The sequence below is a fragment of the Geotrypetes seraphini genome, chromosome 19, assembly GCF_902459505.1.
Source record: "Geotrypetes seraphini chromosome 19, aGeoSer1.1, whole genome shotgun sequence".
Lineage (NCBI taxonomy): Eukaryota > Metazoa > Chordata > Amphibia > Gymnophiona > Dermophiidae > Geotrypetes > Geotrypetes seraphini.
Genome location: NC_047102.1, coordinates 36,002,980 through 36,111,630, shown reverse-complemented (window position 1 = coordinate 36,111,630; position 108,651 = coordinate 36,002,980). Strand labels below are relative to the sequence as shown.

The 108,651-nt window shown below is 43.9% G+C and overlaps 2 protein-coding genes across 10 annotated transcripts; both read right to left on the bottom strand.

Annotated features, from left to right (window-relative positions):
• Nucleotides 1-1,395: 1,395 nt before the first annotated feature.
• On the bottom strand, nucleotides 1,396-15,655 carry TSSC4 (tumor suppressing subtransferable candidate 4). Of its 9 annotated transcripts, none has more exons than XM_033928465.1 (4): nucleotides 15,432-15,653; nucleotides 13,706-13,820; nucleotides 9,829-9,895; nucleotides 1,396-5,856 (listed from the first exon to the last, which is right to left on the bottom strand). In XM_033928465.1, exon 4 carries the CDS (start codon nucleotides 5,771-5,773, stop codon nucleotides 4,745-4,747), a length of 1,029 nt encoding a protein of 342 aa, XP_033784356.1. In that variant the 5' UTR covers nucleotides 5,774-5,856; nucleotides 9,829-9,895; nucleotides 13,706-13,820; nucleotides 15,432-15,653; the 3' UTR covers nucleotides 1,396-4,744. The 9 variants fall into 9 exon arrangements, with proteins under 9 accessions (XP_033784356.1, XP_033784355.1, XP_033784354.1 ...); XM_033928464.1 differs by having other exon boundaries at nucleotides 13,719-13,820; XM_033928463.1 differs by having other exon boundaries at nucleotides 15,486-15,653.
• Nucleotides 15,656-23,575: 7,920 nt separating this feature from the next.
• Nucleotides 23,576-95,420, bottom strand: CD81 (CD81 molecule). Its single transcript, XM_033928473.1, has 8 exons — nucleotides 95,256-95,420; nucleotides 65,734-65,848; nucleotides 45,957-46,054; nucleotides 34,320-34,394; nucleotides 32,799-32,909; nucleotides 31,907-31,999; nucleotides 29,756-29,839; nucleotides 23,576-27,193 (listed from the first exon to the last, which is right to left on the bottom strand). The coding sequence occupies exons 1-8, from the start codon at nucleotides 95,319-95,321 to the stop codon at nucleotides 27,131-27,133; spliced, it is 705 nt and encodes a 234-aa protein (XP_033784364.1). The 5' UTR covers nucleotides 95,322-95,420; the 3' UTR covers nucleotides 23,576-27,130.
• Nucleotides 95,421-108,651: the final 13,231 nt, after the last annotated feature.

Below are 108,651 nucleotides of genomic sequence, written 5' to 3'. Positions count from 1 at the left end.
AAACGTATAATTTTCTTTATATGATTTTAGTATTGCTTGCAGATATAATAGTCAGAATTGATGTTATCGCTTTATGGGAACTATGTTGTATTGTTTTGGTTCCCAAGAATGACTGAGTGCCATGTTATATCACTGTTAGAGCACTGAACATGCATTAATGATATTCTGAATCTTTACATATATATATATATATATATGTATAAATTCTTTGTGTATCTCATCACACACACAAAAAAAGGGACACTCATAAATGTGAATCCTTTAAACCAATGAAGGTACTCAGAACCAGAATGTTGGTAAGAAAATCACAAAATGGGGACAAGCCCCTATATGTGTTTTCAGTAGTCTATCATTGCATCATCTTTAATCAGTAGAAAGGATTAAATTAAGTGTTCATTCTTTGTAAATGCTATCTTCAATTTTTGTGTATACATTTTTCAGTTTTTATTTTGATTATCTGTACCAGTTAATGATTTAGTGGGTACAGTGGTATATATTTTTTTCCCATTTTCATTTTTGGTGCTTTGCTCGGGGGGGGATACAGAAGGGGGCCACGGAGAGAGAGGCAGGCATGGCGCAACAGAGAGAGATAGGCAGGCAGGGGGCCAGGGAGAGAGACAGACAGAAAGAAAGACAGAAAGACAAGGGGTCAGGGAGAGACACAGACAGAAAAATGACAAACAGACAGACAGGGGGCCAGAGAGACAGCCATCCAGTGGCCAAAGAGAGAGAGAGAGAGAGAGACAAAGAAAAAAAGACAGACAGGGGGCCAGGGAGAGAGAGACAGAAAGAATGACAGAGGGCCAGAGGCCAAAGAGAGAGAGACAGAAAGAAAAACAGACAGACAGAAAGCAGCCAAGGAGAGAGAGAGACAGAAAAAAAAGACAGACACACAGAGGCCAAGGAGAGAGAGAAAGAAAGAAAGACAGACAGGGGGCCAGGGAGAGAGACAGACAGAAAGAATGACAGACAGAAGGCCAGAGAGACAGACAGAAAGCAGCCAAGGAGAGAGAGAGAAAGAAAAAAAAGACAGACAGACAGAGGCCAAGGAGAGAGAGAAAGAAAGAAAGACAGACAGGGGGCCAGGGAGAGAGACAGACAGAAAGAATGACAGACAGAAGGCCAGAGAGACAGACAGAAAGCAGCCAAGGAGAGAGAGAGAAAGAAAGAAAGTAAGACAGACAGAAAGCGGCCAAGAAGAGAGAGAGAGAGAGAAAGAAAGAAAGACAGACATCTATTCTAGCACCTGTTAATGTAATGGGCTTAAAGACTAGTTATATAATAAACATGAACAGTTCAGCTGAGATTCCGTAACTTATTTAGAGCAGTCAGTAAGATTTCAAAATGGGATATTTCCAGAAAGTCGAGCCACACAAGAAAAGTCAGAGAACTGAATACCAGGAATCAAAAGGACTTTTACTCACAAAATATTATTCGACAGACTGCAATCAACCATAACATAATAAAAACCAAGCAAAAGAAAAATTGCATTTGTAAAAGGCAGTTCCAAGAAGAGATTATCTTCAGATCACTGAAGGGTTCTACCTAAAACCAACCAGCTGTAAGTCACAGGCTCAATTACCTCTCCATACCAGACACACTTAATACTGAATTGAGCTCCTTGCCAAGAATTTCCTCACGCATGCATTCTTCGGCTGAAATTTTTCTGATTTTGGGCTTTTTCAAACAGGTACCTCTTCCTCCTGCCCTCCCCCTTTTATTTTTTTATTTCCTCTTTCAGAATTAGTGTTAGGGATTCTGGTACCAATGAGCTTTTATTCAGAGCTACCTAGTGAATTCTCCTGTATTTTAATATGTTACCCTTCCCTGTGCTCCTAATGTGGTTTACTGAACCAACCATCCTGAGTTTGAAAGCCACATGACAGGACTCATTCAGGAACTCTGTATTAGCGGGTTCTAAAACTGATGTATCATTTCCAATTCTCGCCTCCCCCAGGGACTGCGAACATTGCCTCTACAGCATCTCCAGTCAATCTGAGGTGTAAAAGATCCACATCAAACTGGAAACATTCTGAATGGCTGTCCTTCTTCTTAATTATATGGAAAAATTATGTCTTACCTGATAATTTCTTCCCTTTAGTCGCAGCAAATAAATACAGAGATTTGTGGGTTATGTCCACCTACCAGCAGGTGGAGATAGAGAGTACTGAATTGAACTCTGTTAAAGGACAGAATGTTTCTTGGCCAATCAGTATTTCTCATAACAAAGCAGGAGTCGTCATTAGGACACAATTCTCCTTCCCTACAGATGAACAAACATGAATAGTAGAACTTTGGAACTGAAAATCTCTGAATAACAAAAAGGGAATTGCAAATAGCAGCAACAATTTCAACAGAGAACTGAAGTGACATTAAAAAACAAACAAACCCAGGTTGGGACTCTGGATTCATTTGCTGCAACTAAAGGAAAGAAAATGATCAGGTAAAACAATTTTCCATCCTTAGTGTCTGCAGCAGATGAATCCAGAGACTTGTGGGATGTAGCAAAGCAGTCCTTAAATAGGGAGGAAATCAAACTCCCATGGAAAGCAATGGCACACCAAAAGAGGCCTCTGCTTGAGCTCTGACTTCTAAATGATAATGCTTGGAAAAGATATGCAATGAAGACCAAGATGCCGCTCTACATATTTGCTCATGACAGACTCCAAATCTCTATCCAGGAATTCACTACAGCCTGAGCAGAATGTGCCTTAAGACTGGCAAGAAACTGTTTACCAGATAAACTGAAGCTATAGCCTCCTTAATCCTAATAGTCACTCTGGAGATGCATCACCCTTTGTTCGGACCCAACAATCAAATGAAAAAGGACGATTCATACAAAAATCACTGCTGGTCTTCAAGTATTGAAGACGCATGTGACAAGCAGCAAAGGAAATTCTTCCCGATAATCCTCTTCTTGAAATGATTGAAGAAACAAAGACTTATTGTGATGAAAAGCTAACACCATTTTAATCAGAAAGGAAGGAACTGTGTGAATGGTAACACTCGCTTCCAAAAACACAGAGAAACGGATCTCTACAGGACAATCCTGAAGCTCAGAAACCCTAAGCACAGATAAAACAGTTACTAGGAAAACAGATTTTAGTGTAAAATCTTTTAGAGTAGCTCTCTGTAAAAGCTCAAAGGGCACTTATAGTGAGGGAAGCACCAGATTAAGATTCCATTTAGGAGGTTTAAGATGATTAACCCCTTTTAAAATTGAACAACATTATGATGAAAGGCCAGAGAAGAATTCAAACCTTTCTTAAGCCCCTCCTGCAAGAATGCCAAGATTTCTGGTAGAGATGAGTGAAATAGAAAACACAGCTCTCTGAGAACACCATGCCTCAAAAACACGCAGAAGTACAGCGCTCATTGTTTGAACTAATGTTGCAATCACATCTTCAGATCAACCCTTCTTCCTCAATTTTGACCTCTCAAGAGCCAGGCTGTAAGTCCAAAGAAGGAGGGATCCTCCATTTGGATTTAACCTTAAAGGAGTAGACCTTGACTCAAGGGCAACTGGAAAGGCCTGTCTATCAGTAGTTGAACTGGATCCACACCTTGGCCTTTTGAACCAATGTGCAGCTATTAGAATTACAAGGCCTCAGTGACGATGGTTTTGCGATGAGTCGCCATCAGATCCATCACTGGTGTGCACCACTTTAGAGTCAGCAGTCAAAAGGCCTTGTGTGACAGTTCTCATTCTCCTGGATCCAAGGCATTTCTGTTCAGCACGATGTAAGCTACACAAATCTGCTGCAAGTGAGCCTCCACCCAATGCAAAAGCTTTTGTGCCTCATTCGCTAGAGCAGCAGTAAGTGTGTCTCCTTGCCTTTTGATGTAAGCCACCGTTGTCATGTTGTCCAAAAGAATGTGCACTGGTTTGCCCTGCAAGAGGGCTTGAAAGGCTACAAAGAGCTTTGTGTACTGCTCTGAGCTCCAGATGACTGGCCACTGTGACTCTGTTTTGCTCCAGCAACCTTGAGCGTCGTGCTGAAGATAGTGAGCCCCCTAACCCATCACACTCACATCGGTATCACCAAATGGACAAATGTAAAGACATGCCCTGGCATAGACCGCTGGCACAAAGCCACCAATCCATGCTGATCTTTGCGTGAGAAGTCCAAAGGATACAAAAAGATTGTAATTTTGAGACTGCTGCTAAATTTTTGATACCGTACACTACATCGCTTTTTCTTCGTTCTTCTAGAAGCTGAGACACGATGAGACCAGGAGCTTGAGAGAGACTGTCCATCTGCCTGATGGAGATAGAGAATACTGACTGGCCAAGGAGCATTCTATCCTATAGCACCGAACTGAACTCTTATCTCCACTTGCTGGTAGATGAGCATAACCCACAAATCTCTGGATTCATCTGCAGCAAAAGCTAAGGAAATGCACATTCTCTATCTGTATACCAGCTTCTCATTAGCTCTACATCATAAAGGAATACGCCAAAGTGCAGGTCTGCTGCCCAGAGCTGAAATGTCATCACTAGTGATCCTACAAGAATTTATACTGGTTTGATTTATTGGTTCATGTTTTAAAATTATGAAACTGAGTTTCTGGGTACATAGTAAAGTACAGCTAGTTATTTACACTTTCAGATGGACCTCTGAATTGACCAATTCTTGGAATACAAGTGATGTGTGTTCACTAATACAAGATCATTTACAAAGGGCGTATAAGGAAAGCCCAGTAATATTGTGACTTTTTGTGTAGCTTTTAGTAGTCTTGCCTCTCAGGATGAGTCTCCTTCTTCTGGATCCGGTTTAGCTCGGATGTGCTTCCTGTTCTTCTTTTTGCTGTTGTGGAATTCTGTGCCTGACATTTTCTCCTGTGCTTCTTGAATTTGCTGTATCCCAGAGTCTGTAACCTTTGTTTCCTTTATCCCGACGTTTTCGCTCTTCAGCTCGTTCCCACTCTGGGATTCTATGTGACCCAATCCGGCCTCCTCTTCCTCTTCCTCTTTCCACGCATTAGCCCTCTTTGGAGACTTTCCACTTACGTCTCCCTTATCAAATTTGGATTTATTCTCACCGTCATCCTTCTTCTCTTCTTTTTTAATCATACTTGTGCCTATCTTCGTTGGTTTTGCAAAAATGATTCTTCCAGCCCCGCAGCTTGAAGGGTCTTGATTGAAAGATGGAGTGTAGCCCTCTTGACCAGCTGGTCCTTTTTCTCCTCCCTTTCTGTTCTTTAAGTCTTTGAGGAACTCTAGGGCTACTGCCCTATTAGTTTTATCACTGGACTCTGGGACTTCTTCCAGGCTGTATCTGGTCCAGCGTTCAGGATGTGCCACATAATCAGGAACTGTACGAGCACTTTTTGCTTCTGGAGGTTTGCATTCCTGTGTCACACCTCCTTGTGTATTCTTATTCAAGATGGGTGCAGGGGGAAAAGGGCGCTTGAATCGCCCATCTACAACTTTATCCTCACTCAGAGATTGCACAGTCCGTTTTGCCACTCCTTCAAGGCAGTCAAATATATTCTGACTTCGTAAAGAGAAGGTTGAGCTCATTCCCTTTAAGTGAAAAGGTTGCACTGCAGATTTCTGCGTATTGCCAAGGAGGCTGGGGTGTTCGGCATCATTCAGTGAATGATGGACCATTTCTTCCTCCTCTTCATCAGGAGACAATGTGTCCAGTTCAGTATCATCGAGGAGGCCTACCTCTTCGGGGTCAGAATCACTCAGTGAAGTAGTGTCCGATGGGAGAGGGCTCCCATATTCTGTGTCCTCAGGGGGTTTGCTCCCACCTTTGTCAGCCATCTTTCTTGTCACTAATTTTCACTTTGTGGGTTGGGGCTGGCAGAAGCAAACAAGGATTTCCAAATGTCCAAAAAACTCAAGGCCTGGGAAAAGAAAGGAGAAATTAGTATAGCTCACATCTTCTTAGTGGTTATAAACTTCAATGGCAAAACAACAAAATATTACAAAAATAACCCCACAAAACAAAACCCCAACAGCAGGAGGAGGCAGGGGCGGTCTTAATGTCTTCAGGCGGCACTTTTCAGGGGGGGTAGCACTTTTGGCACCTCTCCTTCCATTCCCCTTCCCTCCCTATACAGAAATGTGGCCGAAGGCAGCAGTGGTATACAAACATTGCCCTACTACCGGCACACGCCTCAGGCCTGAGATCAGTGCACAAAGCCGCAGGTAGCAGCTCCTGTGCCTGAACCAGCAGCCTTCTCTCTGACATAGCGTCGGAGGGAAGGCTTCTGGATGAGGCGCGAGGAGCCACCGCACGTGGCTTTTTGCAAACTGCGGCAGTGAGGAAGAGGGGAAATGAGGAAGAAGGAGCCGGCTGCGGGCAGCATAAAACGGCCAGGGGGGAGGAAGTCAAGAGAGACAGTTGGCTTTCTCAAGGCGCTGTTTGTAAACAAGTGAGGGCAAACACCCAGCCTCACCCAACTGCCATGATGAAGGGATGGCACGTTGACAAGGACGTCAGAGAGCAGATGTGTGTAGAGCAGCAGTTCTCAATTTATGGGTCGTGACCCCTTTGGGGGTCGAACTTTCACAGGGGTCGCATAAGACCATCGGAAAACATATATTTCCGATGGTCTTAGGCAGTGTTCTTCAACTGCCGGTCCGTGGACTGGTGCCGGTCTGCAGAAATTTTCTGCCAGTCCACAGGGCCGGCACATCCATGGGGCCTAAGACAGCGTTCTTCAGCCGCCGGTCCACTGTAGGTCCCGGTGTTTGTCCTCCACCTCTGCCTTTACCTGGGCCGCCTTCCCTTGGGTCTCGGGCCGTTTTCCCGCTCCCGGTGCCTCTGCTGTGCCCTCCGCCTTTACCCTCGCAACTCTCTTCCTCCCCATGTCCCCTCCACCCCACCTCCCCGCTTTTCCCCGGGGAGTACCAGCCCCCTCCCGTGCTATCGTCCCCTGGGCCTTGGTTTGTTCCCCCTTGCCTTGTCTCCCCTTTGATGGCCTCCTAGCCACACAAGCAGCAAAACTCAACAACCAAATCTCCAATCTACTAATTATGACCCCCAGAGTACAAAACATTCAGAAAAGAAGTAAAAACGCTACTTTTCAAGAAATTTCTGCAAACGACTTAATACCACTAGCTCCTTCCACTTCCCAATACTTTATCGATTCCCGAAAGCAACCTCATCTACTCTTTATCTCCACTAGAAATTACCAGATATCTTCTTCATGTAATACATTTTTTGTAATTTTTTTGTAATCTGCCTTGAACCGTAAGGTAATGGCAGAATAGAAATCTCTAATGTAATGTAATTGTGATTGCTACTAAAGATAAAAAGATGTCCACCCTTAGCACTAAAGCCAATGATACTGCAAACAGCTCAGGTGAAGATAACACACTTGGTACAACTATAGGTGAATCTGTTCCTGAGGCCAATGCAACATGAGGTAGATTATAGAAGTGACTATCATCATTGAAAGGATTAACTACAAGTACTGTATATACTTGAATATAAACAGATTTTTAGACAAAAAAAATTGGCCCCAAAACTGCAAAACGTTGCACACAAAAAAAAAAATAATGAAAAAGAAAACATTTTAACTGAAAGAAATTGACCATTACCACTCGCCATTATCTTTTTTACTGATCTGTGTAAGGGCATTTTTGAAAAAAACGTGCAAGTCCAACTTGAATGTTTCCAGTTGGGCATCGAAAGTTGGAGGAACAGAAATGGTTATTTTCAAATGTCAAATTGCTGGACGTCCAAATATATATATCGTCAACTTAGACGTCTTGGCCACTAGGATGTCTAGGCTGCCATAACGTCTAACTTTATACCACAATTTTGATCAGAAAAACATCCATGTTGAAAACATCCTAATCCTGACCATCTGGACATGGGTGGGGCCAGCATAGTATTCTGGCCACATAGACATTCCAACAGAGCAATGGGAAACCTTAGAGCAGGGGTGCCCAAAAGGTCGATCGTGATCGACCAGTAGATCAAAAGGGCAACGCGAGTCGATCGCGTTCTCCCTGCTTCCCTGACGTCGCAAAAGCCAGGCCCACGCATCTTCCCTCCCCCCCCCCGACATCAATTTGGAGAGGAAGTTCTGGGCCAGCCAATCACTGCCTGGCTGGCCAGGAACTTCCTCTCCGACATCAGAATTGACCTGGGGGGGAAGCTTTTGGGCCCAGCACGGGCCTGGCTTTTGTGGCATCAGGGAAGCCATATCATAGCTTAAAGAACTTTAAATAAATAATTCTCAAATTTAATTTTTTGTTGGTTTTACAATTGTATAATTTCATTTATAACGTGCCGTGAAAAACATTTGCTCCATTTAGCGTGCCTGAGTTAAAAAAATGTTTGAGACATTTCTCTATGGCCTAGTACCAAAAGTCAGTCAAGATGAACCTTGGGTAGCAGGTGTTTGGAAACTGTCAGTATTTTTGTGTTGGATTCTGAACCCTTAGACTTTTAAAGATTTGGAGCAGACACTATCGGGCTCATAATCAAAAAAACACAGACATCCAAAAAACATCTTAAATCAGCACTTGGACGTCTAATCGCAAGGCACAAAACAAGAAAAAAAAGTTTTAGTAAGTCAATTTCTAAAAAGAACTGCTGCTAATCTGGGAGGAGATGCTAAACTTCCCCTCCCCAAACTTCACTGGAGACAATGTTGGAAGGGTGGGAAAGGAGAAGTGAGCAAGATCTCAGACACTCCTAAGCTTTTAGACGCGCTCTCAGATTTAATGAAAATTTGGCAAAGCTTAAGAACATAAGAGAACATAAGAACATAAGAGTTGCCTCTGCCGGGTCAGACCAGAGGTCCATCGCGCCCAGCAGCCCACACCCGCGGCGGCCCATCAGGTCCATGACCTGTTAAGTGACCCTGTCTTTCCTGTACCTATCTCTATGTCTGTCCCTGCCTTTCCTATACCTATCTCTATGTTTATCTGTACCCCTCAATCCCCTTATCCTGTAGGTATTTATCCAAACCTTTTTTGAACCCCTGTAGCGTGCCCTTATACAGTAATATGCATAAAGCAGTGACCTGCAAACTTCTTTTTACTGGGCGGCACAGTGAACTCCAAGCCAAGGCTGGAAGGCACCCAGAAATGCAGCGATGTCAACATGATGTCATCACGTGCATGCGTGATGTCATCACGTCAACGTCTGTGCGAAGGCCATCCAGATGTGGCCCTTAGCCGCCAGTGGAGGGTGCTGGTCTCTAGTTTATATGTTCTCTTGTTTATTTAACCGTGATGGGTTTTTTTTTGTTTTTTTTTTAAAAACCCTTTATTTTTAACCTTGTTTTAAGTTATTGTAAACTGCCTAGACATAATGATAGGTGGGATAGCATATTCTTAATAAACTTGAAACTTGAGAGGCACTGGCAAGGAGAAGAGGCATAGGTGCCGGCTGACTGCCTACAGGAGGTGTCTCTCACCGGCACCTCTCCTCACCGGCATCTTGTGGCAAACCTTGAATCTTGTCACGGCACAGTTTGCGATGCACTGGTATAAAAGGTACCGTTGAAGACAGAAACACAGGTATGACCTTCCATGCAAAATTACACTGCAATAACCCAGGCTTAAGTCAGTCTCAGAGTGAATCTATAAAAATGGATCCTGTCCTCTGTTACATAAAGCAGGGTTGGGTAACTACAGTCCAGAAGGGATACAACCCAGTTGGGTTTTCAAGATTTCTACAATGAATACGCATGAGATCTATTTGCATACAATGGAAGCAGTACATGCAAATTGACTTCATGAATATTCATTGTGGAAGTCTTGAACGCCTGACTCAGTTGTGATTGCCCTCCTCTGACAAAGGGTACAAGGGGGGGTGTTATACCGTGTAATGACAAGGAGCCTTGTGCACTTACTTTGTTCTGGGATTGAATAAGTTTCTCTGGGTCTGTCAAATCCACTAAGAATCTCAGCTCCGTCACCCTGAACACAATACACAGCCCACAAAAAATAGAAGAGGCAGTAAATTCATCACAGGAACATCTTAGGCACATAGAAAATTAGAACACACATGTTAACCGGTCTTACATTCACAAACTATCTGCTTTTGTGGCTCAGGGACCCAAAAAAGCCAACCTCCACAATAGCCCCGGCAGAACCCAGACACATTTAAAATGTCTTTCTTTCTTAGATGCATTTAAATCTTTCTCAAGCCAACTGAATGTTTGCATCATTCTTTTGTAGTTTCTGATGCCATATGGGGGGTCAAAAGGCAGCTGGGCTAATGTCTGAGTGACCCATTCCATTAGACCACCTATGTGCTGTGTTTCCTTCTCTCTGACCTCCTGTGATGCCCGTTCTACTAACTGCAAAGAATCTACAAAGCAAAGCCAAAGAAATAGCTGATTTTATTTATGCACTACCAAGGCAATGTATGTTATCTGCCTAACTACACAATCTAAATAGAACCATTGCCCCTTATGACTACATGATATAAATCACCATGATTGGGGAAATCAAACGTTCTTAAGCATATATAATACAATAAATAAAAGCAAATGCTTAGGCTGCTAATTAAAAGAAATCAAGGAAATTATCCCCAACATACAAGAGAAAAAAGTCAAAAAAGGCAACATGCATTTTATGCAGAAATCCTTTAAGCCAGGACCCCCAGTTAGTTGGGTTTTCAAGATATCCCTAATGAATATACATGAGGCAGAGTTGCACGCCTGTCACCTCTATTATATGCAAATCTGCCTTATGTATATTCATTAGGGATATCTTGAAAACCTGACGGGCTCCCCAGGACAGGTTTAAGAACCACTGCTTTAAGCCAAATTAACCTGGAATCTGTACAATGTAGAAATATTCTTATATGCCCTCTCTCCTGCCTAAAGGAACAATTAAGTCTTCCTATTCATAGCCTTTTCACTGTATGGAGAGACCGTGATTAAGCCCTTTCCTTGATACAGAAAGTTGTGACTGCCTTCAGAAGGTCAGACAAGGTTAAACTGGACTAAGGCTCCAGCCAGATAGTTAACCTGGCCATTAAAACTTCTGCAAAAAGCAAAAGATTAGCGATTTCCTCCAATCAACTCAAAATACATTAGGCTGTAAAATAATCTGGGATAGTATTAATCTTATGGGACAAAATAAAGTCATAGGCAACAACTTATGTTCTAAAAATATTAAGTTTTCCAGCTTACCCTAGAACAGGGATCTCAAAGTCCCTCCTTGTGGGCCGCAATCCAGTCGGGTTTTCAGGATTTCCCCAATGAATGTGCATTGAAAGCAGCGCATGCACATAGATCTCATGCATATTCATTGGGGAAATCCTGAAAACCCGACTGGATTGCGGCCCTCAAGGAGGGACTTTGAGACCCCTGCCCTAGAATGTTAAAAAATTTAAGAGAGACCCTGGATCAAAAGATTTGATCCCTTAGGGTTTCTTTTACAAAGCTTCAGTAATCGCTCTAATGCCCATAGGGATTTAATAGGCAGAGTGTTTGCTGCGCGGCCGCCGCTACTGCAGCTTTCTAAAGGGGGTTAGTCGTCAAAAAAATTCAAAATTACTCATCATTAGTTCTATAGGCTCTAAAAAAAAAGAAAAAAGAAAAAGTCAGTAGGGAATAATTTCTAATATGACCCCCATGGTACACAGTGTTGAGAGAAAGCTCAAATTGATTTCTAATTTACAGCCTCTTTTACAAGTTAGCGGCTGTGCTAATGGTCCCGAAGCCCATAGAGATTTAAAGGGCTTCGGGGCTGTTGCCGTGTGGCTTTGTAAAAGAGGCCGTTAGGGTAACTCTTTGATGGTGCCTTTAGCAGAATTTATTATGAATTTTATTAGCGAGGGGAAAAAAATTAAAAAAAAAGAGTTACTACCATAGGGCAGTGTTTCTCAACTCAGTCCTGGAGCACCCCCTTGCCAGTCAGGTTTTCAGGATAAACACCCTGAATTTGCATAAACTTGATTTGCATACACTGCCTCCATTATATGCAAATGTCTTTCATGCATATCTTGAAAACCTGATTGGCAAAGGGGTACTGAGTTGAGAAAATACTGCCATAGGGTTCATATATTTCCAGATTATATCAGAAGTTTATTGCAGGAAACTTCTCACTTGGATTTTTTCCCAAATTAAATTCAAGACTGTAATACTGTAACTTCAAGAATATATAAGAGAGAGAGAGAGAGAGAGAGAGAGAAAGAGTCATTAAATAAGCTCATTTTATGCAATGCATCTCACCTCCCCATATTTACCGAGCATCTGACATTATTACTACATTATTGTCAGATAGAGAACAGAGAATCATGTACTAGGCACACGAAAGGATTCTTCAGAGGATGAGACTGAAGTAAAAGAATCAGTACATGCTCTTATTATAATGAAATGGAATTGTCATGTTGATGTCTTTGATTGAATGCTGATCCATTGCAGCCTTGATTAACTTCAACTTACAAATCATATTCTCTAAATAGTCTATAAGTGCCTGAATATTTATGGTTGCATCGGGCTTATACTTAGGCTGGGAAACTGCTAAAAGGAAGATATAGTGCTCCTTTTACTAAACTGCGGTAGTGTTTTTAGTGCAAGCTAACCCCCGCGTTATGTGGAAAAAATGGAGGCGTTGGCATTCTAGTGCGCTTAGTAAAAGGAGCTCATAGTGGCACTAGAAAAGGTTCAAAAAAAAGAGACCAAGATGATAAAGAGGATGGAACTCCTTTTGTATGAGGAAAGACTAAAATGCTTAGGGCCCTTCAGCTTGGAAAAGAGACGGCTGAGGGGAGATAGGATTGAAGTCTACAGAATCCTGTGTGGAGTAGAACCGGGTACAAGTGGATCGATTTTTCACTCTGTCAAAAATTACAAAGACTAGGGGCACTCAATGAAGTTACAGGGAAATACTTTGAAAACCAATAGGAGGAAATTGGTTTTCACTCAAAGAGTAGTTAAGCTCTGGAACGCTTTGCCAGAGGTTGTGGTAAGAGCAGATAAGGAAAAGTTCATAGTCTGAGACAGACATGGGGGAAGCTACTGCTTGCTCTGAATTGGTAGCATAGAATGTTGCTACTCTTTGGGTTTTGGCCAGGTACTAGTGATCTGGATTTGCCATCATGAGAGCTACTGGGCTAGATGGACCATTGGTCTTATGCTCTTAACAGGCAGGTTAATCAACAATCAAAACCAGCCATCTTATTGACTATTAAAAAGATTTATGCTGCCCCAATCAAAGGATTTACTCATTGTCTCTTACGTTGACCATCAACCACAATACTGTGTGGCTGTTTTCCAAGTTATTCTTTTTTGTTTCAATAGATTTTTGATTAAAGACAAAAGATGATTACAAATAGCAACCAACTACAATATAATGGTCATTATAAATATCAAAAAATCCCTACCAATAAATCCCCAAACCCCTCCCTATATACCGTATATACTCGAATATATACCGGGATTTTGGGGCCAATTAAAAATGGGGGTCCCGGTATATATTCAGGTCAATACCCCCTCCCAGAATTTTTTTTTTTAAGGCCATCGCCGCCAGCTCCCTCCCTGCCCTAGCCTCACACGGTACCTCATCTTGGCAATCCGCGGTGGAGGTGCAGCGGGCAGGAGCGAATTTTCCAAGTTCCTGCCCTGCTGCTAACCGGCTGCCACGAGTTCCTTCAGCCACTGAGCGACACGAGCAGGAGCGCGATTTGGCATCCTTACTGACTCCCGTGAATTCTCGCCAAACACAGACTGTAACTTTACTCATCGCGCCAACATAAAACAATCAAAAACTCACCCATCAGACTTACAAGCTGTTTGTAGTTAGCAGAATACCATGCAGTTCAGCCAAATGGCAGCTCTTTGTGTGGAGATGCCTTCTTCTTCCATGTTGTTGAAGTTATATAGTATACCTGCACAAAACCCAGAAGCACCAAACTGACTGTTCACTTTCATGGCACAAAACCGCATGCCCTATAGAATACTGCATGTACCAAGAAGACAAAAAGCACACAAGCCACCATGTAGGAAAAACTGATATCATAGCGACATCAAGAATATAATGCATGGGAACTCTTAGCAAATCTGCACAGGAAACCCCCAAACTCAAGGTGTCAAGCAAAAAGAAGGCAGAAGCAAAATGATGCATCAAAGTGGGAAGGGGGTGATAGCAGCATAATAGCTGTTAATGTGCACAAAGAGAGAGTGAAGTGGCGAGGTGGGGGGGGGGGGGGAGAGCACAATTTCACTTTTTTAGGATCCCCTATCCCAGGACAGAACAAAGGTATCAAAGACCTTAGGCAAACATTCAGCCTTGTGCCTCCCAGTGAGGTTTTGATCATTTAAACTGAACAATCAATCACACCCGAGAACAATCCTATAGAAATGCATACTTTTAAATATTAAACTTTGCTTTAAGGAGCAGTACCTATACAGAACGATCCGAGGACATTTTCTAAAAGTTGTTTATCAGGGTAAATGAGCTATTTGAAATCTGACAAGTTTCAAGTTTATTTAAAAATTTGATTTGATCGCAAAATCATAACCCAATGCAATTTACAAATAACAAGAAAATCAGGGTAAAAGAAAAACAAAACAAAACAAAAAACCCCTACATTGATTAAACCAGACAATTAATACAACTTTTGACAAAACAAGACACAGAAGGGGGGGGGGGGAGAAAAGGTTTAAATACAATTCATAAACAAATAAAAGGGTAATGAAACAATAGGAAGGGAAAAGGTACCCGCTTAATTTTCACTTAACAACACTATTAATCCGCTGTAGAAAATCCAGATTATACAGAATTTGAATGACTCGGTTAAAGGCACCCTTAAAAAGCCAGCTTTTCAGAAGACTTTTAAACTTACTAAGTACTTTTCTTCCCTTATATTGAGCGAATTCCAGATTTGAGGGGCTGTGACTGAAAAGATCACGTCCCACCCCCTCAAGTAAAAGCATAATGTTTTTATATTTATTTATTTTGGAGAATTTACTATTTTGCTTGGATTATAGCTGCCCTTTGCTGCTCCTGGGTTCAATTTAGAGAGTTGCGCGGGGACAGAAATCCCACCCATCCCCGCCAGGAATTCCCTCCATCCCCATAAAAAGCAGCAATTCCTTCTGACCGGATCATCAATTCCACAGTTTCTTTTGCTGTTTTCCTTGTGGAATCTCTTTGGTGGCACCCTTTTTTTTGTTTTCTGTTCAGATAATTAATTTATAAACCTCTTTTACTAAGGCTGACTTGTCCATTATATTATATGGATGAACCCTGCTTCCAAAGCCTTCCATCCCGGTGGGAGTCCCGTGATCCCTATTCCCATCCAGGCCTCTATTTCAATTAGACTTGCTCACTCTCACTCATCCATAGCAATGTAATGGAGAGGGGGGAAGACAGCTTTTCTTCTGCAGAACCCCAGGGTCCAGGGTGGTAAAGGGAGAAAATCCCTATTTGCCACCCACTCTTCTGGGTAGACCTGAAACCTACAAATTCAGTGGGCAAAGCCGCAAAGCAAAAGCACCTTTGCCTCCGCACACTCAGTGAATCAAGACGGCCATCGGGCTCTAGGACGTACCAAAGCAGCGCCCGTGTCGCTTCCTTCTCCCCCCCGAAGCTGCGCTCACTCTCGCGGCGCCTCCATCTTGCTTTGGTTGTTGGGCCCGGGTTGCAGCCCGTTGCATGCTGGGAATCGGAGTTCGCCACGACCACGGTTTCCTAGCCGAGCCGTTCCCCCAAACTAATCCTTCCAGCATGCGTAGGGACAAGAGCCCGGCCTCCGACTTCCTCCCTGGGCATTGTGGGAGGCCGGCGTCATTTCCGCCGTAGCTTGCGCGCTTGGGAGCTTAGGAGAAAGGGGAAAATAAAATGTGCACTATTTTAATTAATGTATTATTATTATTATTTTCCAATGCTCAGTATGACTTCCTTTAAGCATATTCCAGTAGCATTTAAGCCACCCTTGAAAAAAAGCAATGCAGATCCTCTTATTCCAAATAACTACTGGCCAGTATCAAACCTTCTATTTTTCAAAACTACCGTACTTGAAAGAGTGGTAGTCAACCAACTTCAAACTTATGTTGAATCTAATGCACAGAGACAGTAGTTCCTGCCTTTGGGCTCCTTATACAAAGCTGCGATAGCAATTCTGCCACAGCAAATGCACTGAAGCCCAAAGGAATTGAATGGACTTTGGTGCATTTGCCATGGGAGAATGGCTACTATAGCTTTGTAAAAGGGGTTAGTGAACTCCATAGTCGGTTCATAGACAACGGTGCGAAAGACAAAAGCGCGTGCCGCCGCGCCGCTCTAAATTACAGTTTTTAGGGGCTCCGACGGGGTTTTTTGTTGGGGAACCCCCCCCCCCCAGTTTACTTAATAGACCGCGCCGGCGTTATGGGGGGGTTTGGGGGGTTGTAACCCTCCACATTTTACTGTAAACCGAACTTTTTCCCTAAAAACAGGGAAAAAGTGAACACGGCATGATGTCCCACGCCCCCCCCCCCCCATCGGAGCACTAAAAACAGTAATTTAGAGCGGTGTGACAGTGCGCGCTGCGCTCAATTGTCTGGGCGCGCCTTTGTCCCGGCGCGCTTTTGACCTGACACCCCATAGTCACCTAAACCAGTGTTTCTCAACTTCTTCAAGCCAAGTATCCCCCAAGTCTAACAAATATCAACCGAGTACTCCAGCCCAAGCTCCGCCCCCGACCCCCATCCCATTATAATAGTACCCTCTAATGCAAATTCTTCCATTCATTTTTCATGTACACACAATATAATCTTATTAATTCATAATGGTAACTACAAAATTTTTTTAAAAAACATAAAGCACACTGTATGCAGAGAAAATGTTAATTATTTATATTTGTTTTATTTTTCAAAGAGGTCAAGGCAGATGCCTTTAGTTTAAAATATGCAATGTCACCTCAGTAACAACTATAGAAGAATAGACAGCAGATTATAAATTCTCAAAACTGACACATTTCGATCACTAAATTGAAAATAAAATCATTTTTCCTATCTTTGTTGTCTGGTGATTTAATTAGTTTCTGGGAGAAATTCCTTCTGACTGTGCATTCCCTTCCCTCAACCAACATCTCTCTCTGTCCCTCCATGAGTCCAACTTTTCTTCCTCTCTCCTCCACCCCTATTGGCAATGTCTCCCTTTCTCTCCCTCCTCTATTATGATCTTGCATCTCTCTGTTCTTCCTCCGGGTCTCTCTCCCTCTGTCTCTTCTGTCTGCACCTCCCATAGTCCAGCTTCTGCCTCCTGTCTTTCCCCTTTGGTCCAGGCCTATCTCTCTCTGTCTTTCTTCTGCTTTCAACACCCCCCTCCCCCCCCTCCATGTCTAGCATTTGTTCTCCTTTCTCTACCTCTCTCTCTCTTCCTCCTTCCCTGGTCCAGAATCTCTCCACCTCTCTGCAGTCTCTCTCTCTCTTCCCTCCATACACCCCTAACTCCAACATCTGCCCTCCTCTCTTCTGCCTCTTTGTTTCAGGTTTCTCCCTCTATCTTCCTTCTAACATTTTGAGTCCTCCCACCTTTGATCCGGGTCTTTCTGTCTCTCTCACTCTGTCTTCCCCCTCTCCAGGGCCTGGCATCTCTTTCTCCTTGGTTCAGAATGTTTCCCCTATCTACCCCCTCTAGTCCAGCATCTGCCCTGTTTTCCCCCTCTCTTTTGGTTCAAGTCTGCTTTCCCGCCCCTCCTCAAGGCCTTTTTCTGTCTCTCTCCCTCCCCCCTGCTGTCCAGATCCAGGGTCTCTATGGCAATCCCAATTCCGCTGGGGCCCTCGCAATGGGCAGGGCCTTACCTCAGCTGCTTCCCACACCCAGTGAGAGACGTCATCTTCCACACTGTGACTGCCGCTTATCGAGGACCAATCTTTAAAGCTAATTAAGGCAGCCTGCAGCGCGAACCTAGTAGACTGCTGTTGGCCCCCGCAGCACGTTAAGAACATAAGAATAGCCTTACTGGGTCAGACCAATGGTCTATCAAGCCCAGTAGCCTGTTCTCATGATGGATAATCCAGGTCACAGTACCTGGCCAAAACCCAGTGGCGGGACCTCGGCAAAGGGAATGTGCTGCAGAGGCCGACAGGAGCCTGCTAGGTTTGCTCTGCAGGCTGCCGTAATTAGCTTTAAAGGTGAGACAGTGAGACTAAGGGGGAATCCGTAGGACGTTGAGGGAGTAGCGTTTTAAATGTGAGACAGTGAGAATAGGGGGGAATCCAGAGGATGCTGAGGGGGAAGCGCCCGGCTTAAAAATGCTAGGGAGAACACTGCTCTTCTTGGTTGGGCTGAAAACTTTTCAGCAGCACATCGTAGTTGCAAATGAAGGGTCATGGGGCATTAGCAAAGCTGAAAAGCATACAAGAGGGAAACAGACTCACAAAATTATCATGACTTTAGTCTGCAATTATTTATGAAAACCGATCAATTGTATATTCTTCACAGCAATTACATGCAGTTCCATTTACCTGCATCAGATGTACTTAGTACCACAAGGTTCACCATCTACATATCATCCCTAGGACACTTCCTAAAAAAGCTAAACCTAATCCACGAGACCTCAGAATACATTTCTCATATTATGGCCTCCTTTTATGAAACTGTGTTAACATTTTCTAGCATGGGGAGCTGCGCTGAATGGCCCGCACACTGCTCCCGGCGCTGATAGAGTTCATATGAGTGTCTGGAGCAGCGCCGGCCATTCAGCGCAGCTCACCGCGCTACAAACTGCTAGTGCAGTTTAATAGAAGAGAGGGTTAGTGAGTGTGAGGCAATACAGAAAACACCCACATCTACATAGCAAAATACAAAAATCAAGTTGTAGATAAATTGTGGCCGAGAAAATAAAATTAAAATAAAATAAGCTGAAACTACTAGAATGATATCTATATGTGTAATAGAAAATACTGGATAACAATCTAGTGGGATAGTGAAAAAAACAATAAATGATGAATGGGGCTTCAAAGTAAAGGATACAGTATTTCAATTACAATGGCGCAAAACCATCACAAAGGACAACGAATGGATTGCAAGTGAAAAAAAGATGTATTAAATAAATAAATGTTTAAAAACAGTTGTAATATGTAATGTTTAAATGTTTAAAAAAGGCAATATAATAAATATCAGCATTCAGACTATAATAGTGAAGGGTATTAAGCTGATAACTGAGTCTCTTTTCTTCCCTATATAAAATATTGTTGATGTTGCCTGGTCGCCATTCATGCTTTAAAGGCGAGGCTTACTATTTTAACTGTTTCCACCAGATGGCGCCATTGTAATTGAAATACTGTAATACAGTATTTCAATTACAATGGCGCCATCTGGTGGAAACAGTAAAAAAAGACAATGAATGTAAATGGACTGAAAATACTGTAATCTTTTACTTTTCAGCCCATTCACATTCATTGTCTTTTTTTACTGTTGGCGCCATTGTTGGCGGGATTCCCAGTTACTTTTCAAGGCCTTACAATTGCCGACTGAGGGTTCTAGGACTACTTTCTTGCTGGTTTATGCATTGGGGTGGGGAGGGGGCGGTACTCGCTATTCAACCAAATGAGCATTCTAAGCTTCAGGCCAGTGTTCCGGTCGCCTCGTTGTGGATTCCAAGCCTCATTCTGATGCTCCAATAGCAACAGAGCATTCCACAGCCTCTTTCTGGTGCTCCAACTAGTCACGCACTAGCTCTGTGAATTCCAAGCCTCACTTTGGAATTCCAATCGCCTCGTCCAAGCCTCACTTTGGAATTCCAATCGCCTCGAATCATGTTATTGTTGTCCGTATGGGAAATACAGCACAATAAAGATTTGTTAACAAAGTGATAGTTTGGTTTTGGATGTGTTATGCTTTTAAAATAAGTTTTAACCATCTGGTTGCCCTAAAATATTTGTGTTTCAGCTGCTTAGCTTTAGTGAGGCTGCTGCCTGGTGGTGGTTTTTTTGCACTAAAAGCCAACTGCATTTCTATTATCTGGAATGTTTTGTGTCAAATTAAGGCATTCACCCTTTGTGCAGGAAAAAAAAGCAAGGTAGGTCCCTGTCTCCAATGGATCCTTTTACAAAGGTACACTGTACATGCTAAAAAAAAGGGAGCTCAGCAGTAGAGAATGACACGGGGAAAAAATCTGTCCCCGTCACCCCACCTTCCTCTGCACCGCCCCGTCACCGCCATTCCCTTCACCGCCTCGTCACCGTCACCACCATCCCTTTCACCGCCCCGTCACCGCCACTACCATCCCATTCACCGCCCCGTCACCGCTGCATCCATATAAGCCTTAGTACTGTAATATTTAGTTTATTCCTTTCTTATAAATCAAAGTTCTGGCTGCTGAACTAGAGAAAGAGATGTTCAGCTGGCAGGGCTTTGTTTATAAATTTTTACCAACACAACTAATATACTACTTTATCCTAAAGCAAAAAATAAATAAATAGAATTTTTTTCTACCTTTGTTGTCTGGTTTCTGCTTTCTGCTTTCCACATCTTCTCATTCAATTCCTTCCATCCACTGTGTGTCTTCTCTCTGCATCTTCCATTTGCTGTTACTGTGCCTCTCCCTTCACCCCCCCCCCCCCCCAATTGGTCTAGCACCCATCTTCTTCCCTCCGCTCCCCCATAGTCTGGCATCTGTCTTCTTCCCATTCTGTCTTCCACATTTTCCTTCAGGGTCTGTTCCTCTCCACCCTCCTTCAATGTCTGTCCTATTCCTTTCCACCACCACCCTTCCCTCCCTCCTTTACCATCTGTTCCTTTCTACCACCCTTCAGCTCCTCTCGCGTGGCCTATCTATCTACCTTCCTCCCTCTTATTTTCATGGCACGTTACAATGTAATTTGTGCAAGCCACTGGAGCCTGCGAGCTCGGTCCCTGTCCCATCCCCACAAACCATCTCGCTTCTGTGCTCCTATTTTCCCCATTTCTAATATCTCCGTATGTATCTGCCATTTCCCCCCCCCCCCCTGTGTCCATATACCATCCCCATGGCATGTCCCCATTATGTCTCTGTCCCTATGCCCCATGCACATAATTTCCCCTCTTTCTGTTACCTTCCTGTGTCCAGATGTCCCCTATCTTCCTCTTCCATACCAGTGTGTCTCTTCTTTTCAACCCCATCTAGCTTTTTTCCCTCTTTCTTCCTCCCCCCCCTGCTTCTAGCATCTGGCTCACCTGCTTGTCCTTCCCTTTCTTTCCTGCTGTGGGTTTTTCTTTCCATCTTCATCCCCTTGGCCCAGAATCCTTTTCCCTTTCACTCCCTCCTTCCAGTTTGAGCCGGGAACACGGGCGATCGCACGGTCCTCGCAGCCCCCACCCGCCTGCCCAATCGATCCTAGTGTTTAGCCAGCTCTCTCCCTTCTCCTCACCTTAGTTTGCAGGCTTTCTTTTTCGGCGACCTGCACGCTTTCCCAAAGAGCCACGCATGCGCGGCTGCTCAGTGTTCAATCTTCTGCTCTGCTGCAACTTCCTGTTTCCGGTTGCGTCAGAGCAGAAGATCGAAACTGAGCAGCAGTGGGTGCGCGGCTCTTTGATAGCGGGCGAGTTGCCGAAAAAGAAAACCTACAAACTAAGGTGAGGAGAAGGGAGAGAGTTGGCTAATCACTAGGATCGATTGGGCAGGCGGGTGTGGGCTGCAGGGACCGCGCGATCCTTCATGCCTCACTGCGGGGACAAGACCATTCACCGCTCCACGGGGCGGTGAATGGCCTTGTCCCCGTCGCGACTGCTAGTTTTCGTTCCCCATTTTGGCGAGTTACCAGCGGCTAAACCCGGTGGCCGCAGGTAAACCGCCACCGTGTCATACTCTACTCAGCAGCACAGCTTTGTAAAAGCCCACACACATGAATAAAGCTCAAGCTGCACTTCTTCTAGGGAGTAAACAGGCAGATAGACAAGAGTGACCCGGTTGACATTGTATATCTGGATTTTCAGAAGGCTTTCAACAAGGTCCCGCAGGCAGGGCCAGCTCAGGGGATTGTGACATTCACGAGCTGATAAAAGGAGTGGACTAGTAGAACCCCTGCTTCAGCAGCCTAAGATTATGGGTTGAATCCCATAACTTCAGGGTGCCGCTTCTTGTGACCCTGAGCAAGTCCCACTTAAGCCATAATTCGATTGCTTGGATGCACGAACCTTGTACTCTGTTGGGTTTGGATTTATTAATCAACAAAGAAGCCATTTTGCTTGTGAATTCCATTTTACAGTGACCCGATACAGGTGCTTATGTTCACCAAAACACAGTACTGTGTCAGGTCCATTTTACTGTACATCCTGGATTAAAATAACCAAGGCTTTGATTCATACCACTGGCTCTTGTGGCTTGCTCATTGTTCCCACTGCTTTCTCCGATATATCATTAGGCAGCCAGAGGGCATTTGAATTAACAGCTTGCTCTTCTAGCACTTGAACATGGTAGGGTTCGTTTTGTAATCCACTTTGAATCCTTTGGGTGATTTAATGGTTTATAAGACACCACATTAAACAAACCAGTCGCTGAGGACTTTCTAAATTAAATATATCAGTTAAACATGTATTCTTTGGATAATTGTATAGATTTTCTTTACTAATAGTGTTTATTGAGATATGAATGTTAGCACTTGGCCATTTTTATATATATATATAGATAGATAGAGACCATTTTTACAGCTGTAATAATAATGACTTTAAGGGTTGATTCTATAAAGGGCGCCTAACTAACCCCCTCTTTGACGCAGGTTTTAGCGCTGGTAACTGCTCCGACACTCAAAGGGTTTCTCTGAGCGGTTACCACCGCTGTCGCCACTAAAACTCATGCCATGTGTTTGTAAAAGAGAGGGTTAATTGGCAAAATACCCTTAATAGACTCAATAATTGGGCGATAGGCACCTATCGAGTTCTATAAAACAGTGGTTCCCAACCATGAATATGCATGGAGCAGATTTGCATGCATGTCACCTCCATTCTATGCAAATCTCTCTCATGCATATTCATTAGGGCTGTCCTGAAAACCTGACTGGCCTGTGGTCCTCCAGGACAGGGTTAGGAACCACTGCTATAAAATACAGGCATCTATTGCATAGTGCTTACTAGTGCCTAACGCAGGGGTGTCCAATGTCGGTCCTCGAGGGCCGCAATCCAGTCGGGTTTTCAGGATTTCCCCAATGAATATGCATGAGATCTATTAGCATACAATGAAAGCAGTGCATGCAAATAGACCTCATGTATATTCATTGGGGAAATCCTGAAAACCCGACTGGACTGCGGCCCTCGAGGACCGACATTGGACACCCCTGGCCTAACGCCTTTCTATAGGCAGAGCATGACGTAAGACGCCACCAAGCATGATTCTCCAAAAACTTAGGTGCCTGAAATGAAGGCCTTTAAAACTCTCGCCTATATTTCAGATGCTGCTAGCTGTGATTCTGTGCCGACACATGGCTGGTGCCATTTTTCTAGGTGATGTTTATAGAATCGGCCCCTTAGTGCGCAAGAAATGGCACGCCAAGGCTACCTTAAGTGAAGGCCCCCTTATTCCTGAACAGCCATTGGCTTGTTTTTTTTCTAGATGGCTGCCATTGTAGATCACTCTTATTTTCGCTACCTTGGAATGTAACATTTTCAGAGCAAGCCAAAGAGTGCAGCGGGATCTCTAAATTCAGTCTGCTCCACAGAAGACACCAGGCACTCAACTCATTCACTAACAAAATTTTATTGAATTCTTTAAACATTTGTTTTAAAAGTTATTACATGGGAATCCGATTTTTACATTCAAGGGAAACAAGCAAGACAACATTTAATGGGGTGATCCCTTTGCATTTTTAGCCACTTGCAGTTTGGATGAAGCCAGTGGGGGGTCACAGAGGGTACAGAGTTAAGAGCCAAAACGGGCAAAGCAAGAAGTCCCTCCTCTGCTCTCTGAACCTTAGCTGGTAGAGGGAGGAAGAGGTAAAGAGGTTTAGCACTGCTCCACAGATGATACCATACATGGGGCACCAGCTGATTTTTTTGGTTTTTTACCATATTAGCCATGTCAGGTAATTGTCACTAGAGCCCCAGCAATCTTTATCTTTTCAATCTGATGAATTACAGCACCGAGACAATTTCCTCTGTCACTCAGCTAAGGTCATTATTTCATGGAATTGGCAGGAGCGCTCTTTTCTTCTCCCCTGTACCATCTCATTTGTGTTGGGTAACTTAAATACCCCCACAGGCTTCTACAGCACACAGAATACCTAGATATTAAGGTTAATTTATTCTACAGCTTTAGGATTTGACACACATTAATCAGAAACGGTTATTTGTATCCTTTTTTAAATTTCATTTTCTTAAAAAAGAAGAAAAAGGCAGTTAGAGAAGTCAAACAGCTCAGCATGCTGCATTGTAGAAAGGACGCAAGGCATTCCTGTGTATGCCACGCAGCTCTGACTCTGAAAGAAAAGGCCAAACCGCTTTAGTTCCATTATCTGTTTTAAGGAGGCTTCTTAGGATAAAGAGGAGCTCAGGCCAACCTCCCGTTGAACGGTACCATGGTTTTGTCTATGGATGCAAATGGGCAAGGAGTCCCAGGTTTTCCTGGTCTGAGCAGCACTGAAACACAGGGGACGGAAAAGGGCCCATCACTTACTGAATAGAGATGGAAATGCCCATTGCAAAAGTGCACGTCTCGTGAGCATCGATACCTGTGTTCACGACACACTCCTTTTTGCAACTGACAGCAGCACAGCATTTCAGTCCAAGTCAAGACCCCTTACCCGGTTCACAGCCCCAGACAAAAAAAAATGTATCCCATTCTTTAGCCTGTTCTCATTTGTCTCTGTAGAGTTACCATCATTGCTCAAGGTCACAACCCTAGACACCTCCGTCTTCTGTCATTTCCCTTATTTCCAATAATACAGTCCCAGACTGTCCCACCCCTCATAACTCCAGCATATGCCTCAGAGGTTTATCATTTAATTAGGCTTTCCCTTATACGTTCCTGCCTTTTGACTCAACAGGCTACAGAAAAGCATTCAAACAGAGCTGGGGCTATCAAGACAATACTCAACAATATCAAATATATAGGAAAAGAAAAAAACTCAGCTGAAGAGCTTAATGCAAGTATTTATATACATATATGTATTCATGGTTGGCAACATGGTGGGGGAGTTACACATGCAGGAGTGAAGTGTGTCCCCCCCCCCCCAGATTATGCAGACATAAAAGGGTCTGTATCCAACTGATGCATCTCTGGCACATTTAGCAAAGCAGATAATTAAAATAGGTTGATGATCGGGGAGGGGGGGGGGGGAAGCCCCATTTAAAGCATTACAATTTTTTTTGTCCCAAGCTTTCGTCTTTATACTCTTGATTGAAAAAGAAACTGTCTTCCAAAATTAAGATCTGCCTCTCCACAACCCCGATTACTAGGGACACAAATATTTTCTCTCTGCGATGCTTCATTTGGGATGCATCAATGCAGTAGGGGAGGGGGGGGGGGGTGTCTTGGTCTTCCATATCACAACTTTGGGTTTCCCCTCAGTCAGTTACTACCGGTGCACCCACAATACCTTCAAATGACCCCCTCAAAAAATATTTTTAATATTTATTGACATGCTCTAAATCAGTGCATCTCAAACTGTCTGCCAAGGCACACTAGTGTGCCTCCTGAGATTTCAGGTTTTCTACAGTACACTGGGGAGGAGGAGAGGCACGTCCTGTAGGCAATCAGTGGACGCCAGCACCTATCCTTCTCTCTGGTCCTTTTCCCTTCTGGCACCCCCCACTGGCGTCTCAGGGCCCGCCTGGAGGGTCTTCACACACACGGACATCGACATGATAATGTCATGCATGCGTGTGATGTCATCAAGGCAATATCCACGCACTTCCAGGTGCCTCGAGCCACGGCCACTAGTGTGCCGCGGCTCGAGAAAGTTTGTGGGACACTGTTCTAAATAATCTGATCAGGCAAAGGGATAGAGAAGAGCCAGAGCCATGTACAAGGAGCGGGAAGGGGCCTAACTGGGGCTACTGCCAGCCACGGAGACAGCAAGACAACTCACATTTGTTCCAGACCTTTTGCACACTAAAATTTACCACATTGAGTTTTCAGGGATTCTGACCTCTGCCTCTTCCAAACTAATAACATAGAAAGCAACATGGAACGAGGGCTCACTTATGAAGAACTACGGTATGGGATTAAAAACAATCTTCTAAAACCGTACTGCCCATGTGAGAAGAGCACGCCCCATGTTAGAATCTGTAGCACTCCGCAAGTGTTTTGATCACACCGTCTGCCCACTCCACATTGGGCCACTTCCCAAGTAGGCTCAGTTTTTCATAAAGGATAACCTACTGCTGCTACCTTATGGATTTTATAGCCCGACAACAGGTATCTGGTGTGGAGTGCAAGGCATAAAGCATTTAGAATAAATTTTATAGTAATAGAACAGATCTGAAAAACTTGAAATAAGACAAGAGTTGCCCTATAGCTCTTCACTACCTTGGGGGCATTTTCCATGCAGGGAAGGTAATAAGCTGTCATGTAAGGCTGTTATGACATGCTAACATGGCTCTTGTCCTACTGAATGCCCTTCAGCACTTGAGCTGCTCAGCTTGCACACCTCTTTCCCCGTGATTTCTAGAGCAGAGCACAGTGGCTCACTCTTCTACTTCCATTTTTATCCCATACGGTACCTTCATCTCTAATATTTTCCTTGCTTTTGAGATGTCAGAGAATGGCCAGCCCCTCTGCACAAGCAAGAAGAGCACAACTGAAGCTTCAGTCTGGTGCCGCTAAGCGGTACGAGACCAAGCAAGAAGCAATGCCGAGTGGCCAATTCAAATACAACCTGGGCAGTGAAAAGCTTGGATGCATACAGAAGTCAAAATCCCTGGTTTCCTACAGTGACTTTTAGATATATAGAAATACATGTTTAAAAACAAACAAACCCCAAAACACAACCCCATCTCTCCCCTTCCCCTGGTGAGACCAGCACTGCACTACAGCCAGGACTCTCTCCAACCCCTGACATCAGTGGTGACCCTAAAACATCCCATACCACACTGATGTGTAACTAAATTCCTGGACCAAGATACAGGAAAACCTTTATTTATTATTTATATAAAAAAAATAGTTCAAGGTAAAAATAATGATAAGTATGTATGGTAATAACTGGAAATATTTATATACATAATCTCTCTGATTCATTCCTCCTGGTCACTTGTTTGGTGGCACTTCAGAAGGGATACTTAGGGTCCCCTGGCCCTTCAGTAAACAGAGCTGTTCCTGATGCCACAGCACAGCACCATGCTCAAAATCATCTCGAAGATCTGAAACAAGAGAAAGCCCGGGCCAAAATTATTAGTTCTAGAGCACTATACAGATACAGAGCACTACGTTATCTCATTTAAGTGGTTACAATTCTAGATCTAGAGCACTAGCCAGACACGGAACATTGTGCATGCCCATTTCATGTGGTTACAGTTCTAGTTCTAGAGCACTATACAGATGCTGTGGATAGGCAGACTGGATGGGCCATTTGGCCTTTATTTACCATCATATTTCTAGGGAACATTTTGGCAGCCCATTCATGTCATATTACTAGTTCCAGAGCACTATCCAGATATGGAATATTATGCAAGCCCATTCATGTGATTAAAATAGCCATTCTTTAAAAATACACTGATATGAGGAGCTGGATGAACAAATTGAAGACAAGGACATCCTTGCTTGAAAATACTGGAATGTTGCTGAAAAGGGATTTCAGGCATAATTGGAGGCAATTTGACAATTTGGGGAATGCTAAATCATCCAGTAAAATTCATGCAGTCATTTCCAAAAAAAAAAAAAAAAGCTACTTGAGATTTAGTTTCTGAAGGACAGTGATATTGAAAAAACAGAGTTGTCCTCACAATTCTAACAATACAAACTATCCAAGATCAACGGTGATTCATACTCTTGAGATGCTCATAATTTATTGGACATAAAAAAGTAAAGGGTGCAAGAGCACATACAGAGGGAAGAATATTCAGAACTGTGAGAATGGAAAATAAGTCACAGCACAAAAAAATGTGAGAGCAGCTAAGCCTGAAAGCAAGATTCACTTTGTTTTATCCAGCATGGGTGCAAGTCACTGAACAGCAGAATTTTGAGCAACTAAACTAATTTTTTTAAATTACTTGTTAACAATAATCTGTTTCTTTTATGAAGAGAGAGATTTCATATCAAAGTAAAATTTAGTGAGATTGCTTAAAATTCTAGATATAATCCTAGATTATGGACTAACCACAGTTGAACAAATTAATCATCTAACTAGAAGCTGTTGTAGAATTATGCATAAATTAAGACAAATTTGGAAATATTTACTTCAGGTTCAGTTTAGATTAGTTGTGCAATCATTTATATTATGTATGGTGTTCCCATTTTGGAGAAAGTTTGACGCAGGATAGGTGTGCTGAGAAACCATTAGTGGGGTGAAGAAGCCTGCTCTGTCTGTCTGCCAAGACATTCTGCTTCCCTGCTAAGTGGAGCACTTTGAGAAGTATTCTGCAAGCAGTTACCCACCTAATCTTGGGAGTAAGATCCCATGTCCCCTTATTTGTTTAGAAAGAACGTAGCAATTCATTGCCTGTAGAGACAAGGACTATTTGGTGGAAGAGACTGTTCTGGAATGTTCTGAGAGCATTACCTATTGCTCAGAATTCTAGAAGATTATTGATATAGAGAGTTTGTTTTTGATGAGGTCACATCCCTTGAGTGTGGAGGCTGTTGTTAGAAGCTTTTAATGATGGGGTGGGGGGGGGTCTGGAAGGGAAGACTTCGAGTCAGATTGTGATGGAGTGACGGAGGTCTGAGGTGACTTGGATTGAAGCAGACAGATGTTCCTTGTCTTGAGACAGGGTCCATTGTGGAACTCTAAGGTGAAGATGTGCAAATGGAGTGATGTGTACTGTCAACGTCATGTGGCCAAGAAGGCGTAGCATCCGACTGCTGTAGACTGCTCAACACAGGTGAATGAGACTGTCGACTTTGCTTCAGTAGAAAAGATGGACCCTGTGTAGTATCCAAGAGAGCTCCTATGAACTCCAGCGCCTGAGAAAAGGGTGTAGATGTGACTTTCGGTAGTCGACAGCAAACCTGAGCAGTTCCAGGACACAAACCATTGAGTTGATGGCATGCTGAGCTGTTTGCAGTGATGAAGCCTTGATCAAGCAATCAGTCACCCAAGTAGTGAAATACGGGAAACCCCACGTGGAAAGGGCTGCCGCCACTACCACCATGTATTTTGTGAAGGCGAGCTAAGTGCAAAGTTTTCTTTCTCCTTTTTTTAAATTATAAGAAGTATTTATAGATTTGGAAATAACACAAAATGTACATAGAGCACTAAAAAACAAGTCTGGTGAAGATGAATATGCCAACTGCGTAACTAAGCCTAAAAACTATTTGGCTGGTGGTTGGCACACTCTGAAGACTTTAAAAAAAAATAGATAAATTTGTGATTATATTGAGCAAATTACACTATAGATGCTGCCTTTACTATAGTTATTCGATATTGTGACAGCAAAAACGATCTTAGGCTAAATCTCAACACTGTTTAAAATGTTTGAGGCTTGTGCAGATGAGGACAGAGCTTGCAGGAATGGGACAAGGACAGGAAAAGAATTCGCCGGGACGGGAAAATGAGTTCCCGCGGGGACAGGGAAAAATTTGACCCCATGTCATTCTCTAATGTCTTATTAAAAATTCATCACTTAGAATCATTAAATCAAGTCTTTTTTTACTTAACTTATACTTAAAATTTGTGTGTGTGTGTGTATATATATATATATAGCACAGAAAATTGGTCTACCACACAATTACCCCCATCCAGGAAGAAATATAGCCGCACTTACCATAATAACAGCTACAATAATGGCTGCAATGCCAATCAGGTACAGCTTCCCAGAGAAGAGCTCATCAATCTTCTTGTTACAGTCCTGGGAAGAAAGCACACTCGATAAGTTCATGAATTTGGAGCAGCAGGTGTCTCAGTCTTAAGCTCTTTGGCACACTTGGTTTTATTGTATTTTTAACTACCTCAGGAGCTGTCACTATCTCACCAAAGCGTACTAAACTAAACCTTAAGTTTATATACCGCATCCTCTCTATAAAGATAGAGCTCCGCACGGTTTACAGGTACTTTAATAAATGAGGGAAGAACATAATAAGAATTGATTAGTGGTTATAAAGGGGGTTGTAAGCTTTACATTTTTGAGAAAAGCCAGGTTTTCAGATGCTTTCAGAATAATTGGAAGGAGCCCAGATTCTGTAGCAGGGCAGGAAGGTTATTCCAAAGCTCAGTGATTTTGAAGAAAAGAGATTTCCCTAATTTTTCTGCATAGATGACACCTTTTAATGAGGGGAAAGATAGTTTAAGTTTTTGGGGGGATCTGGTAATGGCAGGTCTCGAAGAATTCCAAGAAAGTGGAATTAGGGGAGGAAGAGTGCCATGTAGGATCTTGAATGTTAGGCAGGTACATTTAAAGTGAACCCTAGAAATCACTGGAAGCCAGTGAAGTTTTTGACAGAAGTGGGAAAACATGATCGAATTTACTTTTTGCGAAGATCAACCTAGCCGTAGTGTTTTGATCCGCTGAAGTCTTTGAAGACTTTTCTTGGTTAGACTTAGATAGATGGAGTTACAATAGTCCAATCTGGAAAGAATGATTGATTGTACAAGGACAGCAAAATGTTGGCGGAAGCAGGATCTCACTTTTCTCAACATGTGAAGACTAAAAAAAAACCTTTTTTTTTTTTTTTTTACCAGAGAGTTGAACTGGTCATTAAAGGAAAGTATAGAGTCAATAATGATGGCCAAAACTTTGCTTGAGAATTTTACCAGCAGTGTGGGACTAGAAGGTAGTGAAATGAGCGTGGGTAGCTGATCTAATTTTGGGCCAAGCCAAAGTAGTACACCATGGAATCAATGGAACCGATATACAGCCAGCAGTGTTTTGGTTGCCCGCTACTAGTGTCAAACCCAGAAAGTCAATGCACTGGCATATCCAGAGGTTTCTTTTGGCTGCTAAACACTTAACCGGTTAGGCCGATATTCAGTGGCTGACCAGTTAAAGATAGAACTGCTATTTATATGGTCTGATTCTGGCACTAAATATCCACACCTAACTGGACATAGCTGGTTTAGATGTAGTTGCTATACTGTAACCAGTTATCCCCCACTGAATATTCACAGTTAGCTGAAGGAATGCTATTTAATCAGTTGGCAGCTGTTTCTGACCAATTAAATAGCGCTTAATATCAGGGGAAATGTTTGCAATGTTGGAGACTTGAGGTCCGTTTGTGAGGCACTGCTTGGTGGTGGGTTGGTCTTTCATTGCGGATTGCTCGACCAAAGGAACCGAGGGCTATCAATTCCTTGACTGTATTTAAGAAGCAACTAAAGGTATATTTATTTTCTTAGACATTTTCTTGAATTTATATCACGGTGTAGATATTATGTTTTAACTCATCTTTGTTTTGTTTTACGATTGCATTTCTAGATTGTATGCGTATATCTTGAAAACTGCCCAGATTTGTAGATGTGTTTGTTTGAAATATTTTTATTCAGAAAGAAAAGTACAAATACATAGCTGAAAGGAAATAAACAGGTCAATCCCATTATCAATACACATACTGGAACCAGAAGACCCCCTTAGCAAAGGCAGCTTCCGCCAGAACAAATGCAACAAACAAGACAACAATGGATGTTAGTCTGTTCAAATTTTTCCCCAAAACACCCCATGCATAACACACAATAACAAGACCCCCCCCAATCCCCCTTCCACCCTGTCTTATTTTTGAGGAAACATGGTATTAGTTGCACTTTTTGTGATCCACATTGAACTAAAGTATTTGCAGAATATAAGAGACAAATTTATTGTAGGGGAAGGCACTCATGTGCCAGAGCTGCACTGCCATCCCCCACCCCAGGCAGATTCCTAGTCTGCCTAGTGGTAGAGCCAATCCTGTACCCATGTTCAACAAAGATCATTTGGTATACCTACCTGGCCTATAATTGTCATGGTATCCTTTGGACAGATGTCATCAATTATTAAATCCCCAATATTGGTGATGACATCAGTACCACAGCAATGCAGCTGTGAGGGAAAAGATAAATGAGAACAGATTACTTGCAGGACAGAGAAAAATACACACCTTTTCTCAAATGCTTCATGTGACCTGACATATATAACACTGAATTGTTAAAAGCCATATTAACTCTATCGGAGAAAGATTCCAAGAAATGGGTTCCAGGCTTTATACAGCTGCCATTACTTTAATCCAAGGAATCCTTCCAAGAAGGACAGTTTAGATCAGTGGTCAAACCCGTGGCCCGGGGGCCACATGCGGCCCGCCAGGTACTATTTTGAGGCCCTCGGTATGTTTATCATAATCACAAAAATAAAACAAAACAGTTTCTTGATCATTTGTCTCTTTAGCTACAAATCACAAAATTATTATTAAGAGTTAGCCAAAAGGAAATATTTATAAACTATAAAGAGTTTTACCTCATGCAAAATTATCATTTCTTTAATAAGACATTAACTATTTTTTCTGAGGCCCTCCAAGTACCTCCAAATCCAAAATGTGGCCCTGCAAAGGGTTTGAGTTGGAGACCACTGGTTTAGATGCTAAAAGCACAGTGTCTGGTTATACAAATTTCAAAAGGGTTTTTAAATATTCAAAGACCTTTTCCCACTCAAATGCAGCTTATTTTATCGATTGGCGAGGTCACAGGCTCTGCGTTTGTTGGAATAAACCAGACTAGTTTTCGAAGGAAAAGACACACTGTGTTTGATTAGGTTACTTCAAAAAGGGTATTCTGCATAGAGCCCAGACTCAGGTTTCTAGTCTCGATTGATTGTGTGTGGATTCTAGGAAGTTCATAAACCTTACCGTTTCATGGAACACCTTCAGTACCGCTCTGGCCTTTTCCCGACTCTTTTCTGAACCTAAACGGACTTGCTGATATGCCTCGCTGTAGAACTGCTGCACGTCCTTTGCAATCTATGGAAAGAGTAGACAGTCTTGGAAAGCTAGTTCTAGATCAACTTTTAGGAGTGTGCATTCAAACAGGTGGTCAAGGGTTATGAACGAGAAAAAGACCGTACAATAAAAAGAAGGGCGAGATTACATTTTTTAAATTTAGTAACTGAAATACGAGGAACTTTCAAAAAAAAGTTTCCGCACTTTCATTTCTTTTTTTTTTTACACTATTTATTAAATATCTTAAAAGCAAATTGCATTACTTTTCCACATAAATCACTTTGTTTTGTGATACATTTTTCCCAGCGTCCTGCTAACACACCCTCTTACCACTTCTCCAGCTCCAACCATTCCATGAAAATATGAAGCGTGGAAACTTTTTTTGAACAACCCTCGTACATCAGATTTGAGAATTTACAACTGAGGAAATGTGAGAGGACACTTTGTGCGATTAATTGTGCTATTATAAAAATTTAATCACAATTAATCATGCGAGTCAAAGTTTTAGTTGATGTACAGCTCCTAATCAAAATATGTCAAAGGTAGTAAAGGTTCAAGACCTGGACGTATCTCTGCATCAAAAGCGTTTTGATGTTCTGTAAGTTAAGACACACAAAGACAAATATACCACACAAAAGGAAAGGAAAAGGGGACAGGATTTGATACACCGCTTTCTGTGATAACAATCAAAGCAGTTTACATATTACAGTACGCCCCTGAAATTTGCGGGGCTTCCGTTCCAGCAACCCCCATTAATTTCAAAAAACCGCAAATGCGGTTTTGAGTCTGTAAAAAGGCAGGAGAGGGCAGCTAGGGCGCTGGCGGGTGCAGTAAATCATACCCGGTATGCTCCGGGAGAGGGGGGGGGGAGAGAGAGGAGAGGGAATTGGCTATGCAGAAGGCTGATTCGCGGACTTATTCCCTGTATTTTCTGACCGGAAGAAGCAGTCAGGAAATGCTGTAAATAATTGAGTCCATGAATTCGTGGGGGAACACTGTAATATATAAACTGCTTTGATTGTAATCACAGAAAGCGGTGTATCAAATCCCGTCCCCTTTTCCTTTCCTTTCGTGTGATATATTTGTCTTTGTGTGCCTTAACTTACAGAACATCAAAACGCTTTTACAAGTGCAGAAGTACGTCCAGGTCTTGAACCTTTACTACTTTTGACATGTATTCACAAGGAGCCACAGTGGGAATTAAATCCAGCTCTCAGGCCACTGCACTAACCATTACCTTGAAGTCTGTCAAATGTTCCAGTTGCCAGAGGCGGTCTGCATTTTTATATGTGGCTACAAGTTTCTCTTGAACATTCAGTCGAGACATAGGCAGGGGAAACACTTGCCCCTGACCAGACCTAGTGAACAACTCGATGCATATAAATGGCTAGAACGTGACTATATAAATTTATTTTTTTTATTTTTTTTTACCTTGTCTTTGTTAACGAATCCCCAGATTCCAGCAGCAACTTCACAGGCAAAGAGAATGACCAAGCACGTGAAGAACTGTGAAGGGAAAAAGCAGGTTACAGAAGAACAGCACAACACCCAAAGACGGCCCAAGTTCATGACAGCCTAGCACTAAGGGAAGCTCATCAGGAATACGGTAACGTACACATTCTCAGGCCTCAGTTTCCGGCATTCTGCAGCCTCGTTGGTTAACAGTCAATAGTCTCCCCCAGGGCATCCTCCTCAGGTCCTGTGCATTGTTGCACATGACAAAATGGACATAAAGCAGCTGCCCTCCCTTGGTATTCCTGCTACAATAAGTAGGCATTTTATCATACTGCAATAGGAATTTGTGCAAACTGATCTGCCAGCATAGCACCTGCGGCTTTCAGATACACCAGCTGCTGAGCAGAGCAAAGTCAGGGTGATTTATAGCGGTTCCCCGTCTGTTTACAACCTGCAAAACCACTGCAGCGTTTTGCATAAAGATAAAGTCATAGGGCCCTCTTCCGCTTAGTTTGTTCTTCATAATGCATTCCCCTGTAAATCAGAATAAAAATCTACACATTTGTTTCTGCTTTGGAATGACGCAAAGGATGCCGCCAATGAATATAATCCCCCAAAACACCTACTCATTTCAACCATCAATCCCCAGGAAAGGCTGCCTCCTTTCTCTAGTCTTAAACTAGAACCATACCTCAGGCTCTTTTTGCTTCATCTGTTTCTTTCCTTATTTTTTTTAAATACGACTTCCTAGATTAAACCTCAAAATAAGTGAGATCAAAACCCACCATACATATGTCTTAACAAAATCTGGAGGAAAAAAAGGCCTCAGATGTCCAACAGTGAACAGGACATCACAGGACAGACTCTTCATACATCAGCAAAAATAAACCCCTCCATCCAATTCATGTCACATTATCTCAATGTATCTTTTACAGCATGAGCAAAAGTGGATTTTTGTCTTGAATGAATACCTGTGAACCGACTGGATTGAATACCAATTATAATGTGAAAGAGTCGGATGGGGTTTTTATTTTGTCGAACTGTTTGCTTTGAGCTGCAGACTGTTCAACCTTTTCACTAAATGACACGCTGTCATTTGAAGCAGTTTCTTAAGTATGTTGTCTCAATAAAGCTCATTACAATGTGGTTTCCGTGACCTCATCATGTTTAAATTCTGCTGCTAGCCCAGGCTGAGGGTCCACACTCTGCAGGACCATTCTCTAGATGGCTGATCATTGAGGGGAGGCGTGGCCTAGTGGTTAGAGCTGCTTAAATCCCTACTTAGCATAAATGTGCATCTCTTTCTTTTGTAATCCGCCTTGAACCGCAAGGTAATGGAGGAATAGAAATCTCTAATGTAATGTAATAGTAGATAGCATGGATAGGAAGCCTAGATAGGCCATATGGTCTTTTATCTGCCTTCATTTATCTCCGTTTCTATGGGTCAAAAACCAAAGGCGATTTGAAATTTAAAAAAACGTCTGGGTAGAATTCAAATTCTCTTCTGTTACGAGTCAGTGAAATTTAAATTCAGGCCAACAACATTCTTGCGATACTGACCAAATTCACCATGAGAACAGGACAGAGCTGAGCATAGGTCACCGAACAGAGGAACGAAGCCCTGATCATCAGCTAAACTAGAAAGAAATAGCCGATTCGAGCTTGCGGACATTTACTGAGTACCACCCACAACACACATTTCTGTTTAAGGGAAGGCTGAGCTGGTCTTAGACTGGGAGAAAGATATACACAAACAACCCTGCATTTTATCTAAATTACAGAAGGAAAAGGGTGAAGAACGACGTACACAAAGTGATACTTATAAACCTAGGCCACCTAAATAAGAGAGCTGTCGGTTAGGCTGCATTGGCAGAGTAGATTTCATACTAGAACAGGAAGTGCTACAAATCAGGGAAGGGGGTATATATAGGCACAGTTGTGTGTGTATCTATATATAGAAAACCAACTTTTAAGATGTATACAGGACACCTAGACAGTAAACAACAGCTGAATGCAATACACAGTGATTCCAAGGAACGTGTGATGCGAAGAAAAGTCCCTTCACTCCCACTCTGAGGGCCATGAATGTGTCATGATTTCAGGATATCCTCAAAGAATATGTAGAAAAACCTGCATTCCTACTGTTGTTACTTGTACAGCCCTCTTCTGCATATTGAGTTGAGCTGTCCTGAATGCCTAACCTTTTGGCAGATATCCAAGACAATCCATTTTTAGTACAGACATCTCCCCTCCTTCCATCTGCACTTTAGACTGCAATGGGTCAGGTTTTTAGGGAAATGCCGCCTACTAAGCTCTAGACTAGTAGTTCTCAAACTTAACATAAGACTAGCCTTACTGGGTCAGATTAATGGTCTATCTAGCTCAGTATCCTGTTTTCACAGTGACCAATCCAGGTCACAAGTACCTGGCAAAAAAAAATAGGTAGCAACATTCCACGTTACCAATCCAGGACATGCATTGGCTTCCCCCACGTCTGTCTCAAAAGCACACTATGAACTTTTCCTCTAGGAACTTCTCCAAATCTTTTTTTAAAATTAGCTACGTTTACCGCTCTTACCACATCCTCTGGCAATGCGTTCCAGAGCTCCAACTATTCCGAGTGAAAAAATATTTCCTCCTATTGGTTTCAAAATAGCCCCTGTAACTTCAACAAGTGTCCCCTAGTCTTTGTAATATTTCATCGACCTACTTGTACCCATTCTATACCACTCAGAATTTCGTAGACTTCAATCATCTCTCCCCTCAGCCATCTCTTTTCCAAGCTGAAGAGTCCTAACCTTTTTAGTCTTTAAGCTAAACTAAACCTTAGGCTTATACTGCATCTTCTCTATAACAGTAGAGCTTGGCTCGGTTTACAGGAAGTTAGAAAGGAGAACAGATACAATATGGATTTTGAATAATATGGAGAGGAGCGGAATTTACAACTTTGAAAATAGCCAAGTTTTCAGATGTTTTCAAAATGGTTGGAAAGAGCCCAGATCGCGCAGTTGAATAGGAAAATTATTCCACAGCTCAGTAATTTTGAAAAGTAGAGACTTCCTTAGTTTGCCAATGTAGGCAATACCTTTCAACGTAGGAAAGGACAATTTAAATTTTTGAGTAGATCTGGTAATGTCAGATCTTACAGAATTCCAAGACAAGGGAATTAAAGGAGGAAGGATGCCATGCAAGATCTTAAATGTTAAGCAGGCACATTTAAATTAAACCCTGGAAATTATTGGAAGCCAATGAAGTTTTTGCAGGAGCAGAGAGACGTGATCAAATTTACTTTTTGCAAAGATCAGCCTAGTAGCAGTATTCTGGATCCGTTGAAGTCAATGAAAGTTTTTCTTGGTCAAGCTTAAATAGACTGAATAAACCAGCCTCGAAAGGATGATTGATTGAACAAGGACAGCAAAGTGTTGATGATGGAAACAGGATCTCACTTTAAACATATGGAGACTAAAAACACATTTTTTTTTTAACCAGAGAATTAAGATGATCGTTGAATGAAAGTGTTGAATCTATGACGACACCCAAAACTTTACTTGAAGATTCTGAAGGCAACTGAATAGACAAAGGTAGCTGCTCTAGAGAAGAGTTCCACCCCCTTTATCGTCTTGGTTGCTCTTCTTTGAGCCTTTTCTAGTTTGTTTTGGGAATCCCCGAGATCCGCTAGGCTAGCCACGTCAGCGGAGCCCGAAGAGCCGTGCGACAGCAACAGCATAGAAATTGACGCAGGCACCGAGGCAGTAGCGGGAAGCTGCCGCTGGCTTTCAGGCAGACCAGCAAGGGAGCAGATTGACATGCTGGAATCCAAAGGCTGCACAGACTGTCACACTGTAGTCTGAGAGGGAGATACAGGCATAGCCTGCTTTCTCATGAAAGCCCGATACATCATATCCACAAATTCCAGCGGAAAATAGTCCCCGGCGGCTAGAGCCGATCTGCAGAACTCAGATTTGGATGGTTTGAAGACTTATGAGACTTTTCCTCGGAACTGCGCTTGAGTTTCGCGAAAGTGCCCTCCTGGCCCAATTTTGACGTCCCGGACGCTGGAATTGCGTCTCCGGTGGAATCGGAGGAAAGCAGGGCCTCTCCGAAGGAGGATAGTGCGGAATCCACGCACGGTTTACGCCCCTTGTGGGCCGCGGCACACAGAATACATGGCTGCGAAACTGCAAGCCATCCGCCGCATTTACGGCATGAATCCATGCCATCCTGTCCTGAGGTGGCCATATGTGAATTTGGAGCAAAAATAAAGCTTCTTAAGTCCAAAAAAATATAGTTTTAAAAAGTTTAAAGAAAATTAAAGATGGCCGCCGCGGGTGCCAATTTTGCCTAAAAAACGCCCGTTAAAAACAGCAATTTTAGGATTTTACAGGTGGGGGAGGGACCAGGGCATGCAGGGAAACCCCCATAACCCCGATTTGAGCACGCCCCAAAAAGCACAGTTACTTACCGTAACAGGTGTTATCCAGGGACAGCAGGCAGATATTCTTAACACATGGGTGACGTCACCGACGGAGCCCTCGGTACGGACCTTTTAACTAGAAGTTTCTAGTTGGCCGCACCGCGCGTGCGCGAGTGCCTTCCCGCCCGACGGAGGAGTGCGTGGTCCCCAGTTAGGATAAGCCAGCTAAGAAGCCAACCCGGGGAGGTGGGTGGGACTTAAGAATATCTGCCTGCTGTCCCTGGATAACACCTGTTACGGTAAGTAACTGTGCTTTATCCCAGGACAAGCAGGCAGCATATTCTTAACACATGGGTGACCTCCAAGCTAACAAAGAGGGAGGAGGGATGGTTGGCCATTAGGAAAATAAATTTTGTAACACAGATTGGCCGAAGTGTCCATCCCGTCTGGAGAATGCATCCAGACAGTAGTGAGTAGTGAACGTGTGAACTGAGGACCAAGTGGCCGCCTTGCAGATTTCCTCGATGGGCGTGGAACGGAGGAAAGCCACAGAAGCAGCCATAGCTCGGACTTTGTGGGCCGTGACAGATCCTTCCAGTGAGAGACCGGCCCGAGCATAACAGAAGGCAATACAGGCAGCAAGCCAATTTGAAAGTGTCCGTTTGGAGACAGGACGGCCCAAACGGTTGGGATCGAAAGACAAAAAGAGCTGGGGGGATGTTCGGTGAGCTCTGGTACGATCAAGGTAGTAAGCAAGGGCACGCTTACAATCCAGCGTGTGCAACGCCTGTTCTCCAGGATGCGAGTGAGGCTTAGGAAAGAAGACGGGAAGCACAATGGACTGGTTGAGGTGAAAAGCTGAGACCACCTTGGGAAGGAATTTAGGGTGGGTACGCAGAACAACCTTGTCATGGTGAAAAACAGTGAACGGTGGGTCGGCAACCAGTGCATGCAGTTCGCTAACCCTCCTGGCAGAGGTGATGGCAATTAGGAAAAGCACCTTCCAGGTAAGAAGCCTGAATGAAGTTGTGGCAAGAGGCTCAAACGGAGGTTTCATAAGGGCAGAGAGAACCACATTCAGGTCCCAGACGACGGGAGGAGGCTTGAGAGGCGGTTTGATGTTGAAGAGCCCTCTCATAAATCTTGAAACCAGCGGATGAGCCGTGAGGGGTTTTCCGAGAATAGGCTCGTGAAACGCAGTGATGGCACTGAGGTGGACTCTGATGGAAGTGGTTTTGAGGCCAGCGTTGGACAGCGAGAGCAAATAGTCCAAGACAGTTTCCACCGCCAAAGAGGTGGGTTCTTGATGATGCCGGAGACACCACGAGGAGAATCTGGTCCACTTCTGATGGTAACATTGAAGAGTGGCCGGTTTCCTGGAGGCGTCCAAAATGAGGCGGACCGGTTGAGATAGATTCTCCGGAGAGGTCAGCCCGAGAGAAACCAAGCTGTCAGGTGGAGGGAAGACAGGTTGGGATGTAGTAGAGACTGATTCTGCTGTGTAAGTAGAGTAGGAAACACAGGAAGAGGAATGGGCTCCCTGGAGCTGAGTTGAAGCAGAAGGGAGAACCAGTGTTGACGAGGCCACCGAGGGGCGATGAGGATCATGGTGGCATTGTCCTTGCGGAGTTTGGACAAGGTCCGCAACATCAAAGGAAGTGGAGGGAAGGCATAGAGGAAGCGATCCCTCCAGTCGAGCAGGAATGCATCCGGGGCCAGACGGTGAGGAGAGAAGAGTCTGGAACAGAATTGGGGCAGCTGATGGTTGTGAGGTGCTGCAAAGAGGTCCACCTGCGGAGTGCCCCATCGAGCAAAGATGGAGAGTAGAGTCGGAGGGTCCAACGTCCACTCGTGAGGTTGAAGGATGCGGCTGAGATTGTCGGCCAGAGAGTTCTGTTCGCCCTGGATGTAGACCGCCCTGAGAAAGAGATTGCGGTCCGTGGCCCAGGTCCAGATGCGCAGAGCCTCCAGACAAAGGGGGCGAGATCCGGTGCCGCCTTGCTTGTTTATGTAGTACATGGCGACTTGATTGTCTGTGCATAGGAGGAGGACTTGAGGACAGAGAAGATGCTGGAAAGCCTTGAGGGCGTAGAAAATGGCTCTGAGTTCCAGGAAATTGATGTGATGACGACGCTCCTGTGGGGTCCAAAGTCCCTGGGTGCGTAGATCTCCCAGGTGAGCTCCCCACGCGTAGGGGGACGCATCTGTGGTGATGATCATAGAGTGGGGGGGCAGATGGAAAAGTAGACCCCTGGAAAGATTTGAGGAGTTCAACCACCATTGGAGAGATTGCTGAAGAGATGATGTCACAGAGATGGGATGAGAAAGAAGATCCGTAGTCTGTGACCACTGGTTGGCGAGCGTCCACTGAGGTGTACGAAGGTGGAGACGAGCCAGAGGGAGGACATGCACTGTCGAGGCCATGTGACCCAGGAGGACCATCATCTGTCGAGCAGGAATGGAGGGATGCAAGAGTACCTGACGGCAGAGATGGAGCAGGGTCTGCTTGCGATCGGAGGGGAGAAAAGCCCTCATTAGCGTGGTGTCCAGAACTGCTCCAATGAATTGAAGTCGCTGGGTGGGAAGCAGATGCGACTTGGGGTAGTTGATCTCGAACCCCAGGAGGTGGAGGAGAGAGATGGTGTGATGAGTAGCCTGTAGCACAAGTGGAGACGTAGGTGCTTTCACCAACCAATCGTCCAAATAGGGGAACACCTGGAGGTTGTGAGACCTGAGGAAGGCCGCTACCACTATGAGGCACTTGGTGAAGACCCTGGGTGAGGAGGCGAGGCCGAACGGTAGCACCTTGTACTGATAGTGGTGGTGCAGTACCTGGAATCGCAGGTAGCGGCGAGAATGTGGATTGATGGAGATGTGAGTGTAGGCCTCTTTGAGGTCCAGGGAACATAGCCAGTCGTGTTGAGAAAGAAGAGGATAGAGTGTGGCAAGGGAGAGCATTCTGAACTTCTCCTTGACCAGACACTTGTTGAGGTCCCTTAGATCGAGAATGGGACGGAGGTCTCCCGTCTTTTTGGGTACCAGGAAGTAGCGGGAGTAGAATCCCTGCCCCCTTTGATCTGGAGGTACTTCTTCGATGGCATTGAGAAGGAGGAGGGATTGAACCTCCCTCAGGAGGAGGGGGGTTTGAGATGAGTTTGAAGCAGACTCTACGGGAAGGTTGTCCGGAGGCAGAGTCTGGAAGTTGAGAGAGTAGCCGTGGCGGATGATGTTGAGGACCCACTGGTCCGACGTGATGACTTCCCAACGGCTTGAGAAAATGGTGAGACGACCCCCGATAGGCTGTGGAAGAGGTAGCGAGGGTGGATGACTGGCTATGCCCTGGAGAGAAGAGTCAAAAGGGCTGAGATTGTTTAGCAGGCTGAGGAGGCTTGGAGGGTTGGGTGGCCTGAGACCGAGCCTGGGCATGGTGCTGCTGTTGACGGGGTCGCCGAGATTGTTGGGGAGGCGGATTGAGTGGCCTGGCTGAGAACCTCCGCTGGTAGGATGATTGAGGCCGATAGGGTCGAGCAGGTGGAGCCTTCTTTTTCGGCTTGATTAGGGTGTCCCACCTAGTCTCATGGGCGGAGAGTTTCTGGGTGGTGGAATCCAGTGACTCTCCAAAAAGCTCATCCCCGAGACAGGGGGCGTTGGCCAGGCGGTCCTGGTGGTTGATGTCCAGGTCGGAGACTCTGAGCCAGGCCAAGCGACGCATGGCTACAGCCATGGCAGAGGCCCGAGAGGTGAGCTCGAAGGAGTCGTAGATCGAGCGGACCATATACTTGCGCATTTGGAGAAGGCCAGATATGTGCTGCTGGAATAGCGGGACCTTGCGCTCAGGAAGGTACTTCTGGAGGGCAGACAGCTGTTGGACCAAGTGTTTGAGATAAAAGGAAAAATGGAAGGAATAGTTGTTTGCCCTGTTGGCAAGCATGGCATTTTGGTAAAGCCTCTTGCCAAACTTGTCCATGGTCTTACCTTCTCTGCCAGGAGGGGTAGAGGCATAGACACTGGAGCCCTGAGTCTTTTTTAAGGTGGATTCCACCAGAAGGGACTCATGGGGCAATTGAGATTTGTCGAATCCTGGAATAGGGATGACACGGTAAAGGTTGTCCAGTTTACGGGGAGCTCCCGGTACCGTGAGGGGATTTTCCAAATTTTTGTAGAATGTCTCCCGTAAGATGTCATGTACGGGAAGTTTGAGGAACTCTTTAGGAGGTTGCTCAAAGTCTAAGGCTTCTAAAAAGGCTTGGGACTTTTTGGAGTCAGATTCAAGGGGAAGTGACAGAGCAGCAGACATTTCCCTCAGAAATTTAGAAAAAGAGGACTGCTCAGGTTTAGAGGAGGCATCAGGCGCCGATGGTTCCTCATCAGATGAGGAGGGATCCTCCTCGGTACCGAGAGGAGTCTCCTCCCATAAATCCGGATCCCTGACCTCTGGTGCGTGTCGGGACACCGGGGTGGAGGGTGCGGTGTGGTGAGTTTTGGACAAAGATTTACCAGAGCGCACCGAAACGGCACCAGGGGAGGACGATCGGCGTCGTTCTCGGTCCCGAGAAGAGTGCCGTACCGCCTGGTGCCGAGCAGGATCCACTGTGGTTCGAGAATGAACCACAGGATCATCAGGAAGTTGTTGTGCCGAAAGGATCGGCATCGAGGTGTTTACCGGTACCGAAGGAGTGGACACCGGGGGCTCGGTGCGGGGCTCGGGCCGGTCTGGTACCGGAAGGAGCGGTGCCAGGATAGAGGGTAGCAGTTGTTCAAGCTGTTTCTTCAACTGCTCCTGAAGCTGAGTTTGTAGGATGGCCGAGATACGGTCATCCAGGGGTGGCATCGGAACCGCTTTCTTTTTCTTCGGTTCCTTGGATGCCGCTCCACGCCCCGGCGATGAGGAGGCCGATGACGAGGCACTCACCGTTATCGGGGCGGAGCGTTTACGGGACCGGTGCGATGCCGGTATGGACGGTGTCGTCACCGTAGCTGGAGGGCGCTCGAGGGAAGAGGAAGGCTTCTTAGCCGGCTTACCTGGCGCCAGTGGCGCCGATGCGGGATCGGTCGGTGTCGAGCTGGACGGTGCCGATTTCTGCGGTACCGCCGCTGAGGGTGATGAATCCATCGCCGACTCGGAGCCGAAGAGCAGGGTTTGCTGGATTCTTCGGTTTTTAAGAGTACGTTTTTGTAAAGTGGCACAGCGGGTGCAGGAATCTGCCCGATGCTCCGGACCCAGGCACTGCAAACACCAATTGTGTGGGTCAGAAACGGAGATCGGGCGTGCACACCGCTGGCACTTCTTAAAACCGACCTGCGGGGGCATGAAGGGGAAGATAGCCTCCGCAAAATCGAAGTCCGAGGCCTGTATAATGGCAACAGGCCCCGCCGGGGCAAAAACGAAAGAAACAATAAAAATCAAAGTTTTTTTTTTTTTTTTTTTTTTTTGCAATTGAAAGAAAAAGGAAACCCGAAGGTAGAGGAAGAAAAAAATATAACAAAAGCGCGAGCGGGAAGGCAAAAAGTGATTTCAACGGCCGTTGAAAAAATACACGCGTCTTCTTCGCTCCGCGGAAACGAAGAAACTGGGGACCACGCACTCCTCCGTCGGGCGGGAAGGCACTCGCGCACGCGCGGTGCGGCCAACTAGAAACTTCTAGTTAAAAGGTCCGTACCGAGGGCTCCGTCGGTGACGTCACCCATGTGTTAAGAATATGCTGCCTGCTTGTCCTGGGATAATCGGCAAACTCTGTGACTCACTGACACCACATAGACATGTGCTGCAATACATTTCAATGGCAGCCAGTAATACACAGTGCAAGCACAGGGAGATCAGTACCTCAGGAGCTGATTAAACTGGATTTTATCAGGTCTTCTGGCCGCCTCACCTTCCCTGTCACCTCAAATTACGACCACCAGGACCCCTCGGGGAAATCAGGGAAGACATGTGGCGCGGTTCTGATCCCGGCTTACCTCCTCGGAACTGCAGTAGTCTGCGCTCTACCCCTTTGTGGACGAACCAGGGGAAAGATGGCTCCCAATCCTGGAAACCTGATCCAATCTGCAGGCTGTCCAGAGGGCTTACTGAAGTTTCAGGCTTACAGAGCATCCTCCAGAAGCAGACAAAATTTAAAATGTCTGCGATCTCCCGCTGAAGGATCACTCGTTCAGAGTTGATTAGCAGCACATTGGTAAACCCGTGAAATAAATAAAAAAAAGGACTAGGAAATGAACACAAATCACGAGCAGAATTAACTGATTTCAACCATGCAGAGAAGCTGCAGGATCAAAACAGCAAGACAGGAAGCTCCCGGGCAGGTAGGCCAAAGGGAAGGAATCATCTTTTAGTTATCCTGCAGCAGAAGCTATCAGACATACAAGAACCCTCTAGTTCAGCCTCCAGAGGGATTGTACAAAAAGGAGAAGAGATATGCTTTATATCCATCTCGTCTTATTTTCTTCATCTGGATCCTTTTTCCATTCTTTAAAGGATCTTGTTTTTACTCTAATAGCCTCTTTCACTTCATTTTTTAGCCATGCAAGCTCTCATTTTTAAAGATGAAATCCGGTAGAAATATCTGCCAGGGATTGCAACTATTATGCTGCTATTGTAAACGTTCAAAGTTCAACGACCACCAGATAATGGTCTGGCCAACACCGACCCCCCAATCTTACTGAGAACAAATAGCAAATCAAGAAAATGACCACTTTGGTGGATGGCTGAGAAAAACTGGAAACTGAAAGCCTCTGGAACAGGGCTGCCCAAGTCCGGTCCTCGAGATCTACTGGCAGGCCAGGTTTTCTGGATTTCCGCAATGAATATGCATGAGAGAGATTTCCACATCAAGAAGGCAGTGCAGGCAAATCTCTCTCATGCATATTCATTGCGGATATCCAGAAAACCTGGCCTGTCAGTAGATCTCGAGGCCTGGACATGGGCAGTCCTGCTCTAGAACATAGATGACAGCAACTTGGGAACTGGACTCTAATAAAATCCATTATCAGTTTGGAAAGAGTAAAAAAAAAAAAAAAAAGGTAGACAGCCTTTTGCTTGGCCATGGTGCCCATTTAAACGTGTTGTAATTAGGCCAGACTGGCATGTGACAAATAAATCAAAGGACAGAAACACTGTAAAACATTGAGCTTCTAAGAACCAACTTATGCATGTGGAATCTTGCACACTTCCATCCACCAGTCAAGAGCTGATATCCTACCGTTCCCAGCAGGCACTGCGACTCCTGAATTGCTCCGTAACAGCCCAGAAAGCCCACGAACATCATCACGGCACCAACAGCAATCAAGATGTAGATCCCTGAATGGGGAGAAAGGAAAGGTAGATGAACAAAACACCCCAACACAGCATTTATGCAGCCCTTCATTCATAAGCCAGAGTCCACCAGAAGAGGCCCACAAAAACAGAAGCAATGGAGAAAAACAGTGGGACCGGACAAGGCGCCTTCCGAGAGCTGAAGGAATGAAGTCAAATGGTGTTTATTATAATCTAAACATGTACAGTAAATAAAAACCCTGTGCATGTTTGGATTATAATAAACACCATTTGACGTCATTCCTTCGGCTCTTGGAAAGCCCCTTGTCTGCCGGAGTCCCAGTTTTTCTGCATTGCCTTCATTCAAATACTGTGTGTGGGGGGGGGGGGGGGAAGAGACACCTTGGTAGAGATGCATAATCCTCTGGAATAGGAGAAATCCTTGGCCTCATTTTTTATTTTATTTGTTTGAATCTTACCTGTTCTTTGCACAGGGGAAATAATCATTTATCAAGTCCAGATCTGAATCTGGAGGGGTGGAGGGCAGAGGCATTTTAACCCCCCCCCGTCCCTTATTGAAAACTGGCTGAATGTTTTGGGAAGCATGATTAAGAGCTTGACTATGTTCTTATTTAAAAAATAAAAGAAAAAAAAGGAAGGTATGAAGATCAGGACATTTCCTGCTGCATTAAATCCTATGATGTGTTAACAATATAAAAATTCACTTTCCATCACTACATCTCAAACTGTTTATCCACAGATCAGTAAAGTCTGATCCTGCTCAAGCTCCATCATCGCCCTTCACAGCAGCCAGAAGCTACATTTACTGGACCAGACCCCTATAATCGAGTTGCATGCCCAAGAGAGATTAAATTCTGCTACCGACACTGATGACGTTTTGTGTCCCTCAGCAAATATTAAGGGGGTAACCTTCTAACAATGAGGAGCTTGCCAGTTCAGGGGTTCAGTTTCATTTTCAAAGGGAGACCCCCCTCAGCATTTTTACAGGATAATTACTACTATTTATTCAAATTTAGCCCATGTCTTTTCTGTAGAGGTTCAAGGCGAGTTACATAAAGTAGGGTACGTCCCTGTCCCCGGAGGGCTTACAATCTGTTTGTCCCTAGGCTTCTCTGGTCCTCAGTTACTGCTCTCACCACTAGGTCACTCCTTATTTATTCATGTTCAATTAATACATCCCTATATTAATATTGCTAGTAATGCAGCAATCCACGTCTGCCTTAATATACAGTCACTAAAAGCATTTAACTCCTGCTCATGTCACTTCTTACGAATGCAAACGCCTGAAGACACATTGCAAATAAACACACTCTTCCATTTTAATGTTGCACGCTTTCCTGTGTCTGTTGCAACCCGCTTAGAATTTTAGACTGGCGGAATGCAAGTTGTTTATATGGATTCATTTCAACAAGCTTAGCTGTAAAGGAGATCATGCACTCAGTGACTTCACCACTGAACAAAAGGACACACTGTGTTAGCTGAATTGTATAATATACCATTACATAAAACCTTGATTCACTTCAAGGGAGATATCCTTCATTTTCAGGAAAGTACCCCTGGCTGCCGTCATCGTAAAGATTAAAAGGCACTGAACTGGCTGGATTCAAAATGGCTGCTACTGGTATCTGATTGCTGTGAGGACGCCGTTGAAAGTCAATTTACCTTAAGTTTCGTCGATCAAAATGCCGAAACGAAGGGGCAGAAGTGTCAGTGGAGCCTCCCGACGCTCGGTAGCCCCGTTGCCTACGGTTAACGACATTTTTCGGCAACTTCTGAGCGAGCAGGAAACGTCGGGGAATCGCCCTGTGAGTGTCCCGGCAGAGAGTAGTGCCGCGGGGTCTCCTCAAGGGCTTGACATCACGCTGAGCCCCGACGTCAGGACGCCTCCGCTTCAGCCACAAGCGCTGGGAGCCAGCTCACCCAAAGAGGAAGTGTTCTCCCCCCGAGAGGCCAGTTTGTTGGAGGGCTCGCTACAGGGAACAACCCAGAGTGATTCTCTCCTCTGGAAGGAACCAGCGACTGGGACAACGTTGGCTGAAGAAACTCAGGACACCAGAGAGGTAAAGCACTCGAATGAACAATATTTAAAGACACAAGTTACTTTTATTCCTCCTGATAAGCCCTCTGAAGTCACTTTAGACTCTCTATGGGATTTAGTATCTAAATTAGGGAATTCCCTTAATCCGCAAATAAAACAATTGGATCAAGAGATAAAAAACCAGAAAGGAGAAATCAATTTATTAAAGCAAGATATGGTACTGTTGAAGCCCGAAATATAAGAAGAAAACAAGGAACTTAAAACAATTAAAAGTAATCAAGATCTACTTGTTAAAGATAATTTAATTATGAAAACAAAATTGGAAGATCTTGAAAATAAGACTCGGGCTAATAATTTGCGCTTAATTAACTTTCCAAAAATTTCATCAATTTCTCCACGAGAAATGATAAAGCGCTACTTTCTGGAGATATTAACAATACCTGAGGATTCTTTACCACCTTTTACAAGAGTATATTATTTGCCTACAAAAAATCAGGATCCTCAAAAGAAAGAAGATGAAGGAACATCGCAGGAAGTACCCTTGGACGTTTCCACTTTATTGGAACAATCAGATAGAGAATTGGCTATCCCAGCCACTCTCTTACTGACTGTAGCTTTGGCTCCAGATAAGGACTGGATACTTAAACTTTTCTTTAAAAATAGGTCTAAGGACTTCCTGGGTCTCCATATTCAAATATTTCCTGATGTCTCTAGGGAGACTCAGAAGAGAAGAAGGGAATTCCTAATGTTGAAGCCAGGTGTGACTCAGATTGGAGCTTTTTTCTTTCTTAGATATCCATGTAAATGTGTCATCAGATATCGATCTTTTAAATATGTTTTTGTAGAACCAGCTCATTTGATTGCTTTTCTTTCTCTGAAACGTCTTGAGTGTGGAATACCAACTGTACCTAAGTGATAATTAGCTCTGCATCAGCACAGATTCAGTAATTTTCTTTCTAAAATTTTTTTCTTCAATTTAATTACGGTACTCTTTTCGTTAACCTTGGATCCCAATTGAGGACTAGTGTGTGATTAAGATAAGGAATGTTTTCTTTTTTCCTTTGATCCATTATTAGGATTGGAAGTCAACCTAAATGTTATATTTTCTTGATTATACTTTCTGTACAAGTTATGCTTGATAATAATGTAAAATCTTATAAATAAAAAAAAAAAAAAAAAGGCACTGAACTACCGTGTTCCCCCAAAAATAAGACAGTGTCTTATATTAATTTGGGGTCCAAAAAACGCATTAGGGCTTATTTTCGGGGGGTGTCCTATTTTTTTCATGTTCAACAATCATATCTCTCTTCCTCTTCTCCACCCGATTTCTTCCTCTTTCTTTCAACCCCCCCCCCCCCATGTGCAGCTTCTTTCCTCCCCTCCCATCCCCCTGTGCAGCAGAACCCCACCGACCCTCCCACCTTGAGACTGACATACCTCCGCTCCGAGGCCTCCTAAAGTAGCAGGGGGTGGAGGTTGCTGAATCGACAAATCCAATTTTTTTCAGCAAATCAGGTAGCACTAGTGTCGGGGACATTCGGGGATCAATATTAACTAGGGCTTATTTTTGGGCTAGGTCTTATTTTCAGGGAAACAGGGAAGGAGACGAGAGAAATCTCAGGATATGAATTTAATTCATATCCCTGTCAATGACTGCATCTTTATCTCTCTTTTCTTCGCTAATATTGGGCAAGCTCCTCCTTCTCTTATATCAAACCCCCCCCCCTCAATTTTCCAAGCTGTAGTGAAGCTTTTACAGTTCCAGGGTCATGCTTGTGATGTCAGACTATCCATCCAAGGGGTGGCTACACGTTTCTTACCTATTAAAATAATCTATTTAAGCGCTCTGTTTGGACGAAGGGGATCTTACGGTGAGCACATGACTCCATGCTACCCGACATTGCCATGGTTTTACTTTGCTGAATGTTTGGAGATACAAATGCGATTTCCCTAAGGTCTAAACAATTTATAGTCCACCTAATTGCCTAAGCGGATGCCAAAAATACGTACATAAAAAAAGGTCACCTAATGAAAGGCATCAAATTTACATGTACAATAAAACACAACTCATCCTGCTCCCCTCATGAGATAAATGCGACAGCCTGGATCTAACACACTACTCCTTTCACTAAGGTGCGCTAGCGTTTTTAGCACGCGCTAAACGAAAAATACTAACGCAAGCTCTCTGGAGGCGTTAGCGTTTAGCGCGTGCTAAGCCCGCTAGCGCACCTTAGTAAAAGGAGCCCATAGTCTTCCTTTTAAAAAGATTTGCTAAATAAATACATTCATTTTTAACCATAAAAAAAAAAAAAAAAAAGATTTATTTGCTAGTACCCTTCATTAACCTAATTTACAAAAAGGCGCAAGTTCCTTAGTACAGGTCCTGCAAATGAAAATACCTCTCTTCAAAACGAATTTTCCTCAATGTTGGAACAACCTGTACACCCTTCAGACCTCAATGCTCTATTCTGTACTCAAGTAATATTCCATCTTCTTTCAATGCCTTGTATATTAAAGTATGATTTCAAATGCAATCTTTTTCCCTCGGGCGTCCAGTGTAGAAACAGCATAAACCAGATAAAAAGCACACTGCAGTGCCCCAATATTGTATCTTCACAAACCCAAGAACAGAGCATTGTAGCAGAAGTCCAAGCCGCTAATCGCAAGACTATAAATTATCAACATGATGCAACCCTTCACAATCTGAAAAATGAACCTTGGACAACTTTCTAATTTATGGTTCGCTGTGTTACCTAAAAGTCACTCCTAAATTACAAACTTGTGAAACCAAATAGATTTCCCTATACATACATACCCTGTTTCCCCCCAAAATTAGATCTATCCCGAAAATAAGCCCTAACATAATTATTAAAGATGCTGCTAATATAAGCCCTAGTTAAGCCCCAAAAACAAGCCCTAGTTAAGATCAACCCCTGAAGCCGCCCCCTCCCCCTCAGAATGTACCTGACACTCCCCGACACTAGTGCTGCCTGATTTGGCCTCGGAGCGGAGGAATGTCAGTCTCACGGTGGGAGGGTCGGTGGGGTTCTGCTGCACAGGGGAAGGGGAGGAAAGATGCTGCACATGGAGGGGGGAAGGAAAAAGGAAGAATTGGGGTGGAGGAGAGGAAGGGAGAGATGATTGTTATACATGAAAAAAAATAAGACATCCCCGAAAGCCCTAGTGCGTTTTTTGGATCCAGAATTAATATAAGACACTGTCTTATGGTATAATTGTATCAGGAATTTGCTCAAACCTATCCAATTAACATCATTTCAAGTTTTAACATTTAAGAATACCTTATTTTCTTTCAACAAACATGCAATTGAAATGAAAATATGTTTATTTTTCATTTGATATCCCGCTTAATGCAAAAGGTCAAAGCGGCTTACAGAAATGAAATCAAATGAAAAAGGCACACCAATAATATAAGATAATACAAATCAAACAAGAAACACTCGTAACAATCAAAATAACAATATACAAATAATTAAAACATCATTAATGAAACATAATAATGCCTTGAATTTCATTCAGATTACACCATAATATTAAAAGCTTTCTGAAAAAAGTCTTTAAATGTGATTTAAACTATAAAAAAGGCTGCGCAGCCTGAATAAAAGGTGGAAGAAAAAGTAAGTTGAGGAGCGCGTAGCTTCATAGTGGGTCATTCTCAGGGAAGGAAGAACAAGTCTGTTGGAACCCAGTGAACGTTGCGAACGTGATGGAGTATAAGTTACAGTAACAGACTAAATAAGCCAAAGGGACATCAAAACTTCAACAAAACTTTATTCCTGTGGAAAAGACGGACAATTACAGAAGACTTGACACAGGCCGTGTTTCACCCACACAAGTATTGCATCAGGAGCTCAAGGAAACCAAGAGGTGTCCAGAAATAGTATCTCCAAGGTTATAGCAGTGTAGTCCTAAAGAAAGCAGCGTTCCAAGGTCAAACAAGATCAGCAGCTCCCTTTGGCTGTTCTGCTGTTGTTGCCACCATCTCGGATTTTGCAGACTGTTGCTTTCAGGGACCTTCAAGCTAAAAGAAGGCATGTTTGGCAGGCAGGCTTTGGGGGCCTTTCCCTGGTTTCTGCCCTGGGCCCCTGCATTTCTAACACAGAGGCCCTCAGTTACACCTATCACTAGGATTCGTCAACATAACATTTACCCTGTTGACTGTACTTATGCTTATATTTGGATCATTTTACTCTTGTTCTGCTGTTAACAAAAGTTAAGGTTTTTTGTCAAGTTGTACAGCCCTTTGGGCGAATTTCTTCATAAAAGGCAACAGATAAAGCAGGAAAGATAAAAGATGTTTGCACAAGAGAAGATAATTGTGTTTCCATTCTCGGTTGAGAAATCTGACTCTAGTTCTGGCTTTGGCACTCTATCCAACAGCCATGATGGGGGGGAGGGTACTTCTGCAGCTCAGCCAGAAAGTTTTACATTTTGCAGGATTTAGCTTCAATTTATAAAGCTCTTGCCAAGCCACATCAAGTAAACACTCAAACAAAAGTAGTTGAGCACTTGAAATGTAACTGTACATCAGCAAAAACTGACTACTCCATATAAATAAGATTTGCTAATGGGCAAACCTACAAATAAAATGCAGGAATGACAAAATTGTTCCTCCAATAGGTCCAAATGAACCAAAACATAATATTGTCTGGCAAAATACTATCCTCAAAGTGTCTCAAATTTGCTCCTCAGTAATACTTGAAATGGTTTGTATGTATATGCATGGGCAGTCACCCTCCAATGCGTGCCACAGTTGGCAGGATGTAGCGAGACCAAATAGCACGGCACAGGCCAGGAGTTTGCAGACGTTATTAAAAAAAAAAAAAAGATCAGGAAATATCTCCAACAGTTGCTCTATTAGAATCCTGTTTGCTTCCTCGGATAAGAGTTCTAGTAATCTGGAAGGCATGCACCACTGTAACTCGGTCAATAGATAAGTTTGGCTTTCCAATGCTCCAGGGATTCTCAACTTACCATATTTTTCGCTCCATAAGATGCATCTGACCATAAGACGCACCCTAGATTTAGAGAACGAAAAAAAGAAAAAAAAAACAACAACATTCTGAACCAAATTCTCCCTGCCAGGCTCTGCATCCAACCCCAAACTCTTTGCCAAGCTCTGCACCCTGTCCCCTCTTCCTGCCCGGCTCTGTAATCTGTCCCCCTCTGGTGGTCTAGTGGCTGGCAAGCAGGCAGGAACAGGGCAGATAGGCCTAGTGGCTGACAGGCAAGTAGGGATAGGAGATAAGGCAGGCAGCCCCCCCCCCCCAAGTAGGGACAAGGCAGGCAGGCCTCCCATGCCTCCCCCCAGGCAGGGACAGAGCACAGGGCAGGCAGGCCTAGTGGCTGGCAGGCAGGTAGGGATAGGAGACAAGGCAGGCAAGCAGCCCCCCAAACCTTCCCCAGGTAGGGACAGGGGACAAGGCAGGCGGACATTTGGCATCTCACTGAAAAGATTCTCTAGTGACAGCAGGTTTACAAAGAAGCATTTCCTTGGAGGGCCTCCCTTTGACATTATTCTGATTTTTAATGCCTAATTTTAATAACGTGAAAGCCGACGAGAGTGGGTTTGGCTTTTCCCACACCGCTTCCCCCTACCTCTTCTTCTCTAGCGGCAGAGCAGTGCACAAGGCTGCCCGTCTGTCTAATCGGCTGACTCTTCTTCAGCGGCACACAAGGCTGCCTGCCTGGTCCCGCGCCACTTCCCGCGAGAGTTCTCACGGGACCAGGCAGGCAGCCTTGTGCATCACTCTGTCGCTAGAGAGGCAGCTGCGTCCAGCGAGGGAGGGAGGGCGGGGGGGGGGTATTCGCTCCATAAGACACACCCTTATTTCCACTCACACTTGTCTAGAATGACTCACCTATTGCACTGGAAATAAGATTTTATAAATATTCATTTAATTTAAACTTAAGCCCTTAAAAGGAAGAACTTCCTGATATTTCTTACTTCCTTATGGATGTGAGGGATCTCCCGCTTGGCAAAATTAAAAAGAATTCCTCCTGGGGGAGGGCAATGTCCCTCTCCCCCACATGCATTTACTAATGATGTTTACCAGCAACTTCTATCCCTATTTCCCCTGCATTTCCTCAAGCCTCTCCTGTTATTAAACCGCTTGAAGGGTCCAACAGTTGTTCTATCTTTGCCCTGCGTCTTCCCTTGTTTAGTGCTGTGTGTGTGGCAAGACAGCATCGTTCATAGGTCTTCCAATCCGTCCCCTGAAGCTCTTCCAGCATCAGGGAGGCCTAGGGAATTAACTTTCCCAGGTCACGTCCCCACGTGCTTCCTTACACAGGAAAGCCACATCCCAACCATTCTCATGACCCCCTGAACACATTGCTAGTTGACCTCGCTTCCTTGGGCTGCCTTGGACATATCAAGAGAGGTCCAGTAGCATCTGAAAGGATTCAAAGTGTGCTGGGCAATGAGCTTCAACAGACACGATACAAATCTTAAGTAAAAGTTAGATAATGCTACTCATTTCTTAGAAATAAGAGCAGAAAGGAAGGTGAGACGACAGAAAGTAGTTACAACACAGGACAGGGTATGATAGTGTCTATGATAAGGGCCTGAAAACAAAACGCTGAACAGTGTGCCTTAATGTTTAATCTAAAGTGTACAGCTAAGACACAGGATGAGAGTGGATGCCATACTATACACATGAAGTCTCCCTCAGCATTAGTAATTTCCCAGGCTTCCTTGTGGCTTGCTTAGTACATACACTGATAGCCCACCAATCTGAAGAACTTCCACCATTGGCAGCAAAGATGTTATAAAAAGACAGTAAATGGACAAACTATACATCATACAAAAAACAACTTAGCAGGCATCACCCACGCCCCGAATATCTCTGGAAACAAGCCTCAGAACAAATCAGAGGGTAATTTGACATAGCAAGTTCCATAATACACACACTTAACGGGCTCTCATATAAGCACCTGTTTACTGTGATAAAACAGACCCTCCCAGGACCAGCATGAGTATGTCAGAGATGGGAAGACATCTTCCATACAGTGAGATCAATTTTACTGCAATGTGTGGTTAACTCAAGCAGCCTAATGGGTTGGGTAGTGAGCTGAGAACTAGGAGAAGCCTGATTCTCCGAGGACTTATTTATTTTGTTTGTGAATTTTTATTTTGTTTTATAAATTTATGAATGTATTATGATGTAAACCGTTTAGGATTTAGACGGTACAGAAAATTTTAAAATAAATAAATAAAAATCCCATCATAGTCCTATGTTATCTTCAGCACGTCTCTAAACCCTCCAATGCCTCAGTCCTGCAGGGACCAGAAAATATATACTGTGTGCAAATGTAACTTACTTTCAGGTACTATTGAAAAGGTGTTGCTACATCCACAATCCTTTTCCTTCCCATGTGGCCATCGATCCCTACTGCTGTGGTGCCCCTGCCACGGGGAATACATTTGCCAGAAAATTCAGGACTGTTGAATCGGCACAAATGAAAGATTAGGTTCTTACCTTTGCTAATCTTCTTTCTTGTAAATTCACACTTTATTCTGGGACCAGTGGGTTATTCCCTTCCACCTCCAGGACTTTGGAGGAAGCCTCAAACATCAGAGGCTTAAACCCCTCCCTCTCTTACCTCATCACTCTCCCTGTGAACATCAGTTAAGTCTTAAAGCAGCCAGAAATTTCTGTAGAGAAAAACAACAAGAGAGAAAGGGGAACAGCGACACTCCATTTTTTGAGGTTCTCTGTGGTTTTCACGGGCTATTTTTAGTCAAAATAGGCCCTTGGTGGCCATTATGGATTTTTCCATATTTTGATGCCTTTGACCTCCACAGAGGATCTTCTAGCACCTTCTGCCCCAACTCCCACAAAATTGGCATCAGGAGGCCCTGGGGCATGCGCAGGGTAAGCGTGTCTCAGGGTATAAACCTGGTAAATCCTCCAAGCAGTCCCTAACTGGAGCGCAGAGGTTGGCTCCCGCTGCAGAGGATGGGTTTTCCCAGGATTTTGTTGATATGCTTCATCAGGCATGATTGAAAACCAAAAATAAGTCTATGCCTGTCTCCCTTCCACCGGCCTCTGTGCCGGTCACAGGGTCCCCTGCGACTGTGGACCAGGGGTACAATATAGAATATAGCCCAGACTGCATAAAAAGTAGACAGGCACACCCCAGCCTTTTAGGCCTTTAGGCCAAGAGACAGCAAATGTATTTATTCTAAATAGGATCTGACAGAGCCCACACTCTGGACACACAATGCTTAGTAACAGTATCTTTCCATTTGCTGAAACCAATTCCTTCAATGGGGAATCCTTTGTGATTGATAAGGACCATCGCTTAAAAGACAACTAGAACCACCAAGATGTTCCCAAGGAGCCACTTAGCCTTTACCACACGGCCATTATTACATTTAAAGATTATACAAGTACAGATCAGCATCTCTGCCAGCATTATGGTTAATATTCATCCGCTTGATATTTAAAAATAGGAAATATCTGGCCAAATGGATAATAGCAACACAGAGATAAGAGTCATTGCTACTTAGTTATCACACAAAACAATAATTAAACCATCAACACTTGAGACTTTTCTTTGGGGGATGGAGTTCTCTGCTGCAAGATGTGGATGGCCATTTTCTCTAGGCCCTGGGTACACTGAGCAGGCTCCTGCAAACAGGAGAAACTGGGACCTTGAGAATAGCTCAACAATTTTTAAGCAAAGATAAGCAAATGGCATTCAGGGGGAGCAGCCAAAGCTTTACCATCAGTTACCGACTGCACTGGAAGGATATGAAGCAGCACAAAAGACTAAGGCCCAGATTCTCAAAACTTTTAACGCCGTCGCTAAACTGTTTTCTGGCGGTTTAGCCTGTACGCAGTTTAGCAGCGGATTATCAAAAGGGATTATCTCTGTCTTTAATGAGGTTTCCAAGCAGTCTCCAACACTGACATGCAAATGGACTCTTCAACACTGAAATGAGCCCTGCGGTGTAATCTTAAGAAAAAATGCAGAGCCATTTTCAAAAAGCAGCTTTTAGCGACAAAAATAAGCGACTGGTTCAGGGGTGCCAGTCAGTGTCAGAGAAAGCTCCTTCTCTCCACTGCATCACAACACCCTTTCCTGGAAGCGGTGGTGAATGGCAACGACACTATCCTGCTACCCTAAAATCCTGGCCACAACCTCCCCTGCAGCAGCAGAGATGCCCACTCTCCTGCTGCCCTAAAATCCCCACCATAACCTCCCGCTACCTAAAATAACTGCCACCGTCCACAACCGTCCACACACCCCTCCCCCCGCTGGCAAGCGACCCTCCTCCCCCTTACCTCAAAATAGATGACCTGGAGGGATGCGGACTCCCTCCTCCCAGCTGCCTGTGTCGTCTAAAATGGGCTTTCCCCTCCCCAGTGCATCTTGGGATGCACTGGAGGGGCCTGAGGCTCTGATTGGCCCTAGTTGTTTAAGGCCCCTCCCATCTTGGAGGACGAATCCCAAGCCCAGTGACGGAGCAGAAACAGCATAAGCCAAAACCTTGCCTATAACCTGAATAAGGTCATACAAGGCATTTGCCACATAATGGACCCCCTCAAGTACCAGTTAGGGGTTGGGGTCATTTGCCACTAAAGTATCTTGGCGCAACCTCGAATGACGCACCGCAAAGGAGGCAGCTGCTGCTGCCTCAATACCTGAAGAAGCCACTTCAAAGAGCTTCAAGACCATGTCCACCCTGCAATCTTGAGAATCTTTCCGCATCACTCTTCCTTCACTCAGGAGGGCTGTGCACTTAAGTCACCTGTGCCACCGCTGAATCCACCTTTGGCTGCTCGGATAGCTGCTGGAAATCTGGTGCCATAGGATAAAGCTTAACCATGGTCTTAGCCTAAAGAAACTCTACCACTGTTCAGTAACCAGAGCTGCGAGATCTGGATGAAACAGAAAAATGGATGTTAGAGTATTAGAACAACTCATGACAGTACACAAACGTGGAGGGCTGAACTTCCAGTTTCAGTTCAATGATAGTGTACACCAAAAAAACTCTGTGGAGTGACGATGTTCCCAAATGGACTTCATTTGAAAGTGTCAAAGTTCCAAAGGTACACTGAAATCATCCACATAAAACAATTCCATCCACATAAGAGCCCCAAAGGACCTAGTCCGCTAGGGATACAGGACCCAACACGGTCCTATAAAGGTGAGTATGTGGGAAACAACTGTGTGGTGAGCAGAAGTGAGACACTGCTTGCATTTGCAATGGAAAGGGGATAGTGTACTCAATAAAATGGTGAACAGAGGCTAGCTTAAACAGCCGATGGATAGAGGGGTCATCACATCATCAGGACTCTTGGAGACCACTTGGCTAACCATATTGTACACAGTATCCAGGCCATCTAAGGTGAACACAGTATCCAGTGTGTCAGGGAAAGCTGTCCAGGTCTGAGTGGACAGAGGCATCAAGGGCTTGAACAGGGAAGGCGCTGATTAAAAGGCTGGTCCATAAGATACACTCTCCACACGAGCTGTACAAATTCTGGAGAAAAGCCACAGGTTGGGATCGACATAGTCCCTTCTTCCTGGCTTCACAGGAAGACAGTGAAAGGTCCCCGGACTCTGTACCCCTGTGCTTCACATCCCCACCTGAAAATGGCACTAGGTGAGATTGTCTGCCCATTTCCCGGACCCAACCAGGCTCCCCCAGCTCTAGAGGACCCCGAGGTGAAGCCCGAAGCCCCTGCCCCCATCCCTTCATGGGCCGCAGCACAAGGACGCTCCTCCACCAGCAATCCACACATGAATTCACCTCTACAACGGTGGAGGGAGTCTATCCCTAACAACTTTTAAACAAAATTGAAGGCTGCCAGTCGGATGGACCAGACGACTTCCACCCCCACTGAACTTCCTCACTCGACTGGGGGTGGGAAAATGCAACTTGCACCCTGTTACCCCAAGGGCTCTTACTCAGCAACGGTGATAAATTTTTTCCTCGTGTCATTCTCTAGCTACAACCAGTCTTACTTGCACGGTAAGCTTTTCAGCATTGGGGTCCATGAGTTTCCAATATAGTCAGAACACAGACTAAGGGCTGAGAAACAGGACACTAGAGGGTAAGCTATCAGCTTTCCCCTTTGGGGTACCCTTAGAAAGGTCATGGTGCGGGGAGTATGAATTATTTTCTGTTTTCCATAGGAGACAAGCACCCTGATCCCCCTGAAGCAGTTAAAATCCAAACAATTATGACAGCAACAGAGCAATGGATTTACAACTCACACTCCATTTGGAGCGACAGTGTTGTTCGAGATGAATTTGAACCAGAGCATTGCACACTTAAAAAAAAATAAATAAAAAAAAAAGACATTTCATAAGAGGCAGCAGACCTGGGAGTTTCTTCATGGCATTGATTTGCTTACCATTAAAAGCTCCAATTTCTGAAGATCTCCACCAACCTTTTTCCTTCTTGTTTTTTTGTTTTTAAAAATCACAGGATTTTTTTGAGATTACCTTAAGACTTGGGTTCTCAGTCAGGGTATCAGGACACACTGGCTTGTCCCCAAGATGCGGGAAGTGTGTCACAAAACAATTTTGTGTAGACAGCAAGCCTGCGTTTGCTTTACAACCATCAGTAGCTGCAATTTGTAAGCTCTTTTGAGCAGGGACTGTCTCCGTCGTGACTCTGTATAGTGCTGGGTACGTCTGGTAGCGCTCTAGAAAGAATAGTAGTAGTAATATCCTAAAATACTGGCCGACTGTGGTGATAAAAGCCGTTCTCCAAACTTAAGAACAGTAAATATGAATTTTTTTCTGCACTATTTCCAAACAAGAAGGCTGTGAAGCAACAGGTTTTGGTATAATAAAATGGATTTTTCTACTTTTATACCTTGTCTGGCTGTTTCAGTGAGGCTTTGCAGCTGGCCACCAGCCACGCTACCATACTCCCCTATTATCAGTCCTATTATCAGGCCACTTCTGATAAGAACATGCCTAAAAGATGCATCTGCAAAAAGACACAGAAAAACACTTTATCAAGAACAATTGAGATAGACATAGGGGAAGCCACTGCTTGCCTTGGATCGGTGACATGGAATGCTGCTAGCATTCCCGAGCCATCGTCCACCCCCACACTCAACTCCAAAAAGATGGCAGGAGGGATCTCCACTCCCTCTTGCCATGAAGAGCCTCCCCCTCCACCCTGAAGAAAAAGGCAGGAGGAAGTGGGCATCCCTCCTGCCCCCGTAGGCCCTCGCCCGCTCCCAACCCCCCAAACAGCAGGAAGGATGCCCACTCTCTCCTGCCCGCAAATACCTCCCCCTTCCCTCAAAGAAAAAGGCAGAAGGGATGCCCACTCCTTCCTGCCACCAGAGGCCCCCCTCCCTTTAACTTGCGAGCAGGAGGTACTGAAAACACCTCCTGCTCCAGCTCCTCCACGATAACATTGGGCCTTAAGCTCCTCCCCGGTACTTGAGGCGTCTGACTTAGGAAGAAGCCTAAGGAAGACCCTGATTGGCCAAAACAAATGGGTGCCTTCGGGGCAGGAGGGAGTGGGCATCCCTCCTGCCATTTGTTTTAGGTTTGGGTGGATTGCCACAATTGTGTTTGGGGGGGGGGGGATGACACAATTGTCGGGGGTCATTGGGGCTTGGCTGTTTTGCATGGCCGGATCAGAAAATGGGCCAGAGGGGAAAAACACGCGGTGGGCCATTTAGTAACGATCGCTGACTTTAGTGAATCTAGCCCTTAGTGCCATTTTTTGTGTGTTAATGTTGTGCACTTCCCAGCAAGTGACATGTCGCAGCTCAATTGCCCTCACAACCAGCACACTGACAGTGGCTATTACCCGAAAGGAGCCAGTAAATTAAAAAGGAAAGATTCCTTTTTTTAACTTTGCTTTCAGCTTGACTCAAGCATTAAAAATGTGTTATTTTACCCAGATTCTTCGTCACTCACCACGGGAAGCTGTGAATCTCACAACTGTAGCTGTTTTCAAAAACTCAGTCCTCCTTCATTTGTTTTGTAAAGGCTCAGTCTACTGCAATAGAGGTTAACCTTGCTTCTGATATTATCACAGGCATGAAATTTCTACGAGACCAACTGTGTCACCGCAGAGTAATAAGAGAAGGCAAGTTCCCAACACATTAAACACACAAAGAGCCATTTTTAATCGCTTCCCTCTGATGCTCTGCCCTCTTAAGTTACACAGTAGATTCAATGTGTGTTTCTTTGCTAGGAGGTCTGCTAGAATTATAGGAATTTTAATTGTATTCCCCATAGGAACCGTGGATAATTAAATCAAGAATAATATGCTACCAGTAACAGATCATTTGCAGCACAATTTTTAATAAAATAAATGCAACAGATATTGTATTAACTTCCTCTTGTTTCTCTCCAGGCAAATCACTGTCACTCAAGTATCTGGCAATCATATGATAAATTCAAACCACTTAAGAGGCAGTAAGGTACACAGCTTAATCCAGTGAAAGAATGAATCTTCAGAAATCCTCAGGTAGTAAAACCTTAGCTGGGGTAAACGTCATTGATTCCACTTATTCTATTCATGTTTGTATTTATGAAGTCATAAAATATTATCAAAACATAGTAAACAGTTTTCATCTTAGTATTAGAAATAGTTTTAGCTTTAAAGGCTTCAAAGGCTACTTAGCTTGGCAACTGCACTCCCTCAGACATGTATCACCTTTCAATACTTTCTTCAGGGATTGAGGTGGAAAACCCGCTATTTTTGCTTTTAAACTGACATGGCTTACTAGCAACTTTGAACTGGATGGCTCTAAAGCAAAAACGTCCATAGGAAGAGTCCAAACTACAACAGGGGTGGGGGGGGGGGAGAGGAGAAATCGCTGAAAAAAATTAACAAAATTCAAAAACATTTTTAAAAAGTCATAAGTTAACAATGGAGACCAACACCACAGATAGGGAAGACCTGGAGACCAGAGCTGTTCGACTGTTAGACAGCAAGTGTGAGCTAGGACCTAACACCAGTTCTGGCAGGATACATATTTCGAAATCTGACAAATTCTAATCACAAAATTAGAAAATAAATTTATTTTTTTCTACCTTTTGTTGTGTGGTCATTTTATTATCAATCGTGTTGATCCCAGCCTCTGGTTTCCGTTTGACTCGCTCTCCAGGGTCTCTTGCCCATTTGACTTCTTTTTCTTCATGCTCACCATCCATCTTCCATCTCTGTACCTTCCCTTCCACTGCCATATTCAATATTTTTGTTTCTTTCCCACTGTCTACCATCTCACTCTGCCTTGTGCCCTGGATCAAACCTCTCTATGCCTCTCATCTTGCCTTGTGCCCTGGATCAAACCTCTCTATTCCCTTCCATGCAGTATCTCTCCCTTTCTCCTCTCCATTATCATGTACAACATTTCTTTCTCTCTCCCCATGCACTATCTCTCCCTGCCCTCCACCTACATACTAGCATTTCTCCCTTCTCTCCACCACATGCACGATTTCTCCCTCTCAGCAGCTTTCCGTCCCTCCCTACCAGCACCTCCCGACCAACCCCACCACTACTACCATGAGATCCGACGTACCTTTAGGCCACCCAAAAAGTAGCAATGGTGGCCGGCCAGCAAAAGCAGTGCTGTGAACAGGCAGCTTCTGGCCTGCAGGGCTTCCCTCTGCCATGTCATCAGTGACGTCAATGATGCAGCAGAGGGAACTAGCAAAGAGTTGCATTTAGAATCTGCATAAAAGGGGCGATTTTAAATGTCATTTTCAAATGTTTGTGGTCTCTCACACATATAAAATTTTGACTGATGTAATAGTTCCTGCGTCAAAGCGATCACATGCACTTTGCTGGTAGCTGTGTATGGGCAATCTGGACAGAGTTCACAAGTATATGTGTAGATTATAAACTAGGCTAACATACACACATAGAAACATGATGGCAGATAAAGGCCGAAAGGCCCATCTAGTCTGCCCATCCACAGAAACCATTATCTCTTGCTCTCTCCGAGAGATCCCACGTGTCTATCCCAGGCCCTTTTGAATTCAGACCCGGTCTGTCTCCACCACCTCTTCTGGGAGACTGTTCCATATATCTACCACCCTTTCTGTAAAGAAGTATTTCCTTAGATTACTCCGGAACCTATCACCTCTTAACTTCATCCTATGCCCTCTCACTAGTTTCCTTTCAAATTAAAGAGGCTAAACACATGCCGACTGAAGGCATTTTCCTTTCCTCCCTCTTGCTTTTTCTTTAATTGTTCTCTTTTAAAAATATTGTAGTTCCTCCTCTTTTCCCATTTGTTTCTGTTTGTCATTGTTTGAACTTATGTAGATTTTATTAGTTAAGTGCTTACCCCTATTTTATATGACAAAAGCTGTATTTTTATTGTACACTGCTCAGAAGTTTGATTGAGCGGTATAAGAAATTTTAAATAAACTTGAAACTTGACTCGACTCATGTGCACTTACATTATGTAGGTATTTAAACGTCTCTATCATATCTCCCCTCTCCCACCTTTCCTCCAAAGTATACGGATTGAGATCTTTATGTCTGTCCCCATATGCCTTATCACAAAGACCACACACCATTTTAGTAGCCTTCCTCTAGACAGACTCTGTTTGAAGGTGCGGCATCCAGAATTGTACACAATATTCTAAATGAGGTCTCACCAGAGTCTTATACAGAGGCATCAATACCTCCTTTTTCCTACTGGCCAAGCCTCTCCCTATACAATCTAGCATCCTTCTAGCTTTCGCCATCACCTTTTCAACCTGTTTGGCCACCTTAACATTATCACATACAATCACACCCAAGTCCCGCTCTTCTGACGTACACATAAGTTCTTCACCCCCTAATCTGTACCGTTCCCTCTGGTTTTTGCAGCCCAAATGCATGACCTTGCATTTCTTAGCATTCAATTTTAGCTGCCAAATTTCAGACCAATCTTCAAGCTTCACCAGGTCCTTCTTCATGTTGTTCACACTTTATTGCAGACTTTGGTATCATCCGCAAAGAGGCAAATCTTACCCGACGACCCTTCAGCAATATCGTTTATAATAATTAATACTTAAATAATCTAATGAGGCAGATGTAAATGTCCTACATCTGTAAGGTAGGCATGATTTCTGCTACTTATTCTAGTATTATTTAAAAAGACATGTGCTAGAGAAGCTGCCGTCGCTTATGAAACGTCCAAAATTATGAACTAGTGCTTTCTCTTGACAGAAATCAGTATTGGAGTAAGAAGTTTCCTGGTTTATGTTTTGGATGGAAATTCAGTGGCAGTCCTGTGTTCATGACCCAAGTGTGACTAGAAGCAAGCCATTTCATCTTCCTGTGTCTCTGGGGCCCAGTTGAAAACTAAAGGAGTGGCGTAATCTTAATGATTAGTGCAGTGGGATTTCAGCCTGGTAAACGGGGTTCAATTCCCACTGCAGCTCCTTGGGATCTTGGTCAAGTCAATTAACCCTCCATTGCCCGAGGTACAAAAAAACTTTAGATTGTGAACCCACGATAGGGACAGGTACCTGCATGTGTGTACAGCACTGCATAAGCCAAGAAGTGCTATAGAAATATTAGTAGGACCGTGTTTCCCTGAAAATAAGAAAGTGTCTTATATTCATTTGGGGCCCGAAAAAAGGCACTAGGTCTTATTTTCGGGGTATGCAAATGATCATCTCTTCTTCCCTCTCCTTCACCCCAACTCTTCCTCTTTCCTTTCTCTCCCCCACACGTGCAGCATCTTTCCTCCCCTCCCCCTCTGCAGCTGAATTTTGCCCAGCTTCTATCCTTCTCCCCCTCCCCATCCCTTGTGCAGAACATTTGAGCACCCCCTGCCCCCACCACGCAGCCAAACCCTCGCAGACCCTCCATCCTTCCCTCCCCGCCGACCGCAAGTGTGCGAGCCCTAGCTTCATCCAAAGCAGCGTCGGGCTGATTAGTAACGCAGCAGAGTGAAATCCCCGACGAACAAGGCCAAGCAGCCTGTTTAGAGGGCTGCCGGCCCGAGGCTGCTTCGGTTGAAGGTAGGGCTCGCTCGCAGTCAGCGGGGAGGGAAAGATGGAGGGTCAACAGGGGTTCGGCTGCACAGTTTGGGTGGCACTTTGAAGAGTTGCCGGCGAATCCCGGGACTAGGGCTTATTTTCAGGGTAGGTCTTATTTTCGGGGAAACACGGTAGTAGATTTCAGGAAAGTTGGTTTTTTTGGTTTTTTTTTAAAAAGAGAATACACAAAAAAGTTTTACATATTCATTATGATTAATTGCAAACACACAGCATGATTTAATTGTGATTAAAATTTTTAATCTTCCTGCAGCCTTACTTATAATACCACTTAGAGAACCAATATCTGTATAAACAGTAAATTGATTTATTTGAAGTTAATGTTGAATTAGTCAAAATTTAAACCTTTGCTCAAGAATCTCTTTATAATAAAACCAGCCCTTGGGTAAGTGGGTTTATTTCCAAGCAAAAGAGGGCTTTCTTTGTAGTAGTACACATCCAGCACCTTTTTATTAAAATCAGAGCAAAAGGTCACAAAAGCCTCAAGTTATTAGAAACTAGGAGTCTCAGAAGCCTTTACGATGCTGTCATATCTGAGGAGAGTTTGGCATAGGGAAACGCAAACTGGAAAAGACTTGAGATGTACAAGAAGCCATGCAAGTTGACAAAAGTGAAAAGGAGCCCCGAGTCTGTAACTGGCGTTACTTACCAGTGAAGAAGGTGTTGGGAGCTTGTTTATCATCCATCTCCAGGTACAGAATGCCAGTGGTCTGAGGATCATGACGAAGCCATAGGGCTACCCCGAGAATCACTCCTCCTGCCAACTGAGGAAACAGAAGAGTCACAAAATTGCTCACCCTCAGAGATATTAGCTGGTTAAATTTAGTGTAAGGATCATTCGTTAACTCTGCAAATCTCACTCAAAACTACCATATACTGTATACTTGAATATAAACCCATCTGATTATAAACCGATACCATTTTTACCCTCCCTTTTTAGGAGAAAAATAGTAATTCGAAAATAAACAAGAGGGTTTATATTGTACAATTTCTACCCTACATCCCCCAAACATTCCTACCCACCCTCCCTTCTGGTGGTGATCCGCACTGGCAGTTTCCCGGCTCTCAGCGCACCCCTCCTTCCCTCTTCACTGCATTCCAAAGAGGCACGGTCCACCCCTCTTCCAGACCCAGCAGTAGGACCTCCATGCTTTCTTGGTGGTCTAGCAGGGCATTGGGGCAGAAGTTATTCTCACTCACTCTTGCCCATGCTCTCTCTGCGCTGAAAATGGCTGCCAAGACTCCCAGCTGAAGTAGGACCTGAACCCAGCTCCCTTGGTCCTTAACTTAAAAGGCTAGAACAGTTCAATTTTTGTCTCAGTCAAAAAAGCACTTTGTTCAAAATGGTTTTAGGCTTATGTATCAAGGTTTAATTTGCAAACTACAAGTTTAAATGGCTTATGATGAAATCATAGGAAAGGTTTCATTCTTATAACTCTCCCATGAGGCTTAACACAACAGTAATCATCATTGTACTGTGAACTGCTACTCCAGTGTTTCTCAGGCTACTCCTAATACACACCCAGTCAGTCTAGTTTTCAAGATACCCAAAGCAATTATATATAGGAGAGATTTAGAAGCATGACGACAGATGAAGGCCAAATGGCTCATCCAGTCTGCCCATCCACAACATCCGCTATCTCCTCTCCCTAAGAGATCCCACATGCCTGTCCCACACTATCTTGAATTCAGATACAGTCTCCATTTCCACCTCCATCAGATTATTTTATGCATCTACCACCCTTTCTGTAAAAAGGTACCACATTTTTTGCGCCATAAGACGCACCCTAGATTTAGAGGAAGAAAACAAGAAAAAACCCATTCTGAACCAAATTCTCCCTGCCAAGCTCTGCATCCAACCCACCCTCTGGTGGTCTAGTGGTAGACAGGACAGGGCACAGATGTCAAGGCAGATGATTTTTTTAAAATATGCAATGTCACCTCAGTAACAACTATAGAAAATTTAGTGCAAAATGTAGACAGCAGATATAAATTCTCAAAATTGAGACATTTTAATCACTAAATTGAAAATAAAATCATTTTGCCTACCTTTATTGTCAGGTTATTTCTTTCTCTTTCTTTCCTTCCTCAGGCCCAACAATTGTCCCTTCCTCTCTCCCTTCTATGTTCCCCTCACTGCCTTCCAGCCTTTGTCCTCTTCCACCTCCCTCCAAGCCTGCCTACCTGCTGGATTTAATTACCTCCCGCTGCTTTTGCTGTGAGGACACGTCGACAAATCAGCAGCGGCGGGGCGGGGGGGGGGGGGGGGGAAGGACTCCTGGCTCAGCAGCAGGTCGAACATGTCAGCGTGGCACCGGAAGCCATAGCCTTGCTGCGGCCCGCGAGCAAGGGACGAATGGGGAGCCGGCAGTGCTTCACTCCCTCCCAACAGAACAAATTGCTGGGAAGGGCCAGGCGGGTGCAGCAATTGCACGCTGCCGGCCCAGAAGCCTTACCCTGATGTCAATTCTAATGTCCGAGAGAAGGTCCGTGCTAGCTGCACCCTCCTGGCCTTCCCCTTTCTCTACTTGCGGCAGCAGCGAGTAACCAGTAGCAGCAGCAGGCAAGGGGTAGGCGGCAGTCTAAATAAGGTAATGGGGGGGAGAGGGGTTGGGTATTCGCACCATAGGACACACCCTTTTTTCCACCCACTTTCTTAGGGGAAAAAAGTGCGTCTTATGGAGCAAAAAATACAATATTTCTTTAGATTCCTCCTGAGCTTATCACCTCTTAACTTCATCCTATGCCCTTTCCTTCCGGAGTTTTCCTTCGTTTGAAAAAGACTCACCTCCTGTACATTAGCGCCATGGAGATATTTAAAAATCTCTCTATCATATCTCCATACAGATAGGGGTGGGGGGTAGCATCTATATTCCTGCTATAACATTGCCTTCTTTGCAGCCCCTATCATTGCACAGCAAATGCACAACCAACTCATTCAAAGAGATATTACAAACTTGGCTTTTTCAACAAGCCTTCGGTTCCTTCAATTTCCGAGCAGGCAGTAGGCTGGTTGCCACGCTGCCTGTCCCGAGTTTGGGTTCTTGTGTGCCTGTGAGCCTTTGCTATTATCAACTGGAGTTCCTTTCCACAAATTTGTTTCAGTTTTGTAAAACAGACTTGATCTGCTTGACAGCTGAAGTGCGATAGCAAGTTCAGAATAAATACATTTTAAAAGTGGTCCTTCATAACCACTCAACTTGGAGGCTAAAATTATTTTTATTCAAACAAAACAAAAACTATATTGCTACTTTGCAGTTCTGGAATCAAACTATCAGAGACCATGCTGACAGATAAAAAGAGAGTTTGGTCTGTCCAGTATTAGAAATTATCCATAAATACTTTATACAAATACTAAGATATGTGAGTAGCACGTGACATTTTCCCCTCTCTGACTTTTGTGGTGGGGTTTGTTGTTTGTTTTGGTTTTTAAGTTAACATTTTCATAGACTTGTTCCACCATTCACAGGTAGAAGAGATTCCCTACCATCCTAAGTTCCTAAGTACCCTGTAGAGCAGTGTTATTCAACCTTTTTACACCCGTGGACCGGCAGAAATAAAAGAATTATTTTGTGGACCGATAAACTACTAGGACTAAAATTTAAAAACCCTGTTTCCGCCCCATCTCCGCGAGCTCAGTCCCCGCAAATCATCTGATCCCATCCACACAAGCCTCAGTTATGATTTTATATTGAATGTATTTTATTAAAGTATAAAAAGAAACAATACTCTGTACAATTGTCATTTTATAAATACAAATAATACAGAGCAAGGATCATAAAACCCGTCTCCCCTCCCCTTCACATATATCCCCTCTACTATCAAGAAAACTGAACAAGCCAAATTATGACAGAATGCTACACAGAAATATCATGCTAACAGAATACTGAAGTAACACATGACAGGAATAATTTTAGGGGAGTGCAACTAGGGCAACTGCCCCCTGGTCAGAGAGGCCCTAAGCCAGCTGGAAGCTAAAGAAGCACTTCCTGGGCTTTGCAGCCCCAGTTATGTCTAACACCAGCTCTAGCAGGATATATATTTCAAATCTGATATATTCTAATCACAAAATAGAAATAAAATTATTTTTTTCTACCTTTTGTCGTCTCTGGTTTCTGCTTTCATCTTTTTTTCACTCTTTTCCCTCCAGTGTCTGCCTTCTCTGTCTCTTCAATCCAGCATCTGCCCCTTCCATCCACTGTCTGTCCTCTTCCCCTTCCATATGGTATCTGTCTTCTTTCTATGCCCCTCTCCCCTTTCCATCCAGCCTGTGCCCCCTCTCTCCTTTTTACATGATTCATTCCAGCTTCACTACTCTCTTCATTTTTATCTCTCCTACACTAGATCTAGCATCGTTGTCCCTCTCTGCTGACCCCTTCTCATCATCAATTTCTCTATTTTCTCATGCTTTTCTCTCCCCTTCCCCTCCTCTAATCTCCCTGCCAGCTGTTTCCTTCCTTTTTTCCTTCTCCATTCCCTCCTGTCCAGCAGTAACTCTCTTCCCTTCCTCCCCTCCCAGCAGCATCTCTCCTTCATCTTCCCTTCAGGTCCAATAGCAGCTGTCCCTTTTCCCCTTTCCCAGCAGCTTCCCAGCCTCCAACAATGGCTTTCTCCCCTCCCAGCAGCTCTCCTTACTTGCCAGCGCAGCGATTCAGGAAGGCAGCCTCAGGTCCTTTGTTGGGTTGCGCCGCCTCTGAGGAAAGAGGAAGTTGCATCATCAGAGGCGGCCGCGAGTCAGCAAAAGCCCCAAGGCTGCCTTCCTGAATCCCTGCTCTGGTAAAAAGGGGGGCTGCTGAGAGGGGAGAAAGTCACTGTCGGAGGCTCCCCATGATATCTCTGGCCCAGCTGAAAATAACTCGTCTATCTTGCCGGCCCTGCGCGGACCGGCAGAAATTTCCTGCGGACCGGCACCGGTCTGCAGACCGGTGGTTGAAGAACAGTGCTGTAGAGGATTCACCTCCTACAAACTCAATATGAACTAATTTACAGGGATCTGAACACCAAAAAAAAAAAATCGCAAATAACCGAATCCGCGGATGCTGAAACCACGGATTCGGAGGGAGAAGTGTGAATGCAAAGAAGACAGGTAGGAGAGAGATGCACAGAAGAAAGAGTGAACTTTAAGGCTACCATCAACTAACAGCTTAGCTTTAGTAAACATTGTCCTTCAATGTTTTAAATTATTAAAAACATTCCTAGTTGTATTCTGTGTGTTACACTATAATTTTATGCTGACGTTTTGCAAGTGTGATTTTTGTAACCTGCTTAAATCCAAGGACAATGAAAACTATATTATTTTTTATAAATCTGAATTTAGCAAACTGGAGAGTTGTTGTTTTTTTTTTTTTTTTCCACCACCCTCTACTAAATTAACTATAACAGACTGGGACAGGCAGGGAAATAACTTGTGTAACTCACTGTTACCTCTTCTTGCACTCTGATATAGAAAGCAAGAGAACACCTTTTAAACCCAGACCCGAGATGAACTCTGGACTGGCTCTTTATACAATCAAAGAATGTCCCTAACAATGATTAAGCAGGGGCCGCGACAGATATTGCAAACATCATTTGGCAGGCAGCAGGAAATGCGTCTCCTCTCGCATAATGGGAAAAAATTTCAATGCCCATTAGAAGCAGCTTCTTGAGAACGGAACTGAAGTCTTTTGGCTCCGTCAATACAAGAGAAAGGAATAACTTAACAAATGAACGTGCTGCTAAGTTCGTTTCGATTCTCGGAATCTCTTGCTTCTGGAAAAGGGAAACCGAGGCATTACAAGAGAAGATAAGTGCTATAAAAGCTGCTTTTGCACATTGGCTCTGTGGTTACATTATCAATGTCAAGAAAAGAAGGATCCCATTGTCTCAATCTGGTTCTGAAACGGAACTGGAGAGACGATAACTGCAGACAAAATGATGACCACAGTAAGAAAGACTGTTGGCACAATTAATGGCTTAATGAGTAGAAATTTTACAAATGCTTTTTTTGTACATTAAAGGACCCAACATGGGCTGTATTTCGACAGTATTGTCTTCCTCAGGGGTCCCATGTGTTCTGAAAAGAGGCTCATGGATTATGGCTCAACCCTAATAAGCAAATCCTGCAGTGATTCCGCGTGAGTGCAAAGCTCATTCTTGCGAGTTTAAGCGATCCGGAACATCACTTTCCACACTCTTTTGTTGTGGAGTCACCGAGGTCAATTTTTTGTTTTACTTTACTGACCTAACCTAGGCTTAATCCATCATCATCCGAGATTCTGGTCCATCCATTTTGCAGTGCGATAGCCAAAATCCGATTAGCCCTGCCAGAAATCAGTAACTAGCTTATCGAATCAGAGAAGCTCAGTATATAGCACGGAGAACCTGAGCTACGAAGAACGACTTAGAAAACTGGGACTGTTCTCCCTCGAGAAGAGGAGACTGAGAGGGGATTTGATTGAGACTTTTAAAATAATAAAAGGAATCGACAAGATAGAGCAGGACAAAAAGTTATTTACGATGTCAAATGTGACTAGGACAAGAGGTCATGGACTGAAGCTGAGAGGGGACAAGCCCAGGACAAATGCCAGAAAGTTCTGCTTTACACAGCGAGTGGTGGACACCTGGAACGCTCTCCTGGTGGAGATTGCTGCGGAAACCACCGTTCTAGGATTTAAGGGCAAGTTAGATGCACATCTCCTCAAAAGGCGCATAGAGGGATACGGGTGGCTAAGTTTTCACCAGGTTATACCTGGCTGGGCCTCCGCGTGAGCGAATCACCGGACTTGATGGACCCAGGGTCTGTTCCGGAGATGGCAGTTCTTATGTTATGTGCGTAGCATCGAGAGAAACACTGAAGTTCCAGAGATTACCATCAGAGGATCATCATTGTTGGCAGAACCTCTCCAGCATGTCTGCAAGGGTAGAGCAACAGAAAATCTTAAGTAAGTGAAACTGGGAACAGACGGCAAACAAATATTGTACCAGCCTTGCCCACCCTATTGTTGGATTGCTTTCAGGAAACCGTGCAGACTAAGAGCCTTTGCGGAACTGAGGAAGTCTGTTGCATTTCAGTTCATAGATAACCCTGGAGCTTACTAAACAAATTCAGCTGGAGTTCGATCACCTCGATCTGGAGTGGAGTACGTTTGCCTGCCACAAAGATCCAAACTGGTTTTTTTCATCATGTAATTCAGGGGGGGCAGAGCGGTCACTTAGTAATGAAGTACGAGTCAGCTCCAACTGGTATTTCGTAACTTCAGTTTTGGTTTTATTGAACTATAAAAATAATTAGTTGTAGCAGCAGTTAGTTACAAAATATAGGGCTTCTTTTACTAAGGTACGCTAGCGTTTTTAGCGCATGCAGGAAATTACTGCACTCTACGCGGCTAGAACGCCAGCTCAATGCCGGCGTTAAGGCCTAGTGTGCGCTATTCCGTGCGTTAAAGCCCTAACGCAGCAGCAGAACGTACCCGGAATGCCTTGCTCAGCAAATTTATGCCACGATTATACCATTTTTGGAACTTTGGCACTCCTTTTTACTACAAATCTCTGATTCCCAGAATATTTAATTGCTCCTCATTTTACTAACATTTCAAAGCAAAAATAATAAAACTTGTATTTTGATAATATACTCTTTTCAGTTGTAAAGTGCTGAGAAAATGGCTACTAACATAGCTCATATGCATGTGCTCTCTTTTCAATCGTCGCAGTAGTTCACCGTATCCCTTGTAAGGTCACAACTCATTTCAAAAAGCATAAGAGAATTAAGTGCACTTATCTGTTTCAGCTTTTGCTCTCTCACTTTTCTTTAGTGCTTAAGAGTCGTCTCTGTGATGTCTTCCTAGGAAATTTCCATAACCACCACCAAATATTCACCACTGTGTCACCATACAAAACCCGATTGGGATCTCCTTTTTACTGCCAATAGGACCACCTGTTAATCAGTTTCTCTATCTCCGCCTGCTGGTAGATGTGGGCTATCCCATTGGTCTCTGGATTCATCTGCTGCTATTGCTAAGGAAGGTAACATACCGAGGGCCTCAAAATAGTACCTGGTGGGCCGCAAGTTTGAGACCACTGCACTAGAGGGAACTGGACCACATGGACAGTCTTTCAGAATCAATCCAGACTGCAACCATCTGATGAACACAGAACACTTGCACCAGTTACTGAATCTTCTCTAGAGCAACGCTGAAGTTGCAACAAATACACAAAAAGCAGGAAATCTGAGCAACAAATGACAAGAGTGCTTGTGTACTGTAATTATATCAATGACTCCACTGTCTATAAATATATGCATCATAATATGGCAAACATGTAATTTTTGAGAGCAGGAAGTTTCCAGAAGCTATAGGCAGCCTACAGCGCTTCTAAGATTTTACATTTTGTTGTACAGTGTAGGTGTAGCCTTTGTGACATCCTTTCCAGTGAACTATAACAGTCATAAGTAAACAGGAAGAGGAGACTGTAAAAATGAGCTGTTCACTATTGCATAGCGAGCATGAATGAGGGGGATCCCTAGGTTCACAATATGCTACTCTAGAAGCAGCTGTTTTCATTGACAGAGAGCAGATACAGAGACTGGGGGTGGAGGTGGCTTTGGAACTGTGGTCTCAAACGCAAACCCTTTGCAGGGCCACATTTTGGATTTGTAGGTACTTGGAGGGCCTCAGAAAAAATGAGGCCAAACTCTTTATAGTTTATTAATCTTTCCTTTTGGCTAAGTCTTAATAATAATACTGTAATTTATAGCGAAAGAGACATATCAGGAAACTGTTTTATTTTACTTTTGTAATTATGATAAACATACCGAGGGCCTCAAAATAGTACCTGGCGGTCGGGTCTCAAGTTTGAGGCCACTGCTTTAGAACTAATGAAAACTAGAGAGGAAAGGAAACTGCTAGTGGGGGGGGGGGGGGGGTTTATTACCATATGTCAAATTGTCTAGAGTTTAATCAATTCCAGTCACTGATTTCCAGGACCTGAGTCATAATAGTCCAGATGTTGCTTTGCAACAGGATGGTAAAGTCACACAATAACCAATGTGAATTCAGCAATAATATCCCCAAAACTACCGGTAATAGTCAAAACGCCAGTTCAACAAAAATCCCAGCTCAGTTACTATTACAAATTTAAGACAATGCCTTGTAACCTAGTAGAGATGCAAACTTCTGAAACGCGAGTAGTTTAAGAAAATGTCCCTAGCTTCTTCCAAAAAAACATAACCTAGCATCAATCGGCAATGTATTCGGCACTGCAGAGGTCACTACAAAAACAAACCAAAAAAAAACCCACCCCACACTACGTAGCACAAATCTTCTGCGTCCTTACAATTTGATGTTCATTAACACTGGTTCAGCTGGCATCATCGTAGCTGAACTGCCACCCTAGTGGGGCAGGCCAGGAGCAGCCTGTTCAACGCTGGTCTCCGCTACTGCTGCTGTAGGAGACATGGAAATATTTCAGGAATCAGTGAATCCAATTTTTTTAAGAAAAGAAATCAATTCACTGAAGTGAAATCGATTCAAATCAGTGAATCGGACAGCACTACTGCTGCTGCATATGTCTAACACCGCTACAGAAATAAGTAGTACCGTGTTTCTCTGAAAATAAGATAGTGTGTTATATTAATTTGGGGTCCAAAAAAACACACTAGGGCTTATTTTCGGGGCTGTCTTATTTTTTTCATGTACAATAATCTCTCCCTTCCTTTCCACCCCATTTATTCCTCTTTCCTGTCTCCCCCACCTCCATGTGTAACATTTTTCCTCCCCTCTCACCCATCCCCTTGTGCAGCATCTTTCTATCCCTCCCTCCCATCTCCCTGCGCAGAACCCCATTGACCCTCCCACCGTGAGACTGACATAGACCTCTGCTCTAAAGGCCTCCTAAAACAGCAGTGGTGGGGTTGCTGAACTGATGAGTCCTATTTTTTTCCAGCAAATCAGGCAGCACTAGTGTCAAGGATGGAGTCAGTAACATTTGGAGGGGGGGGGGGGGCCTTTGGTGGTTGATCTTAACTAGGACTTATTTTTGGGGTAGGGCTTATATTAGGAGCATCTTTAAAAATTATGCTAGGGCTAATTTTCAGGATAGGTCTTCCTTAGGTCCAGATTAACTAGTGCTGTTAAGAAAAGGGGGTGGCAGGTGGTTTAGGGGCTTACTAGTTTGAGGGACTCCCAGTATTGGGTATCCCAAGTCAGGGGTTCCAAGCCAGAGAGCCTCAAGATAAAATGGAAATAAATTTCATTTCAGTGTTAAACTACTACTAGTTTACTGGTATTTTTTTTTTTAACTCTTATATTATAAAACTGTAAATCTTTGCTTCACTTTTCTTATTATATTGAAGAAAAATTTAAATAAGGTGATTTTTAATGCCGTTTTTATTTCCATACACTAATGGATTTTATTTTTTATTTTTTTACAAGTTATTACACTGGCCTAGCCAACATGAAGCAGTTCCATGGCACAGTGTAACTGATTACTTCAGTAAAATTAAGAAGTCAGGCCCCTGTATATCCTCCACTCAGAAAAGAATAGGCACATCCAAAGTCAGGGCTGATCTACTGCAAATATGAATCTGAATTTTAGAGTATAAGTAGCTTACAACACCCCACCCCTTCCGGTAAGGCTAAAAGCTCAGACGCTCATAGAATTCCAATGAATTGTTGTGGCCGGCGATAAAAAAGCCTAACGCGGCTTCATAAAAGGAAATCTGAAATTTGTATTACAGAAGATGCCAGAAGAGGAGCAGAAAAACGTTGTTCCTTAGGTTACCTCCTCGATTCTCAACCTTTCTTCTGTTGTGACACACCTGACAATTTCCTTGTGGGTGACACAGTAAATACTACACTTTGTGGCATTTTGCAGTTAAAAATGATGTAAGGGAAAAACACACTAAAGTAACTTTATTAGTTTCAATTTCAAGAGAATTTGTAAAAAAAAAAAAAAAAATAATAATAATAATTTTTTCACAGAGGTTGAGATTTTCATTTACCTCATCAATGAAAAATCTGGAACTCGTCTTTTTTAATATGCAGTTGAACAGTTGCCAAATTCACACGAAACTCGTAAACATCAAGAAATGTTTACCAGGTCTGGACTCTACCCAGCAGAGAGCTAGGATATCTCACCTAGAGAATGACATGGTGACAAAATTCATCACCGTTCCCGTCCCCGCGGATAACCGCGGGAAACCATCTTCATGCCATTCTTCAAGGAGAGAGGGAAGAATCAGAGTATGAATGGCCCCAACCACTGACCCGCAAGCTTTGCTCTGAAGAATGCTGGTGTAGAAGGACCGAGGTTGAAACAGACACTACAGAATGACAGTCTCTGGTATCCAGAGCAGATATTGTGATGTCATAATGCCTCATTCCACCAGTGCCTAATAGCCAATCACATCAGTGATGTCACAATGGCTTCATTATCCTTGGCTCCCATAAGAATCAGAGTATGAATGGCCCCAACCACTGACCCGCAAGCTTTGCTTTGAAGAATGCTGGTGTAGAAGGACCGAGGCTGAAACAGACACTACAGAATGACATGGGATTATTTCCTGTGGTTATCCGCGGGGACGGGAACGGTGATGAATTTTGTCACCGTGCACCTTCTATAGTAGTTTAAACAAAACTTTGGGCAGTGGATTACCTTTGGGGTTGGAAGGAGCCCTGCACTGAAGCGTTCTACTGTATTTGCTGATGCTATGTTAGTCATGAAATTGTTCAGGCCATGATCCTATTGACCCATCCATTTCCCATTGTTTATGCCAAAATTCATACATTCAAATTCTGGTGTCATCTCACACACAAAGGGCCGCAGATAAGCTACTCGGTGATCCTGTTAGTTAAATAATTTGTCTGACACAGCAGCACTTTCAGGACAAAAAGAGCCAGAATAATACCTCTGAAGATACAGACGACTAAAACATTTCCTATTAGAAAAGCCAAGCGAAGAACACAAACAAGATACAAATCAACAAGATACAAATCAACCCTCACCAATTATCAATTTAACGTCTACCCCTTTTATGAAGCCACATTAGGCTTTTTAAATTAAAAAAAAAAAAAAAAAAAATTGCTGGCCGCAGCGGTACTAGCTCTGACCTATGAGCGTCGGAGCTAATACCACCAGGGCTGACAATAAAAAAGCCAAACACATCCTCATAAAGGGGGGAGGGGGCTAAGGGACTTCTTCAATAGAGAGTTACAAATGGAAACTCTGAAATACCATAATCTGCAAGCAGTACGTGGAAAAAAATGGAAATTCAAATCCATGCCCCCCCCCCGAGCTGTATGCAAAATACAAAGATGTAAGAAATGCATATTCCCAAAGCTAATGTTTCGCCAATCACTTTAAAACTGAAAATATTGTTTTAACCATTACATGGGCATTTTTTTCCCTAGTCATGGCAGTCTTGGTTATCTTTCCATTCTCTTTTGTTGGGTCTCCTAAATCCGTTTCCAAAAAGTCTTTCCATTTTCCATTCCTCCTGTCATTTCCGACGGATCTTTTGCATTAATTTTGTTTCTCCAAGTCTCATTTCTATCCATTCACAGCTAGATTTTGCATCTCCTCCCCCTCGTTTTCAATCTCCCTTCTTCACCTCCTACCTACCTAACTTACCTATTTCCATCGTCAACCGTTCCTCCCCCCTAGGTAACCAATTCTCTCTGCCGTCTCACTTCCCCCCCCTCTCCTGTCTTCTAATCAGTCCCTAGAACTTCAGCCCTTTTCAAGCACCCCCTTTCCCATCCTCTGCCTCAAGTACCCCATTCCATTTAACACATGCTAACACAAACTCCTACTACCGTGTTTTCCCGAAAATAAGCCCTAGCATGATTTTCAGGGTAGGTCTTAATATAAGCCCTACCCCCAAAAATAAGCCCTAGTCGCCGGCAGCAGCGCTCCCCCCCCCGACCTTTCCATCTCTCCCTCCCTCCGAACCCCGACCTGAAACTTTCAAACTCGTATCAACAATTTCAACGTGCTTTAAAGACGCATCTTTTTATGGAATCTTTCGGAAGTTAAGACACTGGATGTTTATTCATTTGTATTGCTAATCTCTGTGAACCGCATAGAACTTAATGGTATTTGCGGTATACAAGTGAGTTTTTATGTTATGTTATGAAATACCTGGAAACAAATGGAAGCGTCGACAGCACAGGCTGAATCGCGGCCTGCCTCTCTCACACCTGGCCGTTCCGTGCCGCGTTGCCGATGACATCAGTGATGCGGCAGAGGAACGCCTGGACGTGAGAAGGGCAGGCTGAAATTCAGCCTGTGCTGTTGATGTTGCAGTTTGTTTCCAGATATTTCGGATCACGGTCGGGGTTTGGACGGGAAGGAGAAATGAAAGGGTCAGCAGGGTCGGGGGGTACGCAGCGGCATGAGAGGGGTAGAAGCTGCAAGGGTTCTGCACAAGGGGATGGGTGGGAGGGGAAGAAAGATGCTGCACATGTGGGGGAGAGAAAAGAAATAGGAAGAATTGGGGTGGAGGAGAGGAAGGGAGAAATGATCATTGGACATGAAAAAAAATAAGACATCCCCGAAAATAAGACCTAGTGCCTTTTTGGGGCCCAAAATTAATATAAGACAGCGTCTGATTTTGGGGGAAACACAGTAGTTGTTTACCATCACTGCCACACAGTCCCCAAGTGCCCACTCCCATCATCGATAAGTTCCATTCAATTACCAATTGCCCATAATCTATGAAGCCCCACCTAATTTCCAAGCTCCCAAAGCCACATTTTTCTGTCCTCCTCTTAAAACTCTCTGAATCCAGTTATCAAAGCTGGCTAGTTATCTCCTCTTCCTCTACAGCCAGAAATGGATAAGGGAAAATTAGGTTTCTTACCTGATAACTTTCTTTCCATTAGGCATGCCAGGCCAGGCCAGAACAGAACGAACGAGTTATGTCCATCTACCAGCTAATGCAGACATTAAAAAAATAGTACCAAGAGCTTCACCCTTCAAGGGTATTGTGCAAAAGCAGAAACCAACTAAAAAGATTTCAAATACCATATATACTCGAACATAAGTCGATCCGAATGCAAGTCGAGACTCCCATTTTCCCCCTAAAAAGGAGGAAAAATGGTTGACTCAAATATAAGTCGGGCGGCATAATATTCAAGTGCCCAGTCCTGTCAGGCTCTGCACCCAGCCCCCTTCCCTCCCTCCCCTGTCAGGTTCTGTACTCAGCACCCTTCCCTCTCTCCCTCCCCTGTCAGGTTCTGCACCCTGTTGTCGTCCCCCTCCCTTCCTTGTCCTCGTACCTCCTCTGCCGATCCCTGATGCAGAGGTGCAGCGGGCAAGAGTGAGCTTTCTGCACTCCTGCTAACCCTGGAGGTGGTGGCTGCCTTGAGATTGGTTTTCTTCAGCCGCTGAGCAGCACCGAGCAGGAACACGCTTTGGCACTCCTGCTCGGTGCTGAGTGGCTTCTTGATTGGCTTCCATGAATTCTCACGAGAACTCACAGGAGCCAGTCAGGAAGCCACTCGGTGCTGAGCAGCAGTGCCAAAGCGTGTTCCTGCTCGGTGCCGCTCAGCGGCTGAAAAAATCTGATTTCACTTGCTCAGAGTCACAAGGAGCTGTAGTGGGATTTGAACTTACAACCTCAGGGTGCTGAGGCAGCTCCTCTAACCGCTAAGCCACTCCTCCACTCAAATTAAATGTTAAGTGCTTCCACTTCCATTCCAGATGCACTCTCTGCCACGTACACTAAGATTTGAGAGACAATATGTGCCAACTTGTCTTTGTAAGATGGCACATACCCATGGCACCCTGTTAAAGAATACCCAAAGGCAATTTGACAATAGGCTGAGCATCTCAAACCTCGTGCTTAACAAAATCATCCGCTACAGCATGTAGGTGAGGCAGGCGCAGACCTTGGCCAACTCCCTCCACCCGCTTGTTGAAACTGAAAGAAGAAATCACCAACTCCTACCGCAGCTGGGCACAAAATGAACGTTCCAGCAGGTAAAATACATTATTTTGAACTTGGCTTAACAACTATTTGCTTAACAGTTTCAGTTAAGTTATCTACCTAGATTTTTTGTACCTAGATTTTTTTTTTTTTTTTTTTGGGGGGGGGGGCAGAGTGGCAGCTTGCTCCCACTGCGTCAAACAGCTCTGTGCTGGAAGTCAAGCCTTTACAGAAAATCAAACTATCCTAGCACTGAAAAATGTGAACTTCCTGTTTTCCTCCCCCCCCCCCAAAAAAAAAAAAAAAGAGTAATGCTTCTCTCCTATTACATTTTCTGCACCATGTCAGTTTGGATATATTTGGACCAGTATCCAGGATAAAACATCCATTCTTTTTATTTTAATGTAATCATGTATCAGTCACGGGGGTGTTGTCAGGTAACGGTACAGTATAAGCTTTCTCCTCCAAACAGTGCGGCTTACACACCCACACAACCACCAACAGCAGACGAGGGGAGGATGTCAGCCTGCATCCACTGACAAACAGGAAGAAATCAATGCCGTAATTCACCAACACAAGCTCACCACAGGAAACGGAATAAATATTTTACACCACACTACCTTGGACTTTCAAGATAAAACAGGTTTTTTTAAACACTGTAGGTATGTCTCACTTGCTCTGCTTTTATGGAACAGTTTTGCAGAGAAACTGCGAAGGAGAAACCCATTTACTTACATCCCCTTTCTAGTCAGGTCACTGGTCTTGGACGTATCAATGAATCTCACAAATCATCAATACTCTTAATAACAGTTGGTAGACCTAATCACACTCAATTCCTAACACAGGTACAGCTGTAGTTTCAAGTTTATTTATGGCTTGATATATCGACCATCACATCACATGTATCTGGACGGTTTAGAATATTAAAAATTAGAAAAATTGAATAAAATTAAAGATTTAGTTGAAATAAAATAAGAGGAGGGAGCCAGGCAGCCTTGAACATGCGCAAATGTTCAAGGCCCAGCAGAGATCACCAGCAGGCTCTTTTGGCACTGGCACGTCCTGCGAGTTGGTGCTGCGTGCCCGATCGCGGTAAGGGTTTGGACGGGCGATGCCGGTTCTCAGGGTGGGGCTCGCATATTGAGTCAACACTCGGTTTGCGAGGCAAGATTTGCAAGCGTTTTGCTCGTCTTGAAAAACACCCCCAAATCGCAAACTGAAATTTGATGAATGCAGTGGGCAAAACTGAAGAGAGCTAGTGTAAGGGCAACAAACCATTCTGTACGGAAATCAAGTAAAACGTTAAGAAGAAAAGGTGGCCCCTTTCAAAGAACTAGCAAATTAAATGAACAAAGAAGGTGGAGATCCAAAATGGCTGCTTGAAAGAAGCCACGCGCTGCACTTTCCTGTTTGAAATGAAGAAGTGGAAGAAGAAATCTAGAGATTGTGGAAGTAACTATTTCAGTTTTAGCAGCCGTAGCTTCTTCTGCTGGCATAGAAAGAGTATTCTCTTCCTTTGGACTCATTTATCCCAAACTAAGAAATCTTTTGGGTCCCGAAAAGGCAGGAAAAGCTCATTTTTCCTTTCCAGATTATGAACAAACAAAATGATGAAGATGAGTGAGCTACAGAAGACAGAATTTTAAGTTTTTCATGTGTAGACCTGGCTGAAAATCTAAGTTTTGGGTTTGTTTGTTTTTTTTAAGATAGTGTATTATGTTTAACCACATCAGTTAACATGTTTAAGCAAATACAAGAATACCTACGCTATAATATTATTGTTTTGGTTAACTAAAACTATTTAATTTGTTATTAAAATAATGACTATTTTTCTCTTTTCAGTAAAAAGTACAGCAGAAAAAAAGTTGTCCAAATATGAATGCTTAACCTATTAAACTGGAAATAGAAATACATAAAGAATTATGAAATTGTGAGGTGAACTAATAGTATAACTAAAAAAGTAATTTTTTGATATAACTGTAAAATTAATCTGAAAAGTTGTTGTTGTTTTTTTTTTTTAAAGTAAAAGAAACCTTTTATCTAGTTGTAAATATTATACCAGCAAGAAAAGGATTATTTCATATAAAATCTTTCTGACTAGTGATTTAAATCAAATCTACCTTGCTTTTTGAGCGAGAGCCGCGAGAACTGGCGGCAGCGTATCAAAAAGTGGTGCAGGGCCGGCTCGGGACCATGAAAAGCTCGCTCCTGCATGCCGGCCAGGGTGCACCGCTGGCTACTAGCTTTGAAATCGGCAGGAGGGGTTCAGCGCGGGATACACCGCTGGACCACCAGGGAAAAGGTAAACGAGGAAGCAAGGGTGGTAACTGGGACAGGAAGCGAGAAGGATCCCTCTTGTCTCAGCCTACCACTAGGTGGTTTCAGTTAAGGAGAAGGGCTAATCTGCTGGCTGGGATGGAGGGAAGAGGGGAGTACAGGACAATCATGCCATTGTGACATCACTGATGAGGTTGGCTCTTTTTGGTGGGACAGGGTAAAGAGCCTGGCATGGAAGAGGGCTTGGTTTAGAGCCTGGTAGGGAATGCATAACCTGGCAGGGGAGGACGTGAGGGAGGAGACACTGGGTGCATGGCACTTGAATATTAAGCCCCTGTCTTATATTTGAGTCAACCATTTTTCCTCCTTTTTGGGGGGGAAAATGGGGATCTCGACTTATTTTCGAATCAATTTATATTCAAGTATATACAGTAAGCTGCTAGCCGGTCAGGTTATCACAATTTGTTTTTTTAAACTTAGAAACTGTTAAACAGAATTTATTAATACAATAACCAGAGTTCATCATTTACTACTGTACTAACATTGTAACGATCAAAACAAATTCAAATAGCTATTACAGAATTCAAAACCGGTGCACAAAAATATTATTTATAGTATCCTGTACATTAGGGTTTTTTGATATCACAATTCTTGATGGGAATCTGTACTGTAAGAGTTAAAGAGGAGGCTAAGGGGGGTATATGATAGAGACCTTCAAAATACTTAGGGGCATAGAGAGGGTGGACAGGGACAGGTTCTTCAGACTAAAAGGGACGACAGGTACGAGGGGGCACTCAGAGAAACTGAAGGGAGATAGGTTCAAATCAAATGCAAGGAAGTTTTTCTTCACCCAAAGGGTCGTGGACAAATGGAATGCGCTCCCGGAGGAAGTGATCCGGCAGAGTACAGTACAGGGATTCAAACAGGGATTGGACAGATTCCTGAGGGAAAAGGGAATCGTGGGATACTGAGGGAGGTGCTGGGGTGTTGCATAAGTATAGACAGCTCACCAGGTCGTGCAGGTGCAAGGCCGGAGGGTTAGGACATTGATGGGAAGATAGGACTTCGATGAGAAACCTAGGGGGCAAGGGGGCCCCTTCTGGTGATTAAGGCAGGTCATGACCTGTTGGGCCACCGCAGGGGCGGACTGCTGGGCGGGATAGACCTCTGGTCTGACCCGGCAGAGGCACTGCTTATGTTCTTAACATTCTAGTTCCTACCTGAAAATGCTTAATTTTATTCAAAATCAGATAAAATTGAGTTACTTGCATGCAAGGGCCAGACGCCAGACACCACAGGAGTTCCCACATCTGTACTGGATACCCCACAGCTAGCCAGGGTTTCGGGATCTAGATGCACTGAAAACATATGCGATGTTCCCCTCCCGAATATTGCAGATATTCTGAAAACCCAACTGACTGTGGGGCTTCTAGGCCAAGAAAGATCTGAAACAAGGAAGAGTAAGTAGACAGAATTCTGAAATCCAGGAGACAGGCTGTGCAGCTGAATACAGCAGAAATATGCAGAAGTGACTGGTGTGAGCTGAGAGCCAGAGAGCCTGCTTCTGCATGTGCTGGTCAGCAACAGGAGAGACAGTGAGCAGCATGTGAAGAGTTTCAGCTGAGCTTGCCCGTCTACAGAGACCCCTCTCAACCACGGAGATGAGAGAAAGCAGCTGTTTTGCACTGGGACATGTGTTCAGCAATTCCTCCTGGGCTCTCTTCCCTCGAGCTGGAATGCCTGGCGGCAGGGGCCCAAAGCAGGGGAGCTGCTGGCCTGTATCTCGAACACAGCATCCGTGGGAAGAAAATCGAGGAGGAAAGAGGGAATACTTAAGGGATCCATGTGTGGGGAGTGAGGGGATCCTTGGTATGGAGCAGGTGGTCTTGGTGGAAAGGGGGAGAGAGTGGCAGAGTAGTTAAAGCTACAGCCTCAGCACCCTGAGGTTGTGGGCTCAAACCCATGCTGCTCCTTGTGATCCTGGGCAAGTCACTTAATCCCCCCATTGCCCCAGTTACATTAGATCAATTGCGAGTCTGCCAGGACAGGGGGGGAGGGGGGAAAATGCTTCAGTACCTGAATAAATCCATGTAAATTGTTCTGAGCTTCCCTGGAAGAACGGTATAGAAAATTGAATAAATAGTGTGAAAGATTTCAGCCTCTGATAACCAGAGCTGGTATTGTGACATCATAATGCCTCAGTCCACCAATGCCTAAGAGCCAACCTCATCGGTGATATCACAATGGCTTCATTGCCTTTACTTGGCTCACTTTTACTATAATTTGATTTCTACAGTGGTTTAGTGGCTAAAGCTCCAGCCTCATCACCCTGAGGTTGTAGGTCCAAACCCAGGCTGCTCCTTGTGACTAGATAGATTGTGAGCCTGCCGGGACAGACAGGGAAAATGCTTGAGTACCTAAATAAATTCATGAGAGCTCCCCTGGGAGAAAATTGAATAAATACAAGGAAGATTTAATGAGGAAGGTAGAGACTGAGGATGCCTGGGGATGAGAAAAGGTGGGCTCTGATGGGAAAAAGGGGAACAGGGAAAAATATTCCTAACGGAAAAGGGGAGAAGGGAGTACAGATGGGTATGTGAGGGTGTGAAGGGGTGCAAGGTGGTGTACCTAATTGGAAGAGGACAGAGGGTTCTCTACCCCCTGTGAGGAGTGAGGGGAATAAGAAATTCCCAATATGGAACATCAGGGATGTTCCGATTTGTATTCCCTAAAAAAAATAAGATCATGCATAGAGCACGGGGGAGGGGGGGGGGAGAAGGGTGGGTATATTCAAGTACGCTGCCATCTATCCCCCCCCTCCTGCCCGGTCCCCAATGCCTTGCAGGCCTCCACCGGGCCTGCCATAAGACCTGGTGGTCCAGCAGTGAACCGGGGCAGGAGCCATCTTCCTATGCTCCTTCCCCATGCAGAGCCGCTATCTGAACGGCTGTGGTGTTCTATGTACTCCCATGGTTCTCTTGGCATATTAGCTAGATCAGCGTGAGTATATGGGTATCACATAGCTAGATTTACTGAGAGAACAATGCCCAGATTAAAAAGTGGCAATGGGGGAGGGGTGAGAGTGGGGTTACTTAAACGACAAAATTGTTTTGATGTTCTCTTTCATATACCACGCTTTCCCTGTCCCCTGGGATCTCACAATCTGTTTCTACTCAAGACAGTTTGGGGGTGGGTGGTGGGGGGAAGCCAACAACCTGAAAATGACAGCAAATTAAGTCAGTGATATAGGCTGCAATGTTCTTTAATTCTAAAGTTCTGTTCCAAGTTTCCGAATCTGTTTTTTCCCCTCCAATCTTGCTGCTCTTGTGCGAGCTTAATTCATATCATTTAAACTCCCTGCTCACAGATTGGGGCAGTGTGTGCGCTGTTTAATAAAGATTATATTGCCCCTTTCATCACACCTAGTCTATAAATACAGCAAAACATTTCAGGGAGTAAAATGCATTCCTTGTATTTCACGTGCTTTGACTTTGACTATAGTGGTGAATCTTGGCTCACACTCAGCGCGTCATTCATAGCTTGGAAATGATCCATTTCCTTTATACAGAATCTTTCTGTATTCTGTTCACCAAGCTAGCATTACAGTTCGTTGTCGGCAAGATCAACTTGATTGCTCTGCTGTCCCCAAGTTGTGCCTGAATCACAGCAAACAGGTTGGCCCTTCATCGAATGCAACCGATGCAAAAAAACACTGCTATGAAGCTCATTACAGGATCTACACATACCCCTTAGACTTCATCCCTTTGTTAAAAATCAACACTGACTCCCCATTACTGGTAGCATTCAAAGATAGAGAACATAAATCTTTATTTATATCATGAAAGCCTTTCGGTTTGAGGTGGTTTACAGGAAAAATGACTAAGGAAAATCAGCGACCTACAGCGATGGAGAACGGACTGAAAATTGTATAGATTGCATAGAGGGAGGTTAAGCAGGGTTTTATAAGGAGAGAGATAAATAGGTAGGAATGTTCATCGTTTTAGAGCAACAATGTGGAATAAAGAGTCAGTGGGTTGGGAGTCTTTTCATGGAAAATTTAAGGCAGATCATCCTGCTTGGGGAAGAGGAGTGTTTTAGGAGCTTTCTGAAGTGCATGTAGAGGTTGATGTTCTGACCAGATGGCTCTATTCAGGATCTTTGGAGGCTGCTTAGTAGGGTAGGAGTCGGTGGATGAATCTCTTACGAGTGCTTCCTTTAATTAAAGGGAAGGCAAAGAATGATTGAGGTTGAGTAGATCATCCAGGTCCGGCGAATGTGAACTAATTGGTGAGGTAGTTACGCAGTAGACCGTATAGAGCAGGGGTGTCCAACTTGCAGCCCCGTGAAGTATTTTGTGCGGCCCCGGTCAAGGGCGATGCAATGTTTTCCTCTGCTGCCCCCGGGTGTTTACCGTCTTGCCGGCTCCCTCCTCTGTCTTGCTGCAGCATTTGTACGGCCCCAGAAACATTTTATTTTGGCCAATGCGGCCCAGGGAAGCCAAAAGGTTGGATACCACTGGTATAGAGCTTTGCAGAAGAGACATCCGAATTTGAAAAGTACTCGGATCTCAATTTTCAACCAATGAAGTTTTAGGTAGAAAGGTGTGATGTGACTGAATTTTTTTCAAGTTGAATATGAGCCTCACTGGGGTGTTTTGGATGACGCCTAGTTTCCGGAAGTGTTTCCATAGTCCTACTAGGCAGATGATGTTGCAGTAATCTAGGATGCTTAGGACGAGTGTTTGAAAGGCGCTTGGTCGAAGTATTTTCTGAAGGATCTGAGTTTCCAGAGTATGTTAACCTTTGAATGCGACACGGTTGACTTGGGCAGACATGGACAGCTGTCTTGTCTAGATGCACGCACCAGATTCTGATTATGGAGGAGATAGAGAACTTGGTTCCCCTTAGGATTATGGAGTTTATTGAAGAATTGCTGGATGTGAAGAATTTTTGTTCTCAGTGTTTAGTTTTAATTTGAAGTGGTTAAGCTCTGGAATGCATTGCTAGAGGATGTGGTAAGAGCAGATAGCGTAGCTGGTTTTAAGAAAGGTTTGGACAAGTTCCTGGAGGAAAAGTCCATAGACTGTTATTGAGAAAGACATGAGGGAAACCACTGGTTGCCCTGTATCAGTAGCATGGAATATTGCTACACCTTGGGGTTTTGGCCAGGACTAGTGGCCTGGATTGGCCACCAAGAGAATGGGCTACTGGGCTTGATGGACCATTGGTCTGACCCAGTAAGGCTGTTCCTATTTGTCATCCAATTTTCTATTGGAGACAGAACGGTATCTATTCTGTGTATTTCTGTGGGTGTCAGGCATGTGACAGGGAAGATCTCAATCCTGCCTCTGGCTCTTTCTCCCCCCCTCAAAAGATCTTCGACTGACTTTGTTTTTTCTCACCTCCCTCCTTGTATAGTCCGATTTCTAAATGTGTTGTCACTCAGGTTGCTTTTGTTGTTTTAGGCACACTCCCTCCATTTGTGTCTTATCTGGTTTCTTGTGTTGTTTACATTTTAACATTTGTGTTTGTCCCATTTTGGAAGCCTATTTTTGTAAATTGACCTGACAGTTTAACGGCAGTATACCCATGTTTTAAGTTTTAAAAAGTCAGGTGGCAAAAGCAGTATTCACAGCTCTAGGAAGAGTCCTCAAGGTCATCACCTGGGGAGTCAGATTTAGAGCCCTTGATATGGAGTTCTAGAAAGCTCTAGTGCTTCAGTACCATTGATGGATTAAGCGAACCGGGAAGTGGGATGGGATTAAATAGAGAATCAATTCCTAGGTAGCTGCAAATGAATGCTTATAGTGCTGGATCTCAACAGTGGTTCTAAATGGAAATGAGAGGAAAAAAAAATAAAAAAGGAGAAAATACTGGACACTGAATTCCACTTTCTACATCTGTTCCACCCCATGGAATTTTGTGCCAAAAATTGAAAGTATGCTATTCAATTTTGGAATTTCACCATTTTGGATGTTAGTAATCAAAGTTCCTAAAGATAGAGGACTTTTTTCCAACACATGTTTTTAACTCATAGTTCAAAAGAAGTATAACTCATATTTACTGCAAGTTGGCTTCCAATTTTGCTATTGCTGCATCAGAGAAAAATGCAACCTTTCACTGTTCACAACACAATCATCTGCTTCCTTTTTTTTTTTTTAAACTCATAGCTTTACCAATAAGAACATAAGAATTGCCGCTGCTGGGACAGACCAGTGGTCCATCATGCCCGGCAGTCCGCTCACGCAGCAGCCCTTAGGTCAAAGACCAGAGCCCTAACTGAGACTAGCCTTACCTGTGTACGTTCTGGTTCAGCAGGAACTTGTCTAACTGTCTTGAATCCCTGGAGGGCGTTTTCCCCTATAACAGCCTCCGGAAGAGCTTTCCAGTTTTCCACCATTCTCTGGGTGAAGAAGAACTTCCTTACGTTTGTATGGAATCCATCCTCTTTTAACTTTAGAGCGTGCCCTCTCGTTCTCCCTTTCTTGGATGAATGTTTTGATGATGTCCCCTCTGTCTCCTCTTTTCTAGGGAGAAGAGGCCCAGTTTCTCCAATCTCTCACTGTACTGCAACTCCTCCAGCCCCATAACCATTTTAGTCACTCTTCTCTGGACCCTTTCAAGTAGTACTGTGCTGGATGTAGTATTCCAGGTGGAGGTGTACCATGGCCTGGTACAGCGGAATGATAACCTTATCCGATCTGTTTGTGATCCCCTTCTTAATCATTCCTAGAATTCTGATCACCCTTTTTGCTGCCACCGCGCATTGCGCGGACGGCTTCATTGACTTACCGACTAGTACTCCCAAGTCTCTTTCCTGGGGGGTCTCTCTGAGTACCGTCCCAACATCCTGTATTCATGTATAAGATTTTTGTTACCGACATACATCACTTTACACTTATCCACGTTAAACCGCATTTGCCATGTCGCAGCCCATTTCTCGAGCGTGTTTATGTCACGTTGCAGGTCTTCGCAATCCTTCTGTGTCTTCACTACTCTGAATAACTTGGTATCGTCTGCAAATTTAATCACCTCGCTCGTCGTACCAATTTCCAGGGCGCTTATAAATATGTTGAAGAGCACGGGTCCAAGCACCGCACCCTGCAGCACTCCACTCATGACGCTTTTCCAGTCTGAGTATTGTCCATCTACCCCTACTCTCTGTTTCCTATCCGCCAATCAGATAGATAGTAAAAAGGCGCTATGAGATTTCCGAGGTCCTTTTATCCTAATTTAGTAAGGCAGGTTATTTGGCAAATTTAGTGATCTGTTTTTATGTGCAAAATTAACCAATGCATGCTGAACAAAGAGAAAAAGACAACCCTCTCCCCCAAAAGACCAAATAACTCAGAGGATATAAAAACCTCAGCTTCAAATCTTGAAAGTAGGACTACATAAGAACATAGAAGTTGCTGTATCGAGTCAGACTAACAGTATCCTGCTTCCAACAGTGGCTAGTCAATCTCATGGATAAGCAGTTATGGACTTTTCCTCCAAGAATTTGTCCACTATTTTTTTAAACCCAGCTACATTAACTGCTTTTACCATTTGCTCTAGCAATAAATTCCAGAGATTAAATTATAAGCCAACTGAAAATGGATTTTTTCCTATTTGTTTTAAATGTTATTATGAAACTGCATGGCGTACCCCCTATCCTTTGCACTTTTTGAAAGAAACAATCGGACTCATTTTGCCATTTCTACTCCATTCAGGATTTTATTGACTCAATCATATCTTGTGAAAATTCTGATACACTTATTAAGGTGTGATAAAGCATCACTCTGTGCTGTGACATGCAGCCCATAGGTTTTCAGGCTAGCCCTAATGAATATGCACGAGAGAGATTTGCATATAATGGAAGTGACAGGCATGCAAATCTGCTCCATGCATATTCATTAGGGCTAGTCTGAAAACCCGACTGGCCTGGTGGTCCTCCAGGACAGGGTTGGGGGGGCCACCGGTTTAGCGTACACGCCTTAGTACAATGACCCCTTAGTGAACAGAAATACTCTTTTTATGTACCACTTGCAAAGTTGAAGTCCAGAAGAGGAAGAAAATGGTAAAATAATCGGGCATAATTTTCTTTTATACACTCCCCCACCATATTCATGGAAGGTTATGGGCGTAGCTCCCTCGCGAACAACAATTCACAAAAAAAAAATTAGGGCTGACTCTGAATCACCCCCACCTCCCAGACCTCTCCATAACTTACTTTTAAAGCCTGGTGGTCTTAGGAGTTTATACATAGACGGTTTTTTGGAAATTGTTTGCGCACAGGCTAAAGTGTTTTGTTTTTTTTTGCGGTTTCAATTGATACCTTATTGACTTGGGACCCCTGATGAAGGCATGTTTACCGAAACACAGACCATGTCGGGTCCCTTGGTTTGTTTTAAGGCTGTAACATTAACTGCACTCAATTATTTGATATAATAAATTTCGCCTGCATCATTGTACGTCTGTCTGCAGTCTTTTCTATGTTTCGTATTATTTACTGCAGACCTTGCTGGTTTTCCCTTTTGTTGTTTGGTCTGAGCGGTAAAGCAGGACAGGAGCGTTTTCCTATACTGCAGTCTCACGAGAACTTATGGCAGCCATTTTTGATCACAGCTCTGCAGGCTAAGTAGCTGAATTTACTCCTCCCAGTTCCCCGAGGCAGGTTTAAGTGCACTGGTAAAGGGTGGACTTTAGCAAGAGCCACAATTCTATACAAGCAAATAAACTAAGTTCCATTTCCTTTTGCATATATAGATCAGCTGTAGCTCAGCAGTTCCTTCTCACATTCAAGTATCACTACTCTAAAGTTTGGCATTAAATAAGATTTGCTTAAAGAATAGAGAGCCCAACGTTCTGGGGCTGCAGTGCAGAAAGGGATTAACTGTTGATATCCTCAGGGAGTCAATACAAGCACGCTATCAAAATATTTGTTTAAAACCCCCAAGTCTTCATCCTATAGAATTTCCCCCGTTACTAATCTTCAGAAAAGTCAAGGTATCATTTCAAGTCAAGCACCGACAAATAAAAAGTTCTTGCAAAACTAAACAAGATCCAGATGGTGTGGCTGCTTTCAAGATGAAGAAAACCAGTCAGATTTTTCCAAACCATGGAGATACTTTCTGCAAGGACTTCAAAAGGAGCAAACGCAATTCTACACAATTTTTTAAATGTTAACGCCACTATTCTCCAGGGGGGAAGAGAGTTTATTAGACTATGAAACAAGGTTGTTTGCTCGATATTTATCCTGTTCAAACATGTCTGGGGAGAGAAGATTACAAAGCATGCCCATTCCATCCCCAATTTTTTTTTTTTTTTTTTAATCTACATACATTAAAATCAGTTCCAACAGCATACCACCACCTCCATCCCTTTTACAAACAGGTGGGTCTTCAAATTTTTCCTAAGCCATCCCCCCAACCCAGGTCCCAATCTGTAATGCATCATTCGTAGCAGTTTATTCCACAACACAGGGACACCAAGAAAACATGGCAGCCTGCGCAGCAATCCTTAGCCCTGGGATAACCAGTACTGTACATTCTTTCACTGATCCTACTGTCCTTCCTACAGAGCACAAGCTTGAACCGAGGATACAGAATGGGGATGAACCCAGGAGTAATATCAGGAAGTACATTTTCACAGAAAGTGTAGTGGATCCCTGGAATGCCCTCCCCACAATGAGGAAGTAGAGATAAAGACAGTAATGTGAGATAAATACAAAGGGGGTTCTATATGGAAAGAGAATGGAAGATATTTAGATGGGAAATAAAGCCAGTGCTGGGCAGACTGTAATAGATTCTGTCAAGAATGGGTGGGAACACTGACCGGACTTTAAATTTCAAAGAACTACGCTGGCTGGATGTTTGAATTACCAAGTATGCATATGCAACCTTTAGGGTTAAACGAGACTAGCGACTGGATGACACTTGCCGAATGAGTTTTTTTCTGGGGTTGTTTTGATGAAGAGGAGTTGTCTAAGTAAGCTTAAGACATTGCATTTTCAATCAGCTTTATTTTCTTGAAATCCCGAGGTTGGCTGTGATTGGGTATCCTGTGGATGACGTCAGTGGGGGTATATCATGCAGGAAGGAAACGCCGGGGCTATTTTTATTTACTGGCTGGGTGCTTCATTAACGATTGAGTGGAAGGAATGTAGTTGGTAAGGTTTCCTTTTTTTTATTTTTTTTTTTTGGGGGGGGGGGTTTACAGATATTTTTATTGAGTTTATTATTACCTTAGAGCAGGGGTGTCTAAGCTCCTCCTCGACGGCCGCAATCCAGTCGGGTTTTCAGGATTTCTCCAATGAATATGCATGAGACCTATTAGCATACAATGAAAGCAGTGCATGCAAATAGATCTCATGCATATTCATTGGGGAAATCCTGAAAACCCAACTGGATTGCGGCCCTCCAGGAGGGACTTTGACACCCCTGCCTTAGAATGAGGATTTTCTATTGTCTGATGTTACAGTTATGGCACTTTCCCCGTCCTGAAGCGAAACGCATTGGTGGGGTTCAGTGTAACAGCGACATTTGACAAGCTAAGTAGCTTAGACTTTAATGGGAACTAAACGGCTTGAAATAAATTAAAATGAACTAAACAGAAATATTGATTGATTAAGCAATTATGACATATGAAGAGAAATTTCAAGATAATTTATTAAATTGCCAAGTAGTAAAAAAGAAAAAATATAGATTAAGAAAGTAAATGCACGATTGGGTGAACCAGTGAAGAGTGCTGCCATACTGTACTGTATTTGACAGGGTGACGTTCTGAGATTCCCCACGTGTGTTTTACAAAACATTTTGGATGGAAGTAGCAGGATATAATTTGATGAATTGAAGATCCAATTATGGCTAGACACACCTGAATGGGTTCATGGAGAAAATCGCGCGAGACAAGGGCGCGCTGACAACTGAGCGCAAGGTTGACAGCGCGCCGAAGAAAAGCACTATTTTAAAGGGTTCCGACGGGGGTGTTGGTGGGGACCCCCCCCTATTTTACTTAACAGACATCGCGCTGGCATTGTGGGGGGTTAGGTTACAACCCCCCACAACGCCAGCGCAATGTCTGTTAAGTAAAGTGGGGGGGTTCTCCACCAACACCCCCCGTCAGAACCCTTTAAAATAGTGCTTTTCTTCGGCGCGCTGTCAACCTTGCGCTCAGTTGTCAGCGCGATTTTGTCCATGAACCCATTCAGGTGTGTCTAGCCATAATGAAAGCAGTGCATGCAAATAGATCTCATGCATATTCATTGGGGACATCCTGAAAATCCGACTGGATCGCGGCCCTCCAGGAGGGACTTTGACACCCCTGGTCTACAGAGACAGACACACTCATATTGATGATAATTCTTGCTAATCGATGCCCTTAACTAAACCAATAGTTCTCCCCAGGCAGTTCAATATTCATTGTGGATATTCTGAAAACTTTATTGGCTGGGGAGCCCTCAGGACAAGTTGAGGAAACACTTAACTACACTCTCAAGTCCAAATCAGAAGAGTTTCTATATTTTAAAACATCAAGAAAATAGGAATACTGTATTTCTTTAGGGGAAATAGGATCCAGGTTTTACCAACTCTTTCCATCTTTAAGAAGTCACCAGATCCTCCCAATGGAAAGGATAAGATCTAGCTCACTTTTCTTCTCTGTGATGAGAACTGAGGAAGCCAGTTTCCACATTAATAACCACCAGGGATTGATGCTTAGATAAACTGTTGGCAAAAAGGAAATACTGTAATAATAATTAAAAAAAAAAAGATCCCACTCAGGTCCAGCAAGAAAAGGCAGCTGAATCCCACAGACCCAAATTATTTCCATTGAGAGAATCTTGCAAATCTCTGGCAGCTTTAAGGTGGAATGCGCAGAATTTGAGACATCCGTCTTTTACCCTGACCCCTCTCTTTGGCAAGGGTTAGCAGTTGCAAGACCAAGATCTTAGGCCTTTATTTGACATTTGCCAACATATTTGGGGACGAGAATGTATATATTAGAACTAGTCCATGCAAAATATTATATATTTTCATTACTGATCTGCATCCTGTTTTGTTAAATATGTACCAACTTAAAATTTCAAACACAAACATTCTGTCTCAAGCAATTGGGGAGGGGGAAATCAATCAGAGAGACAATCTTCTGCCATTACTTGGATAACAAAAACGAATTTCATTAGGAACTTTTAAAAAACAAACCCTCAAAAGTTCAGCTTACAAAAGGCACAGAAAGAGGGCAAAAGGCTTCTAGGTGGGGTGTGGTCCCTGCAAAATACCAAAACGGAGGGGGCGCTGGAGAAAAAAAAAAAGCCTGGGAAAGCTTCAAACACTGCAATTTGCAAAGTCTTCGGCCATTTCTCTCTAAAACGGAGACATCATCATATTTAAAGAAGTTTACATCCCAAGCTCGACGGCTGAAAATTCACTTAAATCTCCCCTACCCCAGCTTTCAGAAGCTGTAAACTTTTTGATTCCCCTCCGAATATATAAAGTTTCGGAACTAAAAAAGAAAAAGCGTGGTCTCGAAATCAGAGCCTGCGCTGAAAATCGCACGCAAAGTCCGCGCGCGCGCTTTCAAAACGCGCAAGTATCCGGACAGCCCTCGCCAACCGAGCCCCGATCCAGAAGACGAGAGGTCCCAGAGCTCGGGAGCGGGGCCAACGATTCTGCTTACAGGTGGTTGCCTAACTTCAAAGGAAATCGCCCCTTCCTCTATGGACCCCCCCCCCCCCCCCCAACAAGGCACCCAAGATCCCTCTCCTTTCCTGCGCAACCATTTTCTTTTTGCAGGCAGCCTTCCTTCCCGACTTGCCTTTAAAAATCAGGATTTTCTTTCCATCGACGGCGCTTTAGTTCAGAAAAAAAAACCCAATAGGGATGGGGGGGGGGGGGGGAAGGGGGAGAAGAGAGAGAAATCGCCATGTCTGTCTCTCTCCCACCAGCCCAACGCTTCTCCTTCTTCCCTCCTCCAACAACAACTCCCCACTCCGCCAGGAACAGCCACACTCACCCAGAAGATGAAGTTAAAGACGAAGAGCATGTATTTGATACATTTGGTGCAACCTTCCACTCCCATGATTGGAACTTCCAAGAGCAAAGGCGAGAGCAAAATCTTCTCTGTGCAGCGCTTGGAGACGACCCGCTTCACCCCAGCTCCCCCTCTCCTCCTTCTTCCCCCCCGCCCACACAAGCTCTTAAAGGAGACGCTGCCTTCCTCAGTCTCCCCCCCACCCCAGAGAGCTACTAAAATTAGAAGTGCAAACACACTGCAGTCACAGGAGAGGAACCGATTTGAATATGCAGTTACCCCGCTTCAGAATGCAGATTTGGGGGGGGGGGTGGGGGGTGCCCTGCTTTTGCACTCGCTTCCCGAAGCAGTATGGGACACGTAGTGCCCCGAGCCTGGCCCTTGAACTGCCAAGTTCCATAATGCACCAGGACGGAGTGATCAGAAATCCGGGACTGGCCCGGGTAAACTGCTGCTGTCAAAGCAGCTAAGGAGGCCATAAGATGTCTTTTGGTCAGTAGGTCCCTGAAATTAACCACTGCCCCTCCGGATCCCCTCCCCACTGGCCAACACTCATTTTGCTGCCTCAAATGTTAGACCTGCTTCTGGCTAGTTCTGACCTACTGATTCCAAATATGGCCCCAGTTTTCTCCTCTCAGCTCTAGATTTTGAGATACAGAACATGTGCCATATACCACTCTTCTGGCCCTTTTAACCCTTTCAGGACCATAAGGATCGTAGGCCAATTTTTGTGGTTTTGATGACATTTTTATGGTAAAAAGGGCTTGCAGATGCCAAAAAATTGATTTTTTTTGTGAAATATCATTATTTTTTTTTTAAAAAAATCACACTTCTGGCTTATGGACAGTGTGGCAAGTGAATCTTCTCGTCAATCTTGCAACGACGCTAATGAATGAATGTCGGAACCAGTTTGTTTACATAAAGGCAGTATCATATGGAATCCGTACATATCAAATTTAGAACTGTAGACTATCCCAATCAAAATTGATAGGATTTTAAAGTTATGGGACAAATATGTCCCTTGGTCCTGAAAGGGTTAAAACATCAGGCTATTTTAACGCAGTGTTTAAATTATCATCTTTTGAGCGTGAAGGAAACTTTTTTTTTTTTTGTAAATCTTTATTAAATTTCCAAACTACCATAGTGCAAACAAACAATTTCAATATAAATAAGTTTACACAAAATGCACATTAACTTACAAACATTAATGTATAACCATTCCCCCCCCCCATCCAATCAAATAATCAGAAATAGTACATACCTACAGGAAACCTCCATATATTCCCCGAATGAAATTCCAATGCAAAACCCCCCCCCCCCCCCCCAACACCCACCCTGGATGTGTATGCTTAAGGGTCCATAAAATAAAATCAGTTATCATTCCTTACACAACTTAGTCAATGCTTCCCAAACATCCATAAATTTCTTATACCGTCCCCGTTAGAAAAGTATGTTATTTCAGGTAGATATTTGGCTTTTATCCCTCATTAACATACCAAATAGGATGGTATCGTACATCCATGCCACTCAGTTTTCTAATACAGTGGTAACCCGCTTTGCGAGTGTTTTGCAAGAAGAGCAAAACACTCGGCAAACTTTTGACTCGCAAACTGAGCATTGCCCGGATCAACGAGCGCTTACAGGGGATTCCTCTTCCGTCTTCCGGCCAGCCTTCTACATCGGGTGCCTTCCGCAGGTTGGAGGGCCTCTGTCTGGGCCTGCGTGGCCGTGTGCTATCCCTCCTGTGCGTTGCGTGTCACGCGCACAGCGTCAATCATCGGCGTTGTGTGTGTCGTGCGCGGCGTGCGGGTGGGGCGGCGCTCGGGTGGGGGCTTTCCAGCATGCGAGGGGCATCCGACGTGGAGGGCTGGCCGGCGGATGGACGAGGGATCCTTCTGAAGGCACTGCGAGGTTCTCCAGCGGCTGGCATCCCCCCCCCCCCCCAAAGTGACCCCGGGTTCTGGAACCAATCGTTGCTGTTCCCACTATTGTCTATGGGGAACTTTGTTTTGATAAATGAGCATTTTGGATTACGAGCATGCTCCTGGAACGGATTATGCTCGTAATCTATGGTACCACTGTATTTTGTTCACTTGATCTCAAATGGTCTCCAAAATTCAAGTATCAAGGGACAATAAAATAGTAAATGATCCAGCTTCAAGATGACAATGCCAGCATCTATTAAATTTTGAACTATCTAATTTCTGTAAATGAACTGGGGTCCAAAATGCTCTATGTAAAAAAAAAAAAAAACCCAATAAAAAAACCGAACATGTTTGTCTCATAGATGCTGACACCGTACACCTCATCCTCCAAATCCAGATTCGTGGCCATTGAGACACAGTTGATGCTTGATGTCACGAAGACCAGTTTTTGGTTTCTTACTCAAAAATCCAGATATTAAATTTATTATAATAATAATAATAATAACTTTATTTTTGTATACCGCCACACCCAAGGAGTTCTAGGCGGTTCACATTTGTTTATCAAAAAAATTACAAGTGGTTCAAAACAATTGAACAATATTAGAAGCGAGGAAGTAGTTGAGGTTAGAGAGAGAGGGGAGTGTGTAGGTCAGGGAATCACTTTGGGATTCAAATAATCATAAAATCTTTAGTGAGAATGGCCAGGGAGAGGAGCTCAGAACTTGGAGGCGAGGAGGATGGCGGTTTGAGGACAGAGCTCCTCTCCCTGGCCATTCTCACTAAAGATTTTATGATTATTTGAAGCCCAAAGTGATTCCAGATGGCTTCAAGAAAACAAATTACACTGGATCCTGCTTTTGCTGCAGATGGAAAAAAATAAAAGATCAAAACCAAACCAGTAGCACCATCTAAAATGCCTTTGCGTGAAGATTCTACGGATATCCTTGAAGAACTGAGTGTACGAAGGAAAAATTAAAAGAAAAAAATATACAACATGAAAATCTACTTATCTCATACCAAAATCACAAGTTTACAGTACAAACTTTCCAGTCATTCGACACACAAGAAGCTCCTTTTGCAAGACTTCCGAGAGGGGTATCAGCCAGGACTATCCCGCATAAGATTCCAACAATAGTCTGCCATCATGTGTGCATCCCATCTTCCTCGGTATCTGGCTTCCATTAGTTTTTAGGTCTTGGTGAATCTTTCACCTTGCTCGTCGCTTAAGTCACCGAGGTTCTCTGGAAAGCGATCTAAGGGACTGTGCAGATAATGGAATTTAACACTCATATTGCCTTCTTGTTGCCAAGAAAGTTTTTCACAAGAAGAACAAATGAAGACCAGGCACATGATTCGGTCTCATTCATCGATGCTATGAAATGTGGGTCATTTATAAGTTGTCTGATCTGTGGCCCATCGAACATTCCTGCCTTCAATTTTTCCATGGTAAGTCCAGGTAACATATGCGCTATGTATTCAATGCATGAACCAACTTGATTCAAAGCCTTTCCAATTTTTGTCGTCAGGCCTAGCTTTATATACAGTGGTCCCAGTATGATTTGATCTCGTTCGTTGATTACATTTTGTCCTCCAACCATCACAGATTCCCTCGGAGGCCAATCTTTTCTTGCCCAATGTTCATACCATATTGTCAATTAAGCTTTACATTTTTATGCCGGTGTGCATTATAGGAACGGAAGTAGACAAAACAGTTGTGAAACAAAGGTTTATATGCAAAAAGAAATGTGGGTAATTTAAATATATAAATTTTCCATTCAAAAAGAAAGCTTGTTACGATATCCCGATTCTGTAGATCTTTTAAATAGCGGTAAAAAAAAAAAAATTAATAAACTCAACCATATCTACGAAACTAGAGCTGATGTAGTCTATCAAATGCAATTTTCATAATCAGTGCTCCAAATAACAGGTTATTTAAAAAAACAAGACACCAAGAATTTTTGTTGTTGTTGGCCTTTATCAACCGTGTTTCCCCCAAAATAAGACGGACCCTGAAAATAAGCCCTAGTCGTAGGCAGCTGCGGTGCCCTCTGCCCCGCGCAGCCGCACCCTGCTGACCCTCCATCCTTCCAACCATAAATACCTTCCGGCAAAGGAGCGTCGGGCCAGCAGCACTCACCGACTGCTTTGCGGCCTTCTGTGTACTGATGACATGAATTTGGTTAAAGTGTGACACCTATTACACTTCAAAAGAAAACAAAAAGAATATACATTTTAGAGTCAGACTGATACAGCTCAAGTCCTCTATTTTATCATCCTTTCTTAATGCCATTCTGCCTATCTAGGGCACTCAGATCATAGCAATAAAACCGGCTCATCATTCCCTCCTATAGGACATCTGGCATGAATTAGATATATATATGTATTAATTGTCTTTATGAAGAGATTCACCCAAGGCAGTGTACAGCTAAGTACAGTTCAATATAAAACTTATAATTTTGTTACCAGTCTGACGATAAAAAAATGACCAAATATAACCCTAAATACAATGAATGAGGTAAATGCAAAATCAGCAAACTGAAACTTGATAATAGGATTCTCCAAAACATACGTATTTAAGAGCACTGAAATTCAAATAGCAATGTTCTCTTAGTCTTCCTCAATATGGGCAACCCCAGTCTCTCTTATAAGAACATAAGAAGTTGCTTCCACTGGGTCAGACCAGAGGTCCATTGCGCCCCCGCAGCGGCCCATCAGGTCTATGACCTGTGAAGTGGTTCCTGACCATTTCTATCTGTACCCCTCAATCCCCTTATCCTTTAGGAACCTATCTAAATCTTCCTTGAACCCCTGTACTGTGCTCCTAAATTTCTAGGGTCCTTTAATCTGAGGGGGGACTTTTCTTGCCCAGTGACAGGCAATCCATTAGAACAGTGGCTCTCAACCCTGTCCTGGGGGGGCCCCCCGGCCAGTCAGGTTTTCAACATATCCCTAATGAATATACATACGAGAGATTTGCATACCTGTCACTTCCATTATATGCAAATCTCTCTCATGCATATTCATTAGGGATATCTTGAAACCCCGACTGGCTGGGGGGCCCCCCAGGACAGGGTTGAGAAGCACTACATTAGAATATAGGTTTAGAGCAGGGACTCCAGAATGTTCCTTTGCCTGGACCCAGAGGGCACATTATGCAGATCTTGGTACAAAAATAAGTCTCATTTTGCATATCAAATTGCTGAGCTCACTCAATCTTTAATATGCCCTGAGGCTGGAGAAGTATTAAATACCTATCTCAATTAGATACCGGCAGACATAGAAAGTGAATCTGGTAGGGAGAGATATATATGTTACTTGCACATATGGACTGGATTCTCTAAATTAAAAAAAATAAGCACCGAAAGCTACTCTATAAACGACGCCCAAATGTTGGCGCTGTTTATAGGACTAAAGCTTAACGCCGGGATCCATGGCCATAGTCTATAGCACCGTATGCAATTCCTGAGAACGTCCCTGAACCACCAATGCCCCCATTATGGCCTTGGCCCTTTTTTAGATCCGCATGGAAAATTTATGCACGTATCTTTCCAGAATCCCAACTAGGAAGATGTGCGCATAAATTTGAATTGTTGCCAATAATTATTAGCATCAAATAAGTTGCACCTTACTTATGGAATATGACCAGTATGTGCCAAATTTGGGGCACTATATATCAGGGGGACAATGGGCAATTCTATAACCTAGGCAAGTGGTCTTCATTCATTTGTAACTTGAGGCCACTATGGATGCGACCAACTGAAGGAGAGCCACCAAATACCCAACCATATGGGCTGGGACTCTGCTGACCAGCTTATGCCAATACTATTTAGTCCACCTTCAAATATTTCATTGGGTGTATCCTCAAGGAAACTGGTGTTACCAAATGCATTCGCTTCGTCATGCATTATCCTTCCAGCATACAGCTTTTCCCCTCATCTATGTCTCCATTTGGCCTTTATCTGCCATCATGTTGCAATGTTTCCATACAGATAGAGTATTCCCACGAGATTCGCAGGGGTTCTGTTCTAGGAACCTCCGCGAATCTTAAAAAACCACGAATATGGTTTTTCATGGGGGAGCCTTAAGAGGGCAGCGGGAGAGGCAGGAGAAAGCAGCCAGGATGCCGCGAGTGCAGGAAATCACTCGCGGTACGCTCCAACCGCCTCTTCCTGCACTCAGTCGGGCCTTATCCAATCAGGTGCTGCTTTGACAAGCAGATACCACATAAATAATCTGTATATAATCTGTAAACTGCCTTGATAGTAGCCATAGCAAGGTGGTAAATCAAATCTCATCTCTCCTTTCCCCTTGATAATGCATTCCTGTGTGCAGCATGCCTTTCATTATCTCTTTGCAGTACCTTATTGATTATTTTTTTAAGATGCCTCAATTATTTCCATTGCTCTGTACATCAAATAATAATGTTCTTTTCACATTTGCTCTAGGTAGGTTTCCATTTCTCAAGTCTCTAACTATAAGGGACCTTATTACTATACTGATAGGTATAAAGAGAGTTTTACAGTTCTAATTTGAAAACTTTTGCTAAAGAAAGGTCATTTGTCTTTAGGATACAGACTGAATAAGCCCTAGTTCTAGAGCAGGGTTGTCAAAGTCCCTCCTCGAGGGCCGCAATCCAATCAGGTTTTCAGGATTTCCCAATGAATATGCATGAGATCTATTTGCATGCATTGCTTTCAATGCATATTCATTGGGGAAATCCTGAAAACCCGACGATTGCGGCCCTCGAGGAGGGACTTTGACACCCCTGTAAATGTATAACATGGTAAAGCTGCTCAAACCCCTTAGAAACATAGAAGATGACAGCAGATAAGGGCCATAGCCCATCAGGTCTGCCCACTCTACTGACCCACCCCCAAGTCTACTATCCTAGGGATCCCACTCCTGGTGACAGGTTCCCTTGGCTTAACCCTCTAAGGGATCCCACATGGGCATCCCATTTGCTCTTAAATTCTTGCACGCTGTTTGCCTCGATCACCTGCACCGGGAGCTCGTTCCAAGGATCAACCACTCTCTCGGTGAAGAAATATTTCCTGGTGTCGCCATGAAATTTCCCGCCCCTGAGTTTGAGCGGATGCCCTCTTGTGGCTGAGGGTCCTTTGAGAAAGAGAATCTCTTCTTCCATCTCGATACGGCCGATAATATACTTAACGTCTCGATCATGTCTCCTCTCTCCCTACGTTCCTCGAGTGAGTACAGCCGCAAATTTTTCAGCCTTTCCTCGTACGATAGATCCTTGAGTCCCGAGACCATCCTGGTGGCCATCCATTGCACCGACTCTATTCTCAGCACATCTTTTCGGTAGTGTGGCCTCCAGAATTGCACACAGTATTCCAAATGAGGCCTCACCACGGTTCTGTATAATGGCATTATGACTTCAGGCTTCCGGCTGACGAAACTCTGTCAAACTCCCCTTCCCATCCCGCCCTCTCCCTAACTATTGTCACCTATTAATACACAGATATCTGCAGTGACTTGTTTATGGCCAGATTTAAGGGCCTTTACTCTATCCTTATCCTTCTTGACCTGTCTGCTGCCTTTGATACTGTAAATCACAGCTTACTCCTTGATAAGCCGTCCTCATTTGGATTCCGTGATTCTATCCTCTCCTGGTTTGCCTCCTACCTTTCCCAACGCACCTATAGTGTATGTGTTGGTGGATCCTCTTCTGCTGCTACCCCGCTAGTGGTTGGTGTACCCCAGGGTTATGTCTTAGGACATCTTTTCTTCTCTCTCTACACCTCTTCCTTCAGTGCCCTGATCTCCTCCCATGGCTTCCAGTATCACCTATATGCTGATGACTCCCAGATCTACCTCTTCAACACCTGATATTTCACCTAAAGTCCAAGAAAAAGTCTCTGCTTGTTTGGCTGACATTGCTACCTAGATGTCCTGCAGTCATCTGAACCTAAATATGTCAAAGACTGAGCTCTTTCCTCCTAAACCCTCTGCTCCTCCTTCTCCTTTTTCCATCTCTGTAAATAATACTGTCATTGTTCCAGTCTCCTCTGCTCGCAACCTTGGAGTGGTCTTCGATTCTGACCTCTCATTTTCTACGTATATCCAACAAGCTGCTAAGACTTGTCACTTCTATCTCTTCAATATCACCAAACTTAGCCCCTTCCTCTCTGAGCACATTACCAGGACTCTTGTCCAAGCTCTCATAACCTCACGCTTCAATTACTGCAATCTACTCCTAACTGGTATCCCTCAGTGTCGCCTCTCCCCCTTGCAATCTGTGCAAAACTCTGCGTACCTCATCTTCTACCAACCTCACTATGCTCATGTCACCCCTCTCCTTAAGTCACTTCACTGGCTCCCTATCTGCCATCGCATACAGTTCAAGATCTTATTGCTGACCTACAAGTGTGTTCATTCTGCTGCCCCTCAATATCTCTCCTCGCTTCTCTCTCCTTATATACCTCCCAGAGAACTCCATTTCTCAGACAAGTCACTCTTAGCGTTACCCTTCTCCTCCACTGCCAATTCCAGACTTTGTTCCTTTCACCTAGCTGCCCCCTAAGCCTGGAATAAAATTACCCGAGTTTGTCCGTCAAGCCCCTTCCCTTGTTCAAAAGCAGACTGAAAACCCACCTTTTTGATATAGCTTTCAATCCTTAACCCTATTCCTCTGCCCTCCAACCCAGCCCGCTGATTAACTGTTTCATCCATGCTATCCTGTTTGTATGTCTTGGCTGTTTAGATTGTAAGCTCTTTCGAGCATGGACCGTTTTCTTATTCTTTGCAACTCTGTGATGTCATAATGCCTCATTCCACCAATGCCTAAGCTCCGTCCTCATCTGCGCAAGCCTCAAACACTTTAATATCATAAGTGCTCGAGACTTGTGCGGTTAAGGCAGAGCTTACAGGAATTGAGCAGCAACAAAACTCATGGGGACAGGACGGGATGGGGATAAATTTATCCCCATGTCATTCTATAGTGAAAAGCTCATCCTATTCCCCACCCCAGTGATTAGTCCAAGCTCCCCTGCCCCTTGTTCCTCCAACAAGCAGGTAAACTGCAGTGCATACGCTCACTTATTTATAAGAAACTATTGAAAATTAAGAGACCGATTCCTCTTTTGGATGTTGAACTGGTTTAACAAACTGTTGACTGCTGCATTAAAAAGAGATGGTGTGTGGATTTTGATCCAAGATGGCCGCGGTCGTGGTCTGCTGAACGCCGTCGGCAAACCCTACTTCTTAAAAAACTTACTTCTCTGGCGTTGGTGTTGCAGAGTTTTTGTCATGCCGAAGAGAAGGGGAAAGGGAGCTTCTTCGGCCTCACGGCGTCCCGGAATAGCCTCCTCCGGTAATATTGAGGAGTTGTTGCGGCGGATGCAGGGCGTCATCGGAGCGTCGGTATCGCCCCCGGCTGAGACGCTTCCTGATGACAGACTGGAGGTGTCTCCTCGGGCTCACGAGATCACATTGAGCCCCGACGCACGAATCCCTCCTCCCAACCCTCGAGCCGCTAGTTCCCCGGGAGTGGGGAGGCAGCCGGAAGTCGGCTTGGGCCCCCTCCCAGAGGCTGTGGGGAACGGCGAGAAGAACACCGACTCAGGCTCACAGGGATCGCAGTTGAGCCTGAGTGTACACGAGGAGATTTCCATCTCAGAATCAACCCCGACACAGGAGATACGGAGAGGAGAAGGTCCCTCAGCTGGTGAGCCTAACTTATCACTATTAAACTTGCAGACATTTAACATAGTGAAACCCCAAGAAGTTACATTGGAGGCTTTGTGGGATCTGATTGCTAATTTAACTAAGACAGTAAATACCAATCATCTTCAAATAGAGGGAAAAATAAAAATTCAAGAGAAAGAAGTTTTTCAGATAAAACAAGACTTGGGAGAATCCAAATTAGATATTCAAAGTATTAAAGATCAACTTAAATCTTCCAAATTGCTTCAGGACACTCTAATTAAGGATATAATAATATATAATATAAATTTAAGAAGAAAGATAGAGACATTTGAAAATTTCTCTAGGAATAATAATTTAAGATTGATTAATTTTCCACGGATCTCGACAGTGACTCCAAGAGAAATGTTAAAAAGGTATATGCTGGAGATATTGGAAGTATCGGAAGATTTAATGCCTCCTTTCACCCAGGTCTATTATCTACCTAATAAAACTCAAGATCTTCAAGAAGAAAAAATTCAGGGACCAATTGATGTATCAGCTTTGCTTGAATTATCTGATAAAGAAGTTGCTACACCTGCTACATTGATTGTGACCTTGGCTATTACGATGGATAAGAATTGGCTTCTGAGATTATTCTTTAAAAATAAAGAGAAAAAGTTTCTTGATTTAAAAATACAGATGTTCCCAGACTTGGCAAGAGATACACAAAGACGCAGAAAGGAGTTTCTATTATTAAAACCTGGTGTTTTGGCTCTAGGGGGAACTTTTTATCTTCGTCATCCCTGCAAGTGTATAGTTCATTATAATTCTCAGAAATATGTTTTCTTTGAGGCAAACCAGCTAACGGCCTTTCTCTCCTTGTCCCGCCTGGAGAAGGGGTAAGAATGAGGGCTTCAATAAATTAGACGCCTGAATATCAGTTTACCATGTACAGCTTATCTTTAATGAAATAAGTTTCTTTTAGTTCTGTTTAATATACATCATGGATCATAATTGTGGACTTGAGAGATTATAAAAAAAAAATTTTCATTTTCTATGTAAATTTATGAGGTTTATTTCTTTGTTCATTTGATGTAATCACTTTCTGTACAAGATTTATCTTGAATTGTAAATTTGAAATTTATAAATAAATAAAAAAAAAAAAAAAAAAAAGAGATGGTGTGAGAACAGTAACAGCAGGAAACGGACGAATGATCACATGCTTAATTGTTCTCGATTGCGTTTCCCATTGTAAAAATGCTGCACAGACCATTTCTCAGCTAAAAATGCTGATATCTTATCGTCTGTCCATGCAGATCCTTTTCTAGTTCTCATGCAGTTCTTCTCAGTTGATTAGGAAACTTCAGTAGAACTGTCTCTTGTTTTGAAGGTGGGACAGGAAGTCCCTCTGGGACAGATTCTCAAAACTCACCAGCATAATCCACCGAGTCACTGTAGTGGCCGTAAATCTAGCGATTCAGAAAAGATGAGTGAATCTCAAAGAATCTTGCATTAATGTTCGCAAAGGGTTACCTAATTTCCATGAGATCAGTCGCTGGTGATAGCAGTCGGCACATGCGCAGAATAGTCCGTGGAAAGGGGCGTAATGTGCACGTGCCGGGAAAAGCTACGCCAGAGGCACGCATATCATAAGCCTGCCTTATTGTAGTGGAATATGGGCCCACATCATAGGTGCGAACCAAATGCTGGTGTGTCGCAAAAGAGATAAAAGGGGAGGGAAGGGTCCATCGTCAGCTTTCAACGAGTACATGCATAAGCATTGCAGAGGATGTGGTAAGAGTGGATAGTGTAGCTGGTTATAAGCAAAAGTTTGGACAAGTTCCTGGAGGAAAAGTCCATACTCTGTTATTGAGAAAGACATGGGGGAAGCCACTGCTTGCCCTGGATCGGTAGCATGGAATGTTGCTACACCTTGGGTTTTGGCCAGGTACTAGGGACCTGGATTGGCCACTGTGAGAATGGGCTACTTGGCTTGATGGACTATTAGTCTGACCCAGTAAGGCTATTCTTATGTGGGTTTTAAAACACATGCTCGAGCTGTACCTCTAATGCACACGCTAGAGACGCAGGCGTTTGACATTTTTTTACCCATTACTATAATTTACGTTGATAGTGTGTTTTATTTTCATTTTTATCATGAGCCATAGCCAGAAACATGTGCCCGAGGCATGCTTTTTACTGTAATAATAACAACTTAATTTTTCTATACTGCCAACACCTAGAAGAGTTCCAAGTAGTTTAATAATAAGAAGTGAACAATCCGTGATAAAAGTACAATGAGCATAAGACAAATAAAATTGCATAGTTCAAGTCTTTACTAGTTTCCCAAAATTATTATTTAGTTCGATGAATCAAATTACCTACGCATGATTGAGCTTTACCCACTTGAAAGGCCAAGGTCCTATCAAAAAAATTTCTTATAGCGGCAATTTTTGGGATTCGGAAATATAAATAAGCTAGTACCAGCACCCCTGGGCCAGTCGGTGATTTGGGGTTGTTAAAACCCAATGCTTCATTTGGAGAATCACCTAGGGTGCTCGTTTTAATATTAATGGCCTCATTGTAATACCAATTTAATATTAATGACATGGCAGCGTCAGAGGCTCTTAGGAAGCTCAGAAAAGAGAAAGGTGGCGGTAAAATACTGGCACACCAAATCTGCTAGAACAGGTTTAGCGATCGTTGTTAAAGGCACGGCGAGTTTTGAGAATCCCTTGATCTAACCATATGGTTTCAACAGTAGGGCTGGGTGCTATGTTATAGGGAAGCTCCCTGGTTCATTGGGAGCTAGCTGAAGCTGAGAAGGGGGTGTGTTCAGGCCCACCGAGAGGAGGAAGGAAGATCACTGCTGTGATAGGGTCATCCTCTACCAGTCAAGGAACAGCAATGTGGATGTATCTACAAAAAAAGTGCCCCTCCAAGGCATGAAGGTTCCTGAATCACTCAGACACACAGCCTTTGTGGTTGGGGGCAGGAAAGACCACTGAAGCTATAAATTTTATTTTCTGTTCAGTCAAAATAACACAGTTGCTTTTATCTCTACACACAAAAAGACAAACACACGCATATATCCATCCAAACAGCAGAAGTAGATTATTCATCTGGGTGATCCATGAGAAACGTGCATGATACAGTCGGATGAAGACACCAGTGTGAGAGCTGGAAAGCCCCTGAAGTCAAGGACTTCCTCATAATATTGGCTCACTTCTAGAGAACTCTCGTTTCTACATTTTGCTGTGAAGCAGGACCCTAACGAGCCTGTACTTTAAGATGGTAACCTCTATCGTCACACCGAGCCCCTCTAATTTTGCCCCTCTTTAACTAAGCCGCGGTGGCGGTTTCTACCGTGGCCTGGGGCGCTAAATGCTCCGACACAGCTCCGATGAGCATTTAGCACTCCGGGTTGCGGTGGAAACCTCTACCGCAGCTTAGTAAAAAAAAAAAAGGGGGGGGAGGGGTGTTGTGTCTTTCTTCTGTGTCTCTATCCTCTTTAACTCTTAGTCTGGCTGCGTGCCCTACCTGTCTGTCTCTCAATTTATTTCAGTTTGTTTTATTGGCATGCTCCGAGTACAAGAATTGCCAAGAGCTAGGCTATGAATGCATAAGATTGCTGCAGACCTCTGCGCATGATAATATAGTCAGATTCTCAGGGCACATTTCAGAACGTTAGCATCTCCCTCCCACTGTCTGCCTGGTTCTTTTCCGTCTCACCACGTTTCCCCGTCTGCTCTTTGTCTCCTCCTCTTTCTCCCTTCAGTCTTTCTGGTTTTCCCTCATTCAGTTCAAAG

What these genes read in the sequence shown, in the direction of transcription:
- TSSC4 (XM_033928471.1), bottom strand. Translation starts at nt 5,773, where the DNA reads ATGGCTGACAAAGGTGGGAGCAAACCCCCTGAGGACACAGAATATGGG.
- CD81 (XM_033928473.1), bottom strand. Translation starts at nt 95,321, where the DNA reads ATGGGAGTGGAAGGTTGCACCAAATGTATCAAATACATGCTCTTCGTC. An exon ending in GATTCGTTAACAAAGACAAG is followed by an intron (nt 32,910 to 34,319) that starts GTAAAAAAAAAT and finishes CTCTTTCCATAG; the next exon opens with ATTGCAAAGGACGTGCAGCA. An exon ending in CCATGACAATTATAGGCCAG is followed by an intron (nt 29,840 to 31,906) that starts GTAGGTATACCA and finishes CTTTCTTCCCAG; the next exon opens with GACTGTAACAAGAAGATTGA.